The sequence below is a fragment of the Megalops cyprinoides genome, chromosome 3 (genome assembly GCF_013368585.1).
Source record: "Megalops cyprinoides isolate fMegCyp1 chromosome 3, fMegCyp1.pri, whole genome shotgun sequence".
Lineage (NCBI taxonomy): Eukaryota > Metazoa > Chordata > Actinopteri > Elopiformes > Megalopidae > Megalops > Megalops cyprinoides.
The window spans coordinates 47,288,908-47,433,086 of record NC_050585.1 but is presented as its reverse complement, the minus strand read 5'-3'; the positions used below and the strand labels follow the sequence as shown (position 1 = coordinate 47,433,086).

Here is a 144,179-nt window from a genome sequence, read left to right as displayed (position 1 = left end):
CGTCTAACAGCTCTGTGTGGCATTAGGTGACTGATGGGGCTTATGCTACAATAACATCGATCAGATCAGGAAGATTCAGTCACATTCATGGCCTGTTTTTGCTGTTTTTCAATATGCAGCTGATTCTCAATTATTTAAGAATTATTCTTGAAATAGGTAATAAACGTTTAGTAAGCAGGTAGTGTAGTGTATATATATATATATTATATACACTATTGTAGTGTATATTGTAGTGTATATACAGGTATTATATTGTATTCTTTTGTATTATATATTTGACAGACTACTGTTGTGGTGAAGAAAGATGTTAGAATGTTTTCCTAATGATTTCACATTCTAAAACGCATTTCTTTGCTATCTTTTGGCCAACTTTAAAAATAAATAATTCCATATTAATAGATATCAATGTATTTGTCAACTGTTGTCTGTCAGTTCAGATAGGCACTTAAAGTAAAACATGTCAAAATGTTTCTTTTTTTCTAACAAGGCAGCTGTGAGGGGGTTTAGAGGGAAAATAGACCTGGTGTGGTTTAGCTATTGATAGTTTTGCTGTGTCTTTGCAAGTCACCACAATTCAGCCTGCTTAATCCTAGTCTCCAGAAGTCAGCAGAACGTTGTCTTATGTGGCAAGCCCCACAATCCAATGAGATAAAAGTTTCACTCTCTGACCCAAGTTATGGTAATGTCCCCCAAAAATATACCCATTTTTTTTAGCTCAGCCAATGTGTTTTAAATATTCTAATTATTTCCATTTTAGAATATTGCAATTTATTTCTGCTTTGCATCAAAATATTGTTAATGTATTTTCAATACAGTATTGAGCTGAACAACATATATGTCAATATATTACAATATATTTAATTTATGTGTGGCCCCTCTACAGTTTAGTTGCAAATCAAGAGTTACAATTCATTCTGTCTGCTAAGTAGTTTCACAATATATAATAAATAGCAGGTTAACAAACTACAATAATGATAGTTATCATAATTGTACAATGCATAATATCAATAATCATAACTAGCTATACATATTACCATGTAGTTTAGTATCATTTTAGGGAAAAGGTTTCAATGCACCAACTCAGAATTAAAACATATGACATGTCAGATAGATCTGGCACAGTACATTGCTGATCATTGACTTGATTACATCTTCCAGCAATTTCCCTCTGAAAGACCACTCTAGCCAGGTTGGTCTGAGTGCTTATGGTTTTGCACTGGCACTGATGATTATGCTGTCACTGGCAGTCCCCTCGAGGCAGAATGCTGCCAAACAGATTTCAGGTTGTTGGTAGCAAAGTCTAAGGAGACTTTGAGGTGCCTGGTGGCTCTGTGGCGGTTCTCCGCTGTGCTCACACTCCGAGCCTGAATAAAATTAGACTAGACCTCCAACAGACACGGCGGGAGAGAAACAAAGGCGGCTACACCTTAAACTGCAGCCAGCGATACCCGCCGGAGGTCTGCACCTGTTCTGCCTCAGGTATCCTCACGCCGCCCTGCTCATTTAGGATTCCCTCTAATCCGGGCTTCCCTCTGGGACGTCGCTTGGGCCGAGGAGGACAGCGACGCGCAGGTAGAGGCTGGGCAGGTGTGTGACTCCCGTGGCCGGAGGCGAGGGGAGTCGCGTGCGTAGATGGTGTTTGGAGCCGCCCCCGGGGGGTGGGCTTTGACACACTTTTTTTCCCCCTCCGCAGTGCTGGAATCCGTCGAGGGTACGCAGCCAACATCGGTTAATGAATGCCGGGCAGCCAGTGAGAATGCACTCGCTCATGCGTTCAGCTACCCAAGAAAGGGCGGGGAGTGGAGCGCTTCCAAGAGCACAGACAGTACAGTGTACACCCATGAAGGCTCATCATTAGGGGCTATTTTTCTATGCCAAAGTCACTCAGCCTTGCTGTAATCCGTGCTGCTGAAGCTTTAGTGTGATGTGGTGACTGGCTAATGATCCAATAAAAAAATTAACGACAAGTACAGGACTTTTTGTTTCAACTGCGTGAAACAAAGCTAAGTTTTTCACAGCATTTGAAAAGTGTTTGAGAATGCTGAAGGGGAAAAAAAACACAATCGATAAAATGATCGCACAGAGGTCAGAGATTAACAAATCTAAGAACCAATTAAAATGGACTAATTTCCGCCCACGCAATCTTCTCCCAGGAGTGTGAAGTCAGAGGAAACACTCCTGTCAACAGGGATGGGGAAAAACTAACCCCTGTCAACATGCTGCCATGTTGTTGTGCTTTCTGTCATACGGTCTGTCAAAGAATGAAGGCACACATCTCCCTCATGTTTATCGGAGGGGGATTATCTCTTTGCCAAGTGCAAAAATGCATATTTGCTAAAAGCACCCATTGTGGGGGGTAGTGAATTATATGTGTAATGTAATCAGAGAGAAGGAGTTCCACTGTGTGCACATCTTTCCAATCGCATGTTTTACTCATAATTCTATGCTGCCCATAAGAACGACTTTCGCAGATACTCTTAAGAGCAATGAGGTGTGGAAACAAAGATGTGTCCGTGTTCAAAGGCCTGAACACAGCTGTGCTGTTGGCATGTTGGCACCATGAGGGGCCCATATGACGTCTGTGGGACATCTGAGGTTTCGCTCTGGAAGCTAACACAAAGGCAGAACATGCATCACTGATGCCTGTCACCTGCTCTCGGCAGAACAACACAGGCATTGTGAAAAGGCATGCACATATATAGCATATAAGGCCCTGGCAAACGAAATGCTGCCTGCAAATGTGCACATTGATATTATGGGAGAGCATCATCTGCATAATTCTTCTGATCATCCTTCCATGCTTTAGCGCCAAATGGCTCTGTGCGATTTTTTTTTTTACCTCCTAGGGCAGCGAATAAGGGGAAGATAAAGAAAATTGACCATTTTGGAAAACAGACAACGTGGAAGAAGAAGGTGAGAACATTAAGGAGCCCTGGAGGCCTGCAATGAGAAGACTATGGGCAAAAGGCTGTTGGCTAAGGCTCTTTCAAATAGTGATTCGCCACTGATTGGGGTTTAAGTCTTAAAACTTCAAAATAATTGGGCAAAAGTGTTCAAGCAAACAAACAAACAACTTAAAGCCATTTGTCATCCTTGCCATCGCCAGCTTTGCAGAAAATGCACTGTAGCCCCGAGGGACCAATAAAGACTAGAGCACACTGGCCTGTCAAAAAACAAGAACACATTAACAGGGCGAATGAGAAAAAACAGTACGTTTTCTTCCCAACTCTTAAAGCGGTGGAACATTATCTCATGTAATGTAAGTGTGCAGTGTTATTTCACTTACAGTCTGAATGAATACCTCTATGTTTGTGATGTCTTGCTCTAACTGTAGTGGCTGCTGCTACAGAAGAGACCAAATCGGGAAGCACACACATCCAACTGGGCCTGATCATAAACCTGCGATTTTTTTTTTTTTTTTCCTCAAATGTGCTGCCACGTCTTCAAGTCTACTACGAGAGACCCAAATTGAGATGTGGGAGCTCTGAATTTGAGAATATCTCCTCCAAACGATGCAGCGCAGTTATAGGATCCTCTCAGCAAATTCAACTTGACAAATCTAGGTCAGAATGTCTTCATCTCCCAACGCACGTGCTCGCTTCCAGGGGTTTAAAACCACCGTCGCAGGGATCAGGGCCACAGCTCTGAATGCCCAAGGCGCTGACTGGGGGGCAATCTGCTTTTTAAGAGGAGCCGGACGGGACGCGGACCATGGCAAGGAGGAGAGGCAGTGCCTTCAGCAGCCTGGTGCAACCCAAATCTTGCTGGGACACAAATAGATCTGTCTTGCGAGTTTTAACTCTGTTATTCAAATGTAATCATTCCTCTACACGAGAAAGGGGAAGCGAAAACAAGCTAGCGGTGATGTCACTCGTAAAACAATCCAAATATTTGTAGCAGATGCTCGCGCGTGAAATAATTGGATATGGTGATGAGGCTGAGGAAGCACCCACAATAATGATCTCAAGTGCTCCTCATAAGCAAAGAACAGAAATAAATACTACTACATTTTTGTGATGGTGAATAGCAGATAGCGGAATAAATATGTTAAACCACAACCCAAAATGTCTTAGAGGTGACAGAATTGTTATTATTTCACAGAAAGCAGTAACATTTATTTACAGTATGAAAAGTATGCAGGCTTGGTACCATGCTGGCATTTGACCTTAAAATTGACTGCAATGAGGAAAAAACCCAATAGTTCACTATGCTACAATGTTATGAAGGCACCTGTTCACTTTTGGATGGGGGTGTTGGGGTAGAGGGGTGGAGGAGTCTGCCAAAGTGTCTCATGCCTCAAGCCTTGAAAATGAGTAGTTCCTTTTGTAGCATACAAGGTTGTCATACTGACACACACAAACACATGCTACTGCAATACGTTGTATGCAGTAGGCTTAGAGCATTCATGGGCATAAATGCGAAGTCAGGGGAAACACAAATGGCAAACACAAATGTGTTTCAGTTTTGTCTGGTCAAGCTCACAACAAGTGATGAGAACAGGGTCCATTTGAAGAGACCTTAATCAAAGAATGATCCCCTTTGAATGATTCTATTTTTACCACTTTTTATCCATTCCTGGTGTTGGTTTCTTGAGGGGGAGTATTCTGAAGCCATCAAAATATGACCTCTCTCAAAAACTTGTCAATGTATGTATAATCGCACTGCTGAATCTTGCCGCCACCGACACTAACTACAGGAATTTATTGACAGAGACCAGAACTGTAAAGGTAAGGAATGAATCATACCTTGTTTTTTTTTCTTTGGGGGATTCTCTTCATGTCTTCTTCCTCTCCTTCATTATAGACCAATTAAACTGAAGTCGTAATAAGAGGACACATCCATGTGGGGAAAATGAATAAACACTACATCAGTAGTGTCCATGAAAGCTTCAGAGAGGGCTGAGATGCATGTGCTTGCAAGTAAAAACTTCCAAAATGTTGGGCCGAATCAATACCTTATAAAAATGGCCAAGAAGGCTGGCTGTGTTGGATTGGCTGAGATGAACTGTCCGTGGTGCTGAATATGCTGAATATGTATTTCTTTATTCATATAATTCTAGACCTTGTTGTTGGGGAAAAAATGGTGATACTGAGGTGCTGTAGTATTGTTAAAGTTCCCATGTATCTGATAAGAGAGTTTTGAGATGTTTCCCTTGTTTGATTTTCATGACCAATGGCCTTGGGGCTATAAGCCCAAGATTGAGAATCTCTTTTATTATGAAAATAAATAAATTTTTTTCCAATGACTGCTAAAGTCATAATATTATGCAATCAGATCTTATTTCATTGCATTTGTAAACATTAGTATACATATACTTCTCAAAGACAGGACAACATGCATTCTGGGCTGTTATTGCTTGAGCTATCCACTGTGTCCCTGGACATTCAGATGAAAAATAATTACATCGTCTGATAAATACGTAAACGGAATATTGTGTAGAATAAATGAGTGCATTAAGATGGTTTTGATTAATAATTTTAAGCTTATTTCAGTTTCAGTTATGTGTGAAATTAATTTTCAACCAAAGTCAATTTAAATTAAAATTATATTAAGGAAAGATATTAGGCTCCTATAATAAAGTCATGAGCCAATGTTTACCTGTCATACATACTAGTGATTTACACAGTAATCTGTAAAATGTGTTTGCAAAAATCAAGTATCATTTTACATCAATCTACACAATGCCATCATATACAATCAATATTTCAATTTATGTCATAGTAGATAATAAGATAATCTGCCATGATGAACAGGAATGGATTTTAGCATACATTACACATCTGATTTGATTAGTGTTTCTAGAACATCCAGTTGCCTTGGTTTGTACTCATTCAGGATTCTGTACTAGAAAGGAATTTGAAATGCAGAAGAGAGCACTGTGTCCATTCAAGAGATTCTTCCTCTACGGTTGCTGCATTACTCTCTTTGGAGCCAAAGCAAAGTAGTGCCGACTAACCCATTCATAAATCATACACACTATGTGAGAAATCTTTAAGGAGAGCATGGTTTCAGGCTGGTTTTGAACTGGGGATCTCATCGAGTAAATAGTGTGAGTGTGTCTGCCAAATGAAAAAAAAGAAAAGTCATAATAATGCAGCTCAGAAAGAAAGTCGTGCACCTGAGGCTAGCATTATTTATACCGCTGACATCTGCCCCAGACTCCATTCACAAAGGGGGTTTCATTCTATCAGAAAGCACTTCAAAGCAGAACAATTAAACCCCATAGAATCCTGGGAAAAATGCATCTTATCAGTCTTGAATGAAGTGTTGCCATGGCAAACAGGACGGGGGGGATCATGAACATTTCTGCTTGCAGGTTGCCGGAGACCACACTGATATATATATATTGAGGGCAGTGGTTCAGGGCTTACTATCAACCTTGACAGTCTCTGTGGAATTGCAATTGCGTTCTTGAAAGGCAAATACTAAAGGTTATGAGCATAAGTATAATCAGTGCTGGCTAAAAATATTGCAAAAATCCCCTTTTAACTGGGGAAATTGCCTGCAAAGGCCACTTTCTAATTGAATAAGTGGAAACAAGCATCAAATTAAAAGAAAGTGAACTTTTAATATAAATATATTGGCATTTATGACCAAATATATTACAAATAATAACCAACTTTAATGGATTGAATTATCCTGATAGGTGTGGCTTGCCTGATTATGAGGGCATAGTAATCCCAGTTGTTTGGTTCAATTTTTAATTATTGTTTTACTTATTTAACATAACCCAAGTGTATAACAAGAAGCAAGGAAAGCAGCACTTTATTACTAACCAACCAAAGTAGTTCTCATCACTAGGCACAGAACTACAGTTTGCTTCAGTATTTTCATGTTTAAAAAGTCACATGACCCAAGGAAAATCCAACTGACTGTATGGCATTCCATAACTGTTAAAAAGCCAACAAAGAGAACAAAAACAAGATAACATTCCAATACAGGCTCAAAGATTCAAACAAAAAAGGCAAACCAAAAGGATCTTCAAATAGCAATTGCACCTTCACTTGCATTCTGTTAAAGCAATACACAGATGATCTTTGGACCAGATGTTTTCCAGTGTTCCAACTTTCAAAAAGAAAGGCAGACACAAATTCAACCTAACACGTCCTACCAGGAAGCATATTCACATAATATATAATTACATTTAAAATGTAATTGAACAGTTACACCCACAGACACCTCTCCCTCACATTAAGAGTGATATGGGACACATATATTTATATATATACCCCTAGGTTATGCTGCCATAATGTTAGCCTGCCGGGGTCTTTCCTTGTTGCACACCTTTTTCTCTGCCCCTCCTCTCCTGCCTCTCTGTTCTACATCCCTGCCATTCTTATCATCCACTAACCACTGTTTTCTGTTTGCTTCCTATTCCCTGCTCCGGGCTCCTGTCCGGAGCTGTAGCCCAAGCGTCTCATCTCGTTTTCCAGTCCTGCTACCTCGCTGCCCTGCCCATCAAAGCCAACTGCATTCCAAGACCCGGACATCCTAGAAGACATTCTTATAATCACTCTACTGTTAACTGCTATTGTTTGTCAATAACAAATGTACATTGCATAATTTTGTGTCTAACTCTATCTGCCCAGTGCCGGCCAGAAGCAGATGGGCCCCCCCATGAGCCCGGTTCTGCTCAAGGTTTCTTCCTGATAGGGAGTTTTTCCTTGCCACTGTTGCCTTGTTGGCTTGCTCTCAGGGGGTCTCAGGCCTGGGAACAATGTAAAGCTGCTTTGTGACAACTTGTGTTGTAAAAAGCGCTATACAAATAAAAATGAATTGAATTGAATTGAATATATTTAGTCGATATACTTAATTATTACAGTTGTTGATGGAAAACAAATAATTTATACATACACTGTGGAACAAAATTTCACATGATATTTAATAAATGCCGATCAAATGCATGACTATTACTACGACTATTACTCATTTTAGAGTCATTTTACAGAGGAAACAGAAATATCTAGATGAACTGAAAGTGGCACATTCTGATTGGTCTAGTGTAAATGACTGCAGGATGTGATACGCATCCAGGTGGCTTGTATCTGCCTCTATACTCTCATTTAAAGCAGTTGGCTAACATAATTGGAAGCCTGTTAGCGAAGGCGCTCCATCTTTCTGGTTCTGCTCTCGTGCTTACCGTCCTGTCATTTTGAATTCTGACTGGCATTTCTATTTTAGGCCTTGTGGCTTGGCAGTGCGCAGACCGATCCAGATGGCACCGCTGTCTCCATTCCCCCAATCACATTAGAGAATTTCATCAGCGAGCACATACCGCTGAGACCACTTATTGTTACCAGGGTCCATAAACAAGATCAATTATCCTCAATAAAAATTAAACTCGACAAAATGGACATGCCTCGTACTATTTATAAGGATTTCAATTCAGCTATTTAAGGACTACAGTATTTCAGTTTTAGGACGAGAATTGTACCGTATTACTGCAGTGATTTTTAGGGTGGTTGGAGCACTCTGCACTGATCTTTCTGAGCCTGTTGTCAACATCTCTGCCAATATCGTTAACATTCTATGGGGACTGGAAAATTTGTCTCATAGTGAATGGCACACATTAATCATACTATTTAGAGCACTCTAACCAAAACGGTAAACATATCTTGTTGATAATCATACGCACAGTGGTTAACTGCTTAACCCCATAAAACAGATAAAAATAGCTCATAACATTAATGATGAACACAGAGTGTGGCTTAACATGGCAACATGGATGTTGGAACAGTGATACATAGTGCCTGTTTCCTGTGGGCTAGAGGACAGTTAAGTGTCTCTCTGCTATTGATAGATGCTCTGGTACTATTTTCTTACAGCTGTAGACCACAGATTGACAAAGCATGATGCAGTTTGTGTGTTATCGCCCATGCTTGCCTGGCAGCAACATTTTAAAGGAGAAAAAATCAGCAGTATAATAGAACAACCTGTACATTCTCTGTAGACTCACTCCATCTGATTCTCCCTCTCCCCGTATCGCTCTCCCTAGTTCTCTTTCTCTCTCTCTCTCTCTCGTGAAATGGTGCACTTGGTCGTCAACAGAGACTATGTGCCTCCCGTATATGGAGTCCTCAGCAACACTGAGGCAATCACATCTGAGAACCGGCAGCAATATGGTGCAGCCGAGCACAGTAATTTGCTAGAGACAAGCCCCTTCTGCTTAGAAGGTGGCTCCTAAGCACCTTCAGCGGGTGTTTTTTTTTTTTAATTTTATATCGTTAATCTTTGTCTGTGGCCACTGTGATACACACTGCTGTCTCCCTCGGCAGCCACCTGGCGACGCCCCGTCTTATAGAGAAGCCTGCTGTGCCCGAACAACCGAATCCTCCGCACAGCGGGGCCCTGACGGTCCTGCTGATCCAAGGGGTACGATGATGCTTTCACTGGGACTGCACACCTCGGCTCCGTCTTAGCCTGCTGCATCTGCACACACGCCACAGACGACAGACGCCGGGAGGGGTCCCAGCGCAGCCACTCTCCGCATGACTCCGAAGCCTAACGGAGGATCAGCTTGTTTAAACACATGCATCTTATAAAACGGTGCGAAGTTACACTCGCCTGCCTAAGCGTTTTTGTATTGGTTTGTGCAACGTTATACACTTGCGTGTAATGGTTGTGAGCTTGTAAGGTTCTTGAATTTCTGTAAGCTTGTAAGGTTCTGCTCACTGTAGCAGTTTGAGTTTAACCACAATGTTAATGTGGTTTCGCCATGGAAGCATTCACACTGAACCTCCTGATATTTGTTATTTGCTGCTGTGGTGGTTATTATGTTGGTATTGGTGGCAATATGGAGGCTCCTCTGTTTTGGTCAGCCAAGTGTCATAGTGTCCTTAATATTAATTCAATCTGAAGGCCTTTCTTTATGTTCCAGGGCCTGAAACAGTGAAAAGTGTTTTGGAAACAAGTAATAACTCTATTTATGAATCATAAGTTTAGGTGTGTCACTTACTGATGATATTTTGTGATCTGTCTTGGTATTGTTATTTTCTCTCAATTCTAGTGGGTTCCCTTGAGATTCACACATGTTACTTTTTTGGGCATTTAAGGCCAGCTTGCATTTAACCTGACGCTGATTTTTTTTTTTTAGGCAAACCACTTCTAGAGAAAAGCTGACACTTGTCACACAGCTGTTCTCCTTACAGTTTATGCTCAAGTCAGTTGAACAGCTGTTTCAAAGGTGTGAGAAGAAACGAAATGATTGTGTTAGCAGAGGCTCTGATAATTGACAGTTCATTTGCCCCCTAAAATGGTCCCCCTAAATCATTGCCCCCTAATTATCTTTTGTTACTTTTCCAAGAATACTGTATGATTATTTTAGGCCAGAATGGTAATGTACCTGACCCCCCTCATCAGTTTTGTTCCTCCAATCTCCAACACCATTAACATTCTCGTTCACAACCTCGCATGCAATCTTTTCAAACCTATTGAATTTGACACCCACAAAACAGCATATGACCTAGACCAGTGTTTCTCAACCCTCTCCTGGAGGGCCCCCTGCCCTGCATGTTTTAGATCTCTCCCTGCTCCATGATCAGTTTGTTATCAAGCAGCTTCAGGAGTTCATAACGAGTAGATCATTTGAATCAGCTGTGTTGGAGCAGGGAGAGATCTAAAACATGCAGGGCAGGGGGTCCTCCAGGAGAGGGTTGAGAAACACTGACCTAGACAATCCGGCAGAGACAGTGCCACGGTTCTCTAAGAGTTAGTGATCATTAGAATATGTTGCAGTGGAATCTGCCCTTGCATCAACTAACACCCCATTTGCCACTCTTGAAACTAACAGAATAAGCACTATTACTGCTACCAAAAACACTACTACTGATATAACTAGTACTTGTACTGGTACTGGTAACTGGTGTGTGTACTTGCCTTCCCTTTGTTTTTACCACTACAACTACTACTATTGCAATTACGAGTAGTACTACTACTACTAATAATAATAATAATAATAATTTGCTTTGTACACAAGGATCACAATAGGATGTTAATTCCACACAGATAAATGTATTCCCAATGGTGAAGATGGCTATGCTAAGAATACAGTAGCATGGTGGCTGCATCACTCTCCATACAGTAGTTCCTACAGTTTTACAGGGTCTGGTGCAGGGTAGGAGTTATTCTTTCCTCGGGTCTCCGGCCTAGACCCAAGGTTTAACAAAGCTTTGACGAAGAGCGCAGCTTTTTTATGACTGCCATAATGACCCAATTAAAAAAAAATTCAATGACTTATTAAAAATGTGCTTGTGTGCAGTTTCCTCCTATAACATTCTCAGTGAATCTGCCCTTCTGAGTCCAGAGGAATAGCTCCGGAATGCTCATCTCTGTTAATATACACAGGCACAGGAGATCAGGAAGGCCAGACAATTAGGCCAGTGCCCTATGAACAGTTAATTAATTAGTCATATTAGAGAAGGGGACATTTAGAGAGAGGGATATTTACAGAAGTGATATTCGAAACATGAGTTTATGGCCTATTCCTGGATTTATTGTCTCCCCTTCCATCGTCAAATTGCTACATAAATTCTACTCTTCCCAACAGCTTTCTGTTAATATGCAAAAAGATGAATAGTTAATTCATCCGTGCAATCTTTCAGATATTGAAGAATAAGTCTAGTTAGGCTGTGATGATCTGGATTTTGCCCTTTAATTAAAATCTATGGCTGAAGAGCCTCCAAGAGTAATTACCTCCCTAGCCTAGAAATTAATCCAAAACATGTTGACGTACTGACCTGCATGACACACAGAATAAGCTATTGCATTTCAAGTACAGATTATGCAAGATCACTGGCTTTCTAAAGAAATATACTTCAAGAATATGGTTTATGATAATTCAAACAAATTTTGCTCCATTAGCAAGACACATTGGCAAATGTTAAACAATGCTGGAGAGAACAGCATGATGAGGATCTAAGTGTGACAGATTTGGAGTGAATGAATGGAAACATTTTTCACAACACCCTGTTAACCAATGCTCCCGGTGATAAGTGTCATTGGCACTTATCTTTGTTAAGTGCAGCACAGCGAGAGAATGATGAAGTTCAGGGGAAGTGCTATCACAAAATAATATAACTTCACCTTCAAGTAGCATGTTCCCACTCTGCCATTTTCCAGAAGATATGTTTTGGTATGTGCTCACAGTGTAGTCCATGACAAGAAGAGGATCTACAAATTATGGATTGTGGGAATATGAATAAGTATGACCCCTGTGATTTCTGGAATGAAATTCATTATTTGTGAGTGATCAGAATTTGCTCTGTGGAATGCCATTAAGATTAAATCATGACATAATAGTAGAATTTTTTAAGGAGAGAAATCCATTCTCGAATTTGTACATTTTTTTCTTTTGTAGCAGTTACATTTTTTTATTCCCATTTAGTCAGGGGTGTGAGTGAATATGGAGGGCATTATATGTTATTTCTCTTTCAGTCAGTGGAAAGAAAACGGATGAAACAGAAATAGCACAATTCCTTCATCTTTTATAACACAAACAATGCAGAAATCATGTCCTCACTCAATTTACCGTGAGAACATAGGCCCTCAATCCCTTCCACCACTGATAAGGGGTGTTAACATGGTTGAGACTGAATTATGAACCACTCTTCTCACTAAAGAAAGCGTTGTTTGTTGTTCACACAAGACCAGTCAGAGTTTTATGCAAATCAATTGTACATGCGAACATGAATTCAGAGTTAAAGACCAGCATATCAAGGTAAAATAGAAATGTCAACCTTTGAATAAATTAGGGGGAGGCATTTCCTGTATAAATTACTGAAATTTTCCCACAAAACTTTTAAATTATACAATTGCATGCATTGTCATTGGCTAGCAATTACCTTAGCAATAGAGGAACAGTCAACCCGAGGGCTTACATGAAACTGCTTCACATCAAAGACATCAGGATAAGAAATCAAGAATCTTTATGTAACACAAGTAATATTCAGCAATATTGTGTTCCCTGAATGGTTGTTAAGCAGAGTTGCTGACATCTTCCATTGGCTCTGATCCCATTGATATCTGTCTTATTTATTATACTACTGTATTCCAATGAAGCAGCCCTGGAAATGGTAGTGTCCCCTACTCAGATACATGTGTTTTCTCAACACGTGTTCACTCTTCCTTTGGGTAATGTTTCTCTGGGCAGTAAAAAAGGTTCCTCCTTATACGTAATTGTGTCTTATCTTACTAATGTATGGGAATAAATCAATAGCTAACTACTTATGTGATAAAACGGCTCTTACCAATACTGTGTTTCCCCTATAAATCTGATGTTTTCACTGACCTTCAAAGGTTACCGGTTTCTGGTTTGCACCTCTCTTTCATGTGTTCAACATGTCATAGAAGTAGGTTTATAGCCCACTCATAAAACTGCACATTTTCTCTGACCTCCTTGTGCTATTTTGGAACTGGTACGCATCCAATACTTTTAAGAAGAATTTTTGCAGACAAAAAAAATGTGTCATAATGATGTGTAATGTCAGCCCTGAGAGATGACGCAACTTCAGAATGATGTCACTATGTTCCCAATTGGATATTTCGGTGGTGCAGTACAGGAGACTGCTCAGCATTCAGGACAGGTGCTCCTCTCTTTGAGTGAGATTTGCACATCGTAGGGCTTGATTAGTCTCCCCCGGCTGCTGATCCTCCAAGCCACAGACCTCCAAAGAAGGCAGCCTCATGAAAAAATTAAGGCCGTTCGGGAGAGGAAGGGAAGGACACAACAAGGCAAGCTAGCCTGGGAGAGGCGGAGAAATCCCGCGAAGGCATTATGCAGATAGTGGCTGTGCCTTTTCTGTCAATTCCCCATCGAGTTCAGGCGAGATATTTACTTTACTCATCCCGAGAATGGTTACAACAACACAAATATGAGGTGTATTTAATAAATAGCGCATGGGGCATGGCCTTCAGGGGCTTATCATAGCAATTATTTATAGGGGCTTCAAATTTGAGTGCCAGCCCGGCCCTCATGAGGAGAACGGCCGCTCGGATACAATTTATTGTCTCCCCGGCTAACCAATTCCTCATTCAAGGCCCGGGGAGAGAGAGAGAGAGAGAGAGTGTGTGTGAGAGAGAGAGAGAAAGAGAGAGAGAGAGAGAGACAGAGGGAGAGAGAGAGAGAGAGAGGCCGCATCTTCGGCGCTTTGAGCACTGACAAGCGACATTTCCCACAGATGAGTTTCTGTAACTTCAGCAGCTGTGTGAAAGGAAATGTAAGATGTGTCAAAACACGTCCTCGTGCTTTACAGTCAGAAACCGCCCTTCCGATGAACCCGCAAACACAAGAGCGCTCTCTCGCACGCTCACAAGTTACGTTTTTGAAGAGTACATTTCTTATGCAAGCAGAAAATAGATTCTTACAGCATTTTGTCAGTTTCAGTTTTTGGGCTTAATGCAGGCTCTTAATGAACAGAGCACTATTAATCAATGTTTTTAAAAGAAAGTCAAGCAATCACAGGGATGCCATGTCATATTGTAACCATGTCATATTGAACTTGACAATGCATGTAGAACTAGTAACCATTTTGCTTGTGAAAAAGGACAGGAATAGCATAAGTGCAAACATTTAGCCAAATGAACATGGCTGTACTCCTGTCTGCCCATGTACTGAGAATAGCCATGACTCCATGAGAGCCTAATTAATAAAATGACTATAATCAAAGTCCAGAAAAGCTAATATAAAAAACAGACATTTGAAAACTTGCTTTTTCATGTAAAGGAATTCCTTAAATAGGCAGTGTCTGTTTGTATGTTTGAATACATAAAAACACTTGCAATTTTTCAAATAAATAAATTTACTGATCATGCAGAAGTTTGAAAAAACTGGAATTATTCAGTACAGTTATTAAATTCGTTTTATCTCACTTATATGCTAGCTACGTCTGTTTCCATTGTGAATAACACTTCTTCTTAGCTTGCTAGATACCCAAATAGCTGTAGCTAATTAGCTAAAAAAGAATCTTTGTATTCTCCCTTACTAGAGAGTGACTTAATCATTTAAAGTTAGATGGGTTTCAACCTATGCACAGCTGCCACACTAAGTTGCATCTGATAAGCTAAACAACCCCTACAATGTTAGATGGCTAGGTTATCTTAACAGCATATTAGAACAAGTTTCTTTTGTTGTTAGCTAGCTTGTACCAGTATTTCCCTGAAATTGTGACAGACATGAAAACTGAGTAATATGATCAAGTTGTTCACCGTTGTCATTGGGCTAAGCCATTTAGCTGATGACGATTGGGCTTCCAGAGTGTTGGAGCACAACTGGCGTCGTCCCAGTGTAGTAGGGTAGGCTGATATCAGCCAGTGTTCCTCATCTCAATGCACCTAGCAACTGATGAGGTGTCTCCCAAGTTGTCATCAGTGAGAAATTGGTCAGTCTCTCCAATTGACTCTCATGTAGGGCATTATGGGGTATATAGTATTTTACTAGCCATTGGCTGTAGGTAAAACCATTAGGCTGCACACACCACTTCAGTATTCCCCCCATGAGAACAGGATGTGATTGGTGAGGTAAATGTTATGTTCAATAAGTAATTCCACAGTCAATGTGAAAAAGGGGGAAAATCAACAGAGACAGAAAAGCTGATCCCAAAGAGCTAGGAAAACCCACCCTCATTTGAATTTTGTGTGTGAAGAATGCAGAGAGGGCAGGAGAACTGTTTTGCTGTGTGTCAGGGGGACTCAAAATTGATCACTGTTGGTTTAAACTGAATTTTTACAAAATAACAATTTGCTCAACAGACTCCGGTGTTTGTGTTTTCATTACTACACCAGGATATTTGCTTCAGCAGCTCCGAGCATTGCTGGGTAATAGCAGCATCATATCTTGGAAACATTCAGCCTGTTGAATAAAAGTCCATGCGCCTAACCTCTGTACCACACTGCCAGCTCCCACTGTGTTATTCCCACATGCCTACTGTACCTTGTGAAAGCACTTTCCCCAAACAAAAGTTACTGCCTGTTATTGATTGCAACAGCAGGAGAGGGATACCTTCTGGCTAGTTACTGGTAATACATTGTGCAACTGATATACAGAAGGAACTGACAGGATGCAGTTCAAGTTCAAAACCCAGGCAACGTGCACCTGCAGACACACACATACACACCTGCTCACACACACATACCTGCACACACACACATACCTGCACACACAAACACACACACACACACACACACACACACTCTCTCAAACAGTCGACATCACACAAAGGACTCTGCCTCTGGGACACAGAAGCAATCAATTCCCATGAAGATTTCCCATCACCTGCTAGCAGTCTCATTAGCATTGCCATGTCATTACCATAACCAGCAACCCCTATCTTATGTCATTCTTCTACAACACCAACAAACTAAAGGAGAGGGAATCGGTGCACAGCTGGGAAGGGGAGTTTCCAGTGAATGGAGAGAATGATTCCGGTGAAGGAGGCAGCCCAATCAAAGCCTTCTGTTCCTCTGGGTGCTGTGAGGCAGAGCCCTGGGTCTTGTGCTCTCTTGTCACAACTGCGGGGGGTGGGGGTTGGGGGGAGGTGGGGGGGGGGGTGTTGGCGGTTGACAGCAGGTGGGCTCATGTTTCATTTCCCACTACTACACAACAGGAAATGAGGGAGAGAGTTCTGGGCTGCTCCCCTATGGAACTCAATAACCTTAAAAATTCAGCAGTGTTTCGTTACCCTGGGCTACATGAGAATTACAAAGGTATTGCACTGGTCCTTCCCTGGCAGGTATTAGGGCCGTTTGAGCAGCACATGTGCAAGGTTCAGTGTTAAACAGGTAAAACCTGGGGATGTTGTGCAATGGTAATTGCAATATGACCCAATAATCACTTCACAAGTGCTGTATTATGAGCAAGGAGAATGGGGATGACGAGGAGGGCATTTTGGACAGAAATGCTACAGAATGGCAAACCTGGTAGAGCCAAAGAGAGAAGGTATTTTATTTACCACTCAGACACATGTGGCCAACATGGCTGCAAATAATGGCCACTATTTTTCCCCTGCAGGACTTCGATATCACATCCTTAAATGTCTGTTCACTGTAAAATTATCCACTTGAATTTATTTCACATCAAATGCTTTTTTTGTTACATGCAATTTAGCTTTTTTGTTTTTTACCTATTAAACTGATTAAACCTATTTTATTGCCCTTTAAATTTAGTGAGGAGTGCAGGAATGCATTGTCTGGGCACTTTGCAGTCCTTCAGCAAAGCCAAATAAACTCTCACCAGCTGCGCACTGTCCTCAAACTTAAAGGCACAGGCCCCTGCAGCTGCTGCCTGCAGTTTCCCCCTTACTCGTGGGATGAGCTGGAACACGGCCAACTTCAATAACGGTACATTCCTCTCTCCTCTACAACATCTGCCTAGACAGTGTGAAGGTTTGAGAGAAGTTTCAGGGTAACTCACACCATATCAGCGAGATGCCACAGAAGTGCCAAACTTCACACTACAATTACCTCTCTTACATTTTTTTTTCTTATTTTTTTCCCCTATATTGTTCACGCAATGTAATCTATAAAAACCCAAACACACAATGGATCGCCTCTCAGAATGCTTTTCCACGTTTACACCAGGTGTCGTTAAATTTAGTCGTTACTTCAGCATGCTCTTGAAATTGTATGCTACATAAACATCAGCAGCATATCTTAAGAAATCAGTATAGGGTGGATTTTACAGGTTGTCTCCCAATGAACATGATTGCATCAGTAAATGGCTTTGTGCTTGCAAATGCAGTAAAAAAAAAAAAAAAAAAAAAAAAACATTTGCTTCCCCTGCCCATTGAAATGCCTGCACTCAAACAGTTTGTCTGCATGCTTCGATTGTGCATGCATGGCTTGCTTACAGCTGGCCTTCTTGTGATATGCCAGAAACCTTGCATTCTACAGCTGTCAAAGCTGTTTTATCACAATATTTCCATCCAATTCCCCTTTAATGACACAGCTGACGTCATGATCAGGCAGTTCAACATCGAATGGGTTGCCTGGCATGGCCTCCAGATTCATCTCCCTGCAATCATTGTAGACAGTGTAAAAATGCAAGAGGTTCAGAAATGCTTCCTTTCCTAAAAGCATGCCCTAGTATCGGGTCCCCTGGTGAGACACCAGTTTTTAAAAGCGAACATTCACTTCAAACCAAATCATTTTTCATTTGCTGACCTATTTAATTGGCACGATATGTCAAGCAATTGGGCAGCGTTCAAGGCTTAAGCGCTCGTTTACTTTTGAGTGCTCAAGCATTCAGGAAATTGCTCTCTCTCTCCAATTTTGTAGATAGCATTTTTTTAATATGTCAACTGAGAATAAATAAAGTTTTGAGGAATAAATCACACAGTTACAGTAACAAACACACCTCATAAAACATAACAGCAATGCAGTCGTAAAACGCGGCTTTACAATCTCACCAGAAAAGCATTGCCTGCCCTTGCTTAACATTAAAATTATTTGTATGTGCATTGATTGTGGTAACACACAGGTGCACTTTAAAAACAGAGCCACATCATTACTAAAACATATATTTGCCCCACATGGAACTGTAAAAAAATACTGTACTAGCCATTATATGAGTGTGTGCATCTACTCTGTAGTTGAAATGGCCCAGCGTTCATGTACGTTTCAAGGACCCACCCTACATACTCTGTAAACTGATTTGTCAGCGGAATGTTTGCGCCCTTTCTGAACCATTAGGGACAATCTGGCTGTAATGGGAAGTAAACACAAACAGAGCTGACTCCCCCAGCTGTGAGAATGAGGTTGTCAGCCATTAAGCGGAACGCCAAGTGTGACATTGACCAAAAGTGCAAATGGGATCCATGTGGCCAGACTTCACTTTGCAACATCAGACAAAAGGCCACATTTCACGTGGGCCAAGCTGTGGCTGTTGAAGTCATATGGCCCGTTCTTTTGTGCCACGTTCCAAACACATTGCCTAACACATACAAACTGTGTCCACTCACAGTCATTTGGTCAGTTTAACAGGATGTCGGTGTGAGAAGCAATCGGCCAGCTTCACAATTTGGCTTCTGAAAATGTTGATTGGTTTGTCAGCTAGCTAGAATGATCCGGAGGCCTGCTCTGCTTCACCTGGGTTGAATCTCCTGGCATCCAATACTAGCAAATTGAATGTGTCATTCATACCCTGTTTGAGTCCAAAGGGGATTCAGAGGATGGTGTGCTGAAAAAGAATGAATCAATGGCAAACTGCATACCATGAGACTGCTGCTCATTCTGATTGCTTGACCATAAACTTCTTTGGATTTACTTGGAACAAAATAAAATATTTTTGTATCATCTTTGGCTTGGCCTAGGAGCAAGCCAAGTGTGTCACACACCTGCTAGTTTTATAGATTAATGTTAGATCACTGAATAATTGAATTTTGATAAAAAAAAAACCCTCCTCCCAGTCAAAGATGTTGATTGATATTATTCCTGTTAATGAGCAAACCAAGATGCTTGGCTCTACTACATAACGTGACATCTCTGTTTTTACAAAAATTTAAACTTGTAGCCTATAAGCTTAGCTGTATGCCCAGAAAATTGGCCCTGTGAAAGTAGGAAGTTACCCACAATTTACTGCACCACTCAAAATTGATTTTAATTTGACTGCATTAGAACAGACATTATAAAAATATACTTGAAGCCACATTTATTTCATACATCTGTATCATCATTCACTTTAAAAGCGATTTTTTTTTTTTCATAATGGAGCATCGTTCCTGACTGTATCGGTTAGCATTCACCCCAGATGCTAAGCTATATAACTCACAAGCTAATTTCAATAAATGCGTAAATGAATTTTGCTTCTTGGCAATTAATTCAATGAAAGGAAATTAAAGGTAAGGCATTCAGCACTCAGCGCTCTTGTTCACACACATTTTTTCTTTGTCACGTGTACACACACATGTGCACACACACACACCCACACACACACAGAGTTTAAAAAGCAAAAGCTCCTTGTGAAGCCAGGTCATATATATTTGAGTATTATCACCAACCACACCTTTTGTTACCAACCATGTCCTTTATTATACATATTTATGCACCCAATCACAAGTGTAGACAATTTAATCTCATACTGAAAGACGCTTCACATTGCTCAAAGGCTTTAGGGAAAATAAAAAGGATACTCAATTAATCTCCATCTTTTACTTGTGACACAGTTGAGTGCTGAATGATCAAACTGGATGTCACAAAAGATTAATATTTTATACAGGATGAGATATGAAATTGCTGGACACCCTGACAGAGCTCCAGGTATCAGTGCCAAGAAGGAGACATTTTATCAGAGCTGTGAAGCATGTAAACTGTGTCAAGTGTGAAAGGACTAAATAATGCCTGTCCCTAAGCGATGTACCTCTGGGCACAATATCACAAGGATATTCAAATGATATTCAAAAGATATCTCAAATGTTAATATTGCAAAAACAAGTATCTTATATTATGAGAAATCAAATGGCAATATGAAGTCAGCTGCAACACAGGCAGCTGAGCCTTTCCGTGGTGGAGTGTTTAACTGGGGCGGAAACACAGTGCCTCCATGCTTAGACATACTTGAATGTGTGTTGCATCATGGGTACTTTTCAGAGGACATAGCCATTGCCCCTTTCATACTGTGTCAATTAAAGAAGCTCATAGTAAATCATCAATGATCTGAGGTTACTCAGTGCATTCACACTAATCAATGTTTGGGCTTATGCTACATCACTTGTTCAACAGCTGCTTAGAAAGGTGTTAGTTGTGTTTTTTTCCACGCATTTGAGCTTTGATATTAATGCGGAGAACCACTCTATTAATTCAATTAATATGGAATGCTGTATATAGTTGGTGATTGCCATTGCCAGAGACTTTAATGACTTTACTCACGCCACGCTCTTGTCTTCAGGAAGAGTACCGAATGCTAGTCCAGCAGTCCTGATGGGCGAATCAAAATAATTGCCTTTTTCTCCTTTGAGTTTGTCCTCAGGGTTTCTTCATCTGTGATTCAAAACACTATTGTTTGTTTTAATTGCATTTTTTGCAGCACAAATATCAATTATTAACTAATGTGCAACTGCAGCCCTCATGAAACATCCTTCAAAATATACAGAGGTAAGTTTCTTTGTAACGTCCTCTTCTCCCACTCCACACTTTTAACGTGGATGCCATATGCACAGTGACAGCAAACCAGATATTTTTCTTTTGCTCAGCATTTGAGGCAAGATAATAAGACAGTATTTTCAATTTTTTTAATCTGTTTTCAGTGATTCATACCTGCCATCCACTGGATACTGTTCTTTATATTTTTTCTGTTCAACATCAGTGAGGTTACGTACAACCTAACTAATATATACTTTTACATTTTGTTGACCTATCTCTCCTTATCTTGTGCTTTTTTTGCAAAAATTTCAACTGCTGCTTCCACATTTAGCATTGATATGCTTAAAAGCTTGTCACTGATGCCAGGTTTAATTTTTTTTTTCTGTCTGAGATGAATAGTTTATGACATATTCCAAGGACTCTAGCCACTACTCTTTCTTGTTGGTCACAATTTGGGTCATGTCTCCATTTACCCTCCATGTTCTTGTCCTGATTTGTGGTTCAAGGTAAAGTAGCACACTTATTTTGGGATCAGTGCATTTGTAAGTGAATGCTGACATTTTTTTAGGTCTCTGTCACATGCCATTCATGTGATGTTTTGGGTAATTGCATGCTGAACAGTGTTATTATTCAGACACCTCAATTCCAATCACATTAGAAAGTGACAGTGATGCCATCCTCAAGGATTGGTTGGTGATCAAGAGCTCGCCTACAGAGTTTTCTGAGGACATTTTTGAAACACTTATCCTTGTATGTTCACCTGTTGAGAATACTGCCGCATTGTTGAAATGTATGGTCCCGTTATGGCTGGGAAGGTCTCAAAAAAAATGAGGAAAACTCTCAATTGCTCAGTGTTCAGTGAAAAAAAAGAGAGAGAGAGAGCAGCAGAAAATTCAAACATCGAATGTTCTTCAGCTGTTTTCTGGTTGAACAGTTCCACAGTGGTTTCCTTATCCTTTGCGTATCACCATTAATGTTATTTCTTCTGTTAATTTGTTTTCTTCTCAACTCCCTGTAATTCGGTGATGTTGCTGGCACTGAGCTATAGCACTGTGCATCTCAGCAAATGCATTAGCCGTCTTTTTCTTAATTGGAGAGTTTGTTTGGACTGCCACTGTGTCTATCCTCCCAGGCTGCTGGGTGACTGTGACAAGTCTTTACATTAATGAGAATGCCACCAAACTGTACCCTTCAAGAAGCACAGCAGTTGCTCTAGCTACTTTATATATTCACAGTTTTGTGTTGAGACCATCTGCACAAATTCTGTGGATCTGATTTTTAGTCTCTCTATTTAAAATTGGTCAGTCCACATGAATATAGGTGTCATTCTGAGAACACTGATATTCTCTATGCCAAAAAAGACAGAAGTGTAATGTATACATACGTTTTTACTGATAGTCATTAATCCTCTTCAGTATAGACCTGGTTTTCAATAATTATGAGATTGCCGTTTTTTGTCATATCAGTATAATCAATCACTGATGACAGGGACTATTAAGTGGCAGCTGGTTACACAACATGACGTTCGTTTCCTGTGAGTGTTTCACCTCCACTGGCAAGACTTCAGGACCAGTTCACAAGAGAGGCCCCTTCTTCTGTTCCAACTTCATATAATGAGACAATAGAATGTAGACTCAAATGGCAGAAAATTAATACACAAGGTTCTCAGATCACATATTTCACACAGCACACTCTTCCATTAGGAACATGAGAAACAAACAAGCATGTGTATTAGTCATATTTTGTAGCAGTCAAATAAATTATAAATTTGTTTTAGGGCAGAATATTGATTGCAATTGCTATATAAAACTGCAGCAGTCTTTTAAAAATTTGACCTGTGTGCAAAATAACTGCAGAATGTTTCAAATGCAAGGATGTGACTGCTCCTACATTGCTTTTTGTAGGAAATGGCCTGTTCTAAGGTTTTGTTGGGGATAGCCCATACTTTCTGTGTTTGAACATTTTTTTTTTTGGCTTTTATCTTCTCTGGAAACTGCTTTATGTTGAAAAGTTATCAGACATAACCATATTTGACTAGGAACCAGATTTCACATTACATCTAATACTGTCAAAAGTCTTTTAAAGCACATGCCCACTGCTGGCAGCCAGTGCCACATCTGAGCATGAATGGATGAAAAATTTATGGCTGCATCTCAGCTGAATCCTCTCAAGGTGCCTCACATTAGAAGACTTCCACAGGACCCGAACTTTTTCTTTCAACGTTTAAAATGACTGCGATTTCACGGGAATCCGGGAGGGAGCGGGCATGTGCTTGTAGGTCAAATCAGGATGTTCGGTGCTACAACTGCAGAGCTTGGTAAAGTGGTAAGGTGCAAAGTGGCTAGTCATTTGTGATTTATATTTAGTCCTCCACACCTTGCTTCCAGACACACCACTTGGTAATGCAATACTTGTTTTTCCAGCATAGGTTTCATCCAGAAAGATGGCCTGCTGGCAGTATATAGGGTCTTGCCAGACATAAAGGATATGAGTAGAGCATTCTGAGAATAACAGATCTGAGTGCCATTTTCAGGCAAACTATAAAATTGTACCCTGGAGAGCTCAATGCCCAATATATTCATTTTATTCGCAATACTTACTCTCACTGACAAAGCGTGCACTGTTTATTGGATAGGAGGTCCCTGAGTTGAAAACCCTGACTAAGAAGTGAGTAAGAACAAACAGGAACATGAAATCACATCTGTAGCACTGGGGTGGAAAAGAATTTTACACCCACAACGGTGTACCTAAGAATAACTCTCTAAAAGCACCAATGGCCCTCGTGTCTCGTAAATGCGCCACGTTGTTGTTGCTAAGAAACTGGACGGGAAACCGTAGTCTCTTGGCATGCCTCACATTAATGTATTGGCTTCGGTGAGTGTGTCACTCTGACGACATCCAAAAGACACAATCATTTATGTCCCCACGACGCCCAGGCTCTCCATGTAATTTCTTCATCAGAGCTGAACTCATCTGTTCACGACGCTGCTGTCAACCAATGACTGTCAATTTCCATCCATTCGAAGCGGCGGGTACCATGGAGATCCTGGCTCAAAAAGCACTGTCCAGTGCTGAATTCACCACGGCAACACTTCCTGTTTTAAAAGCGTTTTTTTTTTTTTTTTTAATGCAACATTCTGTGTTTGCTTGGCTGCCATATGCACGTTGTGGCCAAACAAACAACCCTCTGTTAATTTTCTGCATGAATCTAAATTCATTTAGGAAAGAGATAATTATTCACACTTGCCTTGCTCGAAACATCTGTGCAAGACTATGAGCACTACTCAGTTTGCCCACGAGCGGAATAGAATGTGCCAGGACTTTGGGTGTTGTGCTTCCTCGCCACTTGCATATGTCTCTGAGAAACAAACAAGGCAAACAAACAGATGAACAGATGAATAGCTTTTTTTAACCAAAGGATGAGCCAGGGACTAAATCTCTCACAGACACTGTAAACAAACAACAAAGAAGATAAACCTGCGTTGTCAGCGTTACTTCAGTTGATATTTATAATATCATTGACTTCATCTGTATGGTAATGCAAGCACATTTAATACACATGGACAGTATATATACTATATGGCATTAATGGGCATTAACATGGAGTTGCCAGCCCCCCCCCCCCTTGAAGCTATAACAGCCTCCACTCTTCTGGAAAGGCTTTCCACAAGATTTTGGAGTGTGTCTGTGAGAATTTGTGCCCATTCAGCCAAAAGAACATTTGTGAGGTCAGGCACTACTATTGGACGAGAAGGCCTGGCTCACAATCGGTGTTCTAATTCATCCTGAAGGTGTTCAATGGGGTTGAGGTCAGGGCTCAGTGCAGGCCACTGGAGTTCCTCCACACCAAACCTGTCAAACCACGTCTTTATGGATGTAGCTTTGTGCACAGGGGCACAGCCATGCTGGAACAAGAAAGAGCCTTCCCCAAACTGTTGCCACAAAGTTGGAAGCATACCATTGTCTAAAATGTCTTTGTAGCTGTAGCATTAATGTTACCCTTCACTGGAACTAACAAACCCAGATTCGTTCATCAGACTGCCAGATAGTGAAGCATGATTCATCACTCCAGAGAACGTGTTTCCACTGCTCCAGAGTCCAGTGGCGGTGTGCTTTGCACAACTCCAGCCATCGCTTGGCATTGCGCATAGTGATGTTGGGCTTATGTGCAGGTGCTCAGCCATGGAAACCCATTTCATGAAGCTCCTAATGCACAGTTCTTGTGCTAATGTTGCAGCCAGATACAGTTTGGAACTCTGTAGTGAGTGATTCAACAGAGGATAGGTGGTTTTTACATGCTACGCGTTTCAGCACTTGGCGGCCCCGCTCTGTAAGTTTGCATGGTCTACCGCTTCCTGGCTGAGCTGTTGTTGCTCTTAGACGCTTTCACTTGACAATAATAGCACTTACAGTTGACATGGGCAGATCTAGCAGGGCAGAAATTTCACGAACTGACTAGTGGCAAACATGGCATCCTATGACAGTGCTACGTTTAAAGTCACTGAGCTCTCAAGTATGACCCATTCTACTGCCAAGGTTTGCCTTGATTTTATGCACCTGTTAACAATCGGTGTGGCTGAAACACCTGAACCCAATAATTAGGAGGGGTGTCCACATATTTTTGGCCATATACTGTATATTTGGAGTTGAGGATATTTTGACACAGTTTTTTCAGTATCATAATTGACCACTCAAGTGTTCACTTGGAAGTATTTACTGTTTGAGTAGATGAATAAACCTGTTCATATTCAGTGTAAGACCACTAACTCCATCACTACCAGATGCTCTCCATCTTGATGCAACTGTCATATTTTATAGAAGCAAGGGCTTAACACAAGGGTGCTAATGCTCCAGTTTCCTGAGAGTCCGCCCATCCAGCCAGAGCTAATTTGAGCAGAATCACTTTAACAGTGAAACAAATGGCACTTGCACACTGTTGCTGCTCCCAAAAAGTGATTTATTGTGCCGAACCAAAGGACAATGTTTCCACCATAATGGTCCTCATCAGGTAACCAATATGGTCGAAATGTTTGTCTTTTGCTTTGGCACGATAAATCGGGACCTTTTGGGAATGTTAGCAGTGTCCTGGTTTATTTATTTTACTCTTTGTTTTTACTGTGTGTCTGTGATTATTGGATGTCCGCGTATATTTTGTGTGACTCTGACAGAAATGCTTTAACCTTCGCTGGCTAACGGCTCTGCCAGCCGAGGAGAGAGACTGATGTTCTTATTATCGAAAGAGTACAAATAAGCCTAGTCAGGTGGGGAAAAATGCCTGCTAAATCCCTTCATTTTCCTTTTCCAGGGTTTCTGAGGAATATGATGGTGTCTGCCTGCACTCAGCACACAGATGTTCTTCTGTTTATCAGAGAAGGAAAGTGTGTGATTGTGATGCAATTAGGTTACACCCTGCTGGCCTGGGGTTATATTAGGATTTCAGAGGGGGCAGAACTCCCTTTGAGCGTGCCGCAGTGTCTTGGCGCTGAACGTTGAATGATCATTTGTGAGGTTTGTGACCTATTGAATCAGTAATAAAGGTCATAACACCAAGCCATAGAGTAGGCACAGTTGCTAAGCAGGGTAGAAAATACATGATTTTTTTATTTGAGATCCTGAACCTCTGAAAACCTTTGCTTTACATAGGTTATGTGTAGGAAAAAATACCATGTTACTTGTAAACATGTGGTATGGTAGGTTACCAAGCAAGAAAATTTTAGGTTCCAGTTGTAGAGGATTACTGTATTGTGAGCCAAATTGTGTATTAATAATATATTTTCTGTTTTTTCTGTCATTGATATTACAAAAAATGACTGCAATGGTGACAATCACGAATTAACATTTCAAATGATAAATGGAGTTTAGTCTTAAGTCCTATTTCATTTCAGGCCTAATGAAAAACTGACAACAGATAACTCAAATATAGTTTGTCATAGAAAATATTATCATTTCCATTTTTTCATATAATGTTGTAACAGAGATAAATGTATGCAATTACTGTAATTACTTTAATGACCCTTCAATGTGCAGATGTGAATTATTACGGATGGCGGAATTCCTAAAGGAAAACATTACATAAATCACTATGTATGTAGACACATACGGTAGTGACACTAACACCTCTCTTAAGCCAGTCTACAATGGCTTCACTATTACCATGTTGAGTGCTTAATGAATAATTCATATACAATTATGAATATTCATAGGAGGGCATGGGTAGGGCTATTCGCCATATTTGTAGAAACTGGGCAAGAAAATCTTCCGAATTGGCTCATCTGTCCCTGTCCGTATTGGCTAATTTTAGAAGTGTTCAGTGAAACTGAATACATTTTGCATCATATTTTGATGCAAAACAGTCATATTTTGATGAGGAAAAAACAATCCAAAATGAAAATCTAACATTTGTGTTCATCCCTTTCAGTGCTCCTAAGCAGCATGAGAGTTAGCAGCATGGTGTTGGGAAATGACAACACTGAGTCTTCTAGTTCACAGCTATTTAACCTGTATTATAAAGGTAGTTTGAAAGTATATAGCAAAAACATGACCCAAACAAATCCATAAAGCACTGTCCTGAGTGTTTCTTTTCCTGTAAGACGGAACTTATTTTTTGAAAAGGCAAGTTGACATAGAGGTTGACATAGAGGTCATTGCAAGATGCCTACACCTACCACCCACAAGTGAAAGTAACTGCACTCTGAGCATTAAAACACCACAAGTAGATTTGTAGTAAAATGCAGTAAATTGGAATTTTCAGGCAAATGTGTTTAATGGGTGCATACAACATAACTGGGTTCTGTTATAACATTTTATATTGATCGAGGGTTTCTAAACCTCGGCCTTGTTAGTGATACCCATTCAATTCTGTGCAGGTTAGCTGGAGAGAAGCATTCAATATAAATGTTTCAAAATCCTTTGAGACGGCCTGTGGATCTATATTTTCACTAAATCCAGTAATCCATGCCCTGCAAATAAGCACACACATGGTCATGGAATGGTGAAAAGGGCTCACATCCCTAAGTGCTTATTTCATTGTTTTCAGATATCTGACCAGAATTACACACTTGATAAATTTTCTGCTGATATTGTAATTGATACTGTGTCAAGATAATATTTCAGTTCTTGATGGAAAGAGGAAAACTTGTCACCCACAACCACATTTCACTGTTGCTTCCAAAATGGATGAGTTAATTAACTGAAAATATCATTGTATTACTCATAATTACTCATGAATAGGACATTTATACCCTTCGTTTGGTGATTGCATATGAGCATTGATTCATGAATATTGGGACAACAGTGCTCGTGGTGGACAGACTGAAAGCATGCATTTGTTAAAGTGCCACACACAGTGGCTAATATGGTGCACAGAAGATGCTGTGCATCGATTATGAATTAATTGCACATCAACAAATTTAACACTGAAGAATTTAGAACCAAATGTAAGAAATGAAAAGAAATCGACAAAATAAAAAAAAGAGGCCCATTTATCGTAGACTAAAAACCTTGCAAGGATTTTATATCATCGCTACTGTGTTCTAAAAATCAGTGTTGTCGTGTCGTTTAGCAGATGCACGCAGGCTAGCAACAGGAACAACATAAGAGTAATGCAGAGATGTGATTAAATTTACAATGCTGGAATTAGCATTGGATGTGATCGGAGTGTAATGGATGCTTAGCCACTAAAAGCCAATAAAAGACAGAATACTAACTGCATTATCTTGTTACAGTTACAGTATATAGTTGCTGGAGATGGCTATCAAGCTATCAATAAAATCTTCCAGTCAGGCAAAGCACAGTGTGTTCCTATGAAATATTCCTTTAAAGAGACTGAACACTGTGGATTAAATGATCAAATCGAGGCAGAAAACTTGTGGACAATAACACACTGGTGCTCTGATACCAACGTAGACCTACTAAACTGTTAAACTGTATGACTGTCTGTAAGGCCATTTCTCTTTGAATGTGTTTGAATCTAAGGCTGCAAGAACACTAGTAAAATAATCATATTGCTGGTGCCATGTCTGTTTTTATGTGTAAAATTTCAACTCTTACACGTCTGTCCTGGCTAGTAAAGTAATTTGTCATAGTGAAAATATTGTTTGTAAAAGTGCCATGTTCATTTTTTCAGGCAACATATTCATTCCACCAGTGTCATCACTATATCTCTTAAGTGACATTTCTGATAACAGCTTTAATTATTTAACTATGAATGCACATGTCACACTACCAATCTGTACTGCAATACAGCCACTTGTATGGATTGGTCACTAATACATTGATAAAAATGGATTGGTTGGTTATATCGCTGTTAAAATATCACTGGTATAAAACTGGTGTAATAACGGTGTTGATTGTAAAATGCATGAGTTTCCAAGATCATGGTACAATAATCAAGCTTGTTGTCATGGTAGTAAAATATAACGGAGTGTAACTGAACAGTTTCTGTTTATGTGATTATGACAGGATTCACAAAGCTTTCTGGGGATAGTTCAGTCTTTTCCTGGCAGGGAAATACCGGAGGCTCTCTGCTGCGATAATGACAATAATATACTTGTTACTGGGAAGAAAACAGTGTTGATTTCATTTTCAGTTGACTTTTGTATTGGCATTGCAGAAGATTCATGCAGATTGTAAGCTAAATGAATGAAGCACTCCTCAGCTTCCTCATTAAACCTTATTGTTCAGCTCGCCGATCGATACAAACCGCTTTCACCGGGGGTTTACGGTTTTGATCCTCGCCTCCGTTTCACCTAATATAACCTCGACTGCTGACGTCTACCGTGCGTCCGTGTTTATATTACATTTATGAAAGGCATACTTCCCCTATCTCTACCAACTTGCTGAAGACTTTCATCTTTTCGTTCCGATTTACCCTGGAATACTCAACCGTTCAATAACGCGCCTCACCACAGCTTGCTCTCAGAAGAAGAAGAAGAAAAGGGATTCCCACATGCCGCAGAAAGACACTTGATGAATTTATAATTGGAGAGCTATGCTTTCTTGCAGTTTAGTTCAGAGACCACCGTGAGTCGGTTAGTGCTCGTGTTGTCGTATCTCGGTCGATCTACGCTTTTCCAATTTCCTTATCTGCTTCCCCCCCGAGGCAAACCCAGGAGGGGGTGCTAGGGGCCCACAGCTGCCTGCTCTGCGTCTGTTATGCAGACACCAGTATGAAACTCTGCCGTCACCCACCGCATACAATCTGAGAGCTTCGCTGGGTAGGGGCTGCACATCGGCTTGCCCCTGGAGGGAGGAAGCACTTGAAAGAGCAACGCTACAAAACCAGCGTCTTACCATTTTATCATCCGTGCTCATATCTCTCCATTTTGTGATTTTTAAGCCGCAAAAATGGCCCGATAATGTATCAGGGCTAAGGAGAGCTCTGGAACATCTCCCGCTCGCGTGTTCGCTTCTGCGAACGTGCGCTGAATCATGTTCTTTTATTTTGTTAACCGTTATAATTCCCGGATTTCTCTCGGAATGCGGTCACAAGTCTGTAAAAAAAAGGCGGCCCTGCGCCCTGTCGCTTTAAAATGGCAGCTGGCGGGACGCCACGTAGGCATGTCCTGCATGTGCAGCCGCACAGAAAGCACCGAACAGCTGGACAAGGTCATCAGCAATGGGGAGGGGAGCTAAAGGGGCTCGCTGGGGCAGAGAACGTTAATTGAGCCTGTCTCTCTTTTGACATAGCGAGTCTTGATTAGACATGCGGGCCTCGGTCATGTTTTAATTAGACTGTTTCCTCTCGCAGCATGGGGCGTCTGAACGCTGCATTAAGCAATATGGTTCTGAAGTTTGACGCCTTGGGTGCGGAGCAGGTAATACATCGCAGCAGCGTTTTGATAATATTTTTTATTCCATAGCCCTTCTGAAAGAACAAACTGACTAAAAAGGAAAAAAAAAAATCCAAACAAAACCAAGTGCTTCACGGTGTACTGCAAGGAATGTTCTTGTCGGAGATTAATGATTTATCCCCTCTCTCTCCTCTCTTTTTTTTTTTTGAAAAAAAAAAAAACCTTGACTGAGAAAACGTTCTTACAATGTCACGTCTAGGTGACTGTGCCATGTGGCGAGACTGTGAGAACGGCCCGACCTCTCCGAGGCTGTAATTTTGAAATGACAGCTGGAGTCATTCGATTGCTCAAGGACGGCAGCCGAGCCATCCTCCGTACGACATGGCGCCCAATCCCAAAGACCTGTCTGCACCTCATCATCTTTATGGGGATCGGCCGCTATTACGAACACTGTGTTCCTGGGTGGGGTGGGGGGTGGGGGTGTGGACGGTAAGGAAGGAAGGATGGAAGGCACAGGGGAAGGGTACCTTTTCCCTGGAAACGTAATCTACGCTAGGGAGGGGGGCTGGCTGTGACCTCCCAGAAGGGCTACATTGGGGGGCCCTCGTCAAATCCATCACTGCACCTCGGGTCATTAAAATGCCTGAGCAATAATGGCTCCCGTGATGAATCGGAGGCCATCATTACTCTGAAGCCGTGAAGAGCCGTCATTGATCAACTGAAACGTGTCCAATGGCCCACCCCTTTGTTGTGACTTTTAAATGTCCAGGATTTGTATGGCTTGCATATCCCTGGACGTAATCCCTTGTCCAGACTCTGGGGATTTCTAAAAATTGACGTTTCCGTAATTGGAATGATTGGGTGCGATTTACTTCAGATGCATGGTGTACTTACAATACCAATACAATTCAGAATGGATACTTTGCCTGCAGTCTCTCAGAAGGCGGGTAATGCAAATAAAAAATAAATTGATCACATCCTGACGCTTTCTGATATTCCAGATATTGCTGTGATTTTACAAAGTTCCAAATTATTTCTCTGAAAACCTATTCTAAACATTTTGGTAGCAGTGTTTTGAATTAATCCCTCCAGTGTGTAACAAACAGTCATGTAATCTGTGTTTTTGACACTTGTGTGTGTTGTCTGAGGGCAAAGTTTGATTGGGACCCAGAAGTTAGATGTTTTTACCATTGGGTGTGAGTTGTGTGTGAAATTGTGTGTGGATTTGAGAAAATGGTGAGTTGTTCCAGGAATTGTGTCTAAGCAATTGAGAAAAACTGTAAATTGGTAAGAATCGGTCTGAATGGCCTGTTAACTGAGCCGTGGTGTGAGAACAAGGAACATTGAGATAGTGTTGTTGAACAGAAAAAAAAAACACCCACAAAAATGAGGAATCCAGGTCTCTCTCATTTCCTTGTCTGAGAATGTTTTCTTCGTAACCGCAAAAACAGGCTTCCAGGAAATCTGACAAACACGGCCTCCTGTTGTTATGCCCTGCGAGTTTGTTTGCCTCTGACAGGGAGCTGTGATGTGCATGTGCAGCTGGGTGTGTGTATGCATTCATGCATGTACCGTCTGTGTGACTGTGTGTGTGTGTGTGTATTTGTGTGTGTGTGTGTGTGTGTGTGTATTTGTGCACACCACACCTGTGGCAGTTTCGGTGAAGTCTCATTCTTTTCTGTTACTGATCCCACTGAAGTGGGAGCGAATCCTATTGCATTAGAGTCAATCGGGCTCCATAACCTTTAATCTTTCTTTTCCTTTTTTTGCCCGTTAATTCAATAGATCTGACACCCTCCCGGGGGTGTCCAGGCGTATTGCTTCAGTGACTAGTCATGTGTCGCGATGGGAGTGGCGGAGATTTAAGGACTGCGAGTTGTCAGGTTCTGCAGTGGCAGCACATCCATCTCTCTCTTGTTTCAAGGTCCCAGATGCTACTTGTCGAGCAGGCATTCTCTTTTATCCACCAAAGGTATTACAGTAGTTCAGGATTCCCTCAGCCCTAGCGGTGCACCTGATGGATCACTTGTCTTATTAATCTGCTTTGTTAACACAGCAGTGCCAATAACTCCCCACCTATGCAACAGGAGAGCTCGTGCTTGCGGTAAAATATGACTGGGTACTAATTACTGGACATCAAAAAGTGTAAATGTAGGGCTTCTTAGTGGCTCTGTTGTCAAGGCACTTATTTTGAATGCTGGCTGAGCCCTGCAGCCCCTGGGCCCGAAACCTGAAAATGTCATCTGCTGAGGTCACAGCAAGCAGATTTATACATATACACAGATAGTGGGATATATTTTACTACATCATTGATTTTTCAGTGTATGATCGTGGCAATGATTTGCATGTGTTTTCTAATTTATGCCATATATTTGACATCCACTAAATCATAGGCTTTACAATTTTTACCATTTAACATGTCACCATTTAGTACAGGCTGGCAGTAGGAAACAGTGAATATGGCAGTGACAAACTTTGCATTACATTACATTACATCATTTTGCAGGCGCTCTTACCCAGAGCTACCTCCAAATAAGTGCATCACGATGCTAAGAGTAGTTATCGTAAAATACTACAAGAGGTCAGTAAGATAATGAGTTAAGTGCTAAACTAGTGCAGAGTGCTTTTTTAATAGAAAATAGGGATAGATACGATAGATAGAGAAAAAGGTAGACTAGAGATAAAACTTCGCAGATGTACACTAGGAGAACTTCAGCTGGCCTTCACAGGTGTGCTGCATAACTCCCACAAAGTGGGCGGAGTCAGAGGGGGCATGATAATCAAAACACTGCACCACATGACAGTCACACAACCTGTCCTCTGACCAGCTGAGCATCCCATGCTATCTGGCTGCTAGGAGCTCAAGGCTTTGCCCCTCCCCCTGCCTAGTTTGGCTGATCACGTGTGGCCTTCTTCTGCTGGCCCTCCACTGTATTTCATGTACTCACCCCCTCCACTTCTTTAAAAATTTTCATTGGTCCTTGGGCTCTCGTGAAAGAGATGTCTGAGCTCGGGGGTGGGACTCACTGGTGCTTTGTGTAACCCTCCTGTCTTCACCAGACCGTAACACCTCTGTGTAGTGCAATTTAATGTTATTTTAGACAGACAAGCGGAACTGCATTTTGTAATACCAAGACCCAGTGGACGCTGCTTTAAACACACAGCAGTCCCCTGTGTGAGGTCCCTAAGGCAGACAACAGCCTGTCTAGCATCCCTCCCCAGGCGTGCTTTCACAATGCATGCAAGCGCACACACGCACACACGCACACACACACACGCACACACAGTCTGTTTTAATGTTGCTGAACTCTGCTTCAGCTCTTTCTTGGCAACGGTTGTCTTTATGGCCACTAAAGCTTATAATAATTTATTATTATTATTATTATACTAGGAAGTCAGCAAAATTGGAAAGAATAGTAACTAAAAAAGAACAGCGTGTGTTGAAGAAAAACGTGTATGGGACAAAAAAACATAGTCCAACTGGAAAAGGGTTAATACACGAGGGTTTGTTCTGGGAATTAACTGTGGGATTTAAGTTCCATACAGTAGAAATTCAGGCTGAATTTACTGCTCTGAAAGGACCCATCCTCCTATGTGCCACAACAAAATGAGGTCATAAAATGTATTGCACATCCAGACAGTTTTGACAGTCTAATTAAAAATGTTCATTTAAAGTTAGCTCACATTTTGTTCTGAAACTGTGAGGCAGCTGATAAGACAACCAGAGCTGAGAATTCTACAGTAAATATTCGTGTTGCATTCATTTGCTCTCTGGAATGGGGTCAGGGTTAGCTAATGTTTTCCCTGTTTAATAGCATCTCCTTGAAAGAGACTAGCTGGGAAGAGCCATCAGTGTGTCTGTGCCTTTGAAACCATAGATATGGTCCACATACAGTAACGTAAGTAGATGTGTTTTTTTTTTTTTTTGGTTTAGGGCAGCATACTGTCCAAAATATAAATAAAAATCACAACACACATACAGAAAATCCCAGCTTTTTTCAAAATTGCTTCCTCAGAAGAAGCATGTTTTAAAAATCTATCAGTGGCTGTTGTCCTCTTCCGGTATGTTTCGATTTTGTATTTGAGGAGCAGATTTGTATTTATCAAAGAGAATTAAACTATAGATATCAGTAGTGCTGTGTTTCAGATTTACACACACACACACACACACACACACACACATGCAGAAAAAAGAAGGGGTGGCTTGGAAGATTACAGAGAGAAAGATTAAAGAAGTTATTATTCAAATATGAGGACAAAAATTGCCAGAAGGAATTGGGTTTCCTACCACCACTGTAACAAAGTGTTTGACATTACTTACCCTACTTTTAATGGAAATGTGCGATGACAACATTAAAATGAAAGAATTAGCCAAGAAAAAAGGGTTGTACAACACACTGTCATTGATACCTTTTAGCTATAATTCCATTGAGCAGAACTCAGCATTTTCTCTGCACTTGCCCACTATTCCCAAGAAAATCACTAGAACACTGGTAGGGCCTAAGTGACACATCTATCCATTTGCACAAAAATGAGAAAATCTTAGACAAGTCCAAGTGTTACATGCACATTAGGAGACAGGATTATGAAATGTGTCTGGAAAAACCCGGGAAAGGACAGGAAAAGGAATGTCAGCTAATGTATAATATTAAGTTCTTTCTTGGGGTTTATTGGTCTTGGCTGTGCAAATGGTGAATCCCAGTGGGGTTTGCGATCCCTGCTTTCTGACATTTCTGGCAAATTTTGTTAAAATTGGAAGCCATTTTGCAGAGGAACGCTCGAAGGGCCTCAGTTCGATGTCTCATCTAAAAGATGGCATCTCCAATTGCACAGCGCCCCTCTTAAAGCACCGTAGCTTTGACTTTCTACTAAATCCAGAGGGAAGCCACCGCTGCTGGCACACTAACACCACTTCCAGCAGCACCTCCTGGTTGCCCGCAGGAAGACTCCCATTCAAGTACAAAGCAAGCCCAGCTGTTCTTAGAAACAACCGATGGTAAGGAGGTAGAGTCAGGATGGCAATGGCAGCTGGCCATTTATACACGTATTGCATCGCGATGTACGGAGGGAAGAAGGTCCCTCCAGGAACAGCCTCCTGTTCTGCCTGCTGCTTAGGTCTCACTGTTAGGCCACAGCTCATGCGAGAGGATATAAACAAGCTCGGTGAGTGAATGAAGAGGAATAAATCATTCTTCAATCACAGCACTGTGCTCAAGGACACATCTGTAATATTAACTTACAGGAGAGTCAATCTCAAACAATCACCTCAATATGGATAAACCATTAGAAGTATGTTACCATCAATATTGAATGCATTTAGATCTTGTTTATTTTGCTGCTGTTGTTGCTTCTGATGTCAATTCAATGCTCACATTATTTACACTTATAACACAAATACTAAAGAAGTGCTAGTTGCTAGTTTTTTTTTTTTTCGTAAATTCCTCAAAAGATTGTTGTCCTCAAAAGTGCAAAAAAAAAAAAAAAACACCTACTGACACATTTTTACACACATTAATGTGTAATGCTTAATCCCCAGATCAATTCTACAAACACTATTGTCTTGCATAAGGTCCTATTTCAAATGCTAATTGTCTTTCTGGTAAAATGCTTAATTAACTACAACTATTAGTGCAAATTCTTGCTATTCAATATATTAATAATTGTCAGAATTTGGAGCAAGATAATGGATAATAACTACCTGATAGTAACAACATTACAATATAAAAAGCCGTGCAGAAACAGCAGCACTTACCAGTGTGATGCAGGCCGCTGGAGCCACTGCAAATGCTGGTGGTTATGGTCTACATCTGAGGCGTACTGTGATCTCAAACAAAATCGGAGCAACAATAACTGACCATGTCGTTAACAACTGAACATGGCTTGTCTTGTTCAGTGTAAGAACTGGAAGCAGCTCAACAGCCTGTCCAACCAAATTTTCAGTTTGTGTAACAATTCTTAGAACTGACAGGGTGCAGGTAGATGAAGTAGATGTTGGATGTGAACGAGATTGTGGCTGTGGGCATGAACCAGGTTGTGGTTGAATGCATAACCATCTCAAATGTAATTATAGCAATATTAATTGGCCGTGTCATAAACAGAGGTCTGACATTGTGAGCAGCTGGACTGTTGTCCAAACAAATCCAAAGAGATCAGATGAGGCATCTATGACAAGAGTACTTCAGACTGAGAATCAGTGAGCCGAATATAGAATATAGAAATTGTATGTGAATTATTGCTGATACTGCTGAAAGTGTTAGTGTAACAGTATCGTGGTGTTGGTGTGAAATTATTGCTCTGTACTGTACTTCAGAACTGAAGGACGCCAGTGGTGGGCATGGCATTACTCTCACTGCAGAGTGGGAGGCAGCTGTAGTCAATATGGTGCTGGCAAGGAATGACATCCATTTAAAGGACATCCAGCAAAATATAATTGCAGATGACTACACGTTCCAAGGGGACAATGCCATCAGAACAACCACAAGTGGAAACATTCTGAAAAGGCACAAGGTATCTATGAGGCAGACCTGTGTCGTGCCTTTTCAAAAACATAAAGACAGCACGAAGGATTTGCAGCATGCATATGTTTGTGTATGACTATACTACACAGCAATTTTGCAAGTATTGTAGAATTTTTTTCACTAATAAGGATATAAGATGTGGCCAAACACAGACGTCTTGCATGGCCCATAGTAACTGACAGCAAGGCATAACCTTGTGCAATATAATTATGTTCATTTTTACAGTTAAACCGATTTGTCTTAAACTTAAACAGTATATTGTCCATAATATACTGTTTTAAATGAACTTTTTTACCTTAATCTATTCATCGTAAGTTTACAAAGCTACTGTTTAGTGCCCAATATATGTGTATAGTCATTATGAACTTGGTATTTTGCTCTGATTCCCTTATTAAAGTGAAGTTCTAAACTGTTTCTTCAGAGTTGATTTTGTGATTTGAGTTTGGTCTGCATGACATGCGTAGCACTTATGAAACCAGCACTATTGCAATATTGCAAAAGTTTTGCACCGCAGCAAAGTGTTCTGTGAAGTGAGTCCATGTGAATGCAAAAAACTGCACAGACAAGAGGCATTGCCTCAATCAGTGTTTTGTTTTGAGAACCAGTTGGTAAAGAGCATGTCCTTGTGCAAAGTATTACAACAGTTGCCAAAAAAACATCTTACAGTTGCTGTGAGCTGCTATCCGTGTTCAAGATGGAGGGGTAAAATCTGCAGTGGTGAAGTGGTCGGGAGCAGAGCTTGTAACCCTGGTCTGATCTCCTGGTGGGCCCCTGCCCTTGTACCAGTGAAAAAGGTACTTAATATTAAATGCTGTAGTAAATGGCCAGCTATATGGCTGATGTGTAAAATATGTAAATCACCCTAGATAAAAGCAAGGAAAACAACATATGATGAATGAAAGGTCACAATGGCCGGTGTGCCCAACACCTCTCTGCTGTGTAGGATGGCACGGTCCCAGGCAATCAAGATCCTTGTTTCAGGAAGATTACAAAAAAGGAAAAAAAAAAAAACATCACATCTGATAGTGATATGTTCCATGGAGCTGATTCAATTAGAAAAGCTGCAACTTTGAAAAGGCACAATATCACCATGAAACATGGCAATGGGCAGTGGTTATGAGATTATTTAATATTTATTTATTATCTTGTAACAATTCCAGTTAAACTTCCAATTATGTTGCTATGCTTATGATTAAACTAGGAATTAATGAGGCTGTGTTTTTTCCTTTTGTAAGGCATACCTAACGAATCTGACTCAAACACATGCTTTTTATAAATATTAGAGGCATACTGAACTGTAGAGGTGCACTTTGTAAAAATCTTCAGAAAAATGCATCAAACAGTTAAAAGAGATGCTGAGTGTTGCATGGTTTGTCACAGTCTTTTGACATGCACGTGGTGTTCTGTGTTGTCATTCAGTCAAAAACAACACCGCTGATAGGATCAAGTGCATACGTACTTAAATACGCAAAAACGTGATGAAAGTACTGCATCTTTATTGAACTGAAATAACAGCAAAAGTCTGACACATGGATGGTAAAACAACATTTTATACTGTGATAACCGTCACAAACCAACCCTCACAACAGAAAAAGAGCACACTTCAAATAAAAAGGTTCTACGAGAGCAACTTGATTTCTGACAGTATATCACCTTATGACAGTACAGATTTACACAGCAATACAAAGTGGTTATTACAAAAACGACACCCCAGGGATTCATTTTCTTAAAAACACAACACTCAAATAATCTCAGAAATGCTGGCGATAGATCACTGTTTTTCTTTGTTCCATCTTTATTGAGGATGATAATACAGTGTGGCAATGTAGAAGCTCCTGTAGGCACAGTTTTACACAGGTTAATATGCACGCGTGCTGCTTCCAGAAACTGGGTCACTACGATGATGAAAGTTGTCAAGTGTACTCGGGTTTATTAGAACTGGGGTCATAGTCGTGTTATAGTAAGTGGAGCAGGAGAAACCAGAAACTTGGGTAGTCAGAACTTTAGATATAAACGACTTCAATATGTAATTAAAAATAAAAATCTTTATGTGCGCCATTCTTCAGATTCAAACTATTTTAACACACTTCAATACGTTCACACTTTTTGCAGGCTTTTTGCACTTCTTAATTGGCCCTCTTCTTTGACTCAGGGGGATAAAATAAAACCACAGAGTGGTTTGGCCTTAATTTTCAATAATAAATTTAAGGCAGTGTTGCATTTTTTGTTCTGCATACAGTTATTTCATTTTGAAGTGAGATTTTTAAAAGTTGTGAACTATGACAAGTAATTCTTCCCTTCATTTGGTACTGAAAGTTAAGGCAAGGCTGCACCAGTCTTTCACTAACTTGCCAGCGCATAATTTGGGACAGTCACCCCAATGATTGGTTCCCTGAAATAGAGCCTATTGGAACTTGTAAACAACTAAAAATATGCTTAAAGACAAATTTGTCAACATTATGTTTTGGTTTCATCACGTTTTGGCAGTTTTGGTATATGCAAATGTAATCTCTGTCACGCTGTGTTCAGTCTGAAATTGCTCCTTGATAAATGCCCCTCAGAACATTTAATGCCAGACTCATTGGCTATAAAACTACACACAATCATGCAATATCCTGAAGGGAATAATTTTTTTCTACACTTATCTTAAAGGTCATGTGGCACAGCAAATAGTTTGGCATTAATTGAAATGCATGGCAGAAATGGCACAAGAGAAACTAAAAACAGAAACGTGCTTCGCAGCGGACAGCTTTTCCTGTCATTTTTCCTCATATATTGCACACGCAACTTTGTGACTGCAATTCAGCTTAAGGCTGATTCTCTTGACTTGAGCGTAAAGACTGGTTTATTTATATATCTGAGAGCTGAAGTGCCTGTCGTCCCATTTGTACATAGTAATTTATGACTCCAACGATCCACTTTTGCCAGGACTGCTTGCTGCTTGGAAACAGCATGGAAATGCTGTCCTGTCCACATAGGTTTTTCTATCATTGCATCACAGTGTAAAGCCACAAACAAAAATGACTCCTGCATGCTCCAAAGCACAGCTCAAAAGACAAGGTAACCAAGAGGTGCGAGATTGATGCTGCAATGAGCCAGTTGTCAACACAAACTGAACGACTTTGACAGATATTTTTTTGTTGTTGTTGAAGTGCTTGCATGACAGTTTAAGAGATAGGTCCGTGTACTATGCCCTTGAAATCCCAACTGTCATTTTTTATTCAGAGAGAAGGGAAAACAGGACAGGGAGCACCCACTCCTCTATGAGAAGTGCAGTGGATATGACTGTGATTGTTGGAAAGAACACCAGAGAACGGAACCAGTTGTGTCACAACAGACAGAGACTTCGGCTGAATTCACGACAAGAAAGTGACAAAAATATAATGCTTCCTGTTTCTTCTTAAGTCAAAAGTTAAAGACAAAGCGCATTGTGGTTCAACTGTATCTGGGCCTTTGTCATCAGTTTGATCATTTCACAGTAGAAGTCCTCATCATTTCTTTCACCGTTTCCAAAACGGGTGTAAATTCAGGAATGAGGGTCACATAGACTGAAACACAAGATTTATTTCTGCCTCCTTCCAGTTATATACAGTAATATATACAAACACTCCTCTACTGAAGTAGCAAGAGCCCTGCAATATTCAATGCAGAGAGGGTCACGGTAAGTTTTGATCCAGTGTGTCCTTGACTTGGATGAATGAAAAACCCTACATTTATGAAATGTGTCCCTACATACACAACACTGGTGACAATGTTCGGTATTAGGATTAGTGAAGTCAGAGAAGGGGACTGAAATATCACTGATCTATTTCCGTTATTGGCCCACCTGACTTTATATTCCTTGATTACTCTTCCAATTGCACTGGATTCAAAATGTCTACAAAAATGCACAATATATGCTTGCGTGTGTATGTGTGTAAATATAGCATTTGTCATTAGCTTTCACATATTATTCATATACCTCTGTCTACTGCCTAATCTCTACCTATCTATGACATTATCAATGTAAAGGTTATACTGTACGTAGACTTTATATTACCTATAGATATGTATATCACTATCATGAAAATATATACCTTACATTTATACTGTTTATATATATATATACTGTATATATATAATTTTTTTTTGCTTCAATACATATATCCCTTGTCAAGTGCTCTCCATTGAAAGTATAGTTCCCATCAGCCCTGAAAAGATCAGAGTAAGATATTCTCACTAAAACACAAGCATACACAGCACTAGAGACAGGGAAAGATAAGACCATCACTGGTATTCACAGATACAAATGTCAGGATTGTCATGCATTAACCTGCTGCTGGATACCCAGGACATTATTCATACACTGGCTAATGTACTCTTCAATTCTGCATTTCCAATAAAAAAAAAAAACCTAAAGGGCAAAAAAGAAGGTGAGGATCATTCTTAAACCAGGTTAAACACAGCTCTACCCCTGCCACGCCCATTTTAAAAGATCCCCGGAAACAGTGCACTAATAAATACCATGGCTTATGGACTGTGGTTACGGATATGCTGTAAAATTAGCAAGAGATGGCAGTGTAAAATATACTACTCTGAGAATTTCGGCCTACCACAATAAAGATGTACAAAAAACAAAGCTGAAATAAGACAATACACACCCTCTTTAAATTACCTCATTTGTGAGGCTACTGCTGTCTCAGCTGATTTTTTTTGAAGAAATCTAAATTGGTCAATATCAAACAATATCAAACAACATATATTAAAACAAGCCATTTGGAAACATATGTATGTATAGAGCTTGAAACATGTCTGCATGATGAAAATCTGAGCTCCCTCCTCAGGACAGGCTAGCAAGTAGCTCAGACTGTCAGACCAATCTGACAAAATGACCTACCTGCTCAGTATGAGCTACCCAGGTTAAAATTTATCAAAATAAGATACCACCAAAAAAACATATTTAAACTAAGGGTAGCTGACCCTGACATGTAGAAATAACCAATCATAATGAGCTACCAGCTAAATAACAGCATTTAACCTGTCATAACAGTATTTAACCTGTCAATATACTACTACAAAGCTACCCTTTGTTTAAGTACTGCTCCTTAGATGCATAGCCTATACTTTGGCCAACATGTCTGTTAACAGTAGTCTAAAATGTTTATTACCATGTTATTCATAGTCATAAGCAAAAATATTAACATTATAATGATAATAACCACAGTAATTTGACTTACTTAAATGTACAGCGCATGTTTATATCAATAGGTAGCCCATGAATGGTACTTCAGATTTTCAGAACACCATCTACACAACACAGCATATCTCTGCCCGCTCAATAGAACAATAAGCCAAAAGAGCAAAACAAATTAAAGCACTTACAAACTTACAAAAAACAAGGAACAAAACTGCAAACACACACAATATACAGGCACCAAAGACACAGCATTTTTAATATGCTAACAACACTAGAAAAAAGTAAGGTCTGGTGTTTTTTTTTAGGTATATTGCTACAGATAAATAAATAAATAAATACATACTTGAATAAATAAATAAATAAATTCAAGCTCCTGTGCTTGGTAACTTCATTATGAAGTTACAGAATCAGATAAATGTGAGAAGTGCGTGACAACGGATCAACCTATATTACTTGCCGAGGTCCTGCAGAAGCTTGTATGGATTGGATGTAAGTGTGATATGTATTGTGAGTGTTCGATATAACTGTCACACATGATTCACAGATAAATAATCTAAAATACACAAAATAAATCAAATTGTGATCATTTTACCTTGTGGTGGCCCAAAGTCTCTGGGTTTTTGTGGGAGGGGTTATATTGAAGATAGATGGAGGGGGTTTTAATGACTGCACTGTGCGCCTGATGGAGGCAGTGGGAACAGCATCCAGGCTTGGCCCCAAGCACGTCAACATGTGCCAAAGATTATTCTTGATGTAGGATTCAAAAAGGCACATTTTCACTCTCTCTCTTTCGCTCTCTCTCTCCCTCCCTCTCTCTCTCTCTCTCCCTCCCTCTCTCTCTCTCTCCCTCCCTCTGTCTCTCTCTCTCTCTCTCCCTCTGTCTCTCTCTCCCCTTCTCTCTCTCTCTCTCTCTCCCTCCCTCTCTCTCTCCCCCTCTCTCCCCGTCTCTCCCTCTCCCTCTCTCTCTCTCTCTGTCTCTCTCTCTCTCTCTCTCTCTCCCTCTCTCTCTCCCTCCCTCTCTCTCTCTCTCTCTCTCTCTCTCTCTCTCTCTCTCTCTCTCTCTCTCTCTCCCTCTCTCTCTTTCTCTCGCTCTCCCCTTCTCCCCAGGCGCACATGCATTGCTAAAACAATAAGCCTCACTGCACAAGTAAATGCACGGGTTCACCCACAGGAAACACGGTTTGCGGAGAGTCAACACCGTAAAAAAAGGCAGACGTTGACGACCATTAACAATGTTCTCTATCTCTCCTGGCTGCGCAGGGCTAAAAGAGCTACAGCACAGCAGGCAACCAATGACCGCCCGGCTTCTCCCCTCTGCGTATCGCTGAGCAGGTGGACAGAGTGTGAACAGAGTGGCACTGCAGATCATCTCAAACGAGCAATGAAGATGGAGATAAACGGTTGCGTTCCCTCACATTCCTTACACTGCTGCTTAATGTCGGTATGACCTGCCCCAAAACCCAACATCATTCCCTTCAGACCAAATGAACAAGAAATAAGACGTGACTAAATCTGTATAGATATATCTACAGTATCTGTAGCTAAACCTATGGAGACTTGTAAAATATCAAAATGAAGTCAAACAAATATACAACAACAAATCATTGACAACACTTGGCCTCTTACACAGAATATTCTTGGTTGTTTTCTGAGTGAGTTCACTTTTGGGGGTTCGACTTCATGATTGTTGGTTTCCTGTTGACGTACGTTGCCCAGTAAACTAAATTAAATATGAAAAAGAGCACGGGGAAAATGATACGAGATATCTGATCCACTCTGCTGACGCGGTTGTAGGACTTTTTGACTTCCATGAACTGCTCTTCCATTCTGGAAAATTTGGCCGGTCCTGTGGTGGCGCTCTTGGAGATGGTGGTCAAACCCGGGTCTTTCGCTACATTGATGGCGTAGGTTGTTCCAACAATGTTGAAAGTGTTGTTGGTCTTTTTGGAAAGAGATATAGATTCTCGTCTCTGGGGAAAAAAAAATCAAAATAGAGACATGAGAAAGACCACTGGCACTGCACTTCGGCTGTTCATAATCTATGGCTACCTTTTTCTGAAACATCAGAAAAAGAACGGGAAAAAGTTTTACAAGATGCTTTTATGAGAAAATGCACTTAAATAGTCTCCCCCTCTTTCTGCTGATGTATCATTAGTTGCCAAGAACAAAAACAAGGAATAAAAAAACCCAAATTAAAATAATAAGAGAATTATAATAAATGAATGAACCACAAATGACTCAGATTAACATGGCTTGCACTATCAATACAAACACAGTCTAATAATTCATTTGTTGCTAATTAACATCAAGGGATACCAAAACAATTTAGGAGAATTACTCTGAAAAGGATTAAAGGGGAAATTTCTCCTTCTGAGAATTTGACTGGTTCAAACAACCAACATCTATTTTGTAAAACATTTTCTTACACAAAAATATTTCTCATTTTAAAAATACTTTACTTAAGAATGCATTAGCATTAATTTTACTTGGTGTTTACGCCTTTGGTTTGAATCGCCTTCCACTACAGTGCTATGCATTTCAGTGAAAAGTGTAATCCAAAATTTATATCATTACACATTTGTTTAGATTTAAACATATAAAGGTCAGTCAATGATTTTAAGATATGCAGGGCATCAACCCATACGGCAAAATCTCTTTTACTGCTGTCACCAGGATTCCCAGGAGAAGAGTGAAGTTATGAATATAAAAGACTGAAAATTCACATTATAACATCCAGATATCAAAGTGCCAGTAAGTGTTTCAAGGTCTATAAACATATAGCTTTAGTTTGGCAGCTGCAAAGACCTAAATTTAATAATACATGAAAACATCATGTATTAAATTGAAAAAACTGAGCCAGCTGGCACATACACACACACACACACACACACACACACACATACATACTCATGCCCACACACACAGCACTGAAATGTTCCAAAAAAAACCAGCAATTAATCTCAGAAAAGCACACGGCATCCAAACGAACAAGAGCACACCTCCGCATAAAAACCAGTGACAACGATAACGACACAAGAAGGCTTATCTTAAAAGGACAGCTTTGAGCATCGCGGTGCCCCGTTATCTCATCTCAATATCTGCAGAGAGGAATCTCTCAGCAGCGACAGCCTGCGTCCCTGTGCCACTTGGCTGCTTTCACAGGGCATCGATCTCTCCCGGTACAACAGCACCCCGGCGCTTTAATCACGGGCAAGGCTTATGTCAGCAACACAGGGAGAGCTTTAAACAAACACAGTGGCACCATCCCCTCTGCCCTGTAAAACAACGTCTGTATGAGCATCAATACCGAACAAGAGGACCATAACCGGAAAACAAAAGGAGTCCCTCTTGCAGCGCTGGGGGAAATTAAAGTGCCATCTGCAGGTTCAATGCTGAATAACAATTGGGAAATCCTCTGTGGCGAATATTCACCTGAAATCCGGACTCTGTAGTAGGTTTTCAGTTGGCACCGCTGTACTTGGCAGGCTAGGTTCTCATGTGGAATGTTAATCGAGAAAGCTGTGCAGCGTACAGCCCACGCTCTCCAGTTACAGGTTTTAAAGTACGGAGACCGGCGATGAAACGTCCGTCGAGGTCTCCATGTTGGCTCTAATATGCCGTACTAATGAACTGACTGCATGCCCCCTTCGTAACTTAATAACAGACATGTGGACTACATACTGAATTCAATACTATTCATTTCCCAGGTCAACCACAGCTGCCACAGGCAGGCATGATTACTCACAACTGCTTAAGAATGAAAATATGAGATACAGACTTATTTCAGTTTTTACTTGAGGATATAACTTGGACATGTGCAAGCATGCCAGAGAGGGCTCTCTTTGTGATAAGCCTGGGTTTCTGGCTCCACGGGCCAGTGAGGCCTGATAAAGGCCCCTGTTCGGCTCTGTGTTCATTTGAAGGTGTCTGTGAGGCTGGATGGGGAGTGGGACTACTATGGCTGCTTCTCAGCTGGAGCGGGCTCCTGCTCCACAGAGACAGGACTGCAGCGCAGCCTCATTACTGCAGAGTTTGTTACAGATTGCCAGCGAGCATGAATTAAACATGCTTTAAAATCCCTAATCAAGGTGAATGCTCCCTTCCCTGCGTGTCTCTCCCTGTGCGCCTCTCCCCTCGCCTGTCTCTCATCATCTCTCTCATATATACCTCTCTTTGCCTTCCTTACGCGCACGCACACACCCTATTCCTCTCTCTCCGTAGGCACAACGGCACCAGATGAAGGAGAAATATGGCTGGCGCAAGATCGATTAGCGGGCAGGTCTGGAACCAGAGAGGTCAACCACAGGTGCAATTAAGAGTTCAAGTCCGATTCAGAGCAAACCACCAAAGACCAGGAGCGAACTCGTCTGCGAGGGCTTGTTAAGGGACTGATCCACGGTGACGTCTGCGGTTAGGTTCTTCTCACCGGGAAGATAACGAGAATTCACTCTGCAGCAAATTGGAGGGGATCCCAGTTCCCCAGAGAAAGAAGTGTGCTGGACTCTGGGTAGAGCTGTGACCTCAGTGACCGTGGCCCGTTTTGTTTGGTGCCACGAAAAGTCTTCCCGGTAAGGTACAGCATGTGCGCTGATAAGGCTGCTTATTACTGTCAGTGCTCCTCATGACTGCTCTTTATCCCAAGGAGACAAGCTGGAGAAGCGCTCCTTCACTGATTTCTCTTCTCCTTTCCCTCCTATTTTTTTTTTCCATCATCACCATCCCTCCACTGTGTAATGACTTTTTTTTTTCTTGGCTCCTTTGCGCTGGTTAATTGAGCTCTTGCTGCTGGAGCCTGCTGATTCCCCCCTTGATCGTCAGCTATCCTTCCGGCCTGCAGTCCATTGGCTCCCCTCCTCTAATTCCCCCACATCAATGAACGCCGTGTGTCTGCGCCGCTCGGCTTTTCATTTCACGCACATCACGAGACGGCCTGTGCCAAACGGCAAGCGAGGTTAAGAGACGGATGAAGCTCCACGGCAGCTCCCTTTCGCTCCCATGTAAACGTGCAGAGCGGCATTTCAGCCAAATGATCATTACACACGTGTGAAACAGAAGATTCAGTCGCCGGGCACGGATGGGTCATCCACGTCAAACAGTGCAACCCACCTCATTTGCTTTCTGAGTCCCGCAATTCGCAGCAGTGTCTGGGAAATGCAGAGTTACTGTGCAACTGAACGGCCTCGCTTCCCCAGGTGCTTTGTTTGCCTTCTCTCTTTCCATCGGCACACTGTCAGCTCTAGCAGAGGAAGAGCGTGCCTCACAGCTCCAATAATCACTCGCTCTCAACACATCCTCTCAGACAAAAAAAAAAAAACAGCTTTGAACCACGGAATCACAGTGGGGTCAGATAAAAACTCTGAGTTCTAAGTTAATGCACTGCCACTAAAAGTGACAGTCATCGCTACAGGGCAAAGAAGGGACCAATACGAGAGTTACTGAACAACGACTGGCAATCATTAGAGCACCACTGAAATTGGTCAGGCCTTGCAGCCAAGGAAGTGTAACCAATATGATAGACTGTCAGAGCTGGGCCCGGAATGGGACACCTACAGCTGTGGAGGCATGTGTTTTTTTTTTTTGTTCTCGTTTTTTTTTCCTATGGATGACTGACAAGGACGAACGCGATGCTGAACCCGAGCCAAACCTCAGAATGCAGTTGAAAAGTTCCTCTGTGTTTTCCTCTTAATGGCTCAGCAAAAGACACGCAGCGAAAGCTCGTACAAACCGCGCCACGCGCGCCACACGCCGAGAGGGTGCCGAAGCTGTCAACTTCAAACTGCTCGCAAGCACCTTTACAGTTTTCTCATTTCAAAATCACAAGTTGGTATTTTAAAAGTGCTGTCTAATTGGAAGTTTCAACAAGACACTAGTTACTAGTGCAAGGTAATCATTTTTGCTATTGGCTCAAGTGATTTTTTTTTTTTGTGAGTTCTCTCTTGTTTTATGTTATTCATGCTGAAGCTTAAGCTTTTATTCTGTAGAACTGTCAGTAAATAAAGTGGTTCCTAACAGATTGCACAACATTGCCTGCAGGGACTTGATATGGGAATTCCTCCCACCATTTCACAGGTACAATATCTCCTGAACCTTTAGAGAACAATATGAATACCTATTTTGCTCTCCTCATCACATTGCCAAACTGAACTCTATTTTACAGAGGTCGTCTGCAGTAGAAGGCTATGGAGCAAATAATCAAGAATAAACAAAACCAGCAACCCAGGCAGAAAAAAAAGAGAAAAACTAAAAAGAAATGATAGTGCAGATTCACATTAGATGCATAAGCCTCCTAACATGAAATGTTTTTTGATACTTATTTTATGCTTATTTTTCAAAAGGAGGTCGCAAAAACAAGGAAAAAAAGGTAAAATCTACTCAAGGAGAGTCCCTAAACATCTTTTGCCAGGGTCTTTCATGCAACTACTGTTAGCTGTTACACTGGTAATTTTTCCAGGGGTCATCACTTTATTGAAATACATATGTGATAAGTCAAGCGGGGCTAGTGAAGCTAGTGCCCATGGATTAACAGACCACATCAGGGCTAGGCAGGCCTTGACTGCAGCAAGCCCTATGTCCTTTCACTAGACAGCTGGCAAAGGGGACATTACTCACCCTAACTTCCATTCCCTCCCTCTTCCCATCCCACGCCCAGCTCCGCTTGGTGAAGTAATTGACTGTTGCAAATTCAATGAGTGCAGAGAAGACGAAGGCGTAACAGACTGCCATGAACCAGTCCATGGCCGTGGCGTACGCCACCTTTGGCAGTGAATTCCTGGCGCTGATGCTCAGAGTGGTCATGGTCAGAACCGTAGTGACACCTGTGGGAGGCGACAGAGAAAGGAAATTAGTCACGGGCAGACACAGGGACATTCTCTCTGACACGAAACATCAGGGAGAAGGTCACCAACAGCTGTATACAAATCATCCATTCAATCCTAAGTACAACAAGCGGTGCGGCACTGTGTCTCACTGGTTATAACTGACTGACACTACTTCATCTCAAACGCCAGGAAAGAAAATTCTCTTATTCATCCAAGTCAAGAGCAACTGTGTGCTCTCTCTCAAAAGACAGTCAGCTGGAGCTGTTTGTTGCATGTCATGAAATACAAATTCTAAATCTCTAATGAATACTTTAATGAGTACTGTACACCATTCTAGAATATGGCAGCATCATTTGATAAGGGAAATATTTTGCATGTTTCTCCAACACACACACACACACACACACACACTCACACACACACACAGTATTCTGATTAGCACTTTTCAGATCAGTGGTTTGAATGAATGGCAGAGTCTAATGCTAATCTGCAAATGTGCAACGTCACATCAATCTATCAGGAATTCATATGATAATTCTCTTCTGCTCACCTCAAATTTGCAGATTAATGAATAATTACATCTTACATCAATCATGATAGAGGCAGCATATAAATCGCTTATGAATAGTCTTCTGATTGACTTTGAATAGTTCAATAGTTTATAAAAGACCAGAATAATTCCCTGTCGACTTTTACATTATGCATTGTAATATTGGGAGCAACTAATCAAACCCCTGTCTGAAACTGAGAGAATGCTCAAAGCTAATGCAGGTCCCAAACAACTGCCGTATGCTTCTGTTTTGTGCGTCTCAAACATCAGCTGTCCAACTGCAACAATAACCGATCTGGCAGCAAAAACTTATTGGAATAAAATATTTACAAGCAACTGTTTTTTTAATGTTACATCCACTTCATCTTATTTCATTTTGACATAATTTGAAAAGCTCCATCTATGAAGTTTGCTGAATGAACACCATAAGAAAACAATAAAATGAAAGTGCCCATTCAAGGTCCCATGTATTTATTTCCTAGCTATGATATATTGTGGATAAAGGAACTGATGTCACAATAAAGAGATCTCCATTTCTTTCCACAGGGAAGTCACACTCTGACATCAGCACTTCCCCCTCTCTTAGGCATTAGCAGGAGGATACTGTGCATCTGGTCACAGCCCTATTACCTGCAAGTGCACATCTGGTCATTAGCTAAAATGGGTATAATTAAACATCCCACAAAGTAAGACACAAACCATCTTAGTGTACCAAGAATTGACTGCAGATACACCTTAGCTAAGCATCTGGAGCATTTATGCATTTAACTGACCAAGCACAGTTTTTAAAGAAAGAGTAAACACAGCTCAATTTGCAAATGTAATTTGCACAGAGAGGAGGAGAGGTGGGGCAATGGATTTGTGGCTTTGTATGAGGCTTAGATAGCATGAAATTGGTTAGGAAACCACAGAGGGATTTCAAGTTAGCTCATGTTATTAGGTACTAAAACCAGCAAAGAGCTTTTAGATATGAAAACCAACTATCATAAAGGTATGGAAAAGACTTTTTTGTTAGGTTACGCTCTAACCAATAGATATGGTTCAGCTGAAAGATGTACCAAACCAAGCAAATACACACAACAATCAACTACCCAGTGCAAGACAATAATGTAGGATAATATACTCTAGTATACATGTCATCTGTTAGAGAATATATGACAATATTACAACAAATCAGTAAAGTGTGATGACTATATCTGACCGCACACACTTTGCACTATACATGCAATTTGTCAGGTAGCATAAATTCAGGAAAAATCAGTGCATCTAATTAGTTTCAAAACAACTGGGCATGTTCTGGCGTTTTGCTATCTGTAGCAAGTTTGTTACAGTTAAGACCTGAGAATTGAGCCAATGAAAATGTGGGCCGCCCATTCACTTTTGAAGACGCCTCCCAGGTTACAAGTGAATTTTTGGATTTTAATGAGCTACACACAAATTGCTGTCCTCTTGCCACTCGACCCAATACACAAATGCAGCGCACCATCACATGTTTGGACCACAGCGATATTCGACGGAAAGCCAAAAGTAGAAGACACAGATCATTGGTCACAACAGACATGTGCGTGTGTGGGCCTCCTTTCCCAATTCACCCCAACCACTTTCACCCTTCTATTAACGCCTCAGCACACTGCAAACATACTGCACAGCCCTCATCCTGAAAGACAGCATGTGTAAATTAACACATGATGATCCTGCTATTGATAAAGCCAGCGGGCATCAGTCCCACACCATCTGCCGAGAGACACTTCAGGCCCTGTAACAGGAGACAGAGCAGAGGTGGGGATGTCAGTGGACTAGGGGCTGTGGGACTGGATGGTCGTGATGGTCCTGATGTTGTTGCTAGGGCCAGGGATGGGGATGATGGGTGGGATCTCTGAAGGAGTCCTTGGACACCACTCAGAGAGACAGTTTAACCAGGCCTGAAACTTTTGATGACGACCTAGGGCAGACACAGTTCTATGCTGACACCATTCCATGCTAAATTACAGTCCATTGTAGTAATAGGATAAGATTACAATGGTCTGTAGATTACAAAATCGACAGTCTCCATTTCTAACACAAAAAAGGAAAGTTCAGACTATGTTGAAATAGCACTCCAGGTGCAAGAGGTAATTGAACAATTTGACCACACTGCGCTGCGCTAATCTTCTCATTTGGAGCGGGCGATATTCCATACATTCTTGTAAAGTGCCGGTGACAATGTAGATTTCCATAAAAAAGAGCTAAAAAGATGAATCATAGCTGTGTGAAATCTGAATCTTTCATAGGTCACTGTGCACTGGCCTTTACTTTCTGCTCTTCTTGGAATTTAAAGAAAGGGATGACAGAATAAAGAAGAATAAGTGTCCATCAAAGCAGATATAAGTAATCATTCCACTTGGGCTGTTCCCACCTGCTCCACTGGTAAATATATATATATATATATATATATATATATATATATATATATATATATATATATATATATATTATATTTTAAAAAACTGACATTTTCCAACTGGATAGGTTACAGATTTATTGGACTTCCCCCAGAAACAAAAAGAAATGAAAAGAAAAGCTGGATTCTATTTGTTATATATTTGTCCACAAGAGGCATCAAACCCTTGAGTGCTTGAGAAACATGCTTGTAAATGAAAAGGATAATGCTTTGTGCAACGCATAGCATCCAACAGATTGTAATGTGCATACCTCACACGTTGCGTGACTAATCAAAGGTGAGGAAACAGCAGGTAGTTCAATTAAACTCAAATGTTCTCCAGGCACATTATCCTGAGAACCAGAGCAGCGTACAGGAAAAAAAAAACTCCATTATCGTTATAAATACACATAACGTTAATTACAATATAATGGTGAAGCCGCTCATTAAACTTTGCATAAGACTTCATCTCCACCTGGGAAAAAAAATGGGGACAACATTAACTTGAGTGTCATCCGTGATCTTATTGTATCAAGACAGTTATTCATCCATTGTGTAATGTGTCAGCTCGAACCATAAATCTTGTATTACACTTGGGTGGGTGAGATTATTACAAACAGGATTATCCACAGGAAATATCAGGTCATGTCAGAGAGAGGAATGCTGGGCCTGGCACTTTTCCAGGAAGTGAACTATTAATTAAATATCAGCTTTCAAATGGCTTTTGGGAGCTGCTAATACATAAATGTATGCTTAAATTGGCTGCTACATAATGGGACAAAAGGAGTCCCATTTCCTTAAATATTTTGACTGTTGTACAGCTCTGCAGCTGGTTCAGGAGGGAAGGAAAGTCAATTTCCCTTCCCCGATCAGGCGGATTCCAAACTTAGTCGAGGAGGCAGCAGGCTCCTGGAAGTACAGAGCAGCTCGTGCATTTAGGCATACTCTAAACGCATTTTCAGAACGGGTAAGGCAAGAATACAGCCGTGCGGCACCCCTTCACTGAACCATCCGAGCGGGAGCCCCGCAGCACGAAAGAGCCACCCAGGGAAAACACTGTTTAACAATAGCTGTCTCCTCGCCTGGATGCACCATTACATGCAGCCCCCCCCCCCCCCCCCCCCCCCCGTCTTGCTCCTGAGGCCCATAGTTAAATTCAGTTTCACAATGTCCTTTTGCTTGCCCTGAGAACAGGAATACGGATGTGGGACGTGTTCACACATGAAGCGTTCCTAATCGCGCTCCTAGGAGGGTGTACCGTGCTGCACATGACACGGCCGCAGTCTCGGATCATCTCAGGAGAGTTACCACACAGGGCCTATTCCTTCTTCCATTAAGTGGTGATAAGGAAGACAAGCAGAAAAACACACACTCACACCTAAAACCATCTCCGGAAACACCGTTTTCTGACGTCAGTCATCATGGTTTATGTGTTGCAGTACAAGGGTTTTCATAGACTCTCGGCTAACGAAAATGAAACATTCTTACAATGTTTTTGCAGTGTACTAGCATGAGTCTGGAGTCACATGGCAGCAGCTGTTGTGAGGATGCTGTCACTAGGATTGACCCAGACACAGCAGTGTACCAGATGGTAAAAGGGGTCCTGTGTTCGTTCAGCTGGGAATTCTTCAGTTTTGAGGACACACTTCAGCCACAAACAGTCTTTTTGTGAAGATCTGTAGATGGAACGCTCCCTCCGGTTCATTTCAAGCACTAGACAACGCTGTGCTGTGTGGCTGATAAGCCCGTGCACTTAAGCCTGATAGCGCACTCTGCTTGAGACGGCACAAGCCACCGCTGCTCTGGAGACGCAAGGCCTGTTGTGGCCACAGACTAAAAGGACATTAAAGGCGAGGACCAGTCTCTCAAACTTTGAGTGAGCAGTAGGCTGAAAAACATTCTAGTTCAGCTGCATACGCAACAAGGCAAAAGAGACAATGTTGTTAGCCTGAGTCTAAATCACACTAGTCACAATGTCCCCAGCAGGCGGCCTTGTTCGGCGACACCTGTGGAGGGACCGCCACATGCGAAGTCACGCTGGATTTATCATGTCGACCTCCATAAATCCGACTCGCAAATTACCCACATGAATTCTCATGCATAGAGATGCATGCAAATCCACCTCTTTTAACGTAACTGTGCAGTAAATTTACTTTAATGGGATCTACAAACAATTCATGTGCATGTGCAGATTGCGAAATGCTCATATATTAATCACAAGATTAATGGGTAGCAGATAGTGTCAACGCCTAGCAACCCGTAAATTTATTTGGAACACAATCTGGCATGTTCCAAAATGAGGAGACATTCTAGCACATACCCAGAGTACATTAAAGCAATAAACAGCGAAGATAAGAACCTAATCTGGTGGTAGCATCATCATAATCAACCTCAAGGCAATAGGGGCAATAGCTAGCATGCATGCAGTGTTGTATTGCTATTTTACTTTTACTTGGCCTGCAATTATTCTACGCTTTGGCAAGGCATTACAGGCAAACGAGCAGGTCTCACTGGTATATTTACGGTGATAGTACTCTATAGGCCTGTGTGAGTAGGAACATTTTCCACAAGTGTAACAAACTTCAGCAGGCCAGGTTTTGCTCTTACTGGCAATTTGGCTGGTTTTTGTCTTGATCACAGATGAGGAGGTTCCTCCAGTGGCTCATACTCTTCCACAGCAGGGTTGGCAGGATGACTTGTATTTTAAATCTGATGTGCCTGCCCCGGAGAAGTGTTGAAAAGGCCTGTCACCTTGCCAGAGAAGTATAACACTCCGGGAGCAATAATCTCCAGAACTCCAGCCAGCCTGAACTTTCTGCAGTGCACGTCCACAACGCGAGCGAGAGATGAAACCCACAGCATCAATTTATTACTATGTCCCTGGGGGTAGACAGCCTCAATTCTCCAACTTAATTTCTCTCCAAGTTTGCTCCCGCTAATCTGTAATTAATTAAGTGGTTTTCACTGACCAAGGTAATTACAGGTGAACCCAGTGATCCAAGCACAGATTTCAACCCAAATTCATCACTGTCCAAGGACAGACTGAGCAAATATGGCCACTAAGCCCCTTCTCTGTGTCATTATGCAGACCTAACTTCACAGAGATGAACTTTTCCTGCCTTTTCCACCTGTACCCAAATACTTTAAACTGTGGCTACACATTGATGTGCTTTGACTTCTTAATCCTGTATTGTCATGCTAGTTCAGTGCTTGGTCAGTCATACTGAGGTTAAAGGAGACAGGAAACTCACCAAAAACGGTGCGGGCAGGTACCGACTCACGGTTTAGCCAGAAGGAGACCTGAGACAGTATGACAGTCATGATGCAGGGAAGATATGTTTGAATCACAAAATAGCCAATTTTCCTTTTCAAATGGAAATACGTTGTCATCACTATATATTCTCCTGGGGGGGGGGGGAAGAGAGAGAGAGAGAAGAGATGAATTATTAATACAACTCATGTTCTGTCCAGACACACAGGCTCACAGCTAAAACATATTCAAGAGGCAGATTACTTTATTGGTGAGAGTTATTACACCACTGTACACGCTGACAGTATGCAATGCAAAAACAACTGGTATAAATACCACGGTAATCCTATGTGACTGCCGAATCTGTAAGTGCCGAATCAAAAGAATCTGTGAGTGGAGGTCAATAGATAGCTGGGTCTCTTTGGATCTGGCAGTTTAAAGAAGTCACCTTTAAACAAGCACGAGCAGGCAAACATGCCACTCTTGGGTGAAGTATTTCTCACCAGTCGCAGCACTTTAAAACTGCTGTATGATATGATGGGATAAAACAGACCTGTCATCAGATGACAAGTGTGGAGTTTTAAATAGCAGCTTTACCCATTTGCTTTGTCACCCTAAAAGTGCTGAACACTGATTGTCTGAAAGCCTAAAGCCTGTAAGGAGAGAAGTGACAAATACATGCGCACCTTTCAAAACAGCTTCTTTTTTGTCGGAAAGCTAGACAGGAGACAGGGCAATTAAATGAGACAAAAAGGCAGATGCTCTCAGTCTTGAATACCTAACAAAAAGGAGCATTAACCAATTTCAGTTTAGTGGTGCAGAAGGCAGTGAAGCACAGAAGATGGAAACTCTTCCTTCCCGAGTCAATATGAAGCGCCCTTATCGTGTCGTACCAAATTCACAGCGGGCTGTTTTTATCGCGCACTTCAAGGCTCGGCTGCGAGACAGACTGCAGTTCAAGGTAACTGTGCCTTCGCTGTTTGTCTTGTCTGCGTGTTTCTTGGAAAACAGGGCCCTGTTTGTACAGTCACGCAACCAACCTGAACAATGTAAATCCACGGAGATAAAACGGCTTGTGATTTCATGCCCCTGAGGCACAGGGGGTTAGACGGCACATCTGTTGCTGCCCGAAAGCAAAACGATCGACCCAAAAATGCCACGAGCACAAACTCAGCTCAATGTTTCACAAGCTCAGTGTTTCGGGTGTCTTGGATAAACAGTCTATGCAGCAAATATGTACTCACAGTTCAGCATCAAGTAAATGTGTCTTGTGCAAGATTACCCACGTAGTATATTGTCTGTAATTCACTGCCACTTCTAATAAATCCAGAAGCCAAGCTGAAACAGAACTTGGAGATTTTTCCCCCTCTCCATGGACCTCATGTATACAGTGCAGTACACTTTGTGATTTTATTATTGCAAAAAATACATATAAGAAAAATATGTCCAATGCCTCTAATATTGTCAGGAAATGATTTGTTTCTTAGGTAAATTGCTATTAAAATAGGAAGTGCTGTGTGATTCGGATGTGTCCTTCTCCCCTCCCCTTTACACTCTTCGCTAGGTCTGATGGAGACACAGGATGCAGACAGAGCCTTTGCTGAATATCTGCACCCTCATTCCCTAATAGTGCAGCACTATGGGACTGACAGATCAACAGCAGCTTTCACCAAGATCACTGCTGATGCAGCAATTCTCCCAATGACACTGGCAGACCCCGCCTCACAGTGATAAATGGCTTCGCAAATGACACTCTGCCCACAAATGGAATCTGCAAGTGAAAAGTGAGGCACACACATGTGCGCACATGCATACACCCCCCCCCCCCACACACATACACACACACACACACACACACACACACACACGCACACACACGCACACATACACACACACACACACACACACACACACACACACACACACACACACACACACACACACAGCAATACAAATAAATCTTTCCCAGCTGCCTTCACTTGAGGAAGAAAAATGAAACGAAAAATGAGAACAATATGATTCAAGTAGATGTTGTGTTAAGCAGACATCTGGAATGATTGAAGAAGAGTTATATGGGTCTTTAAATATATAACATATTGGTTTTTTTTACCAGAGGAAAATAGGTTACAGTATAAGTGTTCAAATAAGACATGCGGTTGGAGCAGAAGTACCTGTGCTGGAGCTGATAGTCTCCTTGCCGATAACATGCCCCAGCAGGTCGTACTGGTTGAGCCTGGAGCCATCCTCTGCCACGGCAACAGACATCTCCTGCCCTTTGGTCCAGATGTAAACCACCTCATTGTTGGTATAAGCATCTGAGTTGGGGGGTGAGCAATAACAAGTCTCTGAATACATGCAGGCTGTATATATAATACATAAAGACATATCCCAAGACTTTGGGATAAAGAGAAGAGGTCAAGGCAAGTAAATGTGATGGAAAGACCAATGACTTCACTAAAAAAAACACACCAGGAGAGAGACAGAGAGACCTTTGCACCACTAGAAATATTATTCACACACTACCCTGGAGTTTGCTGATTCAATTTTAATAGCCAGAGAGATAAGTTATTGTTTTATTCTGTTGGAAGACCACTAATTAAATCAAACTGAGATGCATTAACTTTAATGCTACCTAATCTATAATTAATTGCAATTGGCTATGGAGTGTATTATTCTCTCCTAACATAGACATTTGAATTTCATAACTGCTGCTGTTTACCATGGATGGTATTTAAATACCTCCCTCTCTCACAGAGACAAAGTAGAAAAGGTCATTAATGTCCAACACAATAAACAATGGAGAACTGACCAATGACATGTTTAGGATTCACACTAAATGAAATGACATTAAGCTGAGGAGGAGAGAAAGGAAATTACTCAATCTTTGTTCCCTTGTTCATTCGCATTAGTGAACCGTAACCGACACTGTATTTTTCTACAAAGGTGGATATGAACCAGTTGTTCATTATCAGTGCCAATTTCAAGTGAGATGCATCTACTGAATAAGCTTTAGCTGCAGCAATTTACTCAGAAAACCCAACTGCAAGCACTATGGAATGTTCATCTGGAAACATATTGGATAGATTTTCCTGGGAGGTCTCTGTATTAGAGATAATAATGATATTAGACCACTGCTGACCACTGAAGTCTATATAAAGTCTCGGCCAACGTGTATAAAAACAGCATAGATTAATAACTATACAGAGAGGTAGACAATAATGGAAACAGTAGAAAAAACAAAATGAAAAAGGACTCATATATATCAATGTCCATGTCCATAAAGACATAGACTATAAAGACTATGTCTATAAAGACATATGTCTGTAAAGACTTGGCTAATATATACACATAAGAACAGCATAGATTATAATTATACAGAGAGGCAGACAATAATGAAAATAATGGCAACAACAAAATAAAAAATGACTCATATATATATATACATATATATATATATATATATATATATGTCCATGTCTATGTAAACAACAAAAAAAATTATGCTTATTTTACAATTTTTCCATTGACAGGATTAGATGCACTGGATTGACAATTCATGAGGTTCGAATAAAAATAAGTTTTGAACCTTATGAATCCACCTCAACGCTGTCACATACCAAATCTTTCCTACATTTTTATAAGCTGTAAATTTAGCTTATGATTATAAAAAAGCACAGTCAAAAAAAGTCCAGTCAAAACTGGCACAAAGATTAAAATGAATAATGTGAGTAATATGCAAGAAACTGAATGCAAATAATGAACACTGGGGCGAGTACAAGTTGCCCATGATAGCAGCTCTTAACAAAAGCATTTAATTACTTGCCAGACATATACAGTTGTGTTATGGAGCTAATTAGTATTACAAAGGATCTCCTTTAATTTCCACACATATCTGGATGGACACCTTTGCCTTCCAAAGACGCCATTGTACACAAGCCTGAAAAAGGGTGCGTCTGAGAAAAAGATGCATTTGAAAATGCATTAACAAGAGGTTCTTTTTGTTCACTATTTGATTTTCATTTAATGTTGTCCTGGTTCTTGCATGATTATATGCCATGGTGTTATTGACAGTTTGTAGTCTAAAGTGCAGTTTTGTTCAAAGCTTTTTCCCCTTTAAGCAAACCCCTTTTTGGAAACTGCAAACACTTGCAAACTAGGCTCATTTCACCACCAACTTCAACACACCTGCAGGAATGCTGAGGAAAGGCAAATGGAATCGTCTGATACACTCACATACAGCTAATGCACTTGCACAACAAGTCACACAATGCCCTACAGTGGAGTGGGCACTCACTGAAGGACAGGTGCAACCGCACTGACGTCATCCAAACAACTTGCAAGTATCTGACAAATAGCCAGCTTATCCATGCCTTTCTTGAGCAGAACAAAGGCCATTTGTTTGTCTGCTGTCCTGGTCATTGCCAGCAAATGACATGGCTGGTTTTGAACCTGGGCAGTAGAGTTCAGCCTGCCTTTAATGGAGAACACCTTTCTGGTGTAGATATGACATACTTTACAGAATGCATATGGAAATATGAATATGATAAAGAACAAAAAGAAGAAAAACTTACAGCTTCCAAACTTTAACGGGCATGCATGAGCATCCATCGGGAAATCTTCCAAATGCATGGGGCATTCAGCATGGATTGTTAACCTGAAAAAAAGAAAAATCATACCTATTAAAACAGACAACTCCACCAGTGTGGGCTGGGTAGGGAAATGACACTGTAGTTGCTTCTCTGTACTTCACTGACTAAGTCAAACTGGTACTGCCCTCATTCTTTCAACATGTGACCTAGACTTTTCACCGATCTTTCTTGCACGCCCCCAACAAGCCTCACAGGCCCTCAGTGCGATTGCTCCTTGTACCGAAGGTAAGAATTCACATTGTTGCTTCCACCCACGAGTCTCCTTCCCTTGGCTGACTTCAGCATTGCAGCCCTCCACTCTACAGCCCTTTCCAAGGCCCATTCTGGTCAGGTCAGTTTAGCACGGTCATTGTGAAGTTAGATGGTCTTGGGCTGTAAGCCTGAGCCGACATTCGATTTTGTAGAAAACATGCAGCATACAGCAAAGCGGCGTGGTTGCCTGTCAGAAAGTGTGCTCGGCTGCAGTGATTTGTCTGTTTCACGGTCAGCAAGCCCCGTGTTCCAAATGGCCTGGGCAGGCTTCTGTAAGGACTTGCCGGTCTTCTGAACCGATCCCTGTGAAAAAAAAAAATCTCTCTGCACTTCTACCTCTACCTTCAGTCGATTAGGTATTGACCCGGTGAAACTCATCACACGGCTTCCGAGGATGATCTCTGCAAATCAAACCTGTGTGGTGGGGGTTCTTCAGCTTATTCCAAACATAACACCTTTCCTCTGTCCTCTGAGCGAAGAGAAGAGTCCTCTTATCTTCCAATCTTCCATCTCAGCCACTCTCACACTAGCACTTGTTTCATATTTAAGTGTTCGCTTTCTTTTACTCAACGTCAGTGATTATGGACAGGTCCACTCCTGAAGAGGAAAAAGTGACGCTTTGGAACAGACTGCCATTTCACCATATCTATAACCAAATCCCAAAACCCAGTTAGGCTCCATATACTCATTTAATCTGACATTTGGTTCATGAAATAGATAAATAACAATAGCAGAGCACATGATTATTGAGATTGCGTGAAAAAGGGGTCGTCGCAAGGACATCATTTCAGTATGATATTAAATTAGTGGTCAAACATTCATAAAGAGATGTATTTGCGACACAGTAGCCCAGAACCCTAATGATGTCCTCCTGCACACAGTTGATGTTTATTTAGCCTCTGAAAGTATCAGCAAAACCAAAACTCTCTCAAAGGTCGCCTACAATTTAGTGCAGGGGGCATCACAGAGCGTGCAATTTTTTTCCCAAAGTCTGTACAGTACCAACCACCCTTAAGTGCTTAATGAGATAAAGCATTTTTACCTCGTGGGTAATCGTCAGACATAATGGTTATGATGTTCCTGGCCTTGCAAATTAACTGCACTCCAAGGGAAAGAAACACTTTGCAGCTGACATTAATTAATGAGTATCCTGCAGATTCCGTGTGGCCCGCCGGCCCGGGAGCTGCCGCAGGAGCCCCCAAGGGGCCCTCTCTCAGCACCTCCAGCTCCCGAAAAACAGCTGCATCGATCGCGCTGCCGCCGCCTGAGCCCGCAGCACCTTGTCTCTGTCGGAAAGCGGGAGCTCTTAAAGTGAGGCGTCCCATCCCCCCCCCCACCCACCCACCTCCCCTTCCCAGGTGCCTGCCTCCTACTCTCCTGTTCCCTCCTCTCGGCAGGTAAACGCGGCTGTGTGGGTTCCCAGCCTCACGTACGGCACCCACAGCACCTGCAAGCCTGAAACCCGCAAATATGCACGACACGTACCGGAAGAGAAATGTATCTCTGAACTCTGACCCCCCCACCGACAACAATCTTCCACCGGGCAGAAACCAGAGGCCCCTGTGAGAAGTAAAAAAAATATCTATCACCGGGTCTAGGTTGGTCATTTGTCATATCTATCACCATATCTGGGAGCTCTGAACGTGATCAACGACTCTCCTTCTAAAAGATAGGAATCCCACAGTAGGGCAGTATTCAACTGAAATAATGACAGAGCAGCTAGGAGTCCCATTCTGAAGGGGACAAAAGGTAGTTCCATTATAGGCCAACCCAGATTTGTATGGACAGAAATTATCAGGCAAACACCGGATATCAGAAATCGAACGCCAGCCCAAGTCTCATGACACCCATGATCATTCAGTATGCCTGAAAGGCAACATCACTAATTGGTTAAATTCCCAAAGAGACAACAGAAGAACCCATTGAAACTTTTTTTAAGTTTAACCAAATGTCTCTAGGAATGGTTATGTTACATAACACACTGACTACTGTATCTTTGGCCATAATTTCAGACACTACCTTGTCTGGCTTGTGAGTACACGCAGATGTTCCAGAGATTTCATGAAAACAAACAGATCAAAAGAACTGTTGCATTGATGCTGTTCTTTGTGTACCAATATATTTCTAACTCCAGAATATAAATTTGAAACAGCCATTCAGAATGGTGCTACCTGGGCACAAGGCCCTACACCCACGGCAGGACACATAGGAATCAACAAGAAAAAACCCCAGAGGTGATCCAGAAGAACTTCAGGATATACTGTGACTTAATTTGCTCCTGCACGAACCATACTTGGGTTATATTAAACGACAAAACCATAATGCAGACATTGTGATGTCATGCTGACAAACGCGATCCTAACAGGAGTAGCGTAAAGAGGGGAGAAAAGGGCGCTGGGACCGGTTTCTGATGTGAAGGTTTTGCTAATCTGCGTCAGGGTCTTGTTGCTTAGAAACCATGGCAAGGGTCTTATTTTAAGTTCACTTGAGAAGCGGCTTGAATGGCTTTTACCATTGTAATCCATTCAAGAGCAAGATCATTTTTTGCCTGGAAACAGCCCCTGCAAGCTATTGTCCATGTTACGTTGCTCTTCTCAGGTGTATGTAAAAATAGCAATAAGAGTATCTGAGGGAAGTTGGCTTTTAACTGTGTGTGACTTAAATGTGAATTTTATAAAATGTTGAGGAAATTGTAGTACTTAATGTAACATTGATTCAAAAGAAACATATTTTCCTTCCACAGTCACATTTTAAAGCAGGCGTTGGGTCATTTCACAGATACGGCCTGCCTGGTAAAAATACAATGCCATTTCATACGAAAACCGAAAAATGCATGTCATCATTTGAAATATCTGCAAAGCTGATGTCTGGCACAACAGTATGTTTTAATGCAATAATGAATAGGGCATTCATAATAATGATAAAGAGACATGAAATTTTAAGATGCACTGTGATTGATGGCAGTTTAATGAACACAAAGCATGTAAGGTGGTTTGTAGGGACTTAGACTTGAGTAATACTCTAATGCCCCACAACTAAAACACCTACTAGCGGTACAGCTGTATCTGCTAGTACAACGCATGTACACCCCGACCCAAAAAGATAATATGGTTAATATCACCCAAATTCCTTGACACCAGGAGACTAAACATAGTGTTTGGTTTACACAGCGGGTAGTCAGAGTGGGCACTCAAAGAAGCTTATTCGAAAATAGATACGAAAACTCTTCCATTTCCTCTCAAAATTAATAACATTTTCAGTTCTTTCCAGTAAACATTACTTTCCATTATAATTTAATTATTTTTCAGAAGCTCTCCTTAAGAGAAGCTTACTACTAGGCCCACATTGTAAGAATAACTTCAATGCACATTGCAGGAAAAACAAGAAAACAAGAACACACAGTAAGTACTGAATGACCACTAACCCTGTGCTTGAGTACCCGGCTGAAAAGCAGTGGTATAATATAAGAATAGAACAATAATTGATACTTCAGTCATTTCCAAAGCTCTTCCAACATTTTTTTTCCCCCGGCCATTAACGAACCCGTTCCATGTTCAAGAGGCCTGAAATAAGCCTTTAATGGACGCAGTTGGGTTTTTGCGTCTTGAGAGAATAAATTGGGCCTGAGCTGAAAATACGCTCCCATCCTAATTTAGAGATAACTGCACCGCCGAACAGGGTTTTGCAGCATGTGTCACTTCCTGGCCAAATGAGGTGAGCGCCGCGGACCTCATGTCAATTTAACGAGTTTGCAAGCTGTTCCAGCCCCCCCCCACCCCACCACCTTAAAAAGGTCTCATTAGCTGTCCTCTCTCACCTCCGGACCCCCAGAAACACTCATGCACATGGATGCTCCTTTCACGCCCGTCTGTGGCGGTACTTCAGTAATGGCGATTGTAGGATGAGCATCGTGGCTCCCCACGAAAGGAGGGCGCTAAGCAACATCTGAAGCTCCTGCATAAAACTGTTGTCCAGCAGAGATCTGGCACGACCCAGTTTTTGAACTTCATGTGTAAATTACAGTGCGACCAAAAAGAAAAAAAAAATCCCATTTTATTGGTGTACTTTTTCAGAGCTACTGTATGTTTAAAGTGTTTTGTAACAATCAGTGTTCTCACAGTTGCTAATTGTGAATAAGTAAACGGAATTAAGTGTCAAAGAGAAGTGGCATCATTAAACCAAACCCCTGGGCTCTTATTGGACAACATTTAGATAATGACAACAGCGGGAGTTTGCTGTTTTTTTTTCCCATGTTCAATGGCCTTAAGGGTCATTTTTGGCTATTTGTCAACAGTGAGAGTAATTTGTCATTTGCCTAATATACAGTTGTTCAGCTGCCAAGTGCAATCCCCTCTTCACTGAGGCTTCTGTAGCAGGTAAGGGGCATTTTACCTCATGAACGCCTCAAAACAGACAACAGAGAAAGACCGCTGGAAAGAAAAGGTCTCATTTACTTTCTACTGGTCATGGTTACACTGAAGTGATTGCAAACAAAACAGAATCCCGCTCTTCAAATCCCAATAAGAGAATATGGGATAGCCATATCTTATTTGGTCAGACTCCACTTTAAACATCTATAAAATGATTGCTTCCTCTCTGGAGATAGTGCTGTAATAAAAAAAAAAAACATTCATTTAGTGACTGCAGACTTAGCTATAAATCACAGAGAGCTGAGCTTTGTGCTTTCTTTTCCTCATGAGCCCATGTGCAAAAGACAAAAAAAAAAGAAAAGAAGAAAACCAAATAACAGCCCGAGTGGCTCAAGGCTTATCCAGATCTTTTTTTTTGTTGCTTTTGAGAAGCTCCTTCTTGTACAAGTGAGATGGAATGCTGTGTCATCAGAGGGTCATTACCCCAACTGAACTCACAAACTTCCAGGCTCGGAGAGGACATTCTAAACAGAAAGGACTGAAAGGCAGGGTTCTTCTTATGACATATATGACATGTATGACATACACTACATGGACAAAAGTATTCAGATGCCTGACCATTACATTGTAATGACACTGTATTCTGATACATATATTTTAATATGGAGTTGGTCCCCCTTTTGCAGCTATAACAGCTTCCACTCTCCTTGGAAGGCTTTCCACAAGATTTTGGAGTGTTTCTGTGGGAATTTGTGCCCATTCATTCTGTAGAGCATTTATGAGGTCAGGCACTGATGGTGGACGAGAAGGCCTGGCTCGCAATCTCAGTTCCAGTTCATCCCAAAGGTGCTCGATGGGGTTGAGGTCAGGGCTCTGTGTGGGCCAGTCAAGTTCTTCAACACCGAACTCATCAAACCATGTCTTTATAGTCCTTGCTTTGTGCACTGGGGCACAGTCATGTTGGAATAGAAAAGGGCCTTCCCCAAACTGTTACCACAAAGTTGGAAGCATAGCATTGTCCAAAATGTCTTGGTATGCTGAAGTATTAAGATTGCCCTTCACTGGAGATAAGGGGCCTAGCCCAATCCCTGAAAAACAGGTGTGGCCAAATACCTTTGTCCATATAGTGTATATGGTTTTGCATGACCAGGGGATTGGGTTTTATTTTCACAACCAAATCTGGCTTCTTTAGATTTTAGTTTAATCAGATCTATTTTGATTGTAAGCTTTACACAAATTGCATGGAGGCAAATTCAGGTAAAGTCAAAGTTCAAGCAGACCCCCCCCATACAACAGCAAGAAATACAATGACTTTAAAAAGGCAATCGATGGAAATTACATTCTCTTGAGCTCAAAAGCAAAACATAAATAAATTATAACCTAGGTGTCATTTTGTTCTGAAAGCTACATTTTGAGAAACATATTAACAATTTAACTAAGGTTTATTTCTTCACTTTTGCAATAACTGCAAACCTTACTTTTGAGTCACTCACAGTCAGAGGCAGAGATATTCCTTCATGAACTTGTTTTTTCACTTGACTATTGTAATGCTGCGTTTGGAGTTTCCAAATCTGTCCTGAATAAATGTAACACATTCAGAACTCAGCTGTTGGGATTTTAATGAGTACAAAGTCTCACCATTGCATCTCACCTGTTCTAGCTCATTTGCATTTGATCCCAGCAGAAGTCAGAATAACACTCCAGAATCTCTTACAGAATCTCCTACATAGTTTGGCTCCTCTCCAACATTTCAGAACTTTTAATTCCCTACATCTCCAATTTCAAACCCACTGTTTTAATGTCACTCTTTTGGAGACACAGCCATTTTGTCTCTTGCACGGAGTCACTGGAATCAACTGCCTATGGACATCAGGGACAAACTTTTAAAGAGAATCTTAGCACCAGTTTTTTTTTTTTTCTGTAGCCTTTAATATTTAAAATTGCAAAGGTTTAAACATTTTATAAGCCATTAAATTCCATTTTATGTAAAAAAAATTTTTATGTTTACAAATAGCAACATTACATTTTGTTGTTTGTTGTTCGACAGAGTTTGAGATGGCATTATATAACCTGTGCTTCACAAAAACGTATTATTATTATATGTAGTATTACTATTAGTATCATTATCAACAAATAGTGATATGCATGAAGCTTTAAAAGCTGTCATTTCTCTGACAGAGCAGCGATCTAAACCCATCAGGAGCATCTGTCACTCTCAAAATCACTGTGAGAGGGGACGTCAAAGGATGTATCCTGAAGAGGGATCAAAGCCACGACTCCACGCTGTCATCCCCTCCAAGATCATTGTGCGAGTGAGTTAATCCATCAAGACAAGCCCAGAACACACACACCCACCCCCCACACACACACAAACTATATTTTAAGAAGCCAACAGGCAACACGTCCTCACTTCCTTGCAACAGTTACCCTCAGGAGGCAATTAATAGACATCCTCACCCATGTCTGCCAGCAGGCTGGAATGTCTGCACTCCTCCTGTCCCATGAACCACCCCCCCCGAGGCATCAACCCTGTCCCCCCCCGCCCCTTTCCTCTTTCTTAAATCTGTGACTTTCATGTCCACGAGAGGAGAGACATCACTATTGGCTTTGTGACGGCACTTTGCCAGCAGGTACCAAGAGAGCGCCTGTTATAACTCCCAACGTGCAATTAAATCCTAACCTGAGCAGCCTCGTATTGAGCGCTGGGTCCGGGCCAAGCGGCGCCACGAAGCGAGTTGAAATCCCAGCTCTGCCCTGCCCGGGTGCAGTCCACCGGAGGCTAATCTGGGGCTAACAAACCGCAGTTACTCACAGCCACGGGCTCAATCCGAATGTCCCTGCTGCGGGGGGGGGGGGGGGGGGGGGGCAGGAGAGTTTGAAAGGCACCAATGCTCAGGGCCCCTCTGGGTTCCACATCTTTTCCATGTGAATGATTAATTGCTTGTCTTTGTTTTGATATTTCTCTCAAATATCAGAGATGCTGTAATAGATGGATAAATGAACACCACATACGGTTTTGATTTAAAAAAAAGTTTGCTCCCGTAAAGGAGCTTTTATATCGAGTTTTGAAAAAAAAAACACTGTGAGCTTCACAAAATGTGAATAATGGGTGAATCGTAACCAGGGCCTGTAACCAGAACAATAATGATAATTATTTCCGATAATTTGATTTCCTTTGATTTGAGGTGGTGCACTGAGGTTGCACCCCTCATCAAGGGTACCTGAATTGCTTCAGTAATTACATACCTGCTTTAATGGCTAACATTTAAACTCTGTGAGCCAACTGGAATAAAGGAACTGGTTTAGGAAATGAGGATAAAACAGAACTAAATGACTGGACCCATCATCCTCTCTTGAGACCAAGCATTTCCCTTATGCTTTGAAATAAAATCTTCAGCTCAGTAATGGTAAAGATATACGGCATGCTGTTACAGAATAGGTACTCAACCAAAGATATTAACCAGCAGCTTGCAAAAAGACATGTCTAAAATTTAACAGCGTATTCCAAGAACAGGTGTGAGCACCAGTATCAAACAAGCTGCTTGTAAATGCCAGTATTTTATCACAGGCTTGATGATCCAGTTATCTGTGAGCAATTTTCTTGTAAATACATGATTTACATTATTTCCTACATACTGAATATTTCTTTCATTTTATCTATCCCTACTTCATTTTTACACATGTCACAGAGGAGTAAGCATTAATTTGATATGCATATTAATTCATTCATGAATGGGCATTTTTATATTTCTTTCATAATGGATCGGCATCAGCATTTTTTACATTTTGCAACAAAACGCATCCACGGTACAGTTTTACCCACCTGTAAGCCTTTTTTACTTGACCAATTCAGAAGCAACATTAGACAATGCGGAAAGTTGTCCCCTCTCTAAAACAAACCCCTCCATAACAGCCTTCACGCAAAAAATGGCTGGATATGAACAGAATGCTTAAACCGGCATTCATACAGTATCTCTGAAAAAATATGCCCCCCCCCCCCCCACCCAACTGTTCAACAGGGCCTCAATTAATCATCAGCCATCCAGTTGGGAATGGTGTCACTCCGATCAACACTGAGCATATGTGTGCAAATGGAACCAAAGGGGCTGTAGCTGAGCCACCTGTGTTTCCCCACGCTGTCAGCTTAGCCGGCCCCATAATGGATGATGCTCCCTCAAGCACATCTGCGGGGACCGCTGACGAGAGAGAGAGAGAGAGAGAGAGAGAGAGAGAGAGAGATGTGCAGGAAGTTTTCTCTCTACTGTAATGCATAATAATAATAATACTAATACTACTACTACTAATAATAATAATAATAATAATTCTTAGGAGTAGAAATACTCATATTTCTATATTTCTCTAAATATTATAATATTTAGTATTCATATATGATTACTATCATCATTTTTATTATTGTTAGTTGTATTGATAACATTTGGTAGCCACCCACAGCATTTCACTAAGCATATGCAGATACCAGAGTGGAGTCCAGTAACAAAGTACAAAATACAAGCTACAAAATGTAATGTAAGAACAGCAAATAGTTACAGCTAAAAGTAGTTAAACATTGCTGATAATTCTCCTTCACTGTGATATTTCTGCCAACATGAAGGTGAAGTTATAAGAAAGCAAATTGCTTCTGTCCCCTACAATCTGCTAGGCACAAACCGTTCAACTCAAAGAAAGATGTGAACTGTTTGTTTACGCTAGTGAAAACGAGAAAACCAACTGTCCCGAGACAGTTGGAAAAACCCAATCGAAACTGCTACAACGTTCAAGGCGAGCGACTCCACTCAGCAGGAAAAACAGAACAAAAAGAGCCACAAGCAAAATAATCTGCAAATGTCCATCAATGAGACACTGTTTTGCTGTTGCTTTCAGTTTTATACTACTGTTTATGATGCATGCTCCTATTATACGCTAAGCAGATATCTCATAGTTTTAATGAGGGGTTTTCAGCATCATGACACTTTTCCTATTATTTCATTCACACATTGCTCACTATCTAATCAAGTGTCATTGTTAACTCCGTGTTCCATGATCTCTATAGAAATTATATCTCTATAACAGGGAAATAATGTTGCTTACATCTCTCCTTAACCCAACATTCACTGCCTTGCAAAAACTGTGCCCTTAATACGTTTCAACAAATGCATTTTCTTTCACATGTTAAAAAGTGGGAGGGATTGTGTTTTCTATCATACTTATGCAGGGAAAGGCAGTGAAAATGCTTTCAAAAGCATCCCAGTATGTCCTGGAGAACTACATTTTCGGTTCACCGTTGTGATACCAGGTAGATCTGGCTCGTTCACTGGCTAACATAATTAAAAAAAAATTAATTATCTACAACAGACGATAAATTACTTTTTTTTTCTTTTTCATGTCTGCTTAATAGCTAGCTATCGGACAACTCCTCCATCTGGGAAATGCATCTCCGAGGCATGCGTGGCTTCCCCCTCCATATGTCATATTCCAGTTTTGTCTTCTTGCCACAGGCCTGCTTCTTGCTTACAGCCACTATCTGACATTACCAAACAAAAATACTGACAGGAATGAAATCGACTGGAAGGAGCAACAAAATAATTACCTAAAGCATATTTTTTTCAGCAGTTGGCAACCGGTGAATAATGAGAACAATGAGTAATAATGAGAAAAATAAGTTAGCTACGGAGCTAGCAATGCAACTTAAATCAATTAGGGGTAAATTTAAAGTTTTGTCATATAGTTACTTTGCAGGATGGCTCTCATCAATGGGGAATGCATCCAGAAATGGTCAGAGTGTTTCTAAGGCAATGGAAGGCTTACTAGAGGCTCTGCAGCTGTGCTGGTGGTGATGGTGGTGGTGGTGGTGGTGTGTGTGAGTGTGTATGTGTGTTTGTGTGTGTGTGTGTTTGTGTGTATGTGGATGTGTGTGTGTGTTTGTGTATTTGTGCACACCACACCTGTGGCAGTTTCAGTGAGTCCCATTCTTTTCTGTTACACAAGGATGATCAGGCCCTCAAAATGGGGAGTGGGCTGAGTGGGAGAGGTATATAGAGAGAGAATGGCAGTTAAGAGGTGAGGGATGGTGGTCTGAAGGCGCGGTGCGTAGGAGCAGTGTGGTACTGGCATGACATCCAACTAACCAGAACTTTAATGAACCCCAGCAGCCTTGATAACCAGGGATGTGAAGACAGAGGGGGCTAGGACCTGCGTGAGCTTTAAAAAGAACGAGAGAGCACCCGCCTCAGGGAAGCAAACTGCCTGCCCCTTCTCTTGCCCATTTTAATTTTCTTCCTTTTTATCAGCTACACTGCAGACTCCCAAACAAACGGCAACAGATATTGACCAAAAATATATGCTGCCCTGCCTGCCGGATGCCTATCTATGCAGAGTGAATTAAGCTAAAATAACGGGAGGTGTAGGCCGGCGCTGGCTGATGAGAGGTCGGCATCTCATCTAAAGTGCGCCTTTACACCCTGAGCTGATGAGATTGCACCACGCTGTCTGTTTCCGTAAACACTGCCGCGGCCAGCAGCTCGCTTGTTCTTTTGTGTCTTGGCATATTGATTTTCCTCTCCTCACTTCCTCGCGGTCCCTGCGAAAGTGCTTACCGCTGCAGATTGAATCCGCAAAGTGTTAATGTTACTGACACGGAAAGAAATACATTAGGTGCGACATTCGAGAGCCGAGGTGGTAAAATTGGACAGGGGGAAAATTCCTTAGTTGTGAAAAGCACAACAGTATTTCTGCTAAATTGCAGCACATAAAGCTCCAGAGACATGGAAACATCAACATGTATAGTGCATGGAAACACAGCTTCTTCTGCCTTTTGTCTGAAGAACACATTTATCCATTGGCCCAATACAATCCCTCATTATATTTCTGCTCTAACATACCATGTTACCAATTATTTTTATGCTTTAGCAAATGGAGAAACAATAGACCACTCAAAGACACAACAGTAGCATTCATTCTAGGATTCAGCTACCCTTGGGTGCTGAACCACTCAGTACTGCTGCCACAGCCATACTATGAATGCCATTGTTACAGCTGTACCAGGCATTTGCTATCAGAGATGCTATATATGAGAACTGTTTAACTTTCACTAAGAACATGACTAATGAACTCTTATCAGTGGCAATTCATTTTATTCTACTTATTTACTTTCTTTTTACCTCAGATCCATTTATACAGCCAGACATTTATGAAAGCAATTCAGGTTAAGTTCCTAGCTCAAGGGTACAGCAGCAGCATCCCACTTGGGAATCAAACCTGCAATCTCTGGGCTCCAGGCTCAACTCTGAGCCTTCTACACCGCACTTGCTGCAAAGCAAGTATTGGCAAGCTTTGTAGAGTAAACAGCACACAGATAGTGCATACAGATACTCTGTCAAGAGGCCCTGTTTGCAAAATTAAAAAACAAAAAAATTAAATGGAAGGTGAGGCCAGGGTTACTGTACATGCGCTGTGTGGGGGGAAAAAAAATAAATAAATAAGGAACATACTGTGACATGTTAATTTAACTGAATTGCATGAAAGTCCATCAGTGCTACATTACACTCTACATGAATATTTATGCCTGCCTATGAATGAATTTATGCGGCATAATGTTAAGGAATGTACTCGTACGCCTCTGTGTGGGAAATGAGCAAATGGAAAGCCCATCCCTTCTCCGAAGTCACCTCCCCAGCCCCCAACAGGAACACTGAATTGGTCTGCTGGCTCTGGCAGTCCGGTTCCTGAGTGCTGGGGACATTAGCTCAGACAGCTCCTGACCACTGCAGGAACGATCCTGCAGTCGGACTCATTCATCAAACGCCTTCTGCTTGTACAGTGCAGCGAGTCAGCGCGCGACCTGTTCTGGGGCCCTTCTCTCCTGTCCGAAGTCCAGCTTAATCCTCGTCATTAAAAACACATTACACTTGAACTCTCCCCTGTTCCGCTGGCCAGGCCTCCAATTCCCGAAAATATTTTCAGAGGGAGAAAATGTGCCCGACCTGCTTGGACAGCTGCCACACAGGATTCATTAAGATGAACACAGTGCCGGGGTGCAGAAATGCATTGTGGGAGTGACAGCGGTTGGGGGCGCACCTCATGGTGTAGAGAAGGGTCCCGTTGTCCACCAGTCGCAGGAGCTTGTTGGGCGTGGTCATGTTGTGGGCGACAGATTTCTTCCCATTGTGGAAGAAGGTGTCTGGAGTCCAGATCTTACTGGCCAGGAGATTGTTGAGGGGGAGAACCCGCATGGGCCCGTCGAACTTGAGCCTCTCGTCTCTCCAGCTCTGACGGAAGAAGACATCGATTGTGTACTCCTGAGGGAAAGAGGGAAAGTGTCAGTGAGTAATTGAAAGCTTACTGTTAGATGCAATGACAGATTCAATTATTTTGAAAACCTGACATGTTTCAAAAGAAATTCTTAGTGTATGAAAAAAAGTGATTTATAAACTTTAATTAGGAAACAACACCTGAGTGATGGTAGTGTCCTGCTTTGACCTTGCAACACAGTATTGCCCCTTGGTGGCTTCCAGTACAAAGAGTTGAGATTCTCTACAGCCAGATACCTCAATAATTCATTGTGGATTTGATTTTAAGTGGGAAACTGCCTTCTTAATGTAGCATCCTTAAGGCACCCTTCGATTTTCATACTTGAATGATTGCACTTTCACAGCTGTCACCAGTGGGCTTAGACATGCCTTCTCCAAGAGTTATCTTCCTCAACATATTGCCAACCCAAAACAAGAGGAGCTGTCCCTCATAAACCTTTAGAAGTTCAGATAGGAATAGCCTCATATACAGTGAGGAAGAGTCACCAGAATATGTAACTAATACTCTTCTGCAAACCCATCATTCTTGACAGAATCCCTCCACTTGTTACAGATATTTTGTTGACTGCAACAGTGATTATCTCTCTACAGGCTTTTAATTATAATTTATCTCAATTTTTTAATAGTTATGCACAACCTACGGCTTTTAATTCCCTCTAATTTCTAAAGGCTACTCCACAGCGTTGCTGTCTGAGAGGCGAAATTACAAAAGAGACTACTGACATACATTTCACTGCTGGGAGATTTCCACCCTTTCTGTCTTCCTTTTGCGATAAAGATCAGTTATGTAAATCGAGTATGCGGTATTTTCCCCATTAGCATATCGAGTGCCTGCCTTTGATACAGGCAATGGATACAGTTTGTTCCCACAGCACTTGGAAAAAAATATATGAGATGAATTTTTCCAAACCAATACCCAAATTATTTTCATCGAGGCAAAAAAGGTGTTTAATGCAAAACACCCCAAATGCCACAGCAAGATAACATCCCACTTCAGTAAAATAAGGGATTTACTCACACATGGTGCTCGCCTGACACACGTGTGGTGTACATATGGTTTACATACCATCCTGGGCACGTGTTAAAGTCTGACAACCTCCGCTAAGATGATCATGGAAATAAGGCAGAAGTGGGCCATCTTGTTCAAAGGGTCTTTGATCTGGCCCTGAGGGTGGAGGCAAGTCAGGGTTGTGCCTTCACGCTGGATGTAGAAGAAGCCTGCTGCCCGGAGCAGCTCATAATCTGCTGCTGAAACACACAGGCAGGCAGGATGAGGACACAGCCCAGACTTTTTTTTTTTTCTTTTCCTGCCCCTTAGATTATTCAAACATCTTGAATATATTTGCGTATGTGCATATCAAAATATTGGAATGCATCTAAGCAATACTGAATGTACAATATTGATTTTTTTTTTTTTTGTGTGTGTGTGGACCTTTTGATTCTACATCGAGACGTTTCCAAATGGAAACATGAGTACAGACACACCACCGAGCAGAGCTGTACATCTTGGTCTCTAAGCGCAGGAGCTTTTCCAGGATTGCTGGTCCCATAGGGGGGAACTGAGTTTGACCGAATTCTGAGCATCAATCAGAGAAAGCCTTTTGGCTGGCATAGCCCAGCACGCAGAATGAGTCTGAGGAATTGCCTTTCCCTCACGCCAAACAGGACGACTAAAATCATTTTGGGAAAACAGAATCGCATCCTGGACGCAAAAAAGACAAGCGCCGAGCTTCAGCTGAGTTTTAATGAGGAGAAAACAAAGAGAGCGAATACTCTGTAAGCCAGGGCTAACGAATGTCATCTGAATCCTTTGAATGCTCGGGTCATTTTTTTATTGTTTTGTTTTTGTTTTGATTCGCCGTGTTTTGTTTTGTCCTCCAAATGTGTTTGCAGGACACAAAAAAATTCATGGCACAAACAACTTTAATTACCACCACAGATGGCCTTTTGCTGAATACACACACACACACACACACACAAAACACTTGTGGACTGAGGTGTAGAAGCCCTCTTTTTCAGAACTCATTAAACCCAAGAATGGAATCACCTTGTCTTACATCCCACAAGCACCGACATTAACCGGTAGGGAAAACACTCGCAAAACTGCACAACTGCACAACTCAGTGATCTTCCAAAAACCGCCACGTGGGAGGCTCCTCAACGCTTGAGGTCTCCATAAGCAAGGAACGCCACATCGGTAGTATTTTCGCCCACCCTGGGGGACCTTGCGTTGTTTGAGGTCTCCATAGGCAAGGAACGCCACATCGGTAGTATTTTCACCCGCCCCGGGGGACCTTGCGTTGTTTGCCGTGCCTCCAGCAAATGGCCTGTGTTTAATGTGAGTCAAACGTAATTAGATTCCGGCTTTGATTGAACTCCAAGCGTGCATGACGTAGAAAGATTGTTTCCCATTAGCAACGCGCTTGGGCCGGCAGAGCCGGCTGCTGCCACGCCACGGTGAAACGGTTCACGCCGCCACTTTCATCAGTGCCATTTTTCATCATCGGTCTCTTCATTTCAGTGCTGCAGTCACCCCCCCCCCCCCCCCCCCCCCCACCGCCCGCCCCCATCTTATCAGACGCAGATTTCCGTGTCATTTCTGCTCTCCTCAGAGATAAGCTAAAGTAAAACCGTGGGATGCAAACACACACACAGCATATGTACTGTAGCGTGCCACATCTGTGTCTCTAGAGGCTCCGGAGCAAGCGGACCCCAGACACACACTTATACAGTTGCTGGGGAAAAAAAAAACCTGTGCCAGTCTGCTTTTGTCCTTGTGCTTCTCTGTCCAATCCCCATCAGGTGTGTTCTCATTTCCCCACAGACGTGACCAGAAAAACCCATAAGAGCCAAAAGCCATAAGGAATAAAGGTGCTATTGTTTGCAAATGTATGCTTTGTGCTCCAGTATGGATATTAGGGTCTCCACTAATTGTAGAACCTTAAACCCTGGTGTTTTGTTTTTGGGTTTAATTACTATTCGTTTCCTGTACACTATTAGTGCCCGCCTATTCCCTAGGCTTCTTCACTATCCTTTAAGAATTTAGTTCCTCTCTTTTAAGTCATTCATCTGTGTTAATTATAGCATACGGACTGTGCTAATTATGAAGTCGGAAACCCGGCAGAACCACCAAAGCGCTTTCGAGTAAGAAAAAAAGTTTGAAAAACATACATATGTATTTGGGACTGAGCAAAACCTTGGCTCATTTAATAGCTTGAGAAAAAAGAGGCCCATTTTGTCCTATCTACACTGTTTGCAACTGAAAAACACTCTCAAGACATTCTCACATACAGTCACTGACTAGCTCTACAGTCTCCAATGACACTGAAGCACCATGCTTTGCGCAGAGAGTCTTTCCCATTCACCTCAAGCAGCCCCCATTCATCTATTCAAACCTAATCTGGCCACAAAATAAAAGCAGAAAAAAACTCACATACCGTCTAAGGCCAGGTTACACCAGTCTGGTCTGAAGACAGTAAATACGCAAGGAGAAGAAATTCATACCTCTTCTGATGAAAGCGAGTAAATTAGCACTGATTCAGTGCGGGATTTAATTTAATGATCCAAAGAACTAGAGCCAATTCTCAGAGGGCCAGGCTAGAAATCCAGTACTAAGCCTGCTGGTTCTTCTCCAGGGGGTGAGGGTGATTGATTCCTCATCACCACGCTTCAGAGAGAAAACATCAACACATGAACACACACAGAGACATACACACACACAAACATACACACATACACTTAAATGGGCCAAGATGCACATGGGGTTCTTTAAGTATTTGGGCTTTTCCAAAGTGTCTCTTTTCATCAAGTCATGGGGTTCCACCAATGAGAGAGAGCTGGCCTGCCCCGGCAGACAGCATGAATGAAGGGAAGTGTCTCACCCTAAGGCCAATGAGGTTGGGAGAAAATGGGTCTTGCACTGTGATAGGCCACCTGACTTGTTAGCAGTAGAACATTCCATTCAAAAAAGTGACCCTCCTCAGAACAAGGGCTCTGGACCAAAACATTTAAAGACATGGGTCAGGGTGAGGAGAAACTTGCTTTTCATGGCAATCACATAAAACTTCCACAGTCAGAAAAGTATGTGAACAAAGCAGTGGCAGTGTACATATTTGTGAATATGCTGCAATCAATCACATGGAGGTTTTGCAATGTCAGATATTTAAGCAAGATTCAAGGGTGTTGGATATCAGTTCAAAAGCTTTTTAAATATAATCATAAAATAATGTATTAAGTATTATCATTTGGAGTATTTCAAGAGAGATGGGGTATAATAGGGCATATGGATTACAGGTACTGTTTTTGCAAGATCCACATTATTGCAGACCTATATAATAAATCCAGCAGTTCTATAGAATCTCTTCCCTCATACAGGAACTGAAACTGTTTAAATCAAAGATGGCTGCGGTGGCAAATTAATTATAGATTTCCCATGGCACTGATATGTTCTACTGGAAATGGAATAGAGGTCTCTATGGCATTATACATTTAATTAAAGAGAATACATCATCATTCTACCTTCTAATTAAGTCTGGCAGGATATTCTTTTCATTTAAATGTTTGTTCAGCACAATTTTAAAAATGTCTATTCAACTTGATAATCAGAGAAACAATTTTTCCCCCTGTAAATTTTCCACAGATACCCTTGGATAGAATTCGACTTCTGGTATGGGCTGAAGTCATCCTGGAAAAACTTCAACTAAATTGTGTGACACTTTTTTGCTAATGAAAGTGGACACTTAATGTAAAAGATTTAGGGAGGTTACAGCACATCAAGCTCTGAACACCCTGCTTTGAATTTCACAGCCTAACTAACCTCGAGAGACTAACTCTTCTAAGCATTAACCCACCTTCTGCATCAACAACCCCACTCTAAGCGCAGATTGGCCTGCTACACTACAACTCTTAAAGTAGCTGAGCTACACAGACCTGTGACATTAGTCTAACGGGAGGACAGAGATGTCAATAAAACAAAAGCAGTATTGACTAAAGGGGTCAAGGTAAGTGTAAGTGGTCTTAGAATAAAGTGCCTTTTGAATTGTGTTGAGCAAATTTGACTGTGCTAAGCACCTTTAGGTGATCCACACAAGAGGCTTGTTCAGAAAATGTGTTTCCCTTTGTTTCAAGTGATAAGGATTCTGAATTTTCTGCCTCTAAGACTTACAAAGAGTGCATGGCAGGTACTTTAAAAGGTACAATAAAAAGTGCATAGTTACTACTATTACTCACAATCACGTGGAGAAACACCAGGTAAACCCCAGGGGGTGGTAAGCATTTAGTCAACACGTGTGTAATAATGGGTAAGTGAATGTAGCAGTAAGCTTGAGCTATACATCATACATAAGCTAATGTTAATGCATCAGATTCCTAGGGAAATATTTATTGATTTGTTTAGAAATCTTTGTACAAGATAAATTCCTGTGTATGTAACATTTTGACACTTCACTTTAAGTGTTTTAAAAATATAAATTAAACAAACTCAAGCACAGCAAAATATGCTCTACACGCAGTTACCCATTAAATAGCAAGAACAAAGGGTTTTTTTAAGTGCAGTGAAATTTCTTATGGCTTTCAGGTAGGCTGCCAGACCATTGTTATCACTCTATGCCTAAAAGCCTTTTTTTCCCAGTTCATTAAGTACCCATGGGACTTTTATACAAACACTTTCAGTTTTTCTAAGAGAATAATCACTGTCATTCTGAATTAACAGCACTTTTCAATAGTTGGGCGCATTCATGTAGATACACTAACGAAGGAATTGGAACCAATATACTGATGCCTTTTCAAAGGTTTTAAGCACTTTAGCTGAGCATACTTTACAGTAATGGGTTCCACAGTGACAACCAAGGGAATATTTGTACAGGTTATTGTCATCAACAGTCATAAAAAATAATATGGCCATAGTCCAGAACAGACATGAATATTTGTGTAACCAATATCAACTTTTTCTCATTGTAACACCAGCCTCACAGTCTTACTGTAGATTTGTACAATATCCCTAGTATATGGAAATATATGTATATACATCAATATAAGTTACAGTGAAAAATAAGACCACTTATTATATATTACTTAAAAATGGCACACCGCTCACAAATCCAAATGGGATACAGTCATTTAATGATCTGTCATTTAAGGATCCCTCACCTACACACTGTGCATAAAAGTGACACCAATTATCCAACTTTTAACAAAGTATACAGTGGAGGCACTGACAACTGGGGCAGACACACAGAGACAGACACATTAAGATTCTCTGTGTAATCATACATATACTGTAACATATATTCAGGCATTACAATAACAAGTGTGTTTTTCAGATAATTCATCTTGGTTATTATCAGATTGTAAAAGAAAAATAAATGTATTCAGGTAGCTTAAAAGAAAAACAGTAAATGAAAGAGAACAAAATGAGAAAAGCAAAATTGAGAATTAAGAATACAGAGAATAGACCAAAGACTGAGAATGGAAAATCAAAAGAGTATGAGAACTTAGATGAAGTAATGGGGCTTAATGAATCACAGGGCAAACAAAATCTGCACGTGAAACACAAGAGTGAAAATGTTATGGGGAGTTAAATAAAAGTTACACATAAGGAATGTTAAACAGCTTAACTGATATTTACATTTATTCATTTAGCAGATGCTTTTATCCAAAGCAACTTACATAGGTTACAGTTCTTTATAATGTTATCCATTTATACAGCAGGATATTTACTGAGGCAATTGTGGGTTAAGTACCTTGCCCAAGGCTACAGCCAGTGTCCCAGCGGGGATCAAACCTGCAACCTTTCGGTTACAAGTCCTGCTCCTTAACCACTATGCTACACTGCCGCCCTCTATGATATCATGTTTTGTTTTGATTATCTTTGCTGTTGCTATCAGCATCAAATATCACTTCATCAACATACAAGGTCAGTATATACATAAAGTACAGAAGTATAGAATATACATATATTTATTACATAAATGCCTCCACAAACCTGTCTGTACATACTGTAAGTGGCTGGGTCCACTAAATCTTTACTAAGAATAAATTCTTGGACAAGGATTGGATTTACAGTTACATTTATTCATTTGGCAGACGGTTTTATCCGAAGCGACTTACAAGTGAGGTACAGTACAACTACTACAACACAAGCGAAAAACCATACAGAGTCAACGATATTAGAAGCACTGCATGACCAGGTTTCAATGGTTGGCCAGGAAAGGTACGAACTAGCAGGTAATACTAACGAGTAAAGATCTTTCAACAAAAAACATTAACAGAACATTAATATGTGCACTCCAGGTAGAGTGGGTCTATTGACCTTTTCTGTCACAAATTAGAATTCACCAAGCACCTCTGTTTCAATACTACCAGAGCACATTGGCTAATGTAATTGATAAAATTAAGTTTATCCGGCACGATGTTTATCTGTGCATCACTGCCTGGCATTCATCAACCATCTCTGGAGCCAGCGGCCATCAGCATGAACCACACCCAAAAAATATAATACTGAACAGACATCAGCATCAGCGGCCATCAGCACGAACCACACCCACAAAATATAATACTGAACAGACATCTTCACAATAAGGATGACCACTTAAAATAATTGCACAACATGGTCTTGTTTGAGCTCCTTCCTCATAATTCAGTGTGGAAGATGCATTTTAATATCCAAATGCTAATAAAGCAAAAAAAATATGTCATCAGAAAACAGGGTTTATGTGACATTTACGCCATGTATCATATTTTTCTGTCTGCCCCAAGGAATCGTTATTCAAGCATTCCAGTTCCTTCAGCATGGTTCAGATGACGGCCTGTTTAATATTTTTGCAGTGCGTTTTAATGGTATAAATCTGTTTTTAACAGAACTGTGTTATATTTGGAGATAGGTCCAGAATAAATAACAAGCATACATTTCAGCCTGACTAAATTTGTGCTGGGTGATGGTAAGTTCAGACATATTCTTCGTCTTTCTTGGTCTCTCATTCTCTCATAATTTTTCTAAAATCAAGAAGAATAATGGAAACAGCAGCCTCTCTCTCTCTCTCTCTCTCTATCTCTGTCTATCTGTCTCTCTCGTTCTCTCTCTCTCTTTCTTTCTCCACCTCTATCTGTCTCTCTCGTTCTCTCTTTCTTTCTCCACCTCTGTCTGTCTATCTGTCTCCCTCTCGTTCTCTCTCTCTCTCTCTCTCTCTCTCTCTCTCTCCACCTCTGTCTGTCTATCTCTCTCTCTCTCTCTCTCTCCACCTCTGTCTGTCTATCTGTCTCTCTCTCTCTCTTTCTACACCTCTGTCTGTCTATCTGTCTCTCTCTCGTTCTCTCTGCCTGCGGTCTGACCTGTCAATGTGTGACGTGCTGTCAGTCACACATTATCGTAAGTGTTTGGACAGCTTTCCCACTCTGGCTCAGAGGCACGACACATTTGGCAACAGTCTGTTTCAAGCCAACATCTCCATTTTTTTTTCCCCACAAAATGTGTGAGCTTAGTCTGCAGGGCTGAAGAACAAACTGCACACGTAGAACACCACTGCATAGATTATGATTTATACTGTGCATGCACTTCTTCATAGCATTCCATTGATCTCAGCAATCACATGCAATTTACATGTTGCCTTGGGTGGTGTCTCCCACCCAAGTGATCAATAGCCCCTGTTGAGATTAATAGTAATGCCATACTTTTTGAGGTATTATTCGTTCTCTGTGCAGAGTACACATTAACATTCTTGTTTCATGATTTCACAAAGTCCTGTGCACTAGACGCCTGCAAACATTAATGGAGTACAATACACAATACACATAATACACACTAAACCTCAGTTCAATCGACATCCATCTTATATTCAACTGACTTATAACAAAATGCAAACATCACTTATCTTGTTCACGAACACAGTTTGGCGATTTCACTGATCGCCAATTAATTAATGAACAAATGTTTGTAGTGTTTTGGTGGTGAAAAAAAAGTAACTGTGAGTCAAAGTTAAGGACGGTGTTGAGTGACATCATGGGTTAACGTGTATATACGTTTTCGACAAATTGCTTTGGTCTCGCTGATATTCAAACAGTTTAAAAGAGCTTCCACTTGACAAGGCTCCTATATGACACAGCTTTTAGACATGCATCCTCTTAACGGAAACTCCTTGAACTGTGCTTCTCTCACTGCGGTCCTTTAACGGCAAGTCATTCTGTGACAGTGTTCACTGTGGAAAACTGCAGCTGACTGCACATCTTTGTTGACAGCACCATTTCGCGGGCTACTTCATGGGTCAGGAACATTAGCTGCACTGCAGCTATACCAAGTGTAAAGAGAAGCGCATTACTTTGCATGTTCCCTTTACTTGGAAAGTAAAATACATATATACGGATTTTACTTGTTGGCTAAATGTTTCTGCAATCGATTTGATCCACTGATCTTTCAAGATGAGCTGGCGTATGATTGCTTGTCACCTCATTGGTCAGAGAACTGGTTGTGCACACTTTGATGGGGATGATTGAAACTGCTGAATGTCAGGCTTCGCAGCAATCAAGAAAGAAAAATCACAGAAAGGATGCAATTTGCCCCACTACTCAAGACAGCAACACCGTTGTGTGCCATGTGCATGTTAGAGGCACGCCGAAGACAACGCTTTCTCGCTCGCTAGAGGTTTTCGCGGCTAGCAATTCTAAACTGGCAAGACAGTGCGGCCAAACATAATCTGTCGATCAAAGGCCACATTACATTACATTTATTCATTTGGCAGACACTTCTATCCAAAGCGACTTTCAAGTGAGATACAGTACAACACAAGCGAAAAATCATACAGAGTCAACAATATTAGAAGCACTGCAAGTTCCAAAGGTTGGCTAGGCAAGGTACAAACTAGCAGGTAAAGATAAAGAGTGCATTAAACCATCAGAAAAATCAAAAAAAATCAAAAAATTATTTTATAGTTTAGTAGGAGATAGTTTTAGTCATGAGAAGTTCCCCTTACTGTTTCATCAGAAATGTGAGGTCACAATAATCAGAAAGTCAGCACTTCTTCCGCGGGCGAGACAACCACACAGGGACACCGCGTTAATTGACACGATGGAATAAGATGCCGTCAGCAACATCTCAGATGGATTCACCAGCAACAGAGCCAAGTTATTAATTATTAATTAAACAAAGGTTTTTGCGCAGACCACCCTGACGGACATCAGTGAGGGTGCTTCAGGCGTGAAAAATGATATGCAAATTGTTGTGAACAACAGACAAGCGGGAGCGAAGGTCCAAATGTGATGTTCTGAGCACAAGTGTCATTACAGAATGCTAGGCCCGGTGACAGACGTCAACCTAACTGCACAGTACCACGGTGATGAGGACTCTGTTTTCGCAAAACCTGCCATTTTTGATGCCGCGAGGCTGGGTAGCACGAGAACCGTAACAATGATGGAGCGTGATGATGTCATGATCTGGCAAGGTGCTGTGACTCGAGGTCTCCCAGATCCCGACCTTTCATTGATTAACTGTGTTTGGCACAAACGTCTCGCCAGGGGGAAAAAACTGCTAGCTGTGAACATTCCTGATGGCATTCAAAAAGTGCGCTGGCTGGCCTCCAACACAGCAATGGCACGATGGTGTGATTTGGTTCCTTTCTGTTTTGGTTCTTCACTTTCCCTAGCCTTGATATTCAGCTGGCAAAATAACCTCATCCCCTTTGCCCTGCTATGATAGGGAGATGGAGAGATGTTGTGTTTACGCAATAGTTCATGTTTATTGACCATATCATAGTCAGTCAAGAATGACTAATTGACCAAACCAATAAATCAAAAACATTTCTGTGCCCAAAACATGTACACTTAGCATTTCTGAAAAACAAGAAAGCGAAAGAGCGATATTTCACTTGATACTGTACGCCATAAATAAAACTGACTCTTAAAAACCAGTACAGCCACTTGTAGTAACGGCCTTCTGGAAAGAGTGCAAAGCTTTTTAACACTGATTTTCACCTTGAACTAGAGTTAGTTCTTATTATGATAAAGGGGGTAATTAAGAGCTGTATGGTGGAAGGGAGATGTAGCATTACCGTGAGAGCAAATTACAGCTGCAATGAGAATCCTTGTGAAATTTCCCTTAAGGAACTCCTTTCTTCCCTGAGCTTCTCCAAAAACAATGGTGCCGTAATTGTAATTTTTCAATTCACAGTTAACCTTTCCTCACCCCGCTTTATTTCTTTATTTTTTGTAGGATGACTAATCTGGCTGTTGCTTCCCCCCTGAGCGAGGACAGAGTGATAGATGGAGGGAACCCGGGGCTCACCAGCTGACAGGAACAAAAGATTTTACCCCGTTTTCTAATTTGTTAGTTTAGAGGACCTTTACGAAACTTCTGTTTCGTTTCCTGTTGTTGTTTTTCTTCCACCACCACACACACAAAAAAAATGCAATTTGGTAACTGTGAAAGGGACCAATTACTGAAAAAGAAAGATGGGTTTCCCATAGAAAAAGACTGGCTTCATGGAGTTAGCCAAATAAGCCACAGAGGGAATGAGCGTTTTGTACCTCTGATAATAAACCCAAAGACAGCTCTGCCCGGGAAGGGCTGAAATATAGCAGACACAAAGACAACAGAACAAAGCTTATATAGGACTCCTGAGCCACATCATGTCTGCTGCACATTCTCCACGGAGCTCAGAAAGGACTAATATCAATTAAAGACAAACCTCTTTAGATAGACAGCTCCTATAATTCAAGCATAAATCCTGGGGGGAAAAGGTGATAAGGCTTTTTCTTTTAACCTGATAAAGGCCTTCAAAAGTGTAGTTCTGGGCAAACAGGTGCTAGCTCTCTAGAAACTACGGGTCTCCTGAGTTCTTTTTTTTAAATTTTTTTTTTTTGACAATGGATACTGAGATGAGACCTGAGCTTCCGTCGAGCAGGGCAGCCCCCCAGACTACAAGTACCATCACCATCTCCTGCAAATAGGGTTGTGCACAACACCTGGGGCAGATTAAACTGGCCTCAATTTCACTACGCCGGGCCTGTCAGAAGGGAACCCAGGGGAGGGCGGGAGAAATGGGCGATGACAGCGCAGACGAGAGAACAAATGGGACACTACGGCGCGGTCCTCCAGAGATAAGTGCAGGAGAAGCTGCCTCGGACAGAGAGACAGCACCTCCACGCTCCTGCCCTCGCCGAGGCAACCCACATTTTAATGACTGTCCGCCAGCCCCCGCGCCCTCCCTCTCTTTCAACGATAAAACACGGCGTCTGAGGGAGAACTGCAGACAAGGTCACTGCCGGAGAAGAAGCTGCCCTTGTTTCTGTCTCAAAGCCAATTTTTTTGGGGGAGTATTCACTCAGTTTTTTTTTTTTTTTTCTTGCCAGGGATACTGTCTGTGTCATAAAACATTCGGACAGACCTAGACTATCAAGATGGTAAAAGGGAGGCACTGTTATCGTACCTTTCAAACAACTTTAAAATATGACTCCAATAAAAACCCAGCTGCAAGAAAGGCTTACAGAATGGGTGAATTATTATTATTATTATTATTATTATTATTATTAATAATAATAAATTAATCAATTATTTACATGATTATACACCAGACACCCTGATCCTGTGGTAATAGCACAGAAGATACAAATAGTACTACACACTGATAGTCATTGCAAGTTCCTCTGGATGTGGGGCGTCTGCCGCGGAAAGAAATAATGTAATGTTGTGTTCATTTGATCTGTTTACCGGGCATTAAAATCGTATTACATTTTATAATTAATAAATCATTTACAGCAGCTCACAAAATCCATTTAAATTTAAAGGATGATTACATTAATGTTATCTTAGCTAAGTAACTATTCATTTCTAATTCAAGTATCATTTGCGTTTCACATAGTACAACAAATTATGGTCTGTTTCCATTTCATTTTTCTAAAAATTAGGCTCTACACAGAACACACAGCACAGCTGCAGTGCTTTCAAGATTAATATTACATGCCAAGGCAAATTGTGTGTATGATTAAGCCACATACATTTCCCCCATATTTTGCTGCAGCGAGTGCATTTATTTCTGTAAGTGCACATTAATATAGTGCACTACATGCATACTTAATCAAGAGAATGAGAGGACAATACTGTATCTCTTTGAGCTTAAAGCAACCGAATCCTGAATTTGACACTAGACACTAGACACTACTAAAATATCCCCTAATAAGTATGCATTTCCAGAATCATGAGGAAAGTACTGACTTAATTCCATAGCTCATTCAACATATGTGAATAATGAAGACTCCAGGTTTAGAATGTTCCAAGTGATCTCTGTATGCTGCCGTGCCCCCTGGTTACTCTTGCTATGATGAGCAATCTTTGTAAGACAAACAATGGAAGGGAACAGGAGAAAGAGACAGCATAAAGACAGCTTCATCTGATTTCATCTACTAAATTTCTCTGTATGATTTCACGTTTTTTAAGAAGTCTTTTTTTTTTAAGAATGAAATGAGGTGGTAAATCAAAATTAAGATACAGCTAGGTAGCTGGATAGATCAATTTCACAAGGTGCATCTGATTACATCCAGCAAAAAACAAAGCTCAGAACCTACAGTGACAACAGTGAAGCGCTGATGTCCTGATAAGGAAAAAAACTGTCACACGGAAACCCCCCAAAAATCTCTAACCTTTTCCAGCAAACCTCCTCCTAATTCCTGGCAAAGGAACATGTCTTTTCCCAGATAAGGACACACCCACTGGAATAAGAAATTGTATGAAATTGAACAAAAAGGTTAAATTTAGCAACGGGAGTTTTCCACGAATCTCCGAGGCACGTCCGTGAACTCTCCAGCATCTGTTCGGAGAGCACAGAATGTCCACGCAGCAAGTAGGCCCAAGGGAGGGCTTTGAGAATCAGGCCTACTGTGGCTCCCAGCAGGGGGACTGACTCACCATGTCTGTGTCCGACACCGGCCCGAAACTGGTCACGTAGATGTTTGTCTTCACCTCCGTTACACTCTCTGGAGAGAGAAGGAAAGGGGAAAAAAAGGGTGATAAAGCACCACCCACATCCATTTGCGTTCCTGAAGCTCTCACACAGATGATAATTACCCTGAGAGTAAAGTGTAATTTAAACCTTTGTGGTGGGGGGGGGGGGGGGCACGTGATGAGACCAATCAAAGAAAACATTTGATATTCTATTTCGGAGAGGCCCCCCAAGAGCTGAGAGAGCCATAACCGCAAAATGTTGAAATTGATTAAAGGACGTTTCGAATAAAAGGAGACTTTCTGTTAATTGATCATTTATCTGTTAATTAAATCAATACCTGGGCATCAAAATCTAACCTATTGTAAATAATTAATAAAGAAAAAGAAAAATCCAATGTTGACTTTTGACTGGTCTCTTGCAGGAGAATAAGCACCTTTCACTATAGGTTTTACAATTAGTGACTCCTGGTTGTGATTAATCTTTGATTTAATCGATGCATGAATGTAAATGAGAGCATCTGTAAACGTGGGGAGAATGAAAGCACTTGATGTAGCATGGCAAGTGGCCGCCTGCCAGTCTTGCACTAGACTGACACTTAATAAGAGCCAGAGCTTAATTCTCCTGTACTGCCGTACTAGAGGCCACAGTGGAAGTAACACACCATTAATCAAGTACGTGCTCGCATTTTTTATGACAACAAAATGGGGGCAGTGTGTTTCCCTCTAGGTTCAGCAGACAAAAAAAAATCTTCATTTTGCAATGCCTTGGTCCTTTTTCAGTGTCTGCAGGGATCGATTACATCCCGTTTTTCTTAAAACTTTGGGTCTATAGAGAGTGCCAGTGTACCCTGCTTTGAAGTGTTACTACTAATAAACCTCAGCCTCATGAACAATGAGGCAATCTTCCAGGCCTTAAAATCAATCGACAAACATCTGAATAACACATCTCTCAGGGACCCACATCTGAGCCCCGAGAGCTCATCGGTGTTACAGGTGACAAGGACGCAGGTTCCCCACCAAGGACGGAGGACAACCCACGGAGTCAGCAGCACAGATGCCCCTCTCACCTCCTAGCCCCGGGCGCAGCCGATTGTCGTACCCGTCCAACAGCCTGTCCAGAATCTTGGTGAAAATAGTGGTGTTGTCTTTACTGTCGCCCGGAATCGGCTCTTTGTGACCTACCGCCGCTCTGTTCGAAGACAGAGAAAGATCGAGAAAGAGAGAGAGAGAGAGAGAGAGAGAGCGAGAGAGAGAGAGAGAGATTAAGCTCTCTCAGCTACTGTTCCTCAGGTGCAAGCTTCAGCCATGATCAATGAGAGGGTTAAGGAAAAAAAAGGTCTTTACAGCACAAGAGAGAGTGGAAAAAAAAAAAAAACGGAAACGCACAGAGCCTGAGCCCCACACTGACTACTTCCAACTGAGATAGAGCAGATAAGGAGCTTTTATTGGAAAATGATGTGTGAGCTCCAAGGACGACTGGAGTCATTCCTTATTCACCCGGCGCAGAATGGGGCGCTGCATTTAGACACAAACATGCCAAGCTTCTGCTAGTTATAAGCCCTGACAGGACACCGAACACAAGACAAGGAGAAAGGCAGAAACTATTGACCGAAGTCAAAAATGATCAGTGAGGCTGGTCAGACAGGTACGGAGGACTCTGCAGCAGTTCAGCTCTGGTGTTTTGCATAATATCCCCACAAGCGGCAAATGAGGTCTTGAATATGCATTCAACCTCCAGTCTCTTAATTGCCTTAAATATGCATCCCAATTATCTGTTCTTGGGCCCCAAATCCCCAGTGAGCAGAGCGATACCGTGATGAAGGACATATTAGGCATGAGCTGATGAGATGATAAGTGCCACTTTCAATCAAATCAAGGAGCACTGAGGGGCTGGCCTTTCCCTTGCTGACCCCTATAAACAGTGGAACACAGGATTTCCAACTGCCAAACACTCACGCACACACACACACATCAACACATATGCAGAGAGATATGCACACATACATACACACACACATACACACACACCACACGAGCATGCGCCCTGATAGTGACACATTCAAACATACATGCACAGTATGTGACAGAGAGAGGGAGAGAGGGAGGGAGAAAGAGAGGTAGGAACATGCAAAAGCAATTCAGCTGTGAGAGCGGGAAACAAAGCTACATTTCTGGCAGAGAGGAGTTTAAAGGAGGAGTAGCTGTCTGGGATCTGCCCAGATATCTGGTTCATATATGACACCAGAATCGAGCGCAGACATAACAAGGCCACAGACAAATCCTCTAACGTGCTGGCCGTCTTAAAACAGTGCTTTTTTGGGTCATGCCTCGGCACCAGAACACCTCCACGCATTTTGTACCTGGAAACTTCAAACGCCCGTCAGCGGTGCGGGTCCGTAATTAAAATGAACCGCCTCCGTCAGGGGGAGGCAGACAGCGGCGGCAAGCCAGGAACGTCCCGGGCCGCAGTGCCACTCTGGGCATAACCCCACCGATATCTAATTTGATTCGGGGGGGGCTTTCGGAGAGCCGGCACATACACGGCCCGCATCTCCAATTGGCAACCTCGCGCAGGTGCAGTTGGAGCAAGCCGAGCGTCGAGGGGAGCTTAAGGGGAGATTGATTGACCGATAAGGAGCTGATATCTGTCCCGGTGCCGAAGCCGCCGAGGCCCATGTGACAGCGGCCCATTGTCTCCTTCCAAGGCTCTGTGGCTGCCAGAACCGAGTGGAGGGGATTAGTGGGGGGTTGCCAGAGCTGCAGAGGAGATGACATTTTGAAAGCTGATAATATCCCCTGTGTTTCACAGCTATGGGGGCTTGTAAGTTTATTTATTGCGAGGAGGACAAATTAAACAGAATATAGCAATGTGGCAGAAGAGTAGCAGGGACCACTCACTTGACACACTCTTAATTTTTCCTTTTTCTCCCCCCACCCCCCAGTTCCTCTTGCCTACCCCTGGTTTATTGTACACGCTGAGATTCTAACGCACTGCATATTATGCATGCCATTGTCTTGCAGCAGAGACGTCTGGCAGTATTTTCTGCGACATGACAGATTTCTTTTTTTTTTTTTTTTGGTTTACCTCCTTTTCCTCGTCTCCCAATTGTCTGTGCTCACTGGAGATAAGGGTTTGCAGAGAAAAAGGAACAGGTCGAACAATGGGAGCTAATGACGCTTTGATTGACTGGGGTGATGGACGCCGTGTCTTGCCTCAGTAACCCGTGACATTTCTCTGTAATGTTTTTTTATCAACTGCAAACTAATGAGAGCGCATTGGAAGCCCTTGTCTCTGGAGAGGGTTGCTCTGAAGCTCAAATGAGACGTTTATTAGGAGGATTCATGCAGCCACATTGCAGGTCCACTCTCCTGCCTCTTGAGCGGGGTTTCTCGATGTGCAAATAGCGAACGTTGAAATGTAATTTACGATTCATTAACCGAGCCGTTTGGGTGGGGGGGTGGGCAAAAAGAGGAGGGCAGGCCAGAGAAACAGCAGGACAGAGAAAGACAGAGAGAATGCGAGAGAGAGAGAGAGAGTGTGAGAGAGAAGCATGGTAAAAAAAATGTGACTGCTTCAATATTGCATCAATCAGTCAACGGTTCTTTACTCTGCAGCTTCAATAAGGAAGGAGTCCTGCAAATATGATTCACAGAGTACAGTACAGAGAAGGGGTGCAGATTAAAGCATGCACAGTACGGAAAGCGATGGAAATGGTACAGCAACGATACAATGCCACATAAATGATAAATCACCTCGGGTGACTGCATTTTAAAAAGTTTTCCTGATTTCTACAGAAGAAAATGCCTGCCGCAATAACTCATCATATACCCCTTACAGTAAGGTATCACACAGTACAGGATTTCCTCTTCAGAAAAAGACTCATTAAAAAACCACCCCATTAGCATAAATGATCATGAAAAAAGGGCAAAATTACCCCTTGGTTCCCCCCGCACCCTCTTCAGTATTAAAATGTAGTCAGGCTGGCACCCGTGTGTTCTACTCTGCTTCTATCCACCCTCTCCACTGTCAGTTCTGACATTTCATAGACAATGGTCACAATACCATGTTGCTTTTTTTTTATTTGAAATGGAAATATACTGGGTATTGTCAGGGCAGGATGCTATAGTTGAAACTGACACTGGCGTCTGGTTGTTATGACACTACAGAAAAAAACTGAAATTTGGAGAGTCAAAAAAGAGCTTCATCACTAAAATCAACTGATCGATCCAATCACTTAAAGACGGGGAGCAAAGCGGAGGACCAAAGCAAATGATAAGCATTTACATTTTTTCAATACATTTCATACGCATCACAGAGACAACATACAGGCAGCTAACGAGCATGTCGAAAACAACAATTCATCAGAGTAACGTGAATCACTATTCCTCCAAATTGGATCCGAGGCAGTCTGCCACTGATTGACATTGGCATCACAGACCATAACAATACATTTCAGCATCAGTCTTTTCAGGACCTCTATCGTCTTACTGGGGTCTAGTAGAGGATGACTCATCCTCCCTGTGACACAGCGGGTGGACGCCGCTGCATAGGCTCTTCGCTATTGGCAGGGCGGCCATCTCCCCACAGCATAATGTCATCCTCTGTCCGCGAGTCTGGCTCGCCGTGAGCCCACAAATTGAGACGGGTTGTGCTTGAGATGCTGAAATTCGCAGCTCGTCGCGGTTGTCCTCACAGAATCCCTGACCACTCCACAGGCCCGGAAAATTACACCTCCCCTCTTCCCTGGGTTCACTGCTAACATACCAGTGAGCCTGGGGGGGGGGCAATATCCACACTTCGCGCTGACTTTGAGGTCACAGTGTCATCCCAGGGGATGTGGGTGGAGGTGACCTTGAGTACTCGAGCTCCAGAATGCACAACTGTGAAGCAGCCGTGTGGGCAATACCTTCAGCCCTTGCTCGGTCTGCCATCTATCCTCCATCCTCAGAGCCTTTGCCTGGTGTCAGGGGCTGGGAGCCCAAGGCAGGTGCAGGTACAGTGCCACCTGGCTGTCTCACCTGGGCGCAGCATTTTGCTGCCCGGGCCTTCCCTCCGAGGTGTCCCCTGACAGTAGGGAATCCCTGACTTATCCACCGTCATCCGGCAATACAGAGTGGGTCAGTTCTTGTTCCTGTTTGTTAGTGATGTGGCTCCTCCTTTGATGGTAGGCTAGTGACTGACCTTGTCAGCAGTCTGCCCATATTTTGAAACTGGAATGTTTTATGGTTGCTCCAGACAGAGCCATATGCCTACCTGCCAGGTGAGAATTACTTCAAGGAACTGAGCATAATTCATTTTACAACTCCTCTTGCTTGGACTTATGGACCCCATGTAACTAAACTGGTGGGAGCACATCTGTGTCATTAGCAGTGCTTTCACAAACTTTAACTTAAGTCAATGGTGGAAGCTGAAGAAGCACATGGTGAACTTTTAGGCCTATGGCCCACCTCTCTCCTGAGGTCTGTCTCCGTCACGGTGCAAAAGTTGTTGAACCTGATTTTCTGGCAGCGTATGTTTGGGGGGGGGGGGGGGGGTGGGGTCACAAATATAAAATACAACTGTCCTCTGCCAACATCCTTACTGACAGACAATATATCGGATGGCTGAGCATCTTTGGTTCTCCAAGCACAGGAGCATGCACATGCCCAGCTCATAGAAAAATTGCTGTGAAGGCTCAGGGGATCTGTTTTTGGTCTAAACTTACGTGCATTCGAACGGTGGTGACTGCATGTGTCTTCTGCCCCTGCCGTGTCTTACACATTTCCCACACATCCGGTTACACAAAGCCCCCCCAATCCGCAATGTCCCACACGTCGTGATATGCCCCTTTGGCAATATACTGCACCGCTGCCCTTTGGCAATATCCTTCGCTCCCGGAACCAAGGTTACATATCTAACCAGAACGTTCCCCCGATTTCTCTGCGAAGGCACTCTGCCACAGTGGGCTGGATTCATCATTGATTGAACAGCTGCCACACGCTTCTGACTCCTTCGTTATCTGGCCTAGAGTCAAACAGATTGGAGGGCTCTCTGAAAAAGATGTAAACTTTCCCATTTACATCTCCCTTTCGGCTGTGAGCATAATCCTCCAACAGAATTGCACTCAAAGCCCCCTTCTCGGCTGAGTAGAACGGGTTATGCTTACAGCTGGGACCAACCTCCAGACCGATGCCAACCGAAAGCTTTCGTGAAATGTTTGCAAGACAAAATTTGATGCTTTTTTTCCCCCTTAAAATTACACATATTTAAATGAGACTGAGTTGATTTGTTTTTAGTCCTGGAACATTAATGTGTGATACATTTACCGACACTGGCTAAATTAGGATTCAACAAGATGGATGCGAACAAATTAAATGTACACCAGCACACAAAAATGATTATTTTTCACTGTTAGGGTAATTATTATGAACATTTTATTCTTGCAACATGCAATTCCCTGGGGTTCTCTACACATTCTTCTGTACCCTCAGCTTCATAATTATTGAAGGATTTTTTTTTTAAATGAAGCCACCCTGCTAAGTGAATCCTGCTTAACTGACTAGCCTTAAGAGGCCTGTGAAGTTGTGCTGTTTTATCAAAGCTCCCTGTTTCAAGGCTTATCGCTTCACCTTGATTCTTCACTTATTTTTAGATACCCTCCTGTGTTTAGGCTGCTGATGTACTCATTAGCATAACATGAGACAGCATCAGATGACAGAGACAAGTGCTGTACCAACTGCTTAAATCCCTACACCCCTCCCCCCCCCAACATCCTGAAGAAACAGGGCATTTTTTCTGTCAGTGAAAGCTATTAGCAGCCAAGAGATAATGTACGTAAAGGCATAAATAGAAAAGAAAACAGCTATATGTTCAATCATGCCTTTGTAACGTGTTTGATGTGTAGCTGCTGGTCAGGAGAAGAGCCCCTAAAACCAATTAAAGCTTATTGTAGAGAACTGCAATTTTATGTTAAACTGGCATGTGGAAACTGAGTCTTAATGGATCATCTGAAAGATGTTGCCAAGCCTGGATGATGAATCAGGTCTAAACTTATACTCATAGATGTGCTGTATGCAGATTGATATGTGATTATTCTCCCTGGCCAGTCACATGACTATTACCTCAATCCATTATGCCAAACACATAGACATTTAATATCTTGAGTAAGTCAAGGATTGAATCCACAACTTTCTGTTGCCCGGTTAAGCCCGCTAAATAGGCCATTTTCTTTGGAATACAGTATTACTGATGACAGTTTTTCCGCATATGTTCTGTTTAACATCAGCCTAGCTCAGTTTGTGCAAACAACAAAATTGATTCTCTAAACACTTTACCACAAGTAACAGCAGTCTCATCTAGCCTCCATGTAAAGCTAAGGACTGATCATAAGCACTGTTCGCTGCAACAACCTCAGAAAGTACAACCATCTCTCCTCTGTCCAAACAACACATTTCTGAAGGTAGGGATAATTTAAGAAAACTCGAAAAGCAAGGGGAAAATAAAAGCATGCATGAAAAATTGACTTGTTCCAATTGTTGTCTGGGACATTATTTTTTCTTGACAGTTTATGGCTGCAAGTGGTTCCCTTTTGACCCACTGTTTTCATACGATTTTTGCCCTGGCACAAGGACACAGACACTTACAGTGATTATAGGGAAGATAGCTATGCTTCTCACTGATATTCAGACATACCTCAGCCCACCAGACTGATAACAAGACAGGTCCTAACCTGCAGACTCTCTTCCCTGGCAGACTTTAGTCCATACCCCTGTCTGAGGAAAGTCCTCCTGACAACACCAAGGAGGCTTTGTCCAGCAAAAAAAAAAAACCTCTGGGGGTAGGAAGCTTCTCATCCAATCAATACATTGGGCATGAAAACCCATTTAATACAGCTGGGGTATATTCCACAAAAAGTGGTGTTGAATGGTTACACTTCTATAACATTGGATAATGATTACTGGTGTCGCAAGAGTACAGCTGTAAAGTTACTGCATTTGGTAAATTCGGCATATATAGAGAAAACACTCTGAGCAAGCTCGTTGCCTTTCAAGCATAAGGAGACTGACTTCAATGGTCAGGTAAAAAGGGCTATGGTGGTTACTTTCATTGGGAAAGCGAAGACCACAAAGCCTATGAGTGATTGGCAGTAATGTGCTGACACACGACTAGACTTGTCTCAGATATACCCACAAACATTCAAGCTGTACATAACACCACTCTGTTGTTCATTTATTATTCATAGACTGGGTACTTAACTTTGAACTCTCTTGAGCAAGGATGCCTTGAGGAGAAGTCTTGAGATGGGGATGACAGGGCTTTATATAACTAAGCAAGTGTAACGGATGACAAAGCCGCCAAGCTAAGTCAGGCAGCTTTCAAATTTGGCTGGGAAGAGAAGAGTTAACAGCCCTAATTTTGGTAATATGCACCACAGACTTTAAGTCCAATCTCATTGATGGATTTTTCTAGGAATTCTGCCATCCAATTCCTTACCAGGTCACTGAGATCTTGCAGGCAAAAAAAAAACACAAGGTGGTATGGCTCGTTTTAATGCAGTTTTCCTCTGACTGGTTTAAAACAGAGCTGGGGTATTTATCCTTGAGAACAGGAAATGAGAATAAGCGTGATGAAAGTGTGTTGAAATAGGAATGCCGCAGTATGTCCATGGTTGTCCAATGGTGCAATCAGGAAAGAAAGGCTGAAGACCTCTTTGAGTCTGACTCAGACCTTGACAGGACTAACCCAGATTTCACTTTACGTTTTAACATCGGACACAGCACCTCAGAGGACCACTGTAAGACAACCACTGTAAACAGTAAGACTCACTAAAACATTTTTTGGAGCCCTAGAAGAAGACAACCTATACTGCAAATACACTGATACGATTGCATGTCCTCTCCAGTTATTTCATTTGCGTGAACAAAACAAAACTACAAGAAACTTCCATGCTCCACGAATTGCAGTTTAATGCAGTGCAACATCTAATGGAAAAAAGGAACAACACAATTTGTTTTCAAGAGACAGAGAATTTCCCAAATAAGTTGCGGGGCACTAATTAGCATGATTGATCTGCTCATTCCTGCCCCCTCTAGGGCATCCTGAAACTGCAATCTGATTCCAGTGATGTTAGTTAGGTATAAATCAAGAACTTACTCAAAGTACACCAATTAGGAGATTTAGACCTGACAGATCTATTCTCCTATATGTCAACTGGTCTACAAAATGCTGGAATTAGTTTTCTGCCAAAAAAACTGGGCAGTTAGCAGCATGATCAATAAGCCATGCACAGCATACAGCATTAGGGAGAAAAAAAAAAAACAACGAGAAAGAAAACCCACTCTTTCCCGTTATTCTGGAAATGGGCTTGGTGTATAGCATTCACCATCGCTCTATACTTAAAAATCACCCAACAGCTCAGTTAAGAACATGACATGGAGGTTCTGCTAACCCATATCAAATGCAGTGTGGTGCAGTGAAAACTGTCAGGGCTTGTAATTCACAGGTCGCTGGTTCAATTCCCTGGTTAGGTGCTGCTGTTATGACCTTGAGCAAGTGCGGATAAGCAAATAATGCAACGTAATATGAGGTAGAGAATACGATAACAACTGCAGCTTGTTTTCAAGTATATACTACAATGGATTCAAGACATGTATGCTGTGTATACTGTATGTTCTCTAACCATATTTCATTTTTTTTATTCAAAGATGTTTTGAAAGATGCCGTGCCGTTAACTACGCCAACTAAATATATAAATTGGGCTGTCCAGACAAACCAAGTAAGACCTGCTCTCGCAGAGAGAGAGACCTTCTCACTTGAGCGATTTAGTGATGGTGCAATGACAGATCATTCAATTGCCTGCTCTTGTAAAAAATGAAAGCCCAGTTCGACGTTCACACAGCGTGTCCTTTATGCAATCGGCGTGTCCTCTGCTGTGTGTCATATCTCTGCAATATAATTAAGGAAACACCAAAAATCACCTATGTTATTAACAGAATAAAAATGCACAAAAGGGCAGTACATCACACTGGATGTCAAATATTACCGATACATTAATTACTGAGGCTTAAATCCCGTACACAGAATGACAGTATGTTTTGTGCAACATAGTTACAATATGCTGTGCTACACATGTATGTGTTAAGTATGCACATAAATAAGGATGGCATACCTGTTTCGTGAAACATTCTGACAAATGTTAAAATGTATTGCAATTACTTTTTAACTTATAACATTGTTAATATATTCATGCACTGTTTCACCTCAGAAAATAATCAGTGCTGGGAGGCCGCAGAAGTGATGTGGCTGTCTAAATTAGCAGCTCTCAGCTAACAAATGACGTTCTCACACCATTTCTGTGAGATAGCAACTTCAGGAACGCCAGGACAACTGCTGAGACGATGTTATTTGTTAGCTGGGTCACGGCTGCAAGTGCCACATTCCTCACGGCTGGTGACACACCCAATCCGTATACTAAAAGGAGGCCGAATTCTGCGTACAACAGTCTGCTCAGCAGCAATTGATTTTGTGTCACTTTGACCAGTGGCAATGAAACCGACTCCAAACAAAACAGACAACAAAATAGGGTTTGGCTGTCCACACTCGTTAGGCCGTGATTGGGCTCAGTATGAGCGCGTGGAGGGAGGCCGGAGAGGGGGGTGGGGTGGGGTGGGGTGCAGGTTGGCGGGATTGGAGGTGAGAGGGGGAAAATGGCATCAACCTGCAACAGAATTGAAACAAACGCTCGCTGCTCATTCATATGTAAAAGATGGACCGTCGTTGAGCAATAGTTTAATCAAGTCCTGCCTATCAGCAGCGTGTGCAGTGAGGGATTGAAGGGATGCATGGAGGGACAGAACCTAATATAGGGGATTTGTCTGTGACAACTTTATCCATTAGCAAAGTCTCCAGCCTGCACTGTAGCAAAGCCGATTTGGAGCAGAGCGATGGTATCGGTGAGCATCAGCAGGCCAGCAGGACTTGGAGAAGACAGCTTTGCTGATGTGGAGAGATACTCCGGAGGTATAAGCACTCTGGTGCTCTGAAGTCTAAAGGGATTATTTGCAAACTTTGTCATGGCTGTTATGGTCGTGCACTTATGGTTTCAGTTAGATGCAAATTTTCCAGAAACAGAGGCAACATCACAATGGGGCCTGAACAATGAAGCGCAAGGTGAGGCTTGCCGATATTTTGCTAAATAAAATCTTCCGCGCGAAGCTTGCAGGGCGTGCTTGTTGTTTCAAACTTCCAATGATGGAGGGCATCTCTTTAGTATGCAATGGGAGCGTGCTTCGGTTTGATCTGCCCCAAGAAAAGCTTAATTTCAGTGCCTGGAGTCGACGAGCGAATGTTAGCAGATATTAAAGACATGTTTGTGGACATATTTGTGGCTTCTCAAGACCATAAAGCACTGAGGGGGAAACCTTTGATGCTTAAATATCACGAGCATACGCAGCGTAAGGAAACAGCCTATATAGTTATTGCTTCACTTGGCAAGCTCTGGAGAAGTGTCAGAAAAGGTAGGTGGTGGCACGTACATAATGCGTGTGCAATAATATTTAGAAAAATTTGATCCAATTTCCGAGAGAAAAGAACAGCTCTCGCATAACATTAAGCACATCTAATCTCTGCTAAGACATGCTGGAGTATTATTTTTTAAAAGGCAGAACTAACCTTGATCGAAGCACAGCAGGCCGTCCATATATTTTCGCTTAATTTTTTGTATGTATTTATTTTTTTCCAGATACCGAAAGGCTCCACATAACCATATTAATAATGGGAAATTCAAGGGTTTCTTTGTCACTCCTGGGGGGGGGGGGGGGGGGGGGGGGCGGTTGGTGTGTGTGTGTGGGGGGGGGGTGGACGTTGGGGGGCTTAAATTAAACTTTGTCTGAAAGAAGCCAGGCAACAAAAAGCTTGCAGATCAGAGGAAGGCTTATCAAAACACAGATACTGTAGAGTTTTTCAGATTTGCAGAAAGGGCCTATGCAGATACAGCGAGAAATGGGTCAGCCAAATAAATGAGAATATTTAGATCTCACTTCACAGTGAGGGCTAACTTCACTGAAAATCTCAGACTGAATCAGTTGTTTCTTACCTTATCTATAGTAAATGTTCCTTTGGAAAAAAAACTCAATTTGTTTTAATAATTAAGAACATGAGCAAACTGAACTCCTTCTGTGGTTTTTTTAGCCAACATCTAGGCCTCATACAAAGCCAAGAATCCATTGCCCCGCCTCTCCCCTATATTTGCCAATAGAAAATGCCAAATACTAAGCCAAATGCTTTGTTGCATATTTATCCTGCACTCTGTATAACAAGTTGGTTTGTCTTGCTGTGTGCAATCTGAAATTGTACCCATTTTAGCAGCAGGCTAAAAGGCAAATGGGATGTGAACTTTTTAGGTTGGCAGAAAGGAATGAAGTGAGATGTCTGACAAAATTTTTTTACGAAACATCAATATTTGAATGAAAAGCAAGTGGATCAGATGATTCAGGACAGTGACCTGCAGATGTTTTCGAAGGCCCGCGGGGAGACAGAAGAGAATCCTGACTCGCTGCGGGGGAATTGAAAATCATACGTTCACTCACTGCTCATGCATTAGAGAAGAAATGTCAGAGGCTGACGTCAGAGCACGACAGCCTTGTGGAAGTGTAATGGAGATTTCTCCTCCGAGCAGCCCATGGCGTAAAGGAACAATATTGAATTTTACATTATCTGTGAAGTCACTGTTTAAGTAATGAGAAAACATATATAAGATAAAAAGAGGGCAGCACTGAGAAACAACCAGCCTCAGTTTAAATGCCATCAGTCTTGATTTATTTAATGTATATACTAATAAATGATTCTGAAATTTTTGAAGATAATGCTTAAATGATGTCTTTAATGTTGGTAACTTGAATCAGAAAGGGTAAGCATCCAATACCACGTTATGACCTGTGTTTCTCATTGAATGGGACATTACACACATACACAATGTACATGCAGCAAGACTTAATATAAAAAGCAAGATCTCCATATATTACCACACCACCTGTGTGTCTGAAAAAGAAAATGCTGTACCCATCCATTTTTTGCTGATTAAATCAGCCAAATGGGATGATGTATTCCACATGGGAGAGGATTTATTTGAAAGGTGTGGAAGAAAAAATTGTATAGGGGAGCAGGTTGTGTGATGTCACATTAAATCAGAGTCATCCCATCTTTCCCTCTTTCTGCTGACACAGTATAAAATGAATAACAGCTTCCAAAGACAGGGACTTTTAAAAATTACTTCCTGATGTGCATGTTGGGAAGAACCGAAGTGGCCATACCATCCTCCTCTACTTCTCTTAGCAACTCTCTTTCCCAATGCTGTCATAGCATGATTGGACAGGGAATTTATAATCAATATATTTCCTTGACGGATTACACTGCCAGTGGCAGGGTAGCAGGTGTGGTTAGTGTGAAGAAGTCATGTATCATTATGACCTGAGTGCATGAGCATCCAGGAAACATATACTCATATACACACAAACTGTCACGCACATACAGTACACACACATACACGCTCCTTGTCTTGGAGTCCCCATTGGGTGAGTACTCTTTGTCATTTTGTCAATAACCATCTGGTTTTGGCTCCACAGACATGTCGCTCGTTGGGCCTTTGCACTAATATCACTTTTATGTGAGATCCCCGCGGAACTCCAGCCCGGGGAAACTCCAGATTAAAAGGTAATTTTACAATTATGAAATTACAAATGTGCTAATAGGCAGTAAAATCTGACTGGCACGATTGCAAGGCAATCTGGGCTAAGCCGCTGTCTCGGCCTCCCTCAGGTTCCCAGCCTCAGTGTCTCTTTCCAGGTTTATTGAGTCACTCTTGCAATGGGGTCTGTTTTGCCAAAAAAAAAAAAAAAAATCCAATTCGTGGCCACTCCTGCGAGCCCTTTACACCCGCTGAAGTCTGACTCTAACGCCATTTTGCAGATCATAAAGCTCGGTTACAATAACAGAACCTTATTACTGCCTGCATTAGTTCCACCACAGGCCACCAGACTCAACATGGCAAGGATAAGGCAAAGCAGGACAGAGTTGAATCACCATACCCAGACTGAGCACACGGGTTCAGGAGCATCAGGACCATCCAGACTCCCGGGATGAGCGCTGCGAGTTTTCGGAGGGCACCCGCCATTTCAGTATCTGCCCAAACTCCTGCAACAGACAGGGACGGAAGGGGAACACAGGGGCAAACACATTAGCCAAGTGTTTAGATTCCATTTCATCAATAACTGGTAAATACTTTGTTGACAGCTTCTCCGTGCACAAAAAGCAGCACGCTAGCATTTTCTGAAAGCGTCCACCACTCAGCCCTGTGAATGTAAGCACTGTGGGCCATGCACAGTTCTACAAATGCACTCGAGGATTAGCTCTGTATGGATTTAACATTTTCCCAAGTCAATATTATGCGTCGTACTGAAAGGAGCAGCCTTTCCATTTGCGATAGCGTAGAGCAATCCATGTAAGTAACAACATTAAATACAGAGGCGATCACAGAAAACGATTCGACTGCTTCCCCAAGGCCTTGGAAATGTAAGACTCTCTTGTGCTTTTTATGACTAGCAGGTTTGCGTGTCCTCAGAGACAGCACTATGGTACAGCTGGTATTGGGAAAAGATCTATGCTTTAGACATTTCCCATACGGCTCAACTTCTAGCACCTATTACACAAACAAGTGACAGAGTGGCAGCAGTCTCATAACCTGTACGTTCCAGGTTCAATTCTCAACTGGGGCACTGCTGTTTTCCCCTTGAGTAAGGCGCTTAAACTGCTAAACGTGAAGTGCCTCAGTAAATATCCAACTGCATAAATGGATGATGTGTAAAAATGTAAGCCTTATAAGTTGCCATGGATGGGGGTATCTGCTAAGCAAAGGAAAAAAATAAGCAGGTGAGAAGGCAAAACAAATATGAATATTTCAACATCTGCAGATTGTTTAGAGGAAGCATCAGGGACAAGAAATTGCGCATGGGGCTTCATTCTGTTTCTCCTAAAACCCTGTTTGTTGTCGTTTTTTTTCCCCAAACGAAGGGCTGTGAAATCTATGGACCTCATAAACAGAACAGCTCCTGAAGCACACAAATCCACGAGAAGCTCGGTTCTGTGCGTCCCCCACCAGCAGCCCACTGCAATTTGTGGACCGCTCCTCCTCTCCAAGGTCATATTGTAATGCGGCTGTAATCTACTGCTCTTGAGAGAAACAACACTGACTGGCCGCTCAGGAGAAAGCTTTATAGAATTATTTAAATCAAACAAACCTGCACAGTGTGCGCAAATAAAACGCTCAGGGCAAGGAAGTGCTAGCGCCCATCATATAAAACCAGAATTACGAGTTCAAGCCAGCTCAGCTCTCTTTACTGGCTATCCTTGAGGTAAAAAGTGGGAATCTGTTAAAAAATAAAGCCACCGGTCATTTTGGCTGTCGCTCTTCATTCGATTTGACCACGTTCAGCTGTTCAGTTTGTGTTCTGTTGTACAGAGCAGAAGTGCAAATTAGCAGACCAAGAAGGGCAGACAGCTTCACCGGGGGAGTTAATAAGTCCTTCGTCCATGGTTTCATTTTCGATTAATAAATACCGACCTCCACGCCATTTAAAAAGCACACAAAACACATTCCGGCTGTGACACACGCGAAAAAAAAAAAAAAAAAAAACTTTCCTATAATGAGGATGAGACTCAGCTGCCATTGGGGGTGTGTGCTTTATATCTGCATCTTTGGGGTTGTCAGATGATGATTCAAAAGCTAAATCAATGTGCACCGAATCAATGCGCTGATGCAGACAACCTGTAATGAGAAAGGTAAACGTAATTCTTCGATGCAAGAAGGAAATCCATCGAACGCCACCTTTGCACCACAGCTGGAGTACCGTAGAAAAGCAGGTCTGCCTCCTCTCACTATGTGCAGTGTGCCTGTGTGTTGCTATTTTCATTATTTTCGGAGCTGGGAGAAGGTCAATCATGTCCCTCTCTCTTTATCTCCATGCAAAACCTGTCTACGTTCAAATGCTACAGAGCTGCCGTCTGTTGCTGTGTGGTCTTGCAGGACAAGGAGGATAACAAGATTAATGTTCCCTTTATAACGTTGTGCTGTGGGTGCTGTGTGCTTTTTTTTTCCATTTTTTTTTTTTATGATCAGGAGAAGCCCTGTTCATCAAAATGACCGATCAGTGTGGGGGAGTAATACTGTGGATCCACATCACACTCGGGTTCCCCAATAATGAATCTCCCCCTGCTCTTACAGCCAGGGCAGTGGAGAGCGCACAAGTAACCAATCACTGTGTCCTGGATGAGTGCATCGGCCATTCCACGGTGGTCGAGGTTCAGACATAGATTTTCTTTAAGGGGGCCAGACTTTCAATTACCAGAACACAGGAATGGAACGAGTGCGGTGACTGCCAGGTGTTGCACATCAGTGATAGTTTCAGTTTAGTCATCGGGTACAATAATTATCACAGCAGATAATATCATACTAATCTAGAGGTTTTTTTTCCCATGTTGCCTGCCAATAGATCAAAGTGATACACTTCAAAGCAAAGGAACATGTGTACAATCAATTTATCTGGTTACACACATGCATGCAAGCATGCACACAAAACCCAGACCATATTGATCTGCCGACATTCTTATTACATAAGGAGGAAAACACTGTGCAGGGCTGTTCTGTTTCCATTCCAGTTGAGATCTAAATGACTTCATTTAATCATGTCCTTTTTTAATGTATTGATGGGCCTGTACTAAAACTAATTCAGAATCATTAGACACTAGAGATTTCATGTTGCCAATAAAACCCATGGGACAGCAGCCCTGTATAGCCAGAGCTAACATTTCCTTGCCCTTTAATATCTATTGGAAATTGCCATCTCTAATGTCAGGACATTTCTGCTCTCTCAACAGGCACATTCTGCTTGCGTGGAGGTCAGCATCTCTGGCGCATACAGAAATTATGAATCATATTTCATTTTAAGGCCCTAAAAATGCAGCAGTGCACCGGGGTCATGTTACAAAGATGATGAAGCCAAAGTCATGGGTGGGTCCTTCAAAATCTAAATGCAGGGCAGCGCAGCCATCCCAATGACACAGCATGTAAATGACTCTTATAAGCTCAGAAGGATCAAATACATGAATAGGATTATCAGGTCTACTCAACCCCCCTCCCCCCTTCGGTCTTTGCATACGTACACACACACACACACACCTATCAAAGCACTACCTTGGGAAAAGACACCCCCTGAATGGGCACACGGGAATGTCTGCTCCAATTCACACCCGCAGACCCTGGTCAGGAAGAACAAACTGTGTCAACTCAACTCTCCACTAAAATTAACTGCAGGCCACCAACACAGCATGGAGGGCAACAGCATGACAGGACTGGCATAGATCTGCGCTGGGAGCAGAGGAAGGTGTCTGCACGCATTCTCCAAGCTGCCAGGTGAGGACACTTTCACTTACAGAACGCAGACACGAAGAGGATGACAACCGCGACGGCGACAATAGAAAGGACACCCCACAAAGTTATCGCGAAACGCTGCTAACCAGCGTTAAACCGCCCACAGCTTCCCTGAACGCAGGGTTGCTGAATACCATTTAAGCATTTCAATGTGACACCTGTCCCAAATGCTGTCGTCTTCTTGGCTTTTTTCTTGAGTTAAAAAGATGTTAAAATCATTCTGTGGGGCTCCTCAGAATTTTTGGGATTTATTACTGTTTTTTTTTTTTTTAATCTTACTTTTATCACAAATACTTTCACTCTTTTTTTTGGCAGTGCACAGGAAATTGCTGGGCGGTCTTTTGTTTGTGTTTGGCAAGAGCTTTCCCCTATGAACCCTGAAATTCTTATGAAACCCTCCATTCTGACAGACTCAAAGACTTTGCTTGGATTGTCTGGAGCAATCTGATTCAATTGCGTCAAATTCACCATCATCCACCAGATCCAACCCGAACGCTTTCGGTGTTCATGGATTAAAAGAAACAGAAAAAAGACCAAACCTTGGCCTGAAGACATAATGTATTCCCAAGAAAGTTGTCTTTCTGGCTGTTTGTTTCCATTAAGACCAAAGGACCATTACACAAACATGGAAAAAAATGTACTGAATTGTGTTTAGACAAAAATGCCACAATCTGAGTGGCACAGTCAGACAGAAAAAAATGAGCTCAATACAAATTTACTTTCCAGTTCTTCAAAGGTCCAATTCAAATTAGGTCCTGCACTGAATTATTGATTTCGGTTGCAACAATTTGCCACACTACTGCTAATCGGCTATCAATAATATACTAACGGCACATAAGGAGATTGATTGTACTGATTTTAACAGCTGAAATAATGCATTAAAAACACAGAGAGAATGTTCTAGACTGTTCCATACATCTATAAATAACATAAACTCTTCTTTACTCCTTTCAACTGCACTGTCCCCGGCCCTCAGATATGTGCTTTTGATGTCATCATCATTCCATACATCATAATTCATTCAACTGGATGGACATCTTGATAGGACTGTGCTCATTTGATAGCCATTGCACACAGATGTGAAATCTAAGTGTGAAAATCCTAAGCATGAAAATAGTGAACCTCTGTCAACTCCGCGGGAGACCAGATCCAAAGGAGTAAAATCTAATGCAGTATAGAATGCATTTTGAATGGCACCTTCAGTCTTTCTAAAGGAATAAGGATGCAGGCCTGCTCTCTGTTGCAAAGCTCCCCTGTGTCCTCCATTGAATAAAAGTGACAAAAGTTTCAACCACAAAGGTCTTTGTCTGGTTTTACAAAAGAACTGGGTGGCCCAAATGTTGTCATCTCCCTTCAACAAAAGACAGTATTGAGCTTTACAACAATTTGTGGCTGCAGTGCTGTATGCCTTATTTTTTTTTTAGTATTCCTGGGGTGTACACACAGCTCCTTATTTCCCAAGAGGCTCGGCCGAAGTGCAGGCTAGTTCAAACACGGTCTATATCATTAGCTGAGTATGACTGACAGTCCTGAATGAGGAGTAGAGTGGACTTAAGTTGGCTGGTTGAGTTTGCCACTGCATATTAGCACACCCCAGTGACTGGTCAGGATCTTAAAAATTCCTACACTGCCGTCAGCGAGAGATGAAGTATTGGAGATAAAGTGTGTTGGAGGATTGTACATGCCTCTCTTGAGCGCTTCTTGTGGGTTTGAATGAAGGTGTCATTGTGAGGTGAGCCGAATGCTAAACTGGTAATTCCAAGGTTGGGCTGAAGGGGGGGGGGGGGGGGGGGGTCCAACAAATACAAATTTATATGAATAATAAATAATAAATAATATAACTAATTTTTTCTTCTGTTCAGGTGTTACTAAAAGCATACTGTCTGCAATGGCAATGGTTAGTTTCCTTAATATTGTCTTAATGCTTTTTTCCCTGAGACTGTATTCTTATGCAAATTCCAGAGATGAATCTTGGCAAGTGTAACAAAAATGTTGAAAAGACCATTTTGGGAAGAAAATGAAAACTGTTATGAATAAATTACTCCAAAGTCATTAAAACACATTTTAAACTAGTATGGAACTCTGCAGGAAATGCCAGTTTAATTTTTTTTTACCCAGCTCATCTCTTTCTGTCTCCATTTTCACAAATTCAAGTTCTTAACTTCAGTGCTTTCCAATCTCAAACAATCAATTGTGTAATGTCTCCTTATAAAATGACCAAAACACCTAAATTTGTAAGATCCATTTCTGTGAATCAACACTGCATGCACTCTCTCTCTCAAGATGCATCTTTTCTGTGGGCAATTTGTTCATTGGAAACTAACTGTGCTGGGTTCTGAAATCAAACTGATCACAGACACATACCGTGCAATTAAAAGTAATCTACAGTATATTCACAATAATTTATATTCTCTGTTCACTGAGAGAAACAAAGACATCTGGATTCCATTGCATGAGGCTACTATCATAAACCACAATCCAAACACTCAGGTGGAAAAAGTAAATTAGATGTTTTGATGAAACTATCAATTTAATCATCCAATAAATGCATAATTTAATTTGCAAGGCTATTAGATACAGCCTTAATATACCTCTAAAGTGTACTGAAGTTCAATAAACAATTATAGAGGGCACTGACTGTCATTACAGTAAAGTGCAGTAGTGGCTTGTCAATTCTTAAATGCCTAGGAAAAACACTAGAGCTGGGGGTGATGGGGTGGGATGGGCAAAGAGAGGAAGTGAGGGAGTTAATAACGATAAGCAGCTAACGCCCCCATCATATATCAAACATGATGAACCAAAACCGAACCAATAGCAATATTTGTAATGGCTGCTAAATATGACTCTTTAATGAAGGGTGTTACCAAAAGATTAGTACAAGACAAGGTGGGGGGGGGGGGGGGTGTTTGCCGGAAAGACTGACAACGGTTGCTGACCATTTTAATCTGTTTCAGTCGGCTCTTTGTTTTCTACCCCGTGTAAAAGAAAATACAGTATTCATGAAGCAACAAGAGTGACAGCTTAAGAGAACAGTCTTCAGACGAACCGCTGAATCATTCAGTTGCTTTGAGGCAACATCATCCAGCCGAACACACCCCGGCTAAAACAGAGACTCCACGAGAGGATGAGGTGTACCACCACTGAGGTCCTTCATCCCTCTGCCAGCAGGGGAGGAATCCATGGTGCCATGACAAAGAACAGTATTGGAACATATATAAAATATATTAGGTTATATACATAAATTAATGAATTACAATCGTTAACATCGGTGGCATAATGCCTTCTTGTTTAAAGAATAAAACCAGTAATAATAATAAGAAGAAGAAGAAAAAGAAGAAGAAGCAGAAGAATAGAAGACTGTCAATAAAAGTTTACCAAACAGCAGTTCTACAGCAGACTCAATACCAATTTCATACATTTCACAGAGGTAATGGCGACCTAAAATCAGTGGAGAATGGCAGCGCATCTTAAAAGCTCCCTTCATTAGATTAGGCTGGGATTTTCAGTGGGGAATAAATTGTTTTCATAAAGCCGAGTAAAGAAATGCCAGTAAGGGCAGGGACAACCAAAAGAACAAATAACATGGAGCCCAGTCATTTTATGAAGCTGTATCTTCCATTATGGTTTACCTTGCGGTCACACAAATGTAATATAGTTGTAATATACCTTCTGAAATAAATGGGAAAATCTATCACATACATTTGGCATTTTATAGCATGCTGTTTTATATGTTTTATGAAGCAATGGGATGTGAATCACATTTATGAAAGTATCATGTTCATGCTGTTATGGGGCAAAGCTTAAGCTGTTGTGTTAGTTTTTATCTGGGGGTGTTAACCTCATCACCCCAACTTGTGAAATGTAATATACCTTCAGAATAATTCCATTATAACTGTAATGAAGCTACTGCAGTAGCATTTGGGATACTGCTGAAGGTATAGGCTGCATTATTTCAGTTCTAAACCACTTCAAGGTATATTACTTGGTATACGCAAATAATTGCAGGGTCCTATTGCTTCATTTGAATTTTAGTTTTTCTAGTTTCAGAAACAATGCTAATGAAGTTGGCAAAAGACAAAAACCAGAACTAAGGCAGGAATTGTGTTTTTGAAAAATGGTTATTTATGGTTCTTTTCACATGAAATGCAAATCCGGAAAACACATTTTGGCAAATCAGCGAATGTAAATCTGTGCATTTGGCACGACATGCACGTGAACGAGTGTCGTTAATCAAACGCAAAAAGCATTTGTTTGCTGTATGAAGCAATCAGCTTTCATCCCGTTAATCGATACTTTGCATGTGCAAATGCAAATCAGCTAAACCGTTCAATGAGTCATCACACCTTAATCAGGAATAAAAGAGGCCACAGGTGAACCCGCAGTCACAGATGAGAAATGGGGCTTGTCAGAGACAGAGGACAATTGAGAGACGCAGGACGTGAAGGACGAGGAAGACAGCCTGGAGCCCCAAATAAGAGAGAGTGTCCATAGGCGCAGATGAGGAAATTGGACAAAGGAGACGCAAAAGGGGAAAATGCGCGTATAATCTTTCAAATGAGACGCAGGCAACGATGGTTGACCAGGTGATAAATCACGGAATGATGATGGCAGAAGCTGGACAGAGGTTACAGCCTAATCTTAGCAGATTCGCTATGGAATCAATCATCCCAGTCTTCAGGAATGAGAGTGGGGACGTGACCACACATCTACCTTATCTTACCGTATCTCTGCAAGTGACTTTTTTGTCATTCAATACCAGCTTTGTTATCTGTCAACATTCATTTAAAGAGAGAGATACCCTCTGGAGGACAAAGGTATTACATGATTACAGCGTAAAATAGGGAGTTGCTAATTTTGTATATGATGGTTATAAAAATATCAGCAGTTTGAGGGATCTCAGATCTCAATCATACAAGATGTGGTAATATTACACAATATTATCTGTGTCAGTCTACAAACAGTTGGTGTCCTGAAGCAAAACCAAGCTGTCAATGAATCAGGTGCATACTGTCACTCATGAAGGAAATAGCGTAGTGTAAAGACGATAGCGTACTGAGGACAAGTAAATCATTTACGCTCATTACTATCATAACAATCATCAGGAAACATGGGAGCAATGTCATCTGTCGGTGAGCCGTAGTTGATATACCTGGTCAACGAGGAGGAAATGCTACCATGTGTGTTCCTATTTCCAGGAATGTCATATCTCACAGCCCCATCATTGGCCTGTACATCACCGCACTCCAGCTTGCAGTTTTACATACAATGTACAATAGTCTCCCAACCCTAGAGGACAGAGGCTGGTTGGCGGGACTCAGAGCTAAAAAAAACACTTCATAGACGCACGGGTCAATGTCAGGTTCCACAGCCCTGCTGTGGACAGGTGCCTCACAGTGGCCTCTCTCCCAACATGATCCTCTGTTCCTGAACACAATGCAGCACCTTCTCTGACTGCCAGTGGGAGACATGCTGGCAACACTGCTGGTGTGTGTGTGTGTGTGTGTGTGTGTGTGTGTGTGTGTGTGTGTGTGTGTGTGTGTGTGTGTGTGTGTGCGCACTCACATATGTAAAAGTGAGTAAGAGGTAGTCAGTGTCTGCAGACTGAAGTCCTCAGTTGAGAAACACAGACTGTTGGATATAGGATGGACCCATTTCAGTCCTGTGTCATAAAAACACAAAGTGACAAAATGTCACTTGAAAAAAATGGCTTAGATAAAAATGGCTTAAGAAAGAGGAATGACATGATTCGTCTGGCCAGAGAAACATGAATCAAAAGAAATATCAAATTTGAAGATGAGGACTTTCACAGGATAATAAATAAATGATATAAATGATGACATGTCTGTTCTCCTTCATGTAAGGAGAAGACGACCAACGTCAAGATGTGTACCTGACTGCAGATTACAGCCATTTTGTTTGGCCCTCCCTTTGAGTTTTTATTGGCTCTCTCCAGCTGAAGCTTTGTGACTGTGTTGCTGTCAATAAACGTTCAACTCTGAGAGGTCAAGGTTTTCTCTCTCTCTTATTCTCACATGCTTTTGCCATATTTAATCTTTTTACTTACGCTTCTTTTTTTTATTCCTCTTTAGATAACCCACTTCTTCATAAGATATGCAATTTTTCTGCAGACTCCATCCTAGAAGCACAAAAATTGAGCCCTCGGTGAAGACAAAAAGCATGTTAAAGAGGATGCATCTCACTCATGTGTGACTGACACTCAAAAGTTTGTCATCGCGCACTGATTCAGTGCGACATCTCCCTAGGCCACCGTATAAAAAAAAAAAAATCATATTTTTGGCTCGTTATGGAAAAGCCCTTCAGGCTCAGCGGAGACACTAGAATTTGCGCTGCTTTTTCCAGACTAAAGGTAAAAAAACTCATTATAAGTTGCATCCTCTGTCCTGAATTTACCAGAGGTCTATACATCATTGCCTGGCTGTTTCTGTTGAAATAACAGCTTGCCCTTTATAGCTAATGCAAGTAGTTGATCTCTCTGCTCTCTCTCAACCTCCAAGGTTGAGTGCGGCAACGTTTACAAGAGGCTGAACTTAAGTTCTGTTTCTTTCTTTAGTTGTAGCTCTGCTTGTGAGTAAAGAATATTGACGAAATGTAATTAACCTGGGTCTTGAGGTATCATTTGTATCAATATTCCTAGAAGCAAAGAATGGAGTAGTCTAATATAGATGGGTGGTGCATCTCTTGTGATTTTGCTTCAGTGGGTCTGCAGACAACCAGCACTTTAGCTCTATTAACTAGGTGTATTGTTTTTACTGAATGTCACCTTAACCGTGATTCTCCCTGAGCCAAATGGAAAACAGCCGCTGGGCTGTATCTATATTAATGCTTGGAGGGATGAGAAACAATGCAGGAGAAAAAGAATGGTATTAGGCATTTCTACAAGGAACTACTGGCACAGCATGAAGACCAGAGGACACAAAAAATATTGTCCAGGAGTTTCGCAATGAACCTACAATGCAATGACATAACCGGTATTGTGCCATTCAGACCATTTTTAAGTGTTTTCTGATGAAGGAGAAAAAGAAAGAGAGAATCTCCTCTGGCAATTTGGTACAACAGCTGATCTGAGAAAGATTTTATAAAGCTTAGAGAAAAAACAATGAGTGCCGTTTATTGGTATTAATTGAGCAACCCCAGTCAGGACCTTTGAAGCAAATCACAATCAATTTTCAGATGAGAGTCAAAGTTGCCCCCATTGTTCACATTTAGGCCATCATATCAGCAGGAACAGCGGAGCTGAAAACTGCAATCTCATTAATGGGGGGTTGGGGAAGAAAGCCAAAGGTCTCCACGGGCGGTGTTTTAATTTTGAATCGGATCCAAAGTGTACACAGTGGAAAACTATTTTCACCCAGCAGCGCCTTTCCATTGGCCGACCCCCACGACCCTGCGGAATCAGCACGGCTCTCCTCTGAGCCTGCAAGGGTGACAGGCGGAGCGGGGCGAGGAGAGGGGCGAGGAGAGGGGGCGGGCGCGCCACCCCATCAAATGTCAAGAAGCGCTTTTATGAAATGCTTACTCTATCAAGCGGACTCAGGGGAAGGGCCACGGAGATCAGGCGCGACGTGGCAGACGGACACCCGCCCCGCTCGCGAGTGTGAGGGAGACGTGGGTCAGCTGCCCAGTCCTGGTGGGGTGATTTGAGTGACCGTGGCAGACACGGAGGCAAGGCGAGGTCCCCAATCTAACTGATGCCACCCCCAGAGGAACTCACTCACTGCGCTGTTAATTTACTTCTCAGAATACATTTATGAAATAATTATGTCACTCTCTCTCTCTACGTCTCTGTGTCACATAGGAATCACAGGAAAATGGGCACTGCAGTTACCGTTGACTCCAATGAGTGGCAATGCTGACTGAGCCCAGCGTCAGGTGCGCCTGACAATGAGAGATCACTCTGCCAGGTGTTTTTTCTGCGCTCTTCCGGATGATGAAGGCAGATGACCGCGCCGGCCATCAGGGAGAGAGAGAGATCTGACCCCGACCATCCGGGGGCGAGCAACCTGAACGCTCTCTCCGTGTCAGGTCGGCCTGGCGAACACCGGCAGCCTGCGTGTTCTGTCAGCTCTGTCACCAGAGGAAGAGAACACAACTTCCCCTTTCAAAGTGCCATCACCTCGTCTCATGCATGACTTCCTCAAGACGCGGGAACGCGATACAAGACGCCGGGGCTCCAGTGGGACCCCTCGGCCTATCAGCGCCATCAATCATCTGCCACAAACGTCACTCCGCGTTACCGCCTCGGCAAAGACGGGCTGGCTCCACGAATGACAGGTCGTTTCCAGCTTTCCACTCCCATGTCCTCGTCACGATCATCCGACACAAGCTGAGCCTCGAACGTGTAAAAAGGGCCCCCGCTATGACAGACATCCCATAAGAACAGCTTCTGGAATTACACCGAGTGTCTTCGGAGCCAGGAAAATGGGGTTTTCGCAGTACCAGTAGAGGCGGAGAATTAGCACGGGTGGAGAATCGGTTAATCTGGAGCTGACCCCCTAGCTCATCTCCATCCATTCAGCGTCAGCGGCAATGAGATTCTCGTTCGCAGAGCCAGCGTGCCCTCCCTCCACGCAGGGACTCCTCTGATTGAGGGGAGATACTGTACCACTGATTGACTGCACCGAGAGGCATGGGGCTTGCACCAGAGGAACACTGCCTCATTAGAACCATTTGTCACCACCTGTGTTTATAGAGACAGAGATATGACGATGAGTGCAGTCTGTGGAGAGCTGGTTAGTGCAGAGCACGGAATGCAGATGTGTCAAGCTGTTTCAGTCGAAGCAAAAAAAAAAAGGCCCTGGAGCCACTGCAGCATTTCACATTAGCAGTTTGCCTAAATGTGTTTATGTTACAGACGCAGCTTTAGCACTTCTAGGACAGACAAAGCTGTGTAGCGCAGAGAGGGCTGTGGGCAACTGCAAGAGCATCTTCCTAAAACAATGCCCCCGATCTTGTTCTCATACTTTGCGAATCTGATCATATTAACGCAGAAACCTGCCTCAAATCTGACCTTTATCACAGCCAAGCAAAAGAGCACTAAACCTCAGGCCTGGTAGCCCATCTCTCCTGCTTGCTGAAAATAAAGCCTGAGGCTAGCCCTCTCCTCTCTGCCTCCTCCGGTGCCATCCCCATCTCCTGAGTGACACGCTAAAATCAACCCCCCGTAGGGGTTTCACAACATTAAAAGGCTCCCCCAGATTACCTCGAGTCACACATCTTTATTATCATACCGCACAAGCTTCCACTGTCCCACTGCATCAGTTCCGCTGACACGAAGCACGTTTGCCAGAGCGATGCCTGACTTTTGTTTCAGATCAGAGCAGTGGAGCTGGGGCTTACAGCAGTCTGGCCAGTCTATGCTCCTCTTCAACACACGCGCTTTTCCAGACAGGGGATTAGGAAGAATTCTTACTGTCTGTCAGGCAGTGAGCGTAGCCTGCTGTACACGTATCAACCACCTCACACCTCAGGCACCATGTTCAAACTAAGATCCTTTCCTAACCATTATTCACTGAGCAAAAGCTACATCTTTTCGCTTGCCTTACTTCCACACAAGCTGACAGACATATTCCAGAGAATGGCCGAATTTCTGATGGTAGGTGCTGAGTCACACGGGTGTGTGTAACACTGACTGCTCTGTCAGAAGGGCTGTTTTTCCATGTTTGGTTTGTTCATCTCTTCCTCTGTTCTTACAACATCGAAAGAAACCTAAACCGTGCGCTTTTCACTCACGCCCACTCTGAAAAAAAAAGGTTCTTTTTTTCCATATTTCTCAACAGATGAAGTGCCGGAGAAAAGCTGACGCTGTCAGCGCCAGTGACAGAGGCAAGTGGCAGTCTAGCTCCGAGTGCCTTCCCATCCGTGAGTTCTGCAGCTTTGTGGGTAGTGGGGAAGAGACAGAGACAGGAGGACGAAAGAGAGGCCAGGGCAGATGCTGGGGATGGGCCGCAATTAGGGCTCCCGAGCTGCATGGAAATCTACTCTGCACAACAGGTTTAATGCTGCAACAACAAACAAATTAAGCAGGATGTGATTAAAATGGTATTAGACGGATGCTGTTAAAATGTTATTAAACATGTAAATGCAGGCTCGGAGCAAAGTCCCTTTTTTGCAATATGACCCACCTGGGAGCTCTGAGAAGCTTTGTTTTTCTACTCTTGGAAGAACTAGAGCATGCTGCATCTGTACCAATCACTAAACAGGGCTGCTAATTGGCCTAACAAATAAACTGAAATCTTGATGATTTTCTACCTCAGAGAACCCCCAGCGGAGTTGGAAATTTTCTGTAGCTCTGCAAATTCGGCTTTGCCTCCTCTGAGAACTGGTTTCTCCAGATTAAAGGTGCTTTCAGACTGCAACATAAAAAAAAAAAACCAGTCCGTACCAGGTTCGGATGGCTTTCAGGTACAGGTGTTAACCATGACGGCCTCTGGGACCAGGTGTGACTCCTGCCAAGTCTGGTCTGGTGCCAGGCCACCTCTTGTATTCATCTGGTGCTGACTGAGTCAGCTTCGCACTGCAAAATGACAGGCCCTACCTCACACGTCCCAACCAATCCGTGAGACAAAGTGCTAATATATAGTAACAAATTAATTTTGCAACAGATGCCCCTTGCACCAGTGCACAAGAGCATCACAACAATATAAAAACAAAGATGAAAAGGTAAAACAGTCTTTTAATTCTCTCAGGGCTGTTATTTCCCATGCGGGATACCAGTGGCACTAGAGGACTGTACAACATACATGTATGTGTGTGTGTGTGTGTGTGTGTGTGTGTGTGTGTGTTACAGGCTAGCCTGCTGGTTTACTGTTTCTGTTTTCACTGTCCTCATTCCCTCCCAGAGAAGGAAAACAAAAACAATGAAAGGCGGGTCTGATTTTGGTTGAACAGTCATTATTAATTCATAAACAGAACATCCAAAAAAAAACAGAGACCTACCTAACCGTATTGAGTTAGGTTGAGTATTCCATTCAAACTACAAAGGACACAAAGTATCCTTTTCAGTTGCTATAAACAGGCGGTAGTTAATAGGATTTAATAAATATTCAGCAATCGGGGGCAGTTTAAAAAAAAGCTCACTGTACTTGTTTATATTTTTCCTCACAATGCTTCATCAATTGCTCTGGCAAACCTGAGAAATTCTATTATTGTCCTATTTTACAAATTACATTACACACCACTGAAACCAAATAGTGAGGATGATAAATTGCTGTGATACGGCTCAAACAGCTCCAGTGCTTTACAAATGGTAAACAACTGCATAATGATGAAACCTATTGTAATGAGGCAGAAATGCCATTTACAGGTAAGCTGACCCTATGACTGTTGTCAGACCGGCACATTTATCATAATTTTACTGCAATGTTGCCTTGACAACGAATCAATAAGCACAGTGGCAACGTCATACCAGACACACTGGTTAGCTAGCTGTACTTATGGTCAGTCATGTTTCTCAGTCAGTTTGCATATGTCTTGAGTTTATCATATTGGTAACACAGCTTGTTAAACTATGTGTTTCTATCTACCTAGCTAGCATCAGCTATGCAACATAGTTTTCATTGTTTTTATTCACTGACTTCCTGAATGCAAACAACATACCTACACAACAAGAAACAGCAACACTACCTAGCAAGTTGTAAATTGTGGCATAACAACTTAAGCAAAATCACAATACTCCCACAGACTCAGTAAAATAGTTCTTTTAATATGGTGGCAGAAATTTGGAAGGAATTATACTGCTGAATTACAAAATGCATCAGTCCCCTTTTAACTCGTCTCCTGTAAAGTATGCAGCTTTAGATGTTTTTTGTTTTTTTTTGGTCTCACCACATTTCAGTTTTGTCTCCAGTGTGAGATAGAAAATGTTTGTGCATGTTGCAGGGAAAGACAAAGAATAACAGCACAAAAAAAACTGTTCAATAAAAGGAACATCCCTGTTCACTGTCACTGAAAATAGAAATGTAGAGGAGACATCTCCAGCTCACTTCCTATGGTTTGGGACACCCAATAAAATGGCTTCAACTTGCAACCCACGTTCTGAGGGTAACTGCGTAGTTGGAAGGGTAAGGGTGTCAATGCCTGGACTCCCTAGCCCCCATCATCTCCAGAATGCATCTACTGCTGCATCTACTAGAAAACATCTACTGCTGTTTTATATCAGTTTCACTGCTTCATATACATTCAAACATGAAAAAGAATACCATACAGTTAGACTCTCTCTCTCTCTCTGTCACTCACACACACACACACACACCACCTTTACAGACTAACACCAACTACTCACAGCACAAAATTACCTTGGAGCAGGCCCGGTGCAAGCTTATTATGAATTGTCTTTGGAACCTCGGTCTTGATATATTGAGTAATGTTAAGCGCAGCCCTCTGGAGGTAACCGATTCATTCAGTTTAAGAAATGGGGTATGAGATATAAGACAGGCATACCGTGCAGCCACGGTTCATCAAGGTGTTCGATGTGTCTCGCAATTGAAACACAGTTGAGTAACGCATGAATCTATGTATTTTTCCGTGGAAATATACATGTTCAGTTGGATCCAACAGATTCGTTGAATACACCGAACAGATTTTTCTTTAGCAATTAAGCAATCCCAGATTAAGTTTCCCATGCACAGCAAACGTTCAGTGTATGGTTGTTTTCAATAACGATCGATCGATCGAAACTAAATCATAACCAATATATAAAAAAGAAAGGTGTACAAGTTTTCGCAATTTCATTCAAGGTTATTCATTGCAACATTTAAGAACACTGCGATGCCTAACAAACAGATGCCTTATGCGCAATTTGAACCAGTTATGCCCGTTTCGTGAGAAAACTGTTGCCTAATCTCACTCACTCGTAAAAGGAAAGTAATGAAAATAATAAACCAGGACATTTTGAAGGTAATTCGTCAAGTGCGACTGCTAATGTCGCATTGTCAGTTTAACAACAGAATGTCTCCTCCAACACAGTTTAGTCGGATAGATATTATTTTCTTGGTGTTAGCGTTTCGTTGGAAAATAAATAAATAAATAAATAACGCCCGCTAATGTTGTCCTAAGGTCTTCGAATCGTTTCCCCTAATTTTGCAGAAACCGTTATTACCTTGGGTTTCATGATACCATGCAAGGACCTGCACGTTCTATAGGAATCAGACGTCCCTCTGCTACCGTAACGTTAAGAGACCTGTTAAACCTGTAAACACTTTAGTGCACAACGAAACCAAACAATATGCGGTTGCTAGTGAATGAAACATTGTAGTGCATTATACTGACATTAGTTTTCTGAGGGAAACCGGTCCATTATTTTAACACAAACATTTAAATTATACCCATAGTACATTACACTACCAATTAGCATCAAGCTCTATGGCAACCAAGCATTCAAGAACGTAGAGGAAAAAAACGTCCTCACCAGTATTTTTTTTTCTTCCTCTCCTTATTTTCTCTTTCTGTAGACTTTGTTCGTCTCAATTCTTTGTTAAATGTTCCACTAACTTTCCCTGCAATTCTTATACGGCCAGTGGATTTTGAAGTGTTTGCTAAAGATGCTGAAATGAGGGGGGAGAGGGAAGAGCGCTGTTATCGTGGAAGGTCTGCCCCCTTCAAACTAGCCCTCCCGCCCCCTCCGTCTTCCCCGCTCAGATTGGTGCTGGCTGGCAGCAAATTTGCCCCTGGAGGAGGGTTTAAAACCCGTCGCGCCGGATCACATCTTATCGAGAACACTGAGAGAAGACATCCACTTAGAACGCACCGGATTTCAACGTTCGTGCTGTCACGTATGTTATGCACCACTTACGGAGGGCATTTTCCCACGTGTTTCTATGCAGGTAAAAAAAAATCTATTTAGTGCTGAAACTATTCAAAAAGTGCGCGTTGATTTGATTTTTTTCCCCCACAAGACTGTCTTTGCGTAAACGCGTACAGAACAACTTAATCCTACCACAGTAATTTCCAACAATTGGTTACAATCACGATGCTGCCTTAACGTGTTTACGAGGATTTGTAATAAATCATTAGCAACATAAAATGCTGCGCAATTCATTCCTCCATACAAACAATGTGACAAGCGAACAATTTACAGGGAAGTAATGATGGCCTCTGGGCCTTTAGCCTATTTCAGCCGTTTCCATTAAACATGACCCACATTACAGCAGTCCGAAATGAAAAACCGAAGTCGTGTCATCCCGAAGCATTCGTGATACCGGTGTCTGGTGGTCGCAGGACGAGTTTGTGTGAAGAAGGTATGCCATCTGTTTCTGTGACACAGTACAACAGTGACCTTGACTTAGAATTAGCTCTCCCTTTTTCCATCGTAACTCTAATCTCTCTGCACCATACCTCGCGATGAGAGTTCCACAGTTCACGCTTACATGTTGAGGATGCATGTTGATGTTCTAATGGGTGTTTAAATACAAACAGCATCTCCTTATGAAACAATATTTTTTTCTGTGTTCTTAAATGGCAAAAGAGGAGGTATATCACTTTATTTCCATTACAGTGGTCAATGTCACTTCAAGGTGTTGTCATGATGCTCTAATTTTTGTAACATAATTTCTCAAGGGCAGATGGCTCTAAGCCAATAGCATAGCTAATTTTATAGCGTACATACCTCCTTCCCTCCCACTAAATTATTTAATATACATGACAATACATATGATATTATACATCTGAATAATGTATGCATTCTAGAGATAATTCATCATATTATACATGTGCCAAGTATGGAATGCCTACTGCCTTACACGAAACCCAGTGTGGAGGAAAATAGGGGACAACACCTCACTCAGTACTCACCACAAGATTTTTTTTTTATTACAAAATGTTATATAAAGTTGACTTTAGGTCAAATTTTGAATCTATAATAACAGCTCTGTAATGAGGCTATCTTTTCTGAAAGCATCTGTGAAAACCTTTCGTGTGTGGTTGTGCACACGCTCTGCTTTTCCCAAAGAAACACAGTGTGGACGAAACTGCAGAATCCCATCATGCAGTCTGTCCAGACCACTGCATACAGTAAGATAGTGCATCGCCAATAAAGGCCACAGATGGGATGAGACATAAGGTACATGCACCGAGTAATCACTGCTCACCTTCACACTCCCATCACATCAGAACCAATGAATCTCTTTGCCTTGCTGGTCCTTTAATTATTCAGTTTGAACTGACTGGGAGAGGAGAGGTAGTGGCTTGCCGTGTTAAGGGTGCCCACCACCACTGGAAGAGGATTCTATGCCCGATTGCACTTGGCAGTCACTTTCCATTCAGACATCTGTTATTTTGCTGCAGCCGTCTTACAAAAGCTGCCAAATTTATGGAAGGTTTTTTTTGTGTGTGTGTGTGTGTGTGTGTGTGTGTGTATATCTTCTTGTCTTGTGTCCTCCAACGGATTCCTGTGTTTTACTGCCAACCCTAGTCTATCAATCACTGCTTAACAGAGGGGAAAGGCTCATAAGATTTGTTCAACTTCCGATTCCAATATTACATGTTTTCATACTGCAGTCCAGGGGTGGAAAACCCCGGCTTCAGAAAGTAAAAGTCCTGCCACTGATTTGTTCCACCCATGCACTACACCAGCTGAATTTAATTAGCAGAACTCTTCAGCCAGGTAGAGGAGCTAATTAGTGAAATCACCTTGTTTAGTGAATGGCTAGAACAAATACATGGTAGGACTTTTACTTTCTGAAGCCGGGGTTTTCCACCTCTGCTGCAGTCAGTGGACAGATCTGACAACAGGATGATAACAGTCTCACAGAACAGCAGCATTTTAGTTTGGAAGTCAACCTAAATAGTTAATATTTTTACCAAGAACACAGTGAATCAATGCTATTATCTATTTTTGTCTCATGAAAAATTTGTGAAACAATACATAACTGTTCTTCTGAAAGGATACAACAGCAGTGTGCTACCCAAGATATGGACATATGGCCAGCATAGGTTTAAAGAGGGTGTGTTATGACTGTCTCTGGATCTGAAACAATAATTTCTCAGATAGAACTCAGGTTAGAGCTGGCATAATGTTGGCAAATGTTGATCACTTAGAATATTACTTTTAAAAGGAACCTGCAAGAGCAGCATGAAAAAGTTTCTCCTGAATTCAGTCTCCCTTTCTGTGAAATTGCCCTTTATTACTAACAAAAGGTACCTGAAACACAAGGACAACCAATAAACTACATATAAATCTTTCAGTCAACTTTTATTTGGTATAGCTCCCTTTACAATTATGTTGTCACAGCCGTCTTTATAGAGCATTATTTCCAGGGGAAAAAAGGAAAAAAGAAGTATGCTTGTTGAATGCACTTTGAGATCCATACAAGATTTCAAAATATTGGTATCATAAGCATCAGCCATATGGTAACTCGGTTTTGGGAACTGATCAGTCACATGGGTGACTTTAGATATAAAAGTCTACCTGGAGTGCCTGTACCTTGCTAAGGTGCACTTACGGTAGATCCAGCTTTGTGTCGGCCTTGTTTCTGTGGTGCACGTGGATAACAGAGAACTTCCACATAAAGAAATTCCACTCGGCATGCATTGCTTTACTCAAATGAAAAGCTTGAATTATCAGCAGGAGACGCCTATTCTTAGCCAATGCCTCTCTGGGCCACTGCGGATTTACACAGCCAACTTGGTAAGACATTAAACCAGACCGGCTTGCAGTTCATATTCAATTTGTGCATGACACATAGCATAATTTGGTGTATAACTGGTAGAATACCAGAGTGGGGAAAAACTCCAGCTAGACCCTCAACATCAGGATGCAGGACCAGGATTGGTTCAGACTTCCAAATGTATTTCTGTCCAGACAGCACGGTGATAGGCTGTGGCCATCATCTGATGAAACCATAAGACGGACCCCTCTGGAAATTATATATTTTGTTGTCTTAATGAATGCAATTATCCTGTCACATTTTTATAAACGCAATGCTTCCAAAATCACACAAAACCTTAGAAAAAACAGAACCAGTAATAAAGTGTTGGTCACTGCTCTATCCTGTGCTACAATTAATGAGTGAATTCTAACACAGAGACCATTATAACAGATGAGGAACCCTCATTCCAGATCATGGTGTCATTTTCAGGAGACCAATTGAATGGATGACATGAGAAACTAACATTAATTTGTGTTTGTGTGTATAAATGAACTAACTCAAACTAATTCTAATATAATAATCAATAGTCATTGATTAAATTACTGTTGTTTGCTTGATGAGCTGGTCAATAATTTATTTGGTTAATCAGTGTTCCCCTCAGTCTTGCCACACCACCTCTACAGTCTACCTTTGATCATTGGTATCTTTTGTATTATGCAGCAAATGCATGCAGAAACGTTTTTATGTATATTGACACCATGTGATCATTGTGAATGTGATAAGGACATGGTTTGATGAGTTTGGTGTGGAAGAACTTGACTGGCCCGCACAGAGCCCTGACCTCAACCCCATCGAGCACCTTTTGGATGAACTGGAACGGAGATTGTGAGCCAGGCCTTCACGTCCAACAACAGTGCCTGACCTCATAAATGCTCTACAGAATGAATGGGCACAGATTCCCACAGAAACAAAATCTTGTGGAAAGCCTTCCAAGAAGAGTGGAAGCTGTTATAGCTGCAAAAGGGGGACCAACTTCATATTAAATATATGTATTTGAATACAATGTCATTACAATGTAATGGTCAGGCATCCGAATACTTTTGTCCATATAGTGTAGGTTATAGCTTTGAGTTTGTAGTTTCATTTCAGAGAAATTCTGAAGGTCATTTTCTGCTGTCTCTACCCGAAGGCTGCCATCCTATTTGTTCCTCTTTACATAGGAAATGACTTTATTTCCTTTCCATTACCATACGTACAATAAAGAAAATATAATACAGCGGGGTGGCAGTGTAGCATAGTGGTTAAGGAGCAGGACTCCTAACCGAAAGGTTGCCGATTCAGTCCCTGCTGGGACACTACTGCTGTACCTTTGGGCAAGGTTCTTAACCCACAATTGCCTCAGTAAATATCCAGCTGTATAAATGGATAACATTGTAAAGAACTGTAACCTATGTAAGTCATCTTGGATAAAAGTGTCTGCCAAATGAATAAATGTAAATGTATTTCTTTGGATTTTTGGATTACAATTTGACCATTAAGAATAAGTAGTTTGTCAGTCAGTTGATTGCATAATTTTGAGGAAAATAAACAAACAGCAGAACAGGATGTTTTTGAAAGGACAAATTTCCTCGTACAGATATTTGTGAAAAGCCAGAGCCAGACCTCACAGCCTCACATCCATAAAAGAGCGCATTTCGTGGTTGTTTATTGAAGCGCAGTTATAAGCTCCACACTCTGGCTCTTCAGGCAATATCAGCTAATTTAGTTTTTCATAAATTCATCAGCCTTTGGTGAATATATACCCTTTAGTGATGAAATTCACCACCCTATGTTTTCTTATAAGGTGTCAAGGGAAAAAGGGGACAGCTGCCCAAGCATTGTTACATTAGGGATTTGGGGGAGGAAAATAAAAAAAAAAAATTGGTTGTGGTGATTTGTCCTAGAAATCCACTTCCTCAGAAATGCCAGTACATTAAAGGAAAATATAACTGATGTAAATTAAACATAGCTTTAGGAAGAATTCCCTATGGTCTATGAGGCACTCTTTTTTCCCTCTATTTTTATGTAAGGTACCCTATTCTAGAATTGATTTAATATGTTCCATACATCATTGCAAAGCCTTACATACCATGCATAATATATTTACTGGTGAAGCATGCTGCCAGTGTTCCACAGCAGAGTAGAAATATTAACACAGAGAAAATATAAGACAAATTGACCATTCACAGCTGCACTCCTTGAAATTCTGCGATTCATGAGGTATAACCACCAATTATGAATGCATAGTGATATGACAGTGTGCTGTCAGAGACATTGGACTGTAATCCATTCTACCACAGAGCTTGTGATTTGGAATGAAGTCAGGGTTGTTCAAAATAACGTTTCCCTGCACTCCTTCCACAGGAGATTTAATTTTTTTTTTCAGTTGTGTTACAATACATTTCAAGCACCATTTTGACACCTTGGTTGAGGCTGAATTGATAGAATTCAGAATTTATTTTGTGGGCTTTAATTGTCAGGGTTGGCTAGATCGATCCACCACATAAAATTGAGAATTGTACCAACAGTCTGCTTTAAAGAACTTGGGACCTTAGAGACACACCATGCAGGTTGTACCAGACCAGTGAGCTCTATGAATCTTAAAAGACCAACTGCTATATTTTCAATAATACCCCTTACAGCTGAGGCAGTTTTCTGGGAGTAGGATCTGCTTAACAGTGTTAAAGAACTACCCTGTGTACTGTATGCTTTGATAATGTACAGTATATACATGTTTGAGCTATAGGTTATGGTCTCATTGAAAACTAATTTCTGTTTGATAAAAAACAATTCTCTTATTTTACCTGATATGAGGAAATAAACTGCATTCTACATTGGTTTAGACTGCAGTGTTTCTCAATCCTACTCCTGGAGCCTCCCTGTCCTGCATATCTTCTATCTATCCTTACTCCAAACACACCTGATTGAAATTAGTGTGAGCTCTTGATTAAATCAGGTGTGCCCAACTAATCAAAAGTGCCACTGATGAGTTCAGTCAGGTAAGTAGAGCAGGGAAAGATGGAAAACGTGCAGAGCAGGGGGGCCCCAGGAGTAGGATTGAGAATCAGTGGTTTAGGGAAATATGTCTAGTCTATCCCTCAACCACCCACTAAGAAATACCCCTGTCAGTGCTTTACGATATAAAACATGATCCTGCCCTTATTTTTCCTACTGAATATATTGCTAATGCACACGACTCTAAGTATTTACTTAAGCCCCTGTTTAAATAGGAACAAAGAAATCTACATAAAAAGCTAATTCTAAAATGAAAAATTAGAATACTGTAATCTACACACCAATTAACAAAAGCAAAAAGAAAAAAAATACATCTTTTGGTCAACTGACAGCCCTGTGTGTGTGTGTGCGTGCGTGCGTGCGTGCGTGCGTGCGTGCGCACGCGTGTGTGTGCGTGTGTGTTTGTGTGTGTGTGCGCCTGTGTGTCTTTATATCCCCACTGTCTCTGTCAATATAACTTTGGCTCCTTTCACAGAAATCTGTGCACCAGTACACAAACACCATCAGACTCATGGGGTCTTGTTTGGCAGCAATCAAGCTAATAAGGCCAACGCGGCAGGGCTCTTCTTCACTGCTCTCTCTGAATAGCAGAGGTTGACTGGGTCAGCAGTGTGACCCTCAAGTCTTCATTATGAGGACGGTACAAAAGCCAGAGCGCTCATCAAGAGCCTGTCAGCTCCGGGATATCTGTGCCGATAAGAAACCTTTTAGGCAAAAAGCCTCCACTCAACAGCACTGGTAGGGGGTTGTGGGATGGCTGGGGGTGAGGTTGGGGGGGTATGGGGGTTAGTAGAAACACAGAGGAGCCCTTGGCTTAGAGCTTAAGCCCAAATTTCCTTCTTCCCCAATGCCTCTGTGGACACTAACAATGTACCAGCCTGAGTATTCAGGGGAGCTTGGGCCTTTGCATCAGAGACTGGTCTCTCTGAATGGCAGCAAAAACCTCACATGTTTACACAAAGCCTGAGGACATCATCTGCCAGGCAAGCAAGAAGCAATATGTTCACACACACACACACACACACACACACACACGCTCGCAGCAGACTAATTCATTATGTCGACGGAAAACAACAGAGCCAGGATTTCTTGGAAAGCAGGAGGAATGGATGATAGTTACAACATTGGCTATATTTAATAAGCGGTATCAGCCAAGTGTTCATGTGCTCCACTGTCACTGTGGCAAGTGCGAAGACAAATGGGCCTCGGTTTCTCATTTTACCTGAGTGACTGAGGCTGCGAAGTACCAGCAATTTCATGTACATCCATCTAAGCACGCGTCATTTGCATTAGCTACACACAACCCATGAAAGTGCAATCAGTTGCAGCAAAACAATTGTTTCCTAGCCACACACACACATGCACACATACTCCGCCATAAATTAACCAATTTGTTGAACATATATATGTTCAACAAATTGGTAAGTAAATGCACAACTTGCGTTTAAACTCCATCTCTTTTAAAATAAGGGGATGCTTATGTAAATCTGTTCAAACTGCAGTCCCTCAGAATCACCGGTTTGGTTTCTTTCCTGTTGGGCTTGCTTGCAGCTCTGCATTCACACCACAACAAAGAAAAATCATTCACATGCTGAATTACCAACACTGTCAGCCTTGATGATATATTCATCAGGACTTCCACAAGAGGGACTACACATCAAGCCTTTTTTTTTTCCTCCTCTGCTGGCTTCCCAATCTGTGCGGGACTCCTCAATTCACCAAAGAATTCTGAACAGATTTCTGATTCAAAGCAGCTATATCCACAGAAAACCAAAAAACATTGTAGAGGAAGGGGCAAGTGTAGAATATTTCATGGAAATTTTCGGTAGTTTTCTGAGGCCTATTGTGGAGGGTTTCACCCAAGCCCATCGGCTGGGCTCAAATGCTGAGGATTACCTTGGCCTATTTACTCCCTCTGATTAGCTCTGTGGTTTTTTTTCTTTCACCCTCGCCATCACTGTCTCCAAACGTCTCGCTGGAGCCCTAACCCGCACGACCATGTGATCACATGGACACACGCCGGCAGAATACAAAGCGTGGGCCGCGGTGGGGGAGAGACTGCAGAGGAGAGCAGAGCGGGCGTGTGTGCATGCGTGCGGCTTGCAGCACCGCGCCAATCACCGGCTGACTCAAAGCGCCTCTCCCTACATAAAGCTAAACCCCCATCAGCTGGCTGTTCCCCAAAGCAATTTCGATGCTAGCCGCTCTTCCTCTGAGGGCTGAATTAGCGTTAACCAGGTGAATTTGAGGTAAATTCATGTTCGAAAAATACGTCAGATTCATATATCGCAGGAAATGGAGCTGATAGATTTTCCTCATTTGTGTGCAGCGCCTCATCTTGTTGTGGCTTGGCTGTCCAGCTTAGTTGTGATCTGATCTAACAGCAATTTTGACTACTCTTGGTGCTTTACATGAAGTGGTAAATTAAATCGTCACATGTCTTACTTTGTTTCTCTACTTATTTCTCAAGATCTGACATGAGCTGACCTTTTCAGAAACTGGAATGTTTTCAGAATTTCTTTTCTCAGATAGCAGTTCATTCACTTCAAAACACAACCGCAAAGAATTCTCAGTACAACTGACACCTTTGAAGTCTACAATTCTGTGTGCAGGTTGATTTTTTTGAAAGAGCAAACATTTTTTCTCTCTCTCTCTCTCTCTCTCTCTCTCTCTCTCCCTCTTTTGGGAGCAGCAGAAAAAACAGGATGTGTGCACTGGGCCAAATCATACGGAAAGAGAGGCCAACACTGAACTTTCTCATTCTCTCTGATGTGAGGTCCCACCAGCGTGGCACCGCACTCACCCTTAGGGGCTTGATTCACCATGCGGCACCATGTAACGTCCGATTGGAAGTGCTCGGCCCAGGGAGCAAAAAAAGCCCAAGTTCTGGCCATTAGAGATTTGATGTCCTCTCTCTCCATGGTCCGCTCAGGGTAACATCGATACCTTTCCCAAATGAGCCAGGACTGATAGGTATAGCAGGGTCACAGCCTACCTTTCAGAAGTATAATTTGCTTTTCCTCTGATAGGGAACCCTGTGCCCTTGCTGAGTGGGACCAATGTCCAGTTCACCTGCAAAAATGCTGTGCTTCAGGGTCAATGGTGAGGAGAGAGGGCAAGAAGAGGTTACATCAAAAGGAGGAGCTTAACCGTCAGAGCATCAGATAAACCAGCAAAGCACTGATTTCCAGGGACAGGGGATATGGATCTGGCAGCAAGGCATTTGGCCTCTCCACCTGGACTGCTGATGTCAGCCAAGTTGTATCAAAGGGAACTAGGAAGATCAAATGGATTTTCAGATCATTCTAGTTGCCAGGAAAATTTGGCATTTTATTTACACACACAAATAATGAAAATGTAATTTTTCACTTGATCCATGTTGTAGAGGGCAAAAATTGCATATCGAGATTAATATTGTATGAAGATTACAAAAAAAAAAAAACTAGAAAGGAAAGCTTGAGGACAAACTTGAAGTTGGATTAAAAAGCTGAGCATGGTAGTAGCTAGTTTACAAGCTAATTTACAATTACAAGCTGTACTCTGTGGATGCTGTAGCAGGCCCTTTGTGATGTCAGTCGCATGTGATCTGTGTTCTGTGATCTGTCAATGGGACATTTATTGTTGTCAAATCAAAAGAGGGTATTATGCAAGTTTTGTAAGTGTAGCTGAAGCTGTAGAAGATTTGTACAAGAATGCATGGAACGAGAAGAAGCAGTAGAAGAAGAGGAAATAATAAGAGCAGTAAGTTGTTTTTTAATGTGAAATTAATTAAGCCTTTGTCACAGAACTGGGCGTAAATCTTTGTCAGGTTGCAGTTCTTTACAAAACAATCAACAGACCAATACTAAAGACATACTGCATGACTACTGTCAATGCATTGCCATATAATGTATAAGAAAAAAAGAAATGGTGAGAGTCTACATAATATCTCCAACAGCACTGGCAGTTTAAGACAGAACAGAAATGTAGTCCTGAAATTATTATATTTGAAGTAACAACTGTAATATCACCTTGGTAATTATTTCAATTATTCCTTGTCACTCCTGCAGGAAATCAAACAGAATTTTTAAATGTTTCTGCGACTGAAGGACCATCATCATCTTTCATGGAGGAAGAAGAAGGATGAATGTGTTTGTCCAGACAGTGTTTGATGTGAAACTGTCGGACAAGCTGCTTTTTCTCAGTAAAATGCTTTCATGAATGATGACAGTTTTGTAGCTGGAGGCGCTTTGCAGAAGTGCTTGCAATGCTCCTCGTGTAAACCCAATCAAAATGTAATAGCAATTACTCAAAGATTTGTGCTACATTTGAAAACAACTTATCCTGCAACATTATGGATCTATATAAATGCCTGGCTGTCCACAGAACCAGTTACAAAATGGATCCTGGGGTTCAACAAAGCCCTTCAGGGCTTGTCAGTTTGGTCCTACAATTGGACAACGTCATCTGAAATATTACGCTTTGAGGGGGTATGTCAGACAAACAACTTTAAACAGCTGGGATGAAGAATAGTCAGGATAATTGAGAATATTATGAATTATCAATGAACGTCATTCCTTGTCATTCCTTTCTGTATAGCACTCTAAGACTTACAAATTAAGACAATGCATAGGAAGCCAGTCATAATGATATCCTACGCATTTTCTGCCCTGAAACCACTACTATTTCTGTCTGAGTAACAGGGGAATTCAAACGAACATATGGATGTTCCCCAAGGGTGCAGATGTGCTCTTTGACAATGAAACCATACCCCTGGTTGTAACCTAGTGATCTGCTTACTGTGACAGCGATCCTAATTGGGGGTCACTCATAAAACATCCTTTTAATTTTGCAGTCAGAACTTAAACAACTTAACTTTAAAATGCTTCAGGTTCTCATGTAAGGGTTAGATGTTTTACTTTCCTATTTGGATTTTGACCATGTTAACTTTTAAGGGATGTATCTGAGACAACAGTAAAGCTTTAAGCACGACCTATTTCTCAGCTGTATTTCATCCACTGTATTGCATTTTCATAATGTGATTTTTGCATTGCCTCCTTGCGTGTGTACAGCATTCTGTACTTTGTTTCAGCTGTAAGTTACCCAATAATAATGGTGGGGAGTTTAACATAATTTATTTTTGCCTGTGAAAATCAAAATCTCCTCAAAATTCTTATCCCTGAATCAATTTAAACAGGATTAACTTCGTAATTCAATCCAGTAGAATATACTGACAACAGGTTTGCATTTTTGTAGCATTTCAGTTTAATTCATTTTTATGTCTCCTTGATGAATGACAAATAAATCAAAAAAACATAACCTCTCAAAATTTCTAAAGAATGCAGTACTGGAACCATTAGGAGAAAATCCAATATAAACTGCTTATAAACCTGGGGGTCTACACTCAAAGGATTGTGCTGCGGACAATTTAGCAAAAAGGAATGAAATGCAAATAAGCTAAAACACAATTAGTCACAGGACAAACAGTTCAAAGTTTCTGTGTAATTTAATTCGCTCTGTGTTAATTTAACGGCCACTGAGGAGGGACTTTTAGCCTTCAGAAAAAAATACTTCACTGCTTGGGAGCTCCTGTGATAATGTTATTTCCTCAGTCTCTTCTTCACTGTATGTAGAATGGCACATAGTGTTCAGTGAAGAAGAAGCTACTGTGAGGTACATTACAGTCCAAATATTTCCCTCTGCAAAATCTCATAGTGAAGTGGTAAATTAATCATGTTGGCATAACATTGTAGGTGAGTTGTTACAATGTTACTTGGTCTTGGATATATGAAGTGATCCTATGTTATCTAGCACACAAGACTCACTCCATTCCAAAATAGTTGAAACAGCATGGTTCAGTGTTCTGCCCTTAATATCCCTGCTTTCAAAATGTCAAATACTTACCATGGCCTGTATTTTCCCATGTTAAATGACTCCTATAGAGAAACTGTAACGCTATCTCAGAGAAAATTGCTAACAATGCATTCCTTAACATACACAATGTAACTAATAATCCAGTAAAGTTTTAAATGCAAAACTGAGAATTGCATGCATACAAGCCCTTTTCTGTTTACCTGTATTCAAAAATAAAGTGCAAGGTTTCTCCCAGAAAATGTTATTGTGCACAAACTATTTCCTCCTTTTTTATTGTTTTAAAATCAGCAAACAAGACCTAAAAGATGGAAATTAGCCATTTCATTTTGTTGTTCACTTTGTATTAGTCTCAGCTGATGCAGCAGGCTAACCAACTAATTAATTAAGCAGTCCAGAATCAACCATACTTTTACTGCATAGTATTGCTGTCCGGTGTTTTAGGAAAACACTATGCAAAATGCAGCAAGGGAAATAGCTATACTGTGTCTAACTTCTACAGATGTAGCAGTTTGCTATATGAAATACCATCGTGATGAGCACAGAACTGTGGTGAAAGATGCAGAAAAAATGCATTTATGCAATTATTGATTTAGCTACGTAAAAAAGGTTTATGTTAAAACCATTTATTTCTTCACAACTCTCAATTTTCTGTGTATTTATCGTGAGCCATGGATTTTGCAGCACAGCAATTAAGATGTAAGGTGGGGAGGGGCGCTGCACTGCACTTTGTTCAATTTCTGCAGCTACTACAAAAAGCCCTAAGCTTGTGTCTGGGTGTCATTTCCCCCAATGTGCTTTTACTGTAAGGGACACCCCGGCCAGCCCGGTATCCCTGTGAAATTATCCCTCCGCCGGATAATGCACCATTCAGCTTCGGATTCCCTTAAGAGCTCTCTCACAGTGGGGCCTGTGCCACTCTCACTTGCCGCCACACGACTACAGAGGGGAGACATTAGCCTCAAAAATAGCCGGTTCGATGGGATTGCCCCACAGTCCTAAGCCTTTATCCCCCGTGTGAGTGGTGGGCATTTGGCGGGTTTTTATGTGGGAAACGGCAAAACCAGGAGCAGACTACTTCTCGAAATGGGAACTTGGCCTTCTGCAGGTAAACTTGCAGATGAACCAGTTTCAGCCTCCCTAGGTAAATCAAGGAGAGTAATCTAGGATGAATAAACTGTTAGATAGGAGTGGAGGCCACTGAAAACTGTTAAGATCGCAGGGGTGAAGCATCAGGGTTGAATTTAGGCTGGCAATTTTTGAACAGACACGTCACTCTGCAAAACTGCCAGCAGGTGGTGCTGTTCAGGCAGTTTGAAGCAGAGCAGCCGAGAGATAAGTGGCCCGCACACTTAAGGATAGTCATCATAAGTCTGGGTGCCTGCCATGCACACAGAAGTGATGGCAGATAAAAATGACACAAAGGACAACAGCCCTTCATATGCAGCCCTGGGAGAGAAAATAAATCCCTTTTCATGGAGCATAAATGAGGTAAGTCTGACAGTGAATGCAGCTGGTAGGTCAATGATTGACCTGTATTCCTGTAGTGTGGTAATTATTAAGCATTATCAAAGAATACTTCTGTCATCTTTAATTTACTACATTTTTATCAATTAATACTGTTGTTGACAAGAGGTAAAACACTCAAGTTCTTTGCTCAAGGAACTAATCAAACACTTACGATTCCAATGAGTGTGTGCACAGCATATTCATGTACACACTGATCCCTGCTCTGGTATATATATTCTGTTATAACCATCTACTTGCATCATTAAACCCGAATATATGAAATCATATTTATGATAAATGGGTGAAAGTCTAAATAAAAAACATTGTGCTAATTATAACCATACAGGTTTCAAAAACTATTTTTAAAGGTATTTCAAGAATTTTTGTTTTTACAGAGGAAAGGCTTTTTTTGCTAAATATAGTTGATTACTCTTCAGTCTTAATTGAAATAATCCAGCAGTTCCTCTTCCAGCCATTCCGTCACCCAAGGGTGGGTTGCAAAGTGAGCAATCGTATTAGGCTGTGGGCACCACAGGGTAGGCTCACACCAAGCTGTGAGCGGCGGCTTCTCTAAGACTCCGGTAGCGGGCAGTAAGCTGTGTGGAATCCCAGGATGGGGGAGGTTGAGGGGGTTTGTGGCTGGGAACAGCAGATGGGCTCGAGTGTCCCATCGGTGGCGTTCCGCTGGCCGGCCCAGCTGCCGCTTTCTGGGCCTCTGAGCGAAGACCTTCTCCCCCGGGAGCTTCACAGCAGGAACACCCCACACATGCACACACGCATGCATACACACACACACACGCACATGTGGACACACACAGGCACACACGCACGCAGACACACACACACACACACACACACTCCATCTACACTCTCAGATCCAACACTCACCCCCACAAAATTCAGTAAATAAATATTGCGTTTAATCTTCCTTTTTTATGTGTGAATGTTCAATGCACTCTCTTACCATGTATACTGTAAGACATCCCCTGTGTCAGCGGTGCAGTGATTGTGTGTAAGTACCGTATCGAGGTTCAAATCCAGACGGCAGCTCTGTTGCTTTAAAACTGGAAGGGCTAATCAAGGGATTTCCTGGTGCAAACAACTGGCCGTTGTCAATCTGTCTCCATTTTACAGAGGGGGGGAAGCCCCTCGCGCTTGCACACGCATCATAGGCACATATGTGTGTGTTCCCCCTTTCCCGGTTCTTTTTTTTTCCTGCCCATTTTCTTCTTCTTAAATAGCTCTTTGTTCTCCGTCGTGTCTATTTTTATCCCAGCATTCACGGGAGGAGCCAGGGCGATGACGACGCTCGGGAGATTTGCCTGTCACCATGGCAACTATATCTAAAGCTCAAGCGAAATAGAAATATTCCTCAAATGGCGCTTTCATTATTGTTTTTTCGACATTTCAGTTCGGAATGAATGAGTGCGTTGCTATACCGGTTTCCTTTTCGAACCCCTTTCGCATCGCGTCAACAATCCTCTCTCCCGCCATTCTTCCGATATTCTAATGTCTCCATGATGCTGCACCCCCGCCCCCCCCCTTCACCAAATACTGAATTGAGCTGTTTTTACCTCTCTGAACCAATGGGTGTGCTCTTGTAGAGTAAATCTGCACTATTGTACCTCTCGTTGAGGGAAAGCGATTGGCTGTCATAAATTTTATGACCACTGAGAGGCCTAGACCCAGACAGAAAATGCAGTGCACTGGGGCTTTCCCATCTCTGAATACATGCAGCAAAATGCTGGATCACTTATGCTTCTCTTTCAGCGAAACACCATTCAACGCCCCGGCCGCAGTCCTCCCGCTAAAAGGGCTGGCTTAACAGCCATGCATTATGCAGCTCCCCTATTAGAGAGATTCACACGCGAGAGGCGATGCGCGTCTTCCCCGTTTAAAAGGGTCTGCGTGTCTCCCTTCACCCCGGATGCCACCGCGGAGATGCGGCGGGCCCTGTACGTCGTGCGACGGCCCACACGTCGCCGTGAAGGCCGCCACCACCACTTGGGGGTATTAGCTTTGTCCAGGGGGCATGTGCGCCGGACTCAACATCATCTCATGGCTGGGGCGTTTGACGTTAGTCATCTGCCGTTCCCAGCTGGGTCTGACACCCATGCAAGTCTGAAATCTTCTTTCTTGCCCCCCCATCGCATTTCCTAACCCGTTTCTGACTGGTGACGTGCGCGTGTTGGAATGTAGGCGGCATCGCAGAGGATGGGTGGACACATAAATGGAACTCAAAGTGAGCTGTCAAATATGGCTACCGTGACAGGGAGATACTGCTGGCAAAGCTGTGTGTGAGTTCATTTATGAAGAGGCGCACATGTGTGTGTGTGTGTTGTGTGTATGGACTCATACATGTTCGCCTCAACGTGCAAGCCACAGCCAAGTTTGAGGCGAGCATGTGTATGTGTGTGTGTGTGTGTCTGTGTGTGTGTGGGTGTGTGTTGTGTGTGTATGCCCGTGTGTATGGACTTATCGTGTGGGCCGCAGCCAAGTTTGAAAAGGCGCAAACACCTTCTCCTCAGGTCGCCGGCGGCTTTAAGCAGGGCAGTCAAACGTGACGTCCGGTGCCGGTCTTCGGGGGGCGATGTGCAGCCGCTGACAGAACCCGCCGCTCCTGAGGTACTAAATACCTCCCCCAGGGCTCCCTCTGCTGGCCCTCTGCCTCCCCCGGCAGCGAACAGACCCGGCAGGTCACCTGCCAGGTTGGGGGGGAGCAGGTGGGCCCAGCGGGCTGGCTGTGCGGATAATGGGTTCACCTGCCACACCTGTCACCCGTCCAGAATCGCACATCCGATGGAGGACGTGGAGGACACATGACCGGCCCAGCTGCCCGCACCGCGTAAATCCACGGGCTTACAAATAGGCCACTGTCTCAGCTTCATTATGGCTGAATTCAGTTCACCATGCATTAAAGCGGCGCTCGCTGGGCTCGGTTATCATGGGGGAATCCACGGGGACATGATTTTATATCGGGGCAATATATTGGGTTTATATATCCTACACCATCATATATTGATAGTGGCAAGATTTTAAATCCAAAGTAACCCTAAGCGCTCTACTTACAATGTTGTTGAAATGCACTGCGCCAAAGTTCCGATATTTACATTTGCATTTTATGTTTACATTTATTCATTTGGCAGATGCTTTTATTCAAAGCGACTTACAAGTGAAGCAGAGTACAACACAAGCAAAAGCCAAACACAGAGCCACAATATTAGAAGTGCTGCATGACCAAGTTTCAGTAGTTGGCCAGACAAGGTACAAGCTAGATGTCCCACTTCCGCCTCTAAAGAACAATCAAGATTATAAACTAATAAAAGCTCCGCAGGCCAGTTCTTCTGACTCCTGCGACTTTTATTCCGTTAAACACGCCACTGTCACATGAAGGACACGCGGGATCCTCTTTGCCGGCGTGATCTCTGAGAGCACGTTCCGCGCAGATAACCTGGCTCCAGCGGCATGGTGGAGTGGCAAGGGCTTGACCCAAACTCAAGTGACTGACAACGAGGCAATCTGACACCGTGTCTGAGGTCCCAGCCTCCCGTTCTGAAATACTGCCTAATCAATGGCGGCAATAAGAAGCAATGTGACCGGCAGCCAATCAATAAACCCTGGTAGAGGGAGTTGGATTCATAAATCAATTCCTGCCCTCGGGGATATATTCTAGTTATCTCACCCGCTTCTTATAATCCGAAGATAAGGCAAAAATCTGCCTGTGCCACCCCTCTTCGTTTGCTAAAAAGTACAGCTCCCTTCGTAAACCTTCATAAATATCTCTTTTAAAATTCAATGCTACTGTAACGGTTCTTAAAATGAAAGATGAACTTGAACTGAAAATTGTTGTGAAGACATAGCAGTCATCGTGTTCAAAATTGCTTTTGACAGGTTTCATACAACATTGTTTAAGCAAGTAAAACGGTATTGTGTTTCCTCTGTCTCTGATGATAGTCAGGTAGTGCAAATAACAAATAAATGTACAACTTTAACTCTGTAGACCACTGGACAGATATAATGTTTTGGTGGCTTGAGGGGGAAGGGTTCTACTTATTAATCATGGGAGGCACTTGCAAAATATTATAGTAGTGGTATTATTTTCTACTACTAAGCCAGACCAGGGAAACAACACAACATTGTACTGCATAGCCAAAATGATAATTGCCACAATTAGCATATTCCATTATTGCACATTCCAAACTTGTTTTAACTTTATACTGAATAATTTAACCATCCTCAGCCCGGATTGCGTGTGGACTGCCTGGCGAGATGGCTGCGTGTCACCTCTGCTGGTGGTTTGTGAGAAATGATTTAGTGGGTTCTGATGCCCTCTACCTGAAGAGAAAATAGAGCAAACACGAGTCCTTCCCTCCACTGTCCAGATGTGCCTCTTTCTGACCTCTCTTCACCGATGCGTCCCGTGGAAATACGGGCTCAGTGCGGTCATTCAAATCACCGCCGCTGCGGGCAGGTAAATTGCATGAATTTGCAAGGATTAGCAATCTGCAATCTGACAAGAACGGCACAGAGAGCGCGCTCCCAGTTTTGAGTCCCTGCATGGCAGAACATGACCAGACAAGACTTTTTATAGATTCTAAGGGTGAGACAAGACAGTGACTTTAAAAAAAAATCACAGCCGAATAAATTGTGGTTACCTCAGTGTGATAGGTGTGCTTCCTCACAATTTTATTTAAAGATATAAGACTGGGGTGCCATGAAAAAATAAAAGCATTCCTAAATAAGTGCAATTTGAGTGTGGCCGGAGACTTATTCTGACAAAACTACTACATATTTTGATGAAAGTTGACAGTTTTACAGTCAAGCCCACAGGGTGACATTAAATAAACATTTCTATCATAACTTTTTTGATTTCCACAAGGTGTATGGTTCTTTCCCTGATTGTAGAGGACACGGCTCTGTGCAATGGGAACGTGTACAGTGGCTACCCCCCATTCCTGTGGTCACCTCTATTAGGAAATCAATCATATGCAGCTGCATTGGGCTCCCCGAGGACCTTCTTCTGCACAAATGAACAGAGTTTGTCATTACGTGTGTGTGAGCCCGGCCAGATGAGGTCATGCGACACAAAATGTCACTTCTGGTGAAGCGGTGGAGGCCGAGGCAGCGCTTCAGAGGTGTCGATGGATTCTGCCTCCAAGCCGTGACCTGGGATCATTTTCCTCCTTGTCTCTCTCTTTTTTTTTTTTTCAACACAAAATGATCGGTTTAGGATTAAGGTTGAGGAAAGCTAATCCTGAATCAGCTGTTGAGGCCAAAAGGACCATGATCTGCACCAGACACTAATACCAAAAATACATACGTCAGGGATGGGCTGAGGTGAGGCTGGTGCTGCTGATGTCACAGCTTGTGAATAATCAAAACATTGTCTGATTGCCCCATGGCCAAGATGTCTGTTATAAAGGAAAAATCAGTTAAAATGTTAAATGTAAAAATAAAAACTAGTCTTCAATCTAGGTTTCACCTAATTACTTACAGTATGCAAGAGGTAAGTGCATTGTGAGATTCTAAATATATTACATTATTGTGATTTAGCAAATGCCCTTACTCAGAGCAGCTTGCATAGGTTACAATTTTTATGTTAACCATTTATACAGCAGGATATTTACTGAGGCAACTGTGAGTTAAGTACCTTGCCCAAGGGTACAGCAGCAGTGCCCCCATGGGGAATCGACCCGGCAACCTTTCAGTTATGAGTTCTGTTCCTTTTTACTATGCTATACTGCCACCCATATATCTATATAAAAATATATAGAGTGCACACGAGAAAGCAGGCATGTGTGTACAATTATGTGTAGTTGTATTTTATTATTATTGCAGAAGAGATTGTACATTTAGCGTTGGAGATAATGTTATGACAGACACAATGGGTAGTGCCATATTACACATTATTCCACATTATTATTTTGTTACATGGTATAACGTGGTCCTTATTATGCAGTTATCCTGCAATTAGATGTAGATTGTCTTAGCAAAGGATGGGACTTGTTCACTTCACTATTAAGGAAGTCCATTCACGACATGAATAAAAATGGATTGGTATTTTTTAAAAAAAACAATAAAAACATAATAAAAACAAAGAAAAACCGAACATCTGAACAAAAAATGTATTTTCCCCTTCATATTAAACTGTCATGGCATAAAATCGAGACCGTTCCAACTGAATTGAAATAAACAACGCAATGTGTTAAATAATGGATGCTTTGTCACGGTATGTCTGACAGTAAAGTTTGATTGAGAGTTCATGGAACCTGAATCAATGTCAATATATTTGGAATGCTGACACTCAAAGATGAAAGGAGTAAATGATCAAACACCCAAGAGGTTAAGGACTTTGCTGAATATGGGCTTTTTTTTTTCCTCCATTGGATATAGCCGTGGCGTTGTGTTTTCTAAGGGACAAACACAGTGCCGAGGAGCCGTGCACTCCAGTGAGACCTGTGGCCTTCTCTCGCCTTCGTGAGTGATAGACTGAGCCATGAGCCAAGCAAAGCAGACGGGGTGGGGACAAAACTCTCACCACAGCCAAGCTGAAATATCTCAGCCGTACTTGAATGGTTTTTTTTTTCTTTTTCTTTTTACATGAACGTCTCTGTGTCAGATGAATTTGTCCACACGTTCTTTTTGAGATTCTATGTGATTCTGACCTCCGCACTCCTACCCCCCCGCCCCCCCACCCCAACACACCCAACCACATTTATAAGCATGCAGTGCACTAGGCACTGAGTATTTGGGTTGACAGATTAGTTTCCATTTGGCCTGACACTACGAGAGAAGTGCCTGGAGCAGTCCAGCAGTGCCCTGGGTCTACACCTCGAAAAAACCACCACGATGAGGGAGACAGAGGGGTCCGAATGCTGACCCGGCAGGACCTGCCCATGGGTTCTGAGCCCCCATGTCTTTAAAAATATGAGATGAATCATCTATATATGAGTTTATATAGCAAGTAAAGCATAAAAAAGCCCCAGGGACATTTCTGCTGCTAAATTAGTAGCTACTGAAGGCTGTGTTACGGAAGAATGCATAATCAGGCTTCAAGAGCCCCTAATTCAGCACTGACCATCTCTGAGAGGACAGTGTGTGTGTGTGCATGTGCGTATGTATAACACAGTAACTCACTATATATCAACACACAATCTGTTTTCACACACAGAGATGCGTAAAGGCAGATTTAAATGATCTTGTCAGTTTTTACTTTTCAGTGAAGAAGGGACACAGATCGTGTAACGAACGAATCTGCGGCCAGCTAGAGGGTGCCCGCCCAGAGTTCTTTAGCACAGAGGTCTACGAGGAGTTCTTTTTTGGTCTCTTTACGCTCGTGGCACAGGGTGGGCAGCTGCTCCTGGTGAAAACTCGGTGGCCCAGACCTTCAACGCCTGAGCAGAAGCTGAGCAGAGCCCCTCACCTCCACAGGCATCGGATGAGACGGCACCGTGGTAAATGTTTACAGTCAGGGCTGGCAGCCATGTTGGCCCTGTTGTTTTTACTGGGTTCCACACCTTGGGTGGAATACCCAGTGTTGGGGGAGAGACAGAGGGGCGGGCGGGCCTGCGTGCAGGGAAGCCTCAGGGTACGGTGGGCAATTGGGGACAGGGGTTCTGTAGAGGACAGACATCCCTAAAGGGCAAGCTCATTTTGCCCGAGGGGAACAAACATGATTTAGGGGGGAGAGGGACAGGCGTACTTGTCCACTCCCCTAACTTGTAAAAGATTTTTTTTCTTTTTCGGTAACAGCTGGGCAGACACAGGACATCGTACACAGTGATTCATCTTCACTGGAAATGCAGTACACGTTATCCATGTGGCTGATAAATTATCACCAACTCCACATTTATTAACATAATATTTTCTTTCATTCAATTGTGGTGCATAAAACATTACCTTGGTGTTTTCATGGAACAGTGCATAGGGTAATAATTAATATGCTTTTTTTCCAAGAATGCATGAATCATGAAAAGTACAACTACAGTATAACACTGTAAAAACTCCTGTTCAAGGAAAAATAAGATTAAATATACGACAAATGATTAGTACTGATTGGGCAAGGTCGAGTGAACAAGAAAAGCATGGCAATCTCTTTAATTGCTTTCACAGTACGGCCATCCATGATTTTCAATGAGCGGAACATGGAGAAGGCTCTCTTTACGGACTCAAAATTCTATTTCAAAATAATGAAAAACAAGGGAAATACTTGTCAATACTGTGTGTATCTCTGTCTGAATGGAGTAACACTGCATCTTAAATGAAAAAAACATCTGTTTTATTATCATTAAGAACTAAGAACTACAGTAACAAATACATTTTCTTATCAAAGTGATGATACAAAACTAATAAAAAGAAGACAGAAGCAGAAAAATTATAATAATGAAGAGATATTCCCATATAATGAGGTATTTTTTTCCAGAAAAAAAATCATTAAAATTCATCATCTAAGACCTGATGGCCTTGCCTCGTTATGATAATGGCTTAACAAGGTTGCTGAGCAGAGAACATACTGCTATCAATGTTACCTTGCTTCATTAAATAAGGCCAACAAAAGCCATCACTGGAATGCTGTCCTGGGAAGCAAAAGGAAGTAGGGTCAGATCAAGTGAGATGAGATCACTAAAATAAGGTTTGACGTCAGAGCCATTTTATTTACTGTTAGCATGCAGAAATCATAAATTACTCTGGAAAAAAGAGTGGACTTTTTTCTTCTGCTTTTAGAAAAGTCTGAAGAGTTTTGCATTCAGAGTCATCGCAACTTAAAGATAATCAACCAGTAGCTAGCTGCCCCCTCTCTGTGTAAAAAGATGATAGCTCTCTTTAATGGAAGGACAGGTAAAGTTCTGAGTCATTGCAAACAATGTGTGTTGTCTGGACTCCATCTATTTGATTTGGTTGATTGTCTTGTTTCACTTGGAATGCCAGTTTTCAATGTCTCACATTCTTAATTTAAACTTTTGCATCACTTTACACAGAATGAGGTTTTCATGATTTAGCAAAAGATGAAAAGACAAAAAACCTATCACACCCTGATTTTTTAAAATGTATTATGCTAATTTACCAAATAATAAAAAAAAAAGTTGGTACATTTTGAATTTGAAATGTCTCATGTATTGCACAACATGATAAATGAAAAAAAAAAAAGCTTGTCACTTTCGTCATGCTTGTACACCCCCTCACCCCAGCCCACTTCAACCATTTCTATTTTTATAACAATAGTAAGAAAGGTAATTCATCTTTGGGAATTTAATTGACCTTACGCAGGGTGTTGGAGTCCCGGGACAGGGGTGGCAGTAAGATTAATGCAGCGGGATGCTCAGAGGGGCCGGCGTTGGAGGACTCTGGGAGGATCCAGCATGCTGAGTCCACGCATTGCCAGCTCTCGTCTCAGTCAGCCACACTGGAGGAGCTCCCGGCTGTCACTCGCGTTAGGGTCTGCGCCCTGAGCGCTTTCCACCGGCCTCTTTATCAGACGGAGTGTCGCGCCGTGGCTCTCTGCTCCTCGTTCTTCGCACGCTTGCCGATAGCCTGCTTTTTTTTTTTTTAAATGACCTTTTTTTTGTTTCACTGTAACCGCATGTCCACCTAACTCCAGGTAACTAACGTGTAACTCCAGGTGTCTATTTTTGGACCGTGATGTTCAGCCATAGTCTCCTGAGAGAAAAATCCAGTGGAGTATATGTATATGTCCAGTGTAATGGACAACAGTGAATATGATCCTTGGCTTCTAAATAATATGTCTAAATCTAAAATAATCTTTTTTTTCACATTTGGCCTGCTGGAATGCATCAGAGAGAAATACCTCCTATTGTTCTCTCCTCCATGAACCAAGCCAGGGACTTGCTTATCCACCTAAAAATAATGATATTTTAAATGAGAAAAAAATCAGATTTCCAATCACTCAAAAATACTAAGGAATGTTTGCTGTGTTCAGTATTTATTTCCTGGTGTGATATACAGCAGCTATAGCGAAAACAAAAAGCTTCTAATATCTCTTAACACGAGCGTGCAACAAGCAACATCCTCAAGCAAGACAAACCAGAAACATAATGAATGACTATCCCTGCAGCCACTACCTGGCACTTGGTCTGGATATTAATAAAGAAATTATCCTTACAAAAAGACACATCCACTGAGAGAGTCTGTCTGCTTTTTACTATTTGCTGATGTGACATATTTTATTGAGGGAACCATCACACATCCGCACCCTGCATACAAAAAAAGCAGAATCTGAGTCCCCCGGTCTCGCTGTCTCACCGTGTTTCTCACCACGTTGCCGCGGCATCAGTACATTGCTGCAGTGTCACGGAAACACGCAGGGAGAAGGTTACGTGTTAGCGCACATGTGGAACGGGGGGGGGGCATTGCTTCCTGCTGCACCCTGCCCAGTTCTGAATCCCCTGCATTCTGCCAGCACACCACATAGGGACAGTGTGAGCATAGAACAGGTGTGAGCTAAGCTGTGCAGCAATGCACCCTACTCCCCGAGAAATAAAAGCAACAGTCCCATCCCGACACAGGTACCAAGCAGGCACGGTGTTACCAAACCCAGTGCTGTGCAGATTGAACAGTCCACAAATCAAACTTGGGGAGAAAAAAAAATGATATGAATGATGGTGTTTAGCCATTGGAATAAAGGATGGAGAGGCTCATTAGGAATTCAAAATCCATCATTTGCTTGTGGCAATGCTGTTGGTTTCACTCTGTTGGTAGAATATGAAAAATGTCATGTGGTTCATATAAGATGCTTTTGTGTGTTGCTTCAGTCCATACATTATGAATTCAATTAATTTGCTTTTCTAGTTTGTGTGCTGGATTTGCTCTACGCAGACTGTCATTGTCTGTTAAAACAGTGGCACCACATGAATCAAAATCATCAATAATAAATGAGGAATCATGGGAAAGGTAGACTTTTCTGTGCATCTGTCAGTCCATCCATTTAAGTGGTCCACGCATTTATCAGTGTATGCCCTCTAAATCCTGAGACACTGAGTAGAACATAATTGCACTACGGTGATGAAAGCAAGACTAGAAGTAACCTTAACAGTGTTAACTGTGGACCTTCTTTTGTTGGCCAAAGAGTCCTAGTCCCCCAGCACCTGTATTCCAAAAAGTAGCAGCTCAGGTTTGTAAAGCTCTCACAACAGTCTAAGCATATAACTGAAGGTAAATAGTAAATGCCTTGAATGAATTAAGTGTGCTCCCAAGGGAGTAAAAATGTAATCATCACGAAGACAAGTTGGCAGTGTAGCATAGTGGTTAGGAGCAGGACTCATAACCCAAAGGCTGCGAGATTGATTTCCTGCTGGGACAATGCACTATTGTACCCTTGGGCAAGGTACTAAACCCAGAATTGCCTCTGTAAGTGTCCAGCTGTATAAATGGGTAACATGTAAAAATTGTAACCTATATGTAAGTCGCTCTGGATAGCAGCATGGGCTACATGCCAACAATGTAATTATAAGACACCTAGCTACCTAGCTGCGACTACCTAAGTGACACTTCACTTAATGGGCGATGATCCCAAACAAGAATTTCGGCTTTTCAGTTTTTTTTGGAAATGTTTTGGAAATGCACAGTGACAGGGAATAATTAGAAGCATGTGGATTCAATATAATGGTCACTGTGTTTGTCAAAGATTTTGATTGGGACATTCGGATATTCTGACATTTGCTCAATGTGAAGCAAATGCTGTTGAACGCTGCTGTGTTATTTAGAAGCAGTGATGATTTGGGGTCTAAAGTATAAATGAATTATCCATACAATGATAACGATGTGGTAATCTCTACAGAATTAGGAACAACCAATGGTTTTTAATGCCACAGAATTCTTGGATGGCTATAGAAAGGTCAACATTGGCATTTGCATTGGTTTGGGGGTGATCCCAGGGACATATAAATTCAGGAATGTATTATCATTATTCATTGTAATCTAAATATACAACCTCCTAGCTAAGCACATATGTAAAGCAAATTCATACATAAATATAGAGTTCAGGCATGACTGAATACATTGCTGTAAATCGGGTAACATTGTCACATGTAGACGTCAGTAGTACACTGTGGTATTGTTTATGTAATCATTGTCAGTGTGGTTGAAATGTCAGCCATACAAATGCATAAAATAAAGCAAAAATGGAACTAGAAAGATTTGTAGCATGAGTGATAATCTACAAAACCAAGTCATATGTTTTTTTTTTATATTGTCCACATCACAACTTGCCTGATTGACTCATAATTCTTGTATGTGATGTAATGAAAGGATAAGAAGTGCATTGTGTGAGTTTGAGTTGGCACAAAACCTTATGCCCACCCCGCACCCACATTGGGCATGAAGCTTTCAGTATATGTTCATTAATGAAAGGGTAACAGGTGTAGTAAGACCCCCAAATAATAATAATAATAATAATAATAATAATAACAATAATAATAATAATCAAGGACACACTAGAACATAAATGATTAATGAGTTGAAGCATTTTGAGTTTTGTGTTCGTTATCAAAATAATTTGCAGAAAAACATGATTTATTGAATTGTTCATCTAGATTACTAGATTACACGTTCGCTATGAAGCTTGCTAGCTAGCTGACAGTGAAAACCCATTT

General features: G+C 41.9%; 1 protein-coding gene across 1 annotated transcript; it reads right to left on the bottom strand.

Annotated features, from left to right (window-relative positions):
- Positions 1-43,600: 43,600 nt before the first annotated feature.
- LOC118774297 (gamma-aminobutyric acid receptor subunit alpha-3-like) lies at positions 43,601-118,153 on the bottom strand. The gene is made up of 10 exons (XM_036523541.1): positions 117,981-118,153; positions 101,157-101,262; positions 88,160-88,281; positions 87,057-87,124; positions 72,936-73,156; positions 60,163-60,245; positions 57,763-57,906; positions 55,593-55,745; positions 49,164-49,369; positions 43,601-44,524 (listed from the first exon to the last, which is right to left on the bottom strand). The coding sequence occupies exons 2-10, from the start codon at positions 101,240-101,242 to the stop codon at positions 44,213-44,215; spliced, it is 1,395 nt and encodes a 464-aa protein (XP_036379434.1). The 5' UTR covers positions 101,243-101,262; positions 117,981-118,153; the 3' UTR covers positions 43,601-44,212.
- Between the last annotated feature and the right edge of the window lie 26,026 nt (positions 118,154-144,179).

Coding starts and splice junctions, on each gene's coding strand:
- LOC118774297 (XM_036523541.1), bottom strand. CDS start 101,242: ATGGCGGGTGCCCTCCGAAAACTCGCAGCGCTCATCCCGGGAGTCTGG. Junction 55,746..57,762: donor GACTATCAGCTCCAGCACAG/GTACTTCTGCTC, acceptor CCCCCCCCCCAG/GAGAATATATAGTGATGACA. Junction 44,525..49,163: donor GGGAGGGAATGGAAGTTAGG/GTGAGTAATGTC, acceptor TTTTTTCCCCAG/AGACGAGAATCTATATCTCT.